This window comes from Arachis hypogaea, chromosome 19 (genome assembly GCF_003086295.3).
Source record: "Arachis hypogaea cultivar Tifrunner chromosome 19, arahy.Tifrunner.gnm2.J5K5, whole genome shotgun sequence".
Classification (NCBI taxonomy): Eukaryota; Viridiplantae; Streptophyta; class Magnoliopsida; order Fabales; family Fabaceae; genus Arachis; species Arachis hypogaea.
Genome location: NC_092054.1, coordinates 11,548,953 through 11,693,131, shown reverse-complemented (window position 1 = coordinate 11,693,131; position 144,179 = coordinate 11,548,953). Strand labels below are relative to the sequence as shown.

Sequence of the window (144,179 nt, the reverse complement as noted above, 5' to 3'; positions counted from 1 at the left end):
TTAACGAGCTTCAAAGCCCGCCAAGGATTCGAACAAGAGGACGTCCAAAAAACAGGCTAGGTTCAAAGCTGGAGAAACAGATCGCAAATGGCACAAAGAAGAAGAAGACGAAAGTTTTAAGCGAGGTAAAAGTAATGTTCTTTAAATTTGTGGCGATTGAGTTTATTTTTCTCGTTAATAGGTTAGCTAATGTGTGAGTGTTATATTCAGATAAACCTGTTTGATGCTGCATCAGCGGCGCATTCAAATTCCAGCCAATATCAAGGACACGTTATGAATTATCAGTTCAGGGTACCAGCAGCAGGGGATAACTCTTTGGGTGTATAGTTTTATAAAATATGGGTGTAAAAGCACCGTTCTTTTGGGTGTATTTTTGTTCATTGACAATTTACATATAGACACATATATAGATTCATATAGAACAAAAGCTCTAAAAATTCGCAGGTTATGGGTGAATATTTGATTTGATGTTTTTCTTCATATTTTAGTAAATGTAATTCATACATTTTGAATACAGCACAGACAGTTTGGGTGTATATTTTATGCAATGTTGGGTGTATTATTAGACCTGCGTTGGGTGTAACAGTTTATAATTTGCGTTTATATATGCCTTGATTTTTTCCTTCATATTTTACCACCTGTAATACAGCTTTTGAATACATCACAGACAGTTTATCAGCACAGATAGTTTAACTATGGGAAAAAATATACATGGAATAGAAGTTGTTGATAAATGGCAAATATTTACATCATTTGTTCAATTTACAAACTACCCAGCAGTTAGATTACGCAGTTTCTATATCAGCAGAATCAATCTGACAAAACGGACTCAATAATACAGAGGATGGCTTCGACAGCCTTATAGCACTACTCTCCCTAATTGCCCGATCTCTTTCTTTATTCATCTCACTTAATAGTATCCGGGAAGCATACTCCACTCTATAGTGGTCCACCTCCTCCTAAAATTAAAAAGGATATTCTGTTTAAACAGCAATATTAATTCAGTAAAGTAATACAGAGTTATATAGTTCTAAAGACAGTTACCTGTGGCCAATTATCCCATTCATACTTCCCCTTTTTGATGTTTTCCGGCTCAATTAACTCCATCCACTTCATAACATAGATAGCGCAGTCATAGCTGAAAACGAAGAAAATAAATTACAAATCTCATTTACGAAAGTTTAATGTTCAGACTCACAAATTTATACCTTGTTTTTTGGCCTGATATTTTAACATATGATGATTTAATTTTCTTCTCGTTCTCCCCTTTCTGCAGAGGTTCCCCGCCGGCATATGTTATCAATCTTGAAAATACATATCCCTTAAATAGCAAAACAAATCAGTAATACACCCGAATAAATGAACAAGATACACCCAACTGAATGGACAATATACACCCAACACAACTAACGAAATAGACCTAAATATTAAAGTAAAGAAGACAGAGGCAACTTACAGTGAATTTATTAACCTGCTTTCTCTTATCGCTTGGAGCTCTTTTGTGTAGCGGGTCAAGTATATGACATTTCTGCTTTGTTGTATTTATTAGCCATAACCACCAATGCCCCATGTGGCAAACAGGAGCAAAAATCTGAAGGATTCCCACATTTCAACAGTGCGTTATTTTATTTGGCATATAAGTAAATAAGCGTACTAACAAATTTAGCAAACGAAAACTTACATATGGATGGGAAGTTAATTTTTTTCTATCTATGAAGGGAATGAAACTCGGGTAGGCTTCCACCCTGAATTCCTTTTCCGTTTTCGGTGATACGAATTCCCCCTTTGGGTGATCCGAAAGTGCCATGCACTGCAAGAATTGCGAAAAAAGAAATGAAATACTAAACTTACACCCAATGGAACGTAAAAAATACAGCCAAATCAATACAGAAAATACACCCAAAGTTCGTAAAAGTAACACTTACCACAATATCGGAGGGGAGACAGTATATTTGTTCTTGAAACCTCTTTTCATTTTTCTGGTTGAGGATGAGGCAGATGGCAGATACAATCTAGAAATATATGCCGAAATCAATTTTACATTAATAAGCATTGCAATTGACTTTGGTGTAAAAACATTAATGTTATTCTAATATTACCTGAGATTCTATATCACTTTTTGCCTGGAGGGATACAAGGCGCATTCTCATCAAAATGTATTTTCCTTGGCCAATCAGAGTGCACATTTCCTCATACTCGTTAGTATTGCCATCTGCATCTTCCTTCAGTCTCGTCCCCCAGATGTAGCATTTTTGTTTCATATCATCCGTAATCTGATATAATCCCCCAGGAGTTCGAAACTTTGCAGAACTTTCTCCCCCAGTCTCCCTCTGAATTTGTGGACTTTTGTTCTTCCCTTTCGCCGCACTGCTTGCTATTTTTTGGACCAAATTGTCCAATTCTTCTATCAAATTTGCAGATTCAGGAGATTTTGCCCTTTCTGTCTCCTGCGTTGACGCCCCCTCCTGGCTCGAATCAGTCAATCCAAGGCTGAATGATGGCACCCCTGGATCTGTTTTAGGAACATAGGGTATTGTCCGTGCCATCATCAACAGGGCAGCAGCGTCTTCTGCGTCTGGATGACTGCGTCATGATGTATAAGAATAAGAATAAGAATAAGAATATACGGATGATAAGCAAAGATTGATTTTAGTCTGATGAACTTACATTTTAGTTGGAGCTGGGGGAACCGTGGGTGTGGTCTCTTGAAGTTGTTTTGGGGTTTCAGGAGTGCTGCACAGTTACAAAAAATTAATCACGGCGTAAAAAAAACTAATCAGGAACAATATACACCCAAACTCTAAACAAATATACACTCAATACTATTTCTTACGTTTCTGTAGTCCCTTCAATCTGTAGCATAGGGGTTGGTTCAAAATCTGTCTCAGTGGTTGTTTGGGATGCCGGCACAAAAACCTGAATCGGGACTCTAAATAAGAAGAAAAAGGAAAGGTTAACAACGCCTTTGAAAATAATAAGGTTATAAAGTTGAAATATTATTGGAAAACTCACATTGCAAGCGCTTCCGACGGTGTCTGTTCCCTCACAACCATCATATTCGAATCAGACGGACTCAACCTAAAATACACCCAAAGAAATTCAAGAAATACACCCGAACAATTCAAAAAGAAGACAGGCTTTGTTTTTTTGAGAACTTACATACTTGCAGTTTTTGCTTTTTTTTCCTGCCTTTTTTTTCTTGAATAAAATAATAAAGGGCTTTTTTTTCTTAAAAAAATATATACAGAATTAGAAGTAGAAGGGTAATAGAAGAACAAAAGTAACGGTTATTTGAAAGAGAAATTACATGCTCTGTGACGGCTGGTTTACACTACTCTATTCTGTGCGTCCTTGAGAGGAAGGAGCATCACTTCCCAAGTTCACAGCCGGTATTCTAAAACAGATTTGATGTTATTCAGACAAAATAAGATACAGGTATAAAATACACTCAAATGAAAGCACAAGATACAACCAACCGAATGGACAATATACACCCAACACAACAAACGAAATATCCCAACTTAATAAACAACATACACCCAACTTGATCAACACAATACACCGAAATGGTTCCACAAAATACACCCAAATCATGATAACAAGATTTTGTTAAATAATAAAGCTTCTTACGTTTCAGACGACACATAGCGACCTTCTGTCGATCGCATGTCAGCTTGGTTCTCCCTGCAAAACAAGAAACAATTATTAGCATACAAAACACACCAAAATATGAAATAGACAGCCCAGCAAGACATACCCCTCTGCAGCAGATTTATCAACATTTTGCCCTAGCCATTCATCTAGTTCGTCACTTGATATTTCATATGTCTCACTACATTCATAAAAGAAGACGTTAACAAAAATAATTACGATGATAGACGGTAATATAGCTTACGAGGTACTGTACCCGTCAAAGTATTAATTTTCTTTAGGAGGTGAATCCTCCACAACAACTTTTTTCTTTTTTGGTTGTGTTCTGGGTGGAAAAAAAAGAGTACCAATCAGAAATAAGAAATTAATTTTATCACAGAATAGTCGTCTAATCTAATTATATGCAAAGAAGTGCTTACTTTTTTGGTGTTGTTCTTGTTTTTTTCTTCTCCTTCTCCTTCTCTGCAGGTGATGATTCTTCGCTCCTATAAGTTAATAATAGACACTTCAGTTAATACACGAAATCTTTATAATGAAGCCAAAAGAAAGGAGTAATAATTTCAGGACATTACTCATCACTTGGTTCAGATTCAGATTCTGAATCAGAATCTGACTCCTCTTGCCTCTGCTTTCTTTTTCTGGAGTCCATTCTGGAAGGCAAACAATCATTATTTAGAACATACTAAAAATACACCCAAACGAATTCACAATATACACCCAACTGAATATACAATATACATCCAACGCAGCAAACGAACACACCCAGCTTAATAAACTACACACACCCAACGTGATCAACAAAATACACCCAACTCGAAAAAGAAATTACACCCAAGTATGGTACTTACTTTTTCCCCTTTTTGCTGGGGTGTTTTCTTCCTGAATCCTCTGAGTCTTCTTGAGTCTCAGACTCAGAGGTAGAAGTGTCAATGTCAGTAGCTGTTTTTGTCTCCGAAGACGATGTTGGACTCGCCTTCCTTTTTTTTGTTTTTTTTATTTCTTGTTTTTTTTCTTTTTTTTTCATTTTTTCTCTTGCTCTTGTCTCCGCCATCTTCACAATCCCCTGAAACATTAGATATTTTAGCTAGCAGCATTCACGTAAATAAAATACAAGCAACATATTATGTTTACTTACCAAAATTTCCTCTCTTTCTGCAGTCATTCTTTCCACCAACTGCTCCTTAGTCCAGTTGGCAATCCAAGGCTTTGGTGGTCTTTCAGCCCTCTTCTTGCCTTTGTTTTCAGAAAGGTGAAAGTATATTATCATCAGGGCAAAGAGGCAGCCATCAATTGCCTTCTTCTTCTTCTCCTGGTAGTCTGTGATGCCCTTGATCAAGAAGGTCAAAACATGCCCCCCAGTTTCTCTCCGATATGCCGTCCATCTTAAAAATTGGGGCCAGGTGCACGGGTGATATTTTGTTTATCGTCATTGGTAAAAGGAACGCCATCTGTATGTAGAGGATGAATATCCTCTTGAACATCAGGCGTTCCTCTTCGTTGCCAACGCCGATTTCCATCATTTCATCGGTAAGACTTTTGAGGGTCTTACCCTGGAATCTTCTATAAATTATTTTGTCATCATCAGAAAGTTGCTTATACTCAACTTTCTCAGGAAACAGATTTCCTACAAAAAGGAAAACAATAAAGTATCAAAGTCTTTTCAAATACACCCAAGCATCAACCTTAAATACACCCAAGCATCAACTTAATATACACCTATAATTTTGAGCTAGTTACCTGTTGCATTGATGCCAAGCGCATCACCTATTGTTTTTGGTGTTATTTGGAAAGAACCATATCCTGTCTTCAGTCTGTTCTCCCCAAGTTTGAAGTTGTTTGTCAGTTCCCTTAAGAGTTGGTGATCCACCCTGAGTGGTGGGATGTGCATCAACCCACCGAATCCGAGATCCCTCACAATTGCCTTCTTCTCCTCAATCATGTTTCTGAACTTATCACTCAGGAGATGTGTGGCACACTTAAGGTCTTTTGTTTTGTTTCTTGCTGCCATTTTCTCTGAAACGAAAAATACACCCAAAGACATCAGTACGATACACTCATATATATGAGTCAGATACACCCATTGATAACAGTAAGATACACCCATAGATATGATTCAGATACACTCATTGATAACAGTGAGATACACCCATAGATATGATTCAGATAAATCCATTTATATCAGTCAGGTATCACTCAAACATGCTTCAATATCAAATTAATTGAGATCTCAGTAAGATACACGCATATATGAGTCAGATACACCCATTGATAACAGTAAGATACACCCATATGTAAGAATCAGATACACCCGTTGATAACAGTGAGATACTCCCATAGATATTATTCAGATACAGTATACATATATATCAGTCAGATATCAGTCAAACATGCTTCAATATCAAGCCACATTACAAGTTCAAGCAATATACACCCCCCAATCTACGGAATAAACCCCCAAAATTCAACAACAAGAACTTAGAACAAGAACGTTGAACGACGTAGAACTTAGAAGAACGACGTAGAACTTAGAACAGTGTAACAAAGAAGCAAGAAGTAAACCCTAGAAGAACGACGTAGAAGAAAAGTAAAATATACAGGAATCTTAACGAACTTACGTTGAGTATTGTTGCTTTGCTTCAGATTCTTCACGGAGAGTTTGATCGTGTTTTGATGGAGGTTTCGAAGAACGATTTGTATGTTTTGAACTTTGATTTTTGCTCGAAAATGGAAGGGTTTCCTTGTTTTCGAAGCGTTTTGAGAAGTGGAAGAAGTGGAAGAGTTTTCCATATGTAACGGTTGTAGTGTTGAGCGCGTGATTTTGACGCGCCATGTTGTCTCTCTTTATGCGCGTGGCTTCTATTTGGGCTGGGCCAACTTGTAAGCTTGTAAGCTTGTATGTGTAGCCCAACCCATTCATTATTACCTCTAATGATAAAAGATGTCGTAAATTAATACAGTATTTTTTAGTATAAGCTTTTTTGGATAAATATAGACGTGAAGTTATATTTGCACTACTTTTTTATATACTATAAAAAAAACAGTCGGCTTCTATTTTTATCAATTATTTTAATATTAAAATAAATGTGCATATAAACATTTACGAAAAAAATAATACATAATATATATATATATATATATATTATTTATTATTAATTTTATAATTAAAATATACTATATGTTATTTTTTTTTATTGAAATTGAAATTAATTTTTTTTTTAAATTAAAGAGTCAATTTTTTTCTCTCTTCTTTTTCTCTATTTCTTTTATTTTTTTAACTCACTCTATATTTTTTATCAGATTTCTACACATCTAAGTATTATTATCATTATTTAAATTCAACCAAATAGATTCAACACCAACAAAATTATTTTTATTAAAAGAGCGTGATTATACATGCGGGTACATTCGTTATCGTTGTTGTGGTCGTCTTCTTCTTCTTTTTCACATTCCTCCTCCTTCTTCGTGTTCCTTCTTCTTCATGTGTTTTTTCCTCATCATCATTCTTTTGTTGCTGCTGTTATTGTTGCATTTTTTTTCTTTTCTTTCTCCTCTCCTTGGTGATTTTGCAGCATTATGTGTTTTGAATTGTGCAGAACAACGAGACCAAATGCACCTTAATTCACTTAGAAATGAACCGAAATTACATCTAAAATGAACCGAAAATTAAATTCCGAATGAACCGAAATTACTTAATGATTACGATACACAAACAAACTCGTTTCAAAACAAGCATAGACCAAATGCACTTTATTTAAATCCAGAATGAACCGAAATTACTTAATGATTGCATTCGAAAATAAGCACACAAACAAAATTGAATGATTAGAAATTCACTCAGAAATAAACTGAAATTACATCTAGAATGAACCGAAAATTAGATTCCGAATGAACTAAAATTACTTAATGATGACGATACACAAACAAACTCGTTTCAAAACAAGTACAGACCAAGTGCACCTTATTTAAATCCAGAATTAACCGAAATTACTTAATGATTGTGTTCGAAAACAAGCACACAACAAAATTAAATCATGAACAAAAGCACATCCAAATTCATTAAATAATTTTGCGGCACTAAGCATTTTTTCTTCTTTGTTTGATTTTTTCATGTTTTTTTTACGTGATGTTGCTATAAGTATTGGTCAATTTTTTTGTTTCTTAAGTAATTTCGGTTCATTCCTTAGTTTAATTGAGGTTTATTTGGATCCAGAAACGAATTCAATGTGTTTTTGTTGATGATTGAGTCTTTTTTACTACTTGTTCAAATCTGAACTAATTTTGGTTCATTTGTGTGTTAATCGAGGTTCACTATTACTACTAGAAAACTAGTTATTACAGACGGATATTTCCGACGGATTTTATCCCACGGAGATACAGACAGAATTTGCGAGGAATTTTTTATTGGAAACAAAAAGAAATGAATTAGCATAAATTACAGACAAAAAAAATTCGTCGATAATTTTGTCGGAAAAATTAATTTTTTTCGTGAAAAATAGTTACCAACGGAAAATCCGTCTGTAATTAAATAAACAAAAATACTGTATTTTGTTAAATTATTACAGACAAAAAATCTGTTATAATTTAAAATATTCTGTCGGTAATTTTCAGTTAAACCTAGCATTTGCCCGAATTCCATTCACAGCACACAAATCAAAGAAACCTAGCTAAACCTAACGGTTTAACTTCAAATCAAAGAACTCCCTTGGCTAAACCTAGCATTCCCCTCTCTGTCAACGGACTCCTTCTTCTCTCCATCGCACGAGCTCCTTCTTCTCCTTTCCTCACCTATAGCGCCACCGCCGGCCACCCTAACCGCCGCAACTACCTTCTCCTTCTCCTCTTTTTTAAACAAAGCAAGCTCTGTGTCTTTCTCATTCGCAGAACAAAGCAAGCTCAAGCTCCACTACCGCAGTTCTGGCTCGCATACCTTTGCGCAAGCCCTAGCTCCGTGGCGTTAGGTTGTTATATTTTTTTTTCTTTGTAGTTGGATTCATAGCTGCTTTTAATTTTATAATGCGATTATTTCCAAAGTAAAAAATATTATAATTAACTGAATATTTTTCTGTAAATTAAAAGTATTCACAATTAAAGACCTAATTATTAGACTTTTGACTTTTTTAGTATATATTTTTTAAGAGAAATATTTTGTTAATTTTAACATTTTTTATATAAAAAAAATCTAATTACAGAATTAAAAATAAAGTGGGAATTCAATTGAAAAAAAAAGTATAAAAATCTAATTGTAAATTTAGTAAAATTATAAGATCAACAAGATAATTAAATTTATTTTTTAATCATGTTTTAATTTTTTGAAAAATTTATCTATCCATTTCCATTGTATCATTTAAAATAATTTTAAGAGAATATCATTTTAATAATACTATAATAGCTTACCTTTTATTTAAAAGAGAAGAAACAATTTGAAGCTTATAGAATTTTGGGTTACATAACACAAACACAACACAAAATCTCCCTTTTTCTCTCTTCATCTCTCTCTCTCTCTCTCTCTCTGTATGTGGCAGCAATATTGCGTTTTTGGCATCCTCTCATCAGAATCTCATTTTCCGAGGTCCAATTATACTTATCCTTGCTTTAGGTGAGTTCCCGCTTCTTATTCCGATTCTGATTCTCCTTCGTTTGGATTATTCCTTTTTCTTTTTCCTTTTTTTTTTTATGTTTTGATATATGTATTTTATTATTTTTTCTCTGTTATCGCTTAATTGGATACTTTAATTTAGCTGATACGTTCTGTCGTATAGGGAAAAAGATTTAGCATTTTGCAGTTCGTGATCTTACGATACTGATTTTTTTATTTTGTGAATTGGTGGTGCATTCATCATTATTGAGCTTGACATGTTTCTGCGTATATTTATTTATTTGTGTCAAATTTTTAGTGAGGTGAAATCAGATTGAAATTGGAAATTTGAGGTTTTGTGTGTAAGAGTATTTATTGTGTATATGCTGCTTTTGTGATCGTTTTTCAGTTAACTGTGTTGCCATTTTACTGCATTGAAGTTTGCTAGTAGAAAGAGATTTATTGATACATTTGGACATTTGGTTGTTAAATTACTTAAATGCAAATTGTTGTAAGAAATTGATTATACAGAAACCTTGATTTGGACATGAAATATAAGGGCACTAAGTGAGGCAGAATGCATTGATTATTTGTTGGTAATGATTGAAAGAATAGCTATGATTCGGTTTAGGTTATTTTCGAAGAGGACCTTGAGCAGGCCAATCCATGTCTTCCATTAAAGGTTCTGCAGAAGGGCTTAAAACTGACGGGGTTCAGGGTCAAGGGTCGGAGGTTCTCAGCAGGTAATCCATAGAACACTGTGTCACTTTTTTGTTTGTGTACCTGCTGTTTTGGAGGGTTTTCTGTAACTAGTTTGTGTTCTTGTAATGTCTTGTTCCGGTGTCTTGTAAATTTCTCTTTATCGTTTTCTCTATGAACATTCCCCACCACGAAAAGAAAAAGAAAAAAGAAAACAAAAAAGAGAGAGATTGTCCTTTCAAACTGATTTTACTCTTTAAGAAGTGAATACATGAAGCATATTAAAGAAAGAAATGTAAATTTTGAATTCGTCGTCTTTCTCCTTTATGCTGATTATTTTAACAAGAGTAGATTACGATTATGAATTCATATTTTATTTTTGTAGGTACTATATATTAATTGTAACTTCTCATATATTAGTTTTTATATTTATAAAGTTTTAGAAGAAAATGACAGAAACTAAGTCTTGTCATTGTCCCACTCGGTGGGTTCAGCTATATGGATTAAACGGTGCTAAAGCGTCCTATCAAAAAGGTTTAGAAGAACAGTCACATTAAAATTCCAATCCCACTGCAAATCAACAAAACTTTTGCCTTCAGTCATTTAATTATGAATTCAGTCTTCAGCGGTCTATCAATAACCTTGCAAATTAAGTATCCCTTTCCTTTAATTGTGATTGAAGAAATGAGAGGAGAAGATAATCACAATAATTTGGAGGATAAGGGTCCTCCTTAGGCTATACTAATATAAATTTCCACCCCTTAATTTTAGAGGTCTTCGTTCATGTAAGGAAGCAAAATTTCTTTTTGACATTTTTTTGGGGGGATAACATTGCTTATTTGGCATCCCTTTGATGCTGCACATATTCAACGGTGTTCCTCTAACTGATATTCAAAGGGATTGAGATGCATTCTTACATGGTTTAGCCCAATATATCATAGCTTTTCCCTTCTATATTTGAGGGGATATTTTATCCCAATTTAGTTTTTCTATTTCTTTACATGTCAAAAGTTTTCTCTTCTTTTCTAAACAAAAAAGTGCTCTTTTCATTATGTGATGGTAATGTGTCTTTGTGAGGAAATTCTGGCTCACATATGTTTTTTCTTTCTTTGGATGCATGTGGTATTTTTATTTCTATGTTGAAACATACTATATATTCAAGTTAAGATGTTATAATTTTGTTGGTGCATGCATTATAGGCACAATTTTGAAACAGTGTTGGCTCAGAGAAATTTCAAAAGCAATGATGCACTCAATCATGTGCAGGACCTTGATATTATGGTAACAAAATGTGATATATATTATTGTCTCTGATACTCTGTTTGAAAAGTTTGCTAGAAGATGTTACACAATACTTTACTACACTTAACTCTTCTTTTGTAGGAACTTCGTGCCCGAGCTAGGGCTCAGGAGGAGGAGATCCTCTCCCTTAGGGAACAAGTTGCTGTTGCCTGTATGAAGGTATGGAATATACACAGGTATGAAAGATGTATCTAAATTTTTTTAACTCCAGGAAATTAAATGAATTTATTTGGATGCAGGAGCTGCAGCTGTTGAATGAGAAATGCAAACTAGAGAGGCAATTCTCTGAACTAAGAATGGTTAGTTGATGTCTTTGTTATTTATGGTTATCTTTCAGCAGTTTGTTGAACTACAATTCCAAAATTCACATATTTTTTGTTTATTAGGCCGTTGATGACAAGCAAAATGAAGCCATCACAGCTGCATCTAATGAGTTGGCCAAAAGAAAAAGCGATCTTGAAGAAAATTTAAAACTTTCACATGATTTAAAAGTAAGTATAGTTTCATAATGATCTTAGGCTTTCTATTTCTTGTATTTGTAATTTTCTTGTTCTGCTACTTACTGGAAACTATTTAACTGGGTTGATGGATTCTCACGCTCATGCATAGCTGCTGCCTCTCCAGAAGTTGTTAATACAAAATACTGACTTCATGTGTTGTTGGGCTTATTGAATGCCTGAAATAATGATTGCTTAACTTAAAATTAGAAGTTCACATTTTGCTTGGGTTGGGAGTGGTTCTTATATGTGGTATACCTCACATAAGTAGAAGTTGTTTAGGCTTGAAGGATGGATGAAGCATTGACCCCTTAACCTTGTATTGAAACATAATATGTCTAGAATCAAAGTGGCTTTTCATGCATTTTCTTAGAGTATAGTCTTGATCTAAAAGTAATATTAGAGTGCCCACTAAACTCTAGTTGCTGCCTTGCTTCGATGATAGAGTCAGTTTGGAAGGCTGCCATCACGAACTTGTAACAATGCATTATATTTCCTGATGTAAAGAGTTCAAGCAAAGTTGGACAGTGGACTGATAGTCTCAGACTCTCAGCATGTGCTCCTTCAAGGTACTAGTTGGCAAATGTGTTGTTGACTAAAGGCCTATTCAGTATTCACTAAACAGTTCTAAGGACTTGCTTCCAAGCTGGGGATGAATTGGGACGTTGTAGACTGTAGCTTATTTTTGCACAAATATTCTATTTTATTAGGATAGATTTGTTACTTGTAATTTTGGTCTAATTTAGGCAGGTAATTACTAGCCAAATAGTAACTAGATGTCTATATAAAAGCCACTTTTTTTCAGTCTTTCATAACATGATAAGATTCATATTTTTCATTTCAAGTTTTGCCATAGGATTAATTTTTATTTGCTTGTCTTTTTTGTTCTGCTTATATCCCTATTAGTTTTTTTCCTATTGTTTTATTTTATTTATTTATTTTTTAGGATGTGCAGAGAGATTGACATGCCCTGTGCATGATATTCTCTTCAGTTCTAGTTATTTTCTCCTGTGTCTCTTATGATGATGTTTTATCATCTTAATTTGTATTGTTACTTTCTTTAATAAAATCTTAATATTAAAATAAAGAGCCATGTTTGTTGCATTTTGCAGAATTACAAGTTAGTATTATTTTTATATACGGTTTACATGAATCGCTCCCTTTATTTTGAAAAGAAATTGGTTTTTGCCAAAAGATTCAGAAGAACCAACAAATGTCAGAAATGAGTTTAATTAAACACCATAAATGGTAAAAAAACATGTCTTTAAGTATCATATAATGACATGTATTCTATCCATGACATCATAGCTAAAATTTGTTGCCATAAAATGTAGGGTAAGTAGCAGTTGGCTCATTGAATTTTCCTCCTACTAGATATGTAACAATTTATGTGCATCTATCTAACAGCTTAAGGTTTTAGGTAGATGATTCATGACATAAATATTAGAACTTCTATGATAAAAAAGTCTAGTTTTTTATCGTTGTTACCTTCATTCTTCTAAACAAAGATAGAATACCAGCACAAGGCAATAATGGACTTGTGCATAATTCATGCTTCAATTCCCCCAAAAAGGGCTCTTGTGAGAGAGTGTTAGATATATATAACCATTCATGTGTTTTTATCTATCAGCTTAAGATTCTAGGAGAGCTGGTTCATGACCTCATGAGATGATTCAAGATTGATATGCCTTGAATTAGTTCCTTTTCTAGAAAATAAACTAGATTGAAGTTACTGGTGATGGACATGTCATTTACAAAATAAGCTATATGTTGTGTACATTTCTTTTCCGTACTTCTTCACCAGAATCCCCTTTTTGTTACTTACGTACTTCCAGTTGCCAATACTGATATGCATCATTAATGTAGGCTGTGGAGGATGAGAGATATGTCTTCATGTCGTCCATGCTGGGGTTGCTGGCAGAATATGGTATATGGCCTCGTGTTACGAATGCTGCTGCAATATCTAACAGCATTAGGGTATGAGAAATATAATTCTGGATAAATTATAGATTAAACATCTGATTCTTGCTATAAGTACTTCTCTGATGTTACTGATCACTTTTTGGAGTGACCCATCAATGACAATATTTGTGTAACTTACAATAAACTAAAGGGCATGTCTAGTGAAAAAGCTTGAATGATCCTGCAACATTGATTTATGGAGAAATTAACATCAATAGAGGTGACAAATTACAGATAAACAAATATAGGTCTGATTTTCTCTGTAATGTATCTCAGATTATTTGATTGTTCCCGCCCTTGAACTTCTCTAAAGACCAAACCTCTTGTTTATTCTACCAATTGATTTAATTACAATATTGTTGAAGTAATTATTATTCCTTTTGGAGCAGATAAAAGGATATATCTATTTCTTGATATGGTTTCTTATTATGTTAATTTGCGTTATCTCATAGTAAATAATGTGATGCTTTTTGTACCTTGTTCTATCCCTTATGTAAATTGTTCTTGTGTATTTGTCCTTGTCCAGAATTTACATGATCAATTACAATGGAGGATTCGGAGTTCACATGTAAGCTCCTGCACTTCTGATGCATGTCTAAGAGAGCATTATAATTTTCAACCAATTATTGCCGCATCTTTCTTGTGAAACCTTTGCCAGTGATAAAAGTTACAAGTCCACATGGTCATTATAAACAAATTAGTTGAGTAGACTAACAAAGTCAGCTGCAATATTAATATTTTGCTATGAAATCATAGGATGAAAGGACTACATAATACTTATCCTTCTTCTTATATAATCAGAAGTCAGAACTCATTAGGAATGCTGGTTCAGTTAGTGTTAGTTAGTTAGTTAGGTCTAAAATTGGTAATGTCATGCGGCAATTGCTTCTATTACCACACCTTGCAGAGAAGCTGGTTGGGTTGTAACCTTGTGGTGTAGAATGTTTTGTAGAGAATCATGTTACTGACAATTCATTCTTCAATAGTGACATGTCTGAAGTTCCACTTAAGTTTCTAACACATACTCTCTCTCTCTCTCTCTCTCTCTCTGCATGTGTGTGTCCCTTCATGTTCTATCAATTTATTCAAAACCAATCAACAGTTTCATAAATTTGATCAGGCTTTCTGGGCAGTGTTTCATATGGTTTCTATGGAGGAAGCTTGAATTATAGAGGTACAGTTGTGTTTCAGATCTGTCATAAACCTGGATATGGTCTGCTGACAAAGATATAGAAGTGGTGAACTACAACAGGCCCTAGTGCCCTACACTTCAGGGTCATATTATCCGAGATAGTTGCAATAGATACAATGTCCCAGTTCTTCCCAACCATGGCTTCACTCGGCTAATTTTCCACACAACCTACTTTGATTGTAGCTTAGGTTCAACGTAGAGCCTGATGTATAGGATTAGGAATCAGGATCAATGTTCTATCATTCTTTAGCTTAGTAGATTACAGGCAGTGATGCTTTGTCATTATGCATCTATGTTGTTTGTAAGTAGTTTATTCTGCGATTAAATTTTCTGTTTCTATGCTTTTGGTCATTATATGTATACTCAATAATTTCTTACTGACCCTTTATTTATATTTTGGCTCTTTATGGTGATATATTTTTTGCTTTGTTTCCATGTGCAATCTCTATTCTCTATTTGGTACATCTTTGTTGGAGTGATTTTAAGTTAAAAAAAAAAAAAAAGATCACCATTTTCTTTTGACAGGATAGAATTGGGGAGTTAAATTCAGTGATTGAAAACCATGCTGATAATAGCAATCCTGTTGTGGAAAGTCCATTTGCTGGAAACCTGACCAGTCATATTCATCATAAAGTCATGGTATTACTAGCATGTATTTTTCCTGACTGCCAAATCCTCTGTTTTTCTGTGTTTATCGTCATTGCTTGTTTCTTTTGCGTTACTTACATTTTGGCTTTACGTTTCTGATTCAGCGTAACAACACCCAGCGAAATTCTTTTGGGAATGAACAAAGTGCTCAACCAGTTGGCAAAGTGCCGGGATATATGCAACCAGTTCCTAATGGTGATGCAAACTTGCCTTTAAATAGGTTCAACTATCAGGAGAATCCCGTGGTTTCTAGGTTGGTGTTTCTCATTCACTTGTGTCTTGCAATTTGTCAATATCCCTTTGTTAGTTGGAACAATGTCTGGCAATTTCTGTGTGTTAATTCGATCATGTAGCACTCTATTGTGGTTCTCTTCTCCGTATAGCTAGAATTGAATGGTAGAATCTTCACAAGTACTTCTATGATCCTTGACTACATAAGGGCACTTCTTTATTTATTTTGAAGACGTGTTACTTTGTCCAGATATGTATAGAATTAGCATGCTTGGTTTCATGATTCAGCTTCCTAGGTTTTGTCTGTTTCTATTGTCTTGTGAGGATGTCTTATTCTCTTTCTTGTACTTTCCACTGTTTCTTTTATTATCTAACTATCTTATTTTTATATATGGTAGGGACTTGGGTATTATGGGGTGCTCAAAAGTCCCACATCGGGTAGTATGGGATACTTGATGTTGTATACAAGGAGAGTGGTTCTTCTCCCTTATCAGCTAGCTTTTAAGGTGTAGTTTTCCACTTTCCTTAGATACTTAACAGTGGTATCAGAGCTAGGTTGTTGGCACCATGGAAAGGGATACCTATAGGTTGGATTAAGGTGAATACCGAATACTGATAGTAGCAAAGTGGCTACCGTTGGGTCAGTGTCGATAGAGTGAAGCTGCCGTGGACGTCGGCTCTCCAGGGGCGGTGTATTGTTAGGGTCTTGGGTATTATGGGGGGATATCTATAGGCTGGATTAAGGTGAATACCGAATACTGATAGTAGCAAAGTGGCTACCGTTGGGTCAGTGTCGATAGAGTGAAGCTGCCGTGGACGTCGGCTCTCCAGGGGCGGTGTATTGTTAGGGTCTTGGGTATTATGGGGTGCTCAAAAGTCCCACATTAGGTAGTATGGGATGCTTGATGTTGTATATAAGGAGAGTGGTTCTTACCCCTTATCAGCTAGCTTTTAAGGTGTGGTTTTTCACTTTTCTTAGATACTTAGCAATATAATAATAATAATAATAATAATAATAATAATACTTGTCCTGGTCTTCTTTTGGTAAGAACATTTTACACTTCATACCCCCTTCCCTTCGTTCCCTTTCCCTCCAAATAATAATAATACCTTGCCGTGGTTTAAAAGGGAAAAGAAACAAATGGCTAATGAAATCCCTGGTTTTCTTTTGGTAAGTCCATTTTACACTTCAAACCCTACTACTGCTGCTGAATTTCTTTGGGTGAGTCCATTTTACACTTCAAACCTGTCCCTTCATTCCCTTCCCCTCCAAAATCAAATCTTCCGAGATGCCTTTGGTGTGATCGGAAATCTTCTTTACTGTTCTATTTCCTGGCTTGCATCACATGCACACTTTTGATACATGCAAATGCACATTCAAACATAGAAATTGAGTTGGACCAATCTTGTCCATTTAAGCTCACATAGCATGTCAAAGTTTAGAAGTTATCTATAGGTCACATGACTATCTAGGTCACACAACATTCTAACTGTGATCATGATCCAATAGGCAAGATTTGTTCCTTTCACACCTTCACTAACATGATAACTTCTCTCACTTGGTATGTTTCCTATTTGTTTACAAATCGCAAGTTTTGTTATTAGGCAAGCTACTTAGGAATGCTTATTGGACATATTTTGTTTTGTAAGTATACTTTTCAATGAGAGTATAAAGCAATTTATGCAGGGAGGTATCTCCTTTTCCATATACTTCACCTCCAATGGATAGAATCGGAGAAAGATCCCGAGAAGTTGCACTTATCAATGGCAAGTTTTCTCAACCTACACCTGACCATGAAGAAACTGCTTCCTCTGTTTCTGAAGGTAAATTTATGTTTTCAGCTATAAAAGATAGAATAGGCATCATATTGTGTAAGATCCTGGTACCATCACAGCTAAACTAAACATATAATACAGAGAATAGAGCAGAAGGATAGATTAGAATAGAAGAAGATCGAATAGAAACAGGGGGGCTGAATGATATCATTGAGATATCATTCTTGCCTCTGGAAAGGTATTATGGAATGTAAGAAATATGCAGAAAAGGAAGATACAAGTAGCATTTGAGAGAGGCTACTACTCTCCATTGCTTCTGTCCAGCCTAATTTTCACAAATTCTCTTCTCTCCTATATACAATCTCATCTCATCTCATCTCTCTCTCTCTCTCTCTCTCTCTCTCTCTCTCTCTCTTACACACACACACACACACAGAGAGAGAGAGAGAGAGAGAAAATGGCCATACATCACTACTCTACTAGCTTGGCAGAGTTAGTTACAAGAATCTTCTTCCAAAAACCCCTTATTTTCATTTCTTTCCCCTAAACCATGTATGTGGTACGTAACATTGATTACCGATAAATTGCCTTTTCCCCCCCTCAAGATGGTCCTGGAATTGAGAATTTTCAAATTATCGGCGATGCTGTACCTGGAGAAAAACTTCTTGGATGTGGATATCCAGTCCGTGGAACTACTCTTTGTATGTTTCAGGTGAAAATTTCTCACTATTACAGAATTTAGCATATTATTCATACTTCTTGTATTTCATATTTTTTAACACCGTAACTCTTGGCTTCATATCAGTGGGTTAGGCATCTCCAGGATGGCACTAGGCATTACATTGAAGGTGGATTTATCTTCTACTTCTGAGCTTTTCCTGTTTGTAATATTATGACCTGATGGAACTTCAACATGACTTGTTTTTCCTGGGTGTTACTGTTGGTGCAGGAGCCACTAATCCAGAATATATAGTTACAGCTGATGATGTTGATAAACTGATAGCTGTTGAGTGCATTCCTATGGATGATAGAGGCCGCCAGGTTTGAAACTAATAAATTATATTCTTCATGAATGCTATACTTGCACAGAACTTGCTATTTTATTTTGGATTATGTTTGATAAAACTGAAAGAATTCGAAATGGAAGTTTTAAAGGGATTTCATTTTTGTTATGAAAACCTTATATTTGTCCTACATAGTAAGATGAGACATTCTCGATGGTATTGCAAGAAATTTAAATACTTAATGTTTGAAGTAATTTGTTATCTTCAGTGCTAAAATACTTTAGTATTTAATAATTCCTTGTGTGTCTGACAATTATCTCACCATTATGCATCCACATATTACCGCCTTGGTTATTTCTGTTGGTGAATTCTGTTCCTTGCTGATGGAAGAACATTGAGATGTAGTTGTGGATATTCTAAAATAACCTAGTGGCACATTGAATATTGATCTATCTGGCATGTGAACTGATGGAGCATGCCCTCCTATCTAGGTGGTTGGTTTGGCAGTTACTCCTGCTATACATTTGTATAACCTTTATCCACTGCATTGAGCTCCTGAGTTCTGGAAAACCGACGACCAATAAGAAGTTATTCCTATTGATGAGAGTGAAAAAACATAATCTTCTTGCTGTACAGTGGTGTCAAACCTAGCTCAAAGATCCCCCAACCTTCTGAAGTGCCATAAAGATCCTTCTTCGATATCATAGGATAAGGCTTTAGCATTTCTTTCAAAATTATTTTTAGTCGACTTAAGCCAATCAAATGTGCTTTATTTAGCCTATATTGAGTGGATATTTAGAGCATGCTCGCATAACTGATTTGCTAAGTTCTAGCTCTTACTTCGGAGCATTCCCTTTCCTCATAAAAAAGAAAAGACACCATCCGGGGAGTTAACTAAGATTATAGAGGTTTCTTGTTGCTAGAAATCCTTGGAATGTTGTATGCACTACTGTGGAACCATGTTATGATGTTTGTAAAAAGTTGAGCTTGATTAACAACTATGCTACTTGGATAGATGTCTTAAGCGCTCACACACACTCACATTGATATTGGATAAAAGACAAAATATAAAAATATTATTATCAAGGATATTACACAAATGGATAAACAAAAATTACATCAAAAGGCATGGAGTAATATTTTGCTATGCCTTTTAAGTTTTTCCATTTATAATGTCCTTTAAACCATTATACAATATGTCTCCTAATACTGATGAATGCCAAATTTATATCTCAGCTTTATGAAACTTCTCCCTTCTAATAACATATTTGGCGTGCTGTAATAAATCTTGATATTTGTGATGATAATTTCAGCATAATGAGGGTTTTAGATACTTTCACAAATGTAAATGAACAACATTGAATGAGTCAAATCATAAAAGATGTGCAATGAAATTCTTTTGTATTCAAGTTTCTAGGTTGCCCTTGAATTTTTTCCCTACTCATGTTGAGCATAATTTACTAGCTGAATTTAATTGTGACAAATGTGGCTGTTGTAAGAATAGTGTTATTCCTCTTTTTGTCAAATTTGTTTCTTTCTTTTCTTTTCTTTCTTTCTATTTTTTTTTGTTTTTATTTTTTTATGCTGACCAGCAACAAATTTTTTCTTTATCAGGGGGAACTAGTGAGGCTTTTTGCTAATGATCAGAGCAAAATCAGATGTGGTAAGCTTAGTTGGTACTGAATCTACAAGAATGTTTTAATTGGGTTGTTTTGCCCCTATTTGATACCATAATGTCATGATGGTTGGAATTTAACCAATTAGTACACTGACAGTTGCAACTTTGTATAAAAAATTGCTTCACTCAGAATGAGCTTTTCCTGCTTGAGTTGGAGTAAGCTTCTCGCTTGTTTAAGAGTTCATTTTGATGTGGCTTTTTGGACCTAAAATTGTTTTTTTGATTGAAATCCATGTATGATTTTTTAAAAATATTTAGAATCTCAAACCATCACTTTTCAGAAAGGGTTTTCATGTCCTTGTCTGCCATTTTTTCTGAATAAAAGCAAAGTTTTAGTAGAATATAAGGTAATTTTTTGAATTGTTCATGCTTCAAGCTCAATAGGCTTGCTGTACATAAACGTTGACTACATAGAAACTAGGCAGACCTAGTATTTGCTGTATGGAAACTAAGCACTCCTGGAAAATTATTAGTCTCGTTTAATGTGATTTCTGACTATAATATTTTATGCTTTTGTATATATATGTGCTACAGTCAGTATCATTGTAAGAAAGTTTCAAGTCTCATACATTTTTCTTAATATTCTCAAGTAGGCTGCTCTGTTTGGGAGAGCATGTTACATATGAAATCAATTATTTGTGTCTAACTAATTGGTTAAGCTTTTGGAGATAGATGATCTATACTTGTCTCATGTTAAACCTGTAAGAGTATCTATTGTTTATGTTTCCGTGTTGTATAATATTTGTTAGTTGTGTGCTTTTAGTTACAACCAACCTCTCTCCCCCCTCCCAATGTCCTTTTCTAATTATGGGTTTCTTTTGGCCAACATTGCAGATCCAGAAATGCAACAAGAGATTGATACACATCTGTCTAAAGGAGAAGCATCGTTCATTGTTTCTCTTTTGGTAGGTACTAGTTCTAAAATATATTTATTCTCTGCTCTTTTATCTTAATACTCTTCCTAATCTTCATGGTTATTTCTGACAGACGGAATCTTCTGAAAATTTTGAACCAGCAACCCTGTTCTTAAGACGATCAGGATACCAAATTATAATTAATGATACTGAAGCTATGGTCGTTTCTGAGAAATTCTCAAAGGATTTATCGGTATGACATTCAAACTTATGGTGATACATAAAAGTGGGCCCATTACCTATCATAATTGAACTATGTTCCTCCCTAATCTCAGTGGTTCTCACTGATCTTCAGAATTGAAAATGAATTTTAGCTCATCAAATTTGCATTGATATAATTGCTTGATGCTTGTGAAATTGTTTGAATAGTACATATACAGATATTGAATGTGCTATATCATTCCACAAAACTATGCTTCTGATTGAAAAATTCTTCAGCTGTTTCATGTTTAAAGAGTCACTTGACACTTCCTTTTATGAATTTCCTGCAGATTAAAGTTCCGCATGGTCACACAAAAGAGTTTGTGTTAACATGCGCAAATGGATCTTCTCATATTCTAAGCACTTACAATGTCCGGTAATAACTTCGACTCACATTGTTCACTGTACAATGTCTCTTTTTCTACTTCTCTTATCTCCTCTTCCTGGTATTGGTAACAATAGGATATTGAATCACAATCCTAAACTTCTCTTTTATATGTCTCTGTCACATTTGTGTGGATGAGTCATATTAGCAAAGCATCCAGTCATTTCTGTAAGATTGGTTAGGGTAAATTACATTGAGATTAGTTGATATTACAATTGGCGCCCGTGTACTTTATCGATGGGGGAAGGTTGTGTAATATCCCTTAATTTTAAAGGTAGTGAGTGTAATTTTACCAGTTGTTTAAAATACATGGATAGTAGATATATATGTATTGTGAATGTATTCTGAGATCTGATCTCTTATTTTCCATGAAGTGGATGAGTCATTTAAATCATTGTTATTTTATTCTGCTAAATGATATATATTTCCTTGCTTATACAGTTTCATTACTTTCCTGCATAACAATTATAAATTAACAGTGTGACTGATCCTTTTCCTTGTAGAATGCGTGACACAATTGTATTAACCATGCGATTCTACCAGAGTAAGGTATTCTTTATATCACTAAGAATTGCTTATACATCAGTTGACAACAATGAAGTATGTTCTTGTAGGTGTAGTGATGCAAGAAAATTGGTATACAAATAGTGAATTCATGTTAGTGTTCTGTTTTAGAAACTAGCTATTTCATGTTATGATCTTGTTAATATGTGTCCATGAATAAGGAATTAAATCGCTAATATTATTCTTCCATAATCCAAATTGTTTGATAATTAAATCAACTTGCACTATATATCACCGCCATTGGAATTATCATGAATGATAACTAAATAAGCAAGTAACTAGAGTTCAAATTGAATAAGGCATGCAAGTGATATATCCACAAGCTTCCTGTCGCCAACACAGGATAGTTTACTATGTTAGAAAGTGCTTTAGTTATAAGTGTATTATAAAATCACTGCCTATAAACATCTATAAATAGGTGGTATCATAGTTTTGTAATGTGTGTTCCTTGAAATGAAAAAATATAATTATGTGAAGTCCTTCTTTTTATTATTTCATGAGTATTGGTGAGTTTGAGAGATAAAAAATATGATAGCGTTATTTATGTGAGTGAGGGCCAACATAGTGTGGGTATTATACTAACATTTGGTATCAGAGCTGGTTAATCCAGCACCTAGTATTTTAGAGTTTGTGAGATGTGAGAGAGTTCTCACATAGTTATTTATTCATAGAGTCGATATGACAAACACTTTTAATATTGTGTGATCCAGTCCCAAGTTAGATGGGAAACTTGATTATAGTTATTGGGAGATTTTGATGTCTACCCATTTGAAGGCTTAGAACATGTGGAATTTCATTGAACTGGGTTTGCAAGAAGGAGCAGATGTTGCCCAACAGAGGAGAGATCAATTAGCGCTATCTCAAATTCATCAAGGAGTAGATTATACGATGTTTGGCAAAATAGCAAATGCCAAAAGTGCAAGAGAAGCATGGAACGTCATACAAAGGCGTAGATAAAGCTCAGAAAGTAAAGTTACAGTCTTTGAGAAGAGAATATGAAAGGTTGTTGAGCAATATTTTACTCTTGTTACAGATATTGTCAATAAGATGAGAGTCTATGGAGAAGATATGCCCGATAGCAAAGTGGTGGAGAAAATTCTTCGCACTATGCCGATGAAGTATGATCATGTGATGACTACGATACTAGAGTCCCACAATATGGATACCATGACGATTGCAGAGTTGCAAGGAACTATGGAAAGCCACATCAGTAGAATACTGGAGAAGTCAGAAAAATTGACTGAGGAAGCCCTGAAAAGCCGAGTGAATTTAAACAATGTTGCAGAATCAAACCGTACACAAGAAAGACGAGGTCGTGGTTTTAATTTTCAAAGTAGAGGCAGAGGAAGTTTTAGAGGAAGAGGTCGTGGCAATTACAACCAAGGAAGTTACAATAATTTTACACCACCTAATCAAGGAAGAGGTGGAACGAATTTCAGGCCTGTCAACCGAGGAAGAAGTCGAGGCAATTTTTATCAAGAAAGAACTAATTTCAACTGCTTTTATTGTGGAAAGTATGGACACAAAGCAGCAGATTATAGATTCAAAATGGTGAATAATAATCAATCACACGTTGCAGAAAATCAGCATCAAAATACTGATGATAATCCGGGTACTCAGACTCTATTTTTTACAAGTAATTCATGTGCTGAAGATGAAAATATATGGTACTTGGATAATGCTTGCAGTAATCATATGTCTGGTAGAAAGGAGTTATTTTCTTCACTAGATGATTCAGTTAAACTACTATTAAAGTTTGGTAATAGTACAAAGATCCCTATTGAAGGAAAAAGGCACATACCAATTAGATTGAATGATGGTTCTTTGAGTTATATTTATAATGTTTTGTATGCTCTTGAACTTGATTACAATTTACTGAGTATGGGACAATTATCTGAGAAGGGGTATAAGATGATAACTTATCGTGGATATTGCATTGTGTTTCACAACAACGGAAGGTTCATAGATAAAGCAAAGATGACTTCAAACAGAATGTTTCCATTAAAAATTCAACATGTTATTCCCTCTTGCAGGAGTTCTGTGATACTTGATGATAACTGGTTGTGGCACATGCGGTTTGGGCATTTTCATTTTTCTAGTCGAAACTACCTGTCAAGAAAAGGACTTGTTTCTAGTCTACCACGGGTTCATTTTCCCAATTGTATTTATGAGATTTGTCAACTGGGAAAGAAGCACAGAGATCCATTCCCTATAGGAAAGTCATGGAGAGCTAGAAGATTACTTGAAATTGTGCATTCAGATCTCTGTTTTGTAGAAGTTCCAAGTAATGGTGGTAGCAGGTACTTTATCACTTTTATTGATGATTTTAGTAGATATACATAGGTATATTTTCTAAAGCAAAAATCAGAAGCATGTGATGTCTTTAAGATATTCTGTAAAATCAAAATTCTCAGAACAGACAGAGGAACAGAATATCTTGCGTGTTCAGAATACTTCAAGCAACACGGAATTCAACACCAACTAACAACTAGATATACTTTTCAACAAAATGGAGTTGCTGAAAGAAAGAATAGAACCATCATGGATATGGTCAGATGCATGCTCAAGTCAAAACAAATGCCTAAAGAATTTTGGACAGAAGCAGTCGCAACAACAGTTCATATTTTAAACAGGTGTCCAACAAAGAGTGTTCGAGATAAAACTCCAGAGGAAGCTTGAAGTGGAAAGCGGCCTTCCATTCATTATTTCAGAGTCTTTGGGTGTATAGCTTATGCCCACGTACCAAATCAATTAAGGAAGAAGTTAGATGACAAAGGCGAGAAGTGTATCTTTATTGGCTATAGCACAGACTCAAAAGCATACAAGTTGTACAATCCAGAAACAAAGAAAGTAATCATCAGCAGAGATGTAACATTTGATGAGAAAGCCATGTGGGACTGGGACATAAAGACGGAAAAGCAGCCGATTGTAATTTCAAATACATGTGATGATGAAGAAGAAAGACAATCGGACGCAACCAAACAACCAAAATCATATAGAAAATCTCAAAGAGAGCGGAGACTACCTGCTATAGATTAGCAGATTATGAAGTTGGCAATGACAACGATTAGTCCGATGAAGAAATCATAAATTTTGTTCTATTTTCAAATTGTGAGCCGTTGAACTTTGAAGAAGCCTCTAGAAATAACAATCGGAAGAAAGCAATGGATGAGTAGATTCATGCCATTGAAAAGAATGACACATGGGAGCTGACAGATTTACCAGTAGATAAGAAGCTGATTGGAGTAAAGTGGGTTTACAAGACTAAGTACAAATCCAGTGGTGAAGTTGATCGTTTCAAAGTAAGATTAGTTGCTAAGGGATACAAATAAAAGCCAGGTATCGACTACTTTGAAGTATTTGCTCCTATTGCTAGATTAGATACTATTCGTATGATTATTTCACTCTCGGCCCAAAATAAGTGGAAGATACATCAGATGGATGTTAAATCAGCATTTCTGAATGTCACTTTAGAAGAAGAAGTGTATGTTGAGCAACCTGCAGGATATGAAGTTTCTGGAGAAGAAGATAAAGTTTACAAGTTAAAGAAAGCTTTGTACGGATTAAAGAAAGCACCAAGAGCGTGGTACAAGAAGATTGATTCTTATTTCACTCAGAATGGTTTCAAAAGATGTCCATTTAAACCTACTCTTTATATCAAGTTCGTTGAACCTGGAGATATCTTGATCGTGTGTCTTTATGTTGTTGATTTAATCTTTACTGGCAACAATTTGAAGATAATTACAGAATTTAGGGAGGTTATGATAAAGCACTTTGAAATGACAGATATGGGCTTGATGTCTTATTTTCTTGGCATCGAAGTTCTTCAAAAAGATGATGGAATTTTCATTTCTCAAAGAAAATATGCAAATGATATTTTGAAAAAAATTCAGATGGAACATTCAAAGCCAGTTCCTACTCCAGTCGAAGAGAAGTTCAAGTTACTGAGAGAAGATAAAGGAAGAGCAGTAAATTCCACATACTACAAAAGCTTGATTGGAAGTCTAAGGTACTTGACTGCGACTAGACCAGATATTGTGTTTGGAGTTGGTTTGCTTAGCAGATTTATGGAGGAGCCTTGTACTAACCATTTGCAAGCGGCAAAAAGAATTCTTCGATATATCAAAGATACTTTAAATGATGGTATTTATTATGAAAATACTACCGAAGTGAATCTTGTCGGTTACACTGATAGTGATTGGGCTGGAGATATAGAAACAAGAAAAAGTACTTCAGGGTTCGTATTTCATCTTGGTTCTGGTGCAATTTCATGGTTGTCAAAGAAACAACCAGTAGTAGCACTGTCTACAACAGAAGCAGAATATATAGCAGCAGCAAGTTGTGCAACGCAAACAGTTTGGCTAAGAAGAATTCTTGAGGAATTGAACGAGAAACAAAGTACTCCAATAGCAATATTTTGCGATAACAAGTCAGCTATTGCACTTTGCAAAAATCCAGTATTCCATGGAAGATCGAAGCATATTGATATACGGGTTCATAAAATCAGAGAGTTGGTGAATGAAAAAGAAGTTTTGATTGAGTACTGTTCCACTGAAGTCCAAGTTGCAAATATATTTACAAAGCCGTTGAAGATCGAGTTATTTTACAATTTAAAGATGCTTGGAATGATTAATTCTGCAAGCTTGATTTAAGAGAGGCAATGTTTGATAATTAAATCAACTTGCACTATATATCACCGCCATTGGAATTATCATGAATGATGACTAAATAAGCAAATAACTATGCCTATAAACTTCTATAAATAGGTGGTATCATAGTTTTGTAATGTGTGTTCCTTGAAATGAAAAAATATGATTATGTGAAGTTCTTCTTTCTATTATTTCATGAATATTGGTGAGTTTGAGAGATGAAAAATATGATAACGTTATTTAGGTGAGTGAGTGATCTTGGGGCCAACATAGTGTGGATATTATACTAACACAAATTAATGTGTCAGATTTTTTATGCATACTTTGTTTCATATTTTTTCTTTAACATGTACTAGATATATATAAGGTGACGTCTATAGCGCCTATGGTTATGATGGCTATGGTGACTACACAAGTGTTGTTAAAATTAAAATCACGTTTTTTACATTCCGGTAACACTTAATTTTTTTTAATTAAAAACGTTAAATAATAACAAATGTGAATTTAATTTTAGCAACACTTCTTAAGTCACAGTAGTTATCATAGCCACTATAATATAAGCACCATAGACGCCACGGGTATATAATATACAGATAAGTTCTTAACAAACCATGCAATCTGAAACCGTTGATTTTCTCTAAAGTATAATTTGTACTCATATTAACAACCAAACCTTATTACACATATTCTTCACCACTTCTCTAGTATTTCTCAAATATTTTTAGTCTTCTTATTTTTTTAATAATTCGTTTCGTTGTGCTCTCATAACAAAATATTTCTGCTATTTCTTCTACAGGCGTTGGATGAAAAGAGGAAAGGAAGAGTGTGACCTGTGATTACTCCCGCCAATCTTGCACTTTTGTGTAAGATAATACAAAATACCAAACAAGTAAAGAAAACTTTACAGTCTCATTTAATTATTGATTTATTATTAGCCTGTTGTAAAAGCACCAATAGTGTATTGAAACCATATTTGTAACCTGTAATTGTAGAAATAAAATGTGTACCTAACTGAAAATGTTAGGTTACATTTTTGTTGTGTTTACAGTGTATGTGTAATAAAATATCATTATCAATTTATCATGTGTTCCATTGCTTGGCTAAATTATTATCATGAATAAAGGAATATTATATTGTTATATAACTAATTTTGATAATTATACATGACAATTCATGAATTGAAAGGAAATTTTTATTATAAACGCTACCTAACAAGTTTAAAAATACATATTTCTCTTGTTTTCGGTGTAATTGCCATGTATAATCAAAACCATTTGTTTATATAAATGGGAAGACCATGGATGATTAAGCGAAACCAAAACCTTCACTTTGAAGAACATCTATTTTTGAAAAGATGACTAATCTCTTACTTTTTGGGGTCATGTATAGCTATTAAAACATTGTTTTCATATCGACCAGAAAGAAGAAAAAGAAAAAACTGTTCATAACATGTTTCAATATTATTGGGAGGAAAAATAGTAAAAATAAAATTATGTAATTCTTTTACATAGAAATAAGTGAAGTTTTTGAAATTTTGTTTTGGACTTTTGGTATACAATTAGTTTAAGACTTTCTGTATGGATACTAAATTTTATATTATGTGTCCAGAAAAGCATTAATTCCAATTACCCACCACCTTAAAAATTTATAATAGCATGTAAATAATAGTATAAAATAATTTTAGTTTAACAAATGAATCAAATCAAACTAAATAAGGTAATCTGATTTTAATGTATTGAAAATATATTTTCTTTTAAATATACATATAACATATAATTTTGTATTGCCGCATTGGCCAAAATACTTAACTTACCCACTATCTCAAGAACTTCATAGATGAACATGGACATATCATTAGACAAAAAGTTGATTGATTAGTGTTTTTGAGTCTATCTTTTTTTATCTGTATAAATATAACAATATGTTATTAAATATCTATATAATTTTATTTTTCACTGGTAGTTCATATAAATTGATTAAACCCTTGATTTATATATGCAATAATTAATGGCAACTTAATATAAATGGTTGAATCGACCAACTATTAAATTAAAAATTTTACACATGCAAACATTTATGAACTAACAAAAGTAACGGTCTAAAAAAGTTTTATCCTTTTTTTTTGTTTGCACCAGGATTCCATCAGATCAAAAGTCCAATGATTAATCCTTTAGATATATACTGTATAGGCATAAAATAGAAACCCTCTCAAATAAGCAAGTTCCATTTCCATCTTCCAATGAGTATTGAATTCGAAAGAAATAGTTAAGACACAAAGTTTTATGCTATTGCTCATCATGTAGGAGTGAAAATGAATTGGGTCGAGTTTGGCTCAACTCAGACGAGTCTGACCCATATTTATAAATATGTGGTTTAAATTTATGCATTATTTATTATTTTTTTCACTCGAGCTCAACATATTTAAAAGTGCAATAGCCAATAAGTTCAAGATCCTATTTAAAAATATGTTTCATAAATTATAATTTAAAACTGTAAATTTAAAAAAATTCCAAATTGATATTACCTGTATTTTAGAATTCATAATTCATTGTTATATTACCCATACTCTTAACCCTACTTATAAATTATAATTTAGTTTGATATATTATCAGTATAAATTAGTTTTATATATGTATTTAATTATGTAATGTTACAATAGTAAAAATAATTTTTTTATATTAACCACTTAAATGATCATTAAAAAATAAAATTATTTTATACTATCAATATATTAAAATTAAACTATTAAAGTTATACTAAATGTATATTTAACACCCATGTAGTAGAAAGTATAATCGGCATAGTACTAAGTTTGGGTCTTTGAACTCTTTCTTTCAAATAAAAAAAGAGTTAATAGTTAAAATCGTCCTTGAAAGATACCTCCATCTCTATTTTAATCCTCAAAAAATAAAATTAATCAAATTAGTCTCCGAAAGATAATCGCGTTGATGGAGTTCGTCCTTCCGTCATCTTAGTTGATGACGTGGCTAACATTTGCTGATGTTAAGCGTTAATTGACAGCGTAACGCACTTTAAAACGACGTAGTTTTGTTCTTTTTGCCTCCAAAGGTTAAAACGACGCCGTTTGATGTCCAAGATGGGGTATTAAGCCGCATTTCTCTCCATCACCACCTATCATAACAGCCATCCTTCTGTTTCGCTCCAAAAATCTCTTTCTTTTTCTATCTTTTTCAGCGTGAAATGCTTGTGTCTGGGGTAGTTCATTGCGGTGGCGCTGTGAGATCTTGTGAGGTTCAAAATCCTTAATTTGGAGCTCTTCCGGCACCCTTTTGCAAGATGGGTACGGGTCAAGTAACCGGAGGCGGTGACGGTGGCGTATGTTCTAATAATGGTGGCAGTGGTGGTTACTGTGATATGAGCTACTATAGCCGTATTTTCTCTTCGGTTTCATTTTCTTCTTTGGGTGCTTTGTTTTCTTCAGATCAATTGCAACTCTTTATGGGTGGCTCGCTTTCTCACCCGCTGTTCATGCGGGTCTTTTCATTTTGGGTTGTCAAGAAGACAAAGAGTTCTTGGTCAATTGGAATTTTATTTGTGGAATTTATTGTGAAATTTATTGTGATTTTTCTCACATGCAAACCTATGTTAGTTTCTAATTTAAAGTTGGTAGTTTTGCTTTTGTTCTGTTGTAATTTTTAGTTTCATTATTTTTATTAGAGAAATTAATTTGAATTTTGAATGGGAAGATTGTTTTAGTGTAGATTATTTTTTGTTCCATGGAAGTAGATGAATGATGGTGTTTGAGCACGATAAAAACAGAAAAAGGAGAAGGCGATTGGGTCACGAAACCCAGCTCCTGGTTCAGCCTTCTTCCCCAATACGTGAGTGAGAAAAGGAGAAGGCGATTGAGAGAGTGATGAAGCAATGAGAATCATGTGCAGGGATGGCATCGACCAACGACAGCAGAGGTGACGAGACCACTGTGCAACGACAGTGAGGTTTCTCTATCAACTGAAGGTGCGAAAAGAAGAACGAATGAGAACGCTTGTTTTTGGGATGAAGAATGCAAAACGATATTGTTTACTATGCTGTGCTATCACTTCACGTTCCAGGTTAACAGCAGTATTAAGAAATTAACGGAGAGACGAACGTGATTAAAAAAAATTATTTAAAGATAAATTTGATTAATTTTATCTTTTAGAAACTAAAATGAAAATCGAAGTATCTTTTGAAGACGATTTTGATTATTAACTCAAAACCAACACTAAATTGATAACTTATACAATTATATAGCACCGATAAACCATATTTCAACAAAACATATGAAATAATAAAAAAAAAAAAATCATCTCGTGCTCCAAGAGATTAAAAGAAAACAAAGGTTGTCCAAAAGTTATAATCACCAAACTTAAATTTCAAATATATGTCTTTTTTTTTTTGGTATCTCATATATAACTTGAGAAGTCAAAAATTAATTTGTCCTAATTTAAAGATTTATCACTAATCAATAAAAATTTGAAATATATGCCATCTTATTTGTATGTCTTCAAACATTATATTAAAAATTAAAATGGACCAACCCAACGAATTTTATAGACTTTTTAAAGCTTATATACTGATTTTTAATTAATATACTTTACAAAATATTCAAAACTAACCCATTTAATAAAACAAATCCAACTAGGCCTAAAATGAGTCAAACCATGGATCCCTATCTAGCATATTCTACCCCGACTCGTCATGCATTATTGGTCATTTTATTACAATTTTATTAGCTTACATATGTAACTTTTTAAACTATCAATGAAAATAAATTAATCTATTTTTTTTTTCAAAATTGTTTCTTTGAAATAGAGAGAAAATTAGTTACAAAGAAAAGAAGCAAAGCCCCGTAAAATATTACTCTTCCATGCATTAGATTTTTACAAATCTAACAAAAAAAGGAAAAGTATCCATACAATATTATATCTATCTATAATGAAAATTCTCTTGTCCAATTCTAATTTAGTTTTTCCAAATTTGTTTTCTTTAAAATGTCAATAATATTATTTATATAGAAAAGAAATATTAAATAGAAACCTGTGTGTAAAATACTATTCTTTACTCTTTAGTGAATCAGATTTTTTTTTATTTATTAAAAAAGGAAAAGTATCTACAAGATTTATATCAATCTATATTTATACAATAATTTTAAAGAAATTTATTTTTTTCATTTCTGTTTTATTTTTTTTTGAAATAAAGAGAATATTATTTATATAGAAAGCCAAAAAGAAATATTCAATGCATTAGATTTTGTCCATCTAACAAAAAAGGAAAAGTATCCATACAATATTTATATTTAGATTTTGTTGATTACTAATTTAATTTTTTCAAAGAAATACTTAATGCCAAAACGGATAAAATACTACTCTTTAATGCATAGAATTTTGACTATGTAACAAAAAAGGAAATGTATCCATTCAAGATTTATATATATGTATATTTACTCTAATATTATAAAAAAAATAATTGTTCTCAATTGTAATTCGATTTTTTAATTGGTTTTTCTTTAAAATATAGAGCATAGTATTTATATATAAAAGAAATATTTGATAACAAAACCTATAAAATACTACTCTTTGATGGATTAAATTTTCATCATCTATTATAAAAAGAAAAGTATGTGCTAGATTTATATCTATCTATATTATTATTATTATTATTATTATTATTATTATTATTATTATTATTGTAAACGAAATTCTATCGTTAATAAAATTTAATAATTGCCTTAATAACTGTGTATAATTAAAAATAATTAGATAATTTGAGAAAAATAGAGAGCACATAATAATAATAATAATAATAATAATAATAATAATAATAATAATAATAATAATAATAATAATAATAATAATAAAAAAAGATTTTCTACTATTCAATTATAATTTAGTTTAAAAAATTTGTGTTTTATAATGGAGAGAATATTATTTATATAAATACATGGCAATGCAAAAAACTTATAGACTATAAATATATTTAAATTGAAACTTAACAAAGAATCACTTATTATGGACCTATTCAAACTTAATCCTTTAAAGTTGATGACTTTTAAGAGAAGTGTTTTTTTTTTTTTTGTGAATTTTTGAAAATTTTTAAAATATAAAAAAATATAGTAATCAAATTTAGTTTTCTTTGAAATGTCAATAATATTATTTATATGGAAAAGAAATATTAAATACAAACCTGCGTGTAAAATACTACTCTTTACTCTTTAGTAAATCAGATTATTTTCTATCTATCAGAAAAGGAAAAATATCTTATTTATATCAATTTATATTTATACAATAATTTTAAAGAAATTTATTTTTTCATTTCTATTTTATTTTTCTTTGGATTGAAGAGAATATTATTTATATAGAAAGCTTAAAAAAATATTCAATGCATTAGATTTCGTCTATCTAACAAAAAAGGAAATGTATCCATAAAATATTTATATTTAGATTTTGTTGATTACTAATTTAATTTTTTTTCAAAGAAATATTTAATGCCAAGATGTATAACATACTACTCTTTAATGCATAGAATTTTGACTATGTAACAAAAAAGGAAAAGTATCCATTCAAGATTTATGTATATGTATATTTATTATAATGTTGTAAAAAAAAATCACTGTTCTTCAATTGTAATTCTATTTTTTTTTAAATTCATTTTTCTTTAAAATATAGAGCATAGTATTTAACTATTTACATATAAAAGAAATATTTGATAACAAAACCTGTAAAATACTACTCTTTGATGGATTAAATTCTCGTCTGTCTATTATAAAAGGAAAAGTATCCACTAAATTTATGTCTATCTATATTATTATTATTATTATTATTATTATTATTATTATTATTATTATTATTATTATTATTATTATTATAAACGAAATTCTATTGTTAATAAAATTTAATAATTGCCTTAATAATTGTGTATAATTAAAAACAAATAGATAATTTCAGAAAAAATAGAGAGTAGTACATAATAATAATAATAATAATAATAATAATAATAATAATAATAATAATAATAATAATAATAATAATAATAATAATAATTGTAAAATATTTTCTGCTATTCAATTATTATTTAGTTTAAAAATTTTGTGTTTTATAATAGAGAGAATATTATTTATATAAATATATGGCAAGGAAAAAAACTTATAGACTATAAATATATTTAAATTAAAACTTAAAGAAGAATCACTTATTATGAACCTATTTAAACTTAATCCTTTAAATTTGATTAATTTTAAGACTAGTGTTTTTGTTTTTGTTTTTGTTTTTGTTTTTGTTTTTTTTGCGATTTCTTCTTTTTATGAATTTTTCAAAATTTTTAAAATATAAAAAATATAGTGATTGAATTTTGTTTTTGCATGAACCTTTTAAATATTTTATCCAAAATTTGTCACGAAAATTCAAATTAAATAGGTAAATCATTTGAAAAATATAAAGTTTGTTTGTTATTTATGAAAAAAATTTAATATTTTTGTCACATTTTTTAATATTTCAAGAACTTATTATATATCAGGTTTTTTTTTTCACATAATATAAATTTCTAGATACTATTTTAATTATTATTTACCCTTACTCACAATTAAAATTAATTTCAATTATAAAAGCCATCAACAGTCAACACATTTGATAAATGCAAGAAAAAAAAGGAAGTAATTAAGTAAATGGCAGAACTAAAAAATGCGCAACGAAATCCATGTGAAATGTGAAAACCAGAAATCTAAAAACCGGGGATTTAATGATTTTTTTAATTTATTTTATATATACTATGAAATCAATAATTTTGAAAAGTGAGAGGATTTAATTCAAAACAATTAATTTTTTTATTTTAGATATAATCTTAAATAAAAAATGATCTATATTATTTGTTGATATATTACATATATGAATAAAATAAAACAAAATTTTATTTGTTTTAAAGCAACTAAAAATTTTTGTGAAATTAATTTTCAAAATACTATAATGATTCAATTTAACTTTAAACCTCCTTATTAAGGGATTCTAATAATTTTTATTGATTAGAAATTTTTATAAAATAAAATTTATAATATTCTATTTTATTTATTATCTCTAATAATATGTCATTTTTTAAGTGATTTGACCATCTCTATTTTATTTAGAGTGTATTAGTATTTCTTTATTAATTTCTAAAAATAAAATAACTTAAAATAGAAAAATATAAATAAAATTTTAATTTTAATATATTGTTAGTATAAAATAATTTTACATATATAATCAGATAATATCATATTAATAAAAACAATTATTTTTTATATTAATCGTATAAATAATCGTCCAAAAAAATAGAAATAATTAGAGTATTGAGTAAAAATATTATGTACTATCATTGTATAAGGATACACCACAAATATGCACCCAAATTATTTTGTCGATAATAAAAATGTTTCTAAATTTTATTATAAAAAAAGTTTTTAAATTAGTAGAAAATACGACAAAAATACACAATCGTAAACTGAAATGTTAATAGAAAAGTAAAAACTCGCATGTAGTTGTATTAATAATTGAAAATCGTTAAATAATTTAACAAGTTTAATTAAATTATTATTTAATAACTTTTAAAGTGTTAATTTTTTTTATGAAAATATGAGTTCTCACCTAATAAAAAAAATAATGTGACAAATAAATTTTTTTATGTAACAAATGTGACTCTAATATTAACAGGTGAGTCAGTCACATTTTTTCGTTAATAAAATAAAATTAAATAATTTTTATATATTTTTAAATTATTTGAGTGTATTTTTGTTAATAATAAAATTTAAAAACATTTTTGTTTGCGGTACATGTTTTTTTGTGGTTTATTGTAAAATTAAACTCTAAAATTATTTATAAAAAAAAAGAAATAAAAGCAAGATAGTCATTTCATTTCATCCGAAGCGTTGCAATTGAGACAACTCATTGAAGCAGACGCACGCACCTTTTCAGTTTCTCTCTCAGAATTTCTCACTCTCCCTCTCCCTCTCACTCTCAACTCTCTCAACACTCCACACTTTTTTCTCTTCACCAAGAACCCAAAACCCTCGCTTTTCTTTCTATTCAATCCATCTCTTTCTCTGTTTATTCACAACTATAATGAAGCCTGCAGCCAAGAGAAGATCATCAACCTCCGAACCACACAACACCAACGGTGCTGCTCCTTCTGCTTCTCCTCCACTTCTTGCTGATTCTTTAACCGTTCCTGTTCCTGCTGCTGGAGAAGCTGCTAATGCTCTTGTTCATGGCGATTCTCGTGCTGATACTGTTGGCGCTGGTATCCAACCCGTTCCTCTCGCTGAGAACCAGAACATGGAGTTGCAGGTAGGGCAAGCAGAACAACAACAGCAGCGAAGAGAGGAGCTTCTTCGTGTTGAAGTTTCCGGACTGGAAGAAGAAGATGAAGAAATGGATGATGGTGATGATGATGCTGAAGAAGGTTCGTCTCGCCTTCCTGAGGGTTACTACGAAGTCGAAGCCATTCGTAAAAGGAGGGTCCGCAAGGTAATCCAAAGTTTCAACCTTTCTTCCTCTTTTTCTTTTATTTTTAAATTTAATTTTGATTTTTGTTTCCTTAATTTTCGTTTGTTTAGTTTTTTTTTTTTTCTGCATTGGTCTAACTGTTTTTGTTTTTTTTTTTTTTTGTAATATTCGAATTAAAACTTTCAGGGTGAGGTTCACTACTTGGTCAAATGGTGAGTACTTTTTTAATTATTTACTTTGAAGCTCTCTTGTTCTAAATTGTATTTTATGATTGGATTATGATAATAGTGAAGGGTTGGATCAAATGTAACGCATTATTTTCCTTTTTCTTTTTTGTTTATTTGTTTTTTCTGTCTAATTTTTTGTTTGTGTTCTGTTTACTGCTGAAGGCTTGATTGGCCTGAGACAGCCAACACATGGGAGCCTCTGGAAAATCTGGAGGGTGTTTCTGAAATCGTCTCGGCTTTCGAGGAAAGGTATTCTTATAGAGGAATGATAGAGGACCATGAGAATATCCATCAATGTTTAAAAGTATGAGATTAAGTATGTTATTAGATTACTAGACTAAAGGAATTGAGTTGATGGTTAAGTAATGGACAAAATCAATAAATTCTGATGGCCCCTGGCATTTCTTATTCTTATTTTCACATTCATTTTTTCTGTGCCATAAAATCTGGATTCTCTTTTTTAAGGCCCCTATATTAGGATTGTGAATAAGGATGAAAAGTATGTTCTGGTTGTGTTCTTTCTTCTGTGTTTGTTTGTTTGTTATGATTGCAGCCGGTTATAAGCTCACATGAAAAAAAAACTAACCTTTTGATGTTTCGAGTTCATTTATTTATATATTTATGTATTTATTTGGTTTTGCAGCTGGCATTCAGCGCCGCAACGCAGGCGTAAGCGAAAGAATGTGGTTCAACATTCTGCGCTTAAGAAGAGGCTGGAGCGATCCGAGACTCCGTACAGCCTCAGACGATTTCCGGCTTCAACATCCACTAGCAACCATGCTCCATCAGCTCCTCCTCCTCAAATAACTGGCCTAAATTATGGTGACATCCCTGCCTTTCCACAGCCAGTGCTTTTCGCTGACGAAGTGGAAAACAACGGGGATGCTAGCATTATCAGAAATGCTGCACCCCCAAATGGGAGTAGGCTCGGAAATGCTTCCGGATCAGTCGGTGCTGCAAATGAAGAGCCCGATTATGATCCTAAGCTTAGCGAGCTTAGAGCATCAACAGCCAATGGCTCTGATGCCGACAGGCTCGCCATACATTTCCAAGATCCTAATCCCTCGTTAGGGGATGGTCATGGAGAGGGGCAACCAAATGGTGGTTGCATGGAATCAAGCCAGGGTGGCGGCAGCAGAGGAGCCAGAAAGAGAAAATCTGGTTCTGTTAAGAGGTTTAACCGAGATTTACTCTCTGGTGAGCCTCTTAGTTTGCAGAATCCAGCTGGCACATCTGATGGCTCGGCTCAACAGGTGGTAGCCAGTAATAGGAAGGTGGATCCGCCCAGACCTTCCAACCCGATTGTAAAGATCCTAAAGCCAGTGAACTGTTTGCCGCCAATTCCAATCAGCACTCAGGATGTTGTGGTGAGCTTCTTGGCGATAAGGTTAGCAACCCATCTAACAACTCCAGATGCTGTTTAACTTTCATATATTGTATTTATATTTGTTGCGTGCTTTCTAAAACCACACTTTTATACACGTTTTCAAGGATTTTATTTTTAAATAATCGTTTTTTATAAAGATGTTATTGCGGTTCGGTTTATAAATCAAAGATTGATGCTAGTTCAGGATGCATAAATCCATGCATCAGTGTAATGATTACTTGTCTCATGATTTCAGTTTTAAACTTTTAACGCTTAGGTGCCCTTTTTATTTTCTCGTTAGGGGTTGGGGAAGAAACTTTAGATTAAATCTTGTTAGGCATCAATTTTTTTCTTGTTAACTTTTATTGCATCAAAATTGTAGTATTTTGCTCCATAACTGTTCCTTCAACTTTTTCTTCAATGCATTAATTATTTTGATCAACTGTTTTTCAACTCTACTCCATTATCTTAGAATTTGATCTTTCATCATATACTTTTATTCCTTGGCATGCTACTTTACCTAAAAACTTATATGGCTAACTTTACAGGGCTGACGGCTCGGAGATATTGGTGGACAACCATTATCTCAAGAGGAATTATCCAATCATGGTAACATGTTATCTTTAAGCAATATTTTCTTGTTTAGATAGTTTGATTATTTTCTAGACAATTTCACATCTCTTAATATGCTTAACAGACTGTGTTTACGACCCTTTTACTAGAAGCTAATGGTTTTCTTGGGTTACAGCTGATCGATTTCTATGAGCAGCATCTCCGATACAGTCCTACGTCGTGACTGAGCATCATGCTTGCAGAGCTTCTTTCTTTTCTTTATTTAGATTTTCATCTGTTAGTTGTTGTATAATCCGAAATTGTGTAGATTCAGAAGATAGAGAAGGGTAAGATGCATTGTTTGTTAGTATGTAGTTATGACTAATTTAATCAATTTTATTCTGTATTTCGCTATGTACTATATGCATATTACCATTTGCTATGTTTAATTGTTGATAACATGAAGAGTTAGCTCTGTTGAATGCACAACACTTTGGAATCAAGGATGCAATTCTTAAATCTTGGGCAGGAACAGAACAATTTATTTTGGATTAGTAGCAAATTTTATGGTACGTTCTTTATCTATTTATTAGCAACTTGCATATTTATGATTATTGCACAGCTATAAACTGTGGATGCTGATGCTATTATGATGGTTATTCATTATGCATTTCATTTTAAATACAGCTAGTTTGGTTTAGGATCTAGACTAATATATGGAGACTCTAGAATCACGTTATATATATAGCACATCACCTCAAATTCATGTTTACTGGAAATGATCAAGAAACATTAGTAAGCCGTGAGTAAACCAATAATGATTTCTAAACCCTAAACTTAATAATTAGTGTCGTCGAGATGAAGACTACCCAGATTAGAGTTGCCGAGAGCGACGTTTCGTTACCAACCCTCTAACACCCGGCGAAAAAGCGCAGCGGCGGCTTGTGTCGACGTCGACTAGCATTAAGAGAGGAAGCGAAAACAATTGAAGGCTTTGCTTTCCATTCATTCACTCCCTATTTTGGGTGTCTTTTGCAATTGTTTTTTGTTTCCATCCTTGACCACCCTAATTAGCACTAAATTCTCGTTTTGTTGCCCCTTCAAAAATCCAAAATTTCTTCTATGTTTCTATTTTGTTATGTCTGATCTTTTCTTTAGCGAAAAAAGAAAAATCTCCATTATTTGGTTCCAATGTCATTTCTCTATAACACCATTTTAAAGATTCTTGGTGTCGATACAACTAGTTTCTTTCGGTGCACTATAATAAAATACTCACTACCCTCTAATATTTTCATTCACCAAAACCCGTTGCAATTCAAGACCTTCGTCCTCGTTGTTGATATTGTTTGGCTCAAGTAATTGATATTAGTTTCCTCACCAAATTTGATATCAAGAACTGCAAATTCTTGCAACGATGTGGAGCAGAGGTAGATAAATAGTAACGCCACGGTATTGCAATTCAAGCTTTGATGCCATAGCAATTCACCAACCCAGTGCAGTTCTCGTCCCTCGCGGTTGATATTTCGATAAAGCTTGTGATTCTCAGTGTCTCAAAATCTAGAGCATTCAAGTTCTACCAACAAGAAGATTGATAAAATCAACCAATTGATCTATAATCATCACACTAGGTTAACTATGAGGAAATGCAAATTCTTGCAACGATGAGAAATGGATGCAAATTTCAAAACCTCTTTTTGCCTCAAGGCAGTAATCATTCAAGATTTGCATTAATGCGAATTCAAGCTTTGATTTGGCAATATTTCTGTTCGAGTGAACTTCTCATCCTTTATTGTTGATATTGCATTAAGCTTGTAATGTCGATGTCTAAGAATCTTGAGAGTTAACTATGAGGAAATGCAAACCCTTGCAATGACCTTTATTGTTGATATTGCATTAAGCTTGTAATGTCGATGTCTAAGAATCTTGAGAGTTAACTATGAGGAAATGCAAACCCTTGCAATGATGAGAAATGGATGCAAATTTCAAAACCTCCTTTTGCCTCGAGGCAGTAATCATTCATGGTATCATTCAAGATTTGCATTAATGCAAATTCAAGCTTTGATTTGGCAATATCTCTGTTCGAGTGAACTTCTCGTCCTTTGTTGTTGTTACTGCATTAAGCTTGTAATGTTGATTTCTAAGAATCTTGAGAGTTAAAGTACCTATAAGAAGAACAATGGCGAACTCAACTAATTAATGTGAATTCAAGCTATGATTTGGCAATTTCTCTATTCGAGTGAACTTCTCATTCTTTGTTGTTAATACTCCATTAAGCCTGTAACGTTAGTGTCTAATGGCGAACTCAACTAATTAATATGAATTCAAGCTATGATTGGCAATTTCTTTGTTTGAGTGAACTTCTCGTCTTTCGTTGTTGATACTGCATTAAACCTGTAATGTCAGTGTCTAATAATCTTGAGATTTAAAGTACCTATAAGAAGAACAATGGCGAACTCAACTAATTAATGCGAATTCAAGCTATGATTTGGCGATATCTCTGTTCGAGTGAACTTCTCGTCCTTCGTTGGTGATACTGCATTGAGCTTGTAATCTAAGAATCTTGAGATTTAAAGTGATTTAAAGTACCTATAAGAAGAACAATGGCGCACTCAACTAATTAATGTGAATTCAACCTTTGATTTGGCAATTTCTCTGTTCGAATGAACATTTTGTCCTTCGTTGTTGATACTGTATCAGGCTCGTAACGTCAGTGTCTAAGAATCTTGAGATTTAAAGTACCTATAAGAAGAACAATGGTGAACTCAACTAATTAATGTGAATTCAAGCTTTGATTCGACAATTTCTCTGTTCGAGTGAACTTTTCATCCTTCATTGTTGATACTGCATCAAGCTTGTAACGCAAACAATGTTGAACCCAGCTAATTAATCTATAATCTCATACCAAGCTAGTTATCAAGAAATGCCTTCTCCTCTAATCCGAGATATGACATTGAATTGCATTTAAAGTAGCTTTGAAGTAGTAATGGTATCATTCATGGTATCGTTCACGATCTGGATTACTGGGAAATTCGAGCTTTGATTGGCAAATTCTTCATTCTAGTGCAATTCTCGTCCTTCTTTGGTTGATATTGCATTAAAGCTTTTGATGCCAGTGTCCCATAATCCTGTGAATTAAAGTACCTTTAAAAAGCACATTGTTCAACTCAATTAATTGATCTATAATCTTCACACCATGTCAATGATCAAGAATGTAAACTCTTGTAACTCTAAGACAAAGAGATGCTATTGCAAATCTCTTCCTTTGACCCTGACTTGATTTATAGTATCTTTCCAACCCTATTGGTCTAATTCAAGATTTGCATCAATTTGAATGTCCACCCTTTCTTATTTTCACTCACCAACCTATTGCAATTATCATCTTTCATCATTGATATCACATTCAAGGTGCAACAAAGAACATTGTTCAACTCAAACTAATTGAGCTATAATCCTCCCCAAATTAACCATTTGGAAATGTAAACTCTTGCAACAACAAAAACAAACCAAAAGATGAAATTACAAAACTTTTTTTTTCTTTTTTTTTTGGCTTGTTGGTTCTAATTGGATTTAAAGTAGGTTTACACACTAATGGTATTCTTTAAAATATGCAACAAAGTGATCCCCTTTTTTTTGGTGTCTAAACATACGAAAACTAAAGACAAAACACCTATCTTAAGTCAGAATAGATGATTGGAATTGCACTTCGCTCTATATTTAGCCATCAAATCCGCAACCTTATTTGATTCACGATCTATCTATTCCAAGTGAACAACCTATTGCCGGGATAGTAGCTCTTTTGGAAATAAGATCAACAACATCAGCATTACAACTACCATCACTACCCGGAATAAGAAACAAGATATTAAGGCAATCTGTTTCACAAACAATATCTTTGATGCCATGATCTCAAGCTAAAAGCAGACCTTTCTGAACAGCAAATAATTCACATAAAAGAATAGACCAATCTGAAATAAAGCCTGAACAGCCAGAAATCCAACTACCATTGAAATCCCTAATAATACAACCAAAGCCAGTCAAATGAAGATCGACAACTAGACTAGCATCACAATTAACTTCATAGCAATTAGTAGAGGGGGTTCCCAACGCCTCTTATTCGTGATAGTTTTAAAATAAGAACTCCTATCTACCGCCATTCTAATCTCATTAGCTGCCATTCTAGCACAAACAACCATTTTGTGATCAGACCAAAGATTCTTTGCATTAAATATGTCATTGCACCTATGCTCTACACCCACTATAAATCTGCGCCTACAATGGCCTCTCTACTGAGATATTAAGACACCACAATCATCTCCACCTATGTTGATTATTGCTACTGAATCTTTGTTTAGAGAGCCACCTATAATCATCTCTAGTACTATAAATCTACAAAGTGATCCCTTTACTCAAAAACAAAATGCACATTTAAAAAAAAATAGTGTTTCCCATAAGGTGCAAAAACACAAATAATTGAATACTTTTTTTCTATCCAATTTTCTTCCAATTGACACTTTTTTTTCTTTTCATAATTTTTATTTAGGTGAGAATAGGTTCTTATAATTACATATAAAACACTTTTAAGAGTACTACCTTGCGACATTTCCAAAATCTTCATAAAATAAAAAACAAAGACATACTAAATTTGTCTTGATAACTATTTTAGTATGCAATGCATTTCTTATTTTAAAATTAAAATATGTATTTTGGATGTTGTACAATTTTCGTTTGAACATGTTTTTCAGATAACTTTTTATCTCCATTCTTACCTCCACGAAAAGATTTTTGTTTTCGCTTTTTAATTTTGATATTGGGTTTATAGTAGTATATCTCAACAATGTATAAAATTTTGTGTTTTTTTCATAAGGAAATCACAAATTTGATCTTCCGATTTGTAAACTTTTAATTTTTAAAACATAAAATCCGACTCTTCGATTTGTGAACTTTAATTTTTTTTTAATTTTTAAAACATAAACTAATTTGTGAAACTTCAAAATTTGAATTCAGCTCCCCACAAATCTGACCATCAGTTTTCTTTTCCCTCCCAATTTAGTGCCTCCGATTTATGTTTTGGAATTAGAAAAAAAAATTGGCTCCATATTAATTAGAAACACACAAGTTCTCCATGAATAACACATCCAGAAAATCCATCTCCGAAAAAAAGAGCCTTTTGTTTTCATCCTCATCTCCATATTCGAATATCCCTCTGATATTCACATTCACATATCTCTGATGTGACTCCTAATCTTGGGAGAGGATTTTCAATTAATTTATTAGTGATTTTGTAAAAATAAGGTTTTGCTTTTTTCTTTTCTTACGGGACTTCATCTGGGCTGGGTTCTAAAATTTGTACCTAAACCACTATTCATATTTATAAAGCATAAATCATGTTATTTCACCGGATTTTATATATATATATATTTTTTGTTAAAACTATAAGCTTTGCCACAATTTATATAAAAAATTAGAGAACAAAATTATAGTACATTTATATTTAGAACAATCAGATAGTATCACATTTCAATTAGTTTAATTAAGTAAATTATCCTAATCTGCTTAAATAAGTGATAGGAGTTTGAATCCATAATATAATATAAAAGAATAATGTTAAGAAATTAATTTTTTCAGCAAACTCAAATATTTCCTTTTCTTTTCTTTCTTAACATGTAACAACCACCATATAAAATCAATTATTTATGATCATTCTAAGAAACATCAATTCGAGGTGATATGTTTCTACATATGACAACATGATTCTAGAGTCTCCATATATAACACTAGAATCAACATTCTAAGACCATCATAATAGCATCAACATGCATAGCTTATATTATGTCCAAATAATTTTCATAAATATGCTGATGGAAATTGCTAGTAGATAAATACAGAACTTACCATAGAAGTTGTTATTAATCCAAAACAAATGTTTTGTTCTAAGACTTGATCCCATGTTGTTGAGGCATTGAACAAAGCTAATTCTTCATGTTATGTTGATGGTAACATGCATTATAGTACATAGCCAAAAATACATACAACAATTCGTTCAATAGTCATACTTACATATATATATATATATATATATATATATATATATTTAACAAACAATTTATTTTATCCTGCTTTATCTTTTGAATCTATAAAAAAAATGGAATTATGCAACAATTGCATACACATGAAAATTAAAAAAAATAAAGCTTTGCATACTTATATATTGAAGAAGCTGTTCATAAAAATTGATCAGCTGCAACCCAAGAAAAACATTATCAAAAATGGCCATAAGTACAATTTGTTAATCATTTTAAGCAATGAGAAATTGGCTAGAAAATAATCAAACCATCATAAAAAGAAAAAAAATTGCTTAACAAAATGGCATAATTCCTTTTGAGATAATGGTTGTCCATCATTAATTACCTCCATCGCCGGAAAGGTCACCACAACTTCCGGAACTGGCGGTGGCGAATAGTTTAATGGCCTTAAGATCTTTCAGATTGGATTGAAAGGTTTTGGCAGAATCTTCTTTTTGTTACTGGCTCCCCCTTGTGAAGCCAAGGCATTAGAAGTACCAGTTCGATTCTACAAATTAAGAGGTTTTCTAGAATATTATAAATTTCTGTTGAAACTCTTAAATCTTAATGAAACTAGATTTTCTCTTTCTGGCTCCTCTGTTGAAGCTATCTGATTTCATGCAATCAATTTAATCGATTATGAGAGATTAGTGTCTTGGAAATGTATGGCGAGCCTTTAGCATCAACAGCCATTGACATGACTGTTGATGCTCTTGGCTCGCTAAGTTCAGGATCATAATCGGATTCTTCATTTGCAAGACCGATTGATCCTGAAACATTTCCAAGCCTACTCCCATTTGGGGTGCAGCATCCCCGTTGTTTTCCACTTCGTCAGTGATTTTCACTGACGATTGTGGAAAGATAGGGATGTTGGCTTAATTTAGGCCCGTTATTGGAAGATGAGGAGTTGATCTTTCTGCCGGTAAATCCGACGGTACTAAATGAATTTCTTGTAGTGAACCTTTCAAAGCAGCGTGTCAGCACATCATCACCGTTCCTCCATTTCTTCATCTTCTTCGATTCGAGGGGTTCCTCTCTCCTTCCCCTATTTTGGAACTCGGTGTTGTTGTTTTCAGCCAGAGACGGTTGGGTTCCAATGTCATATTCAAGTGATAACCGTCACATTGGCAAGTAAGTTCTAAAATCAAGTAATGCATCTCCTATTATTACGATGCTAATTCAATTGCTAATTCGTGCTTAGAGAAGGAGCTACAAGCCACTCCCAAGCCCAATCTCTTTCATCAGCCCAAGGTAACTTTTATTCTTTTCGAAACCGAACTAACGTTACTTAATATTTTTTTTATTTGTGTAAATTATAAAATAGTGTCCGAAAATTTATTGATGAGCTTCAAAACTCTAATTTAAATTAGTGAAGCTCAAACATTATTAATTTGATTAATTACAAAATTATGAATTTGATTTCAATTCATATATGTTGATTAAATTAATTTTGTAGTGCAGATTTATGTTGGGCTGAAAAGAAAAGAAAAAGTGTTGCAAGTCCATATGTGAATTTTATATTCATCATTGGATAAAAAATTATTTAAAGAAGTGTGGCTGAAGTATTATTCTTGATTGGGTCAGATTAAATTACTATTATTACTAGCCCATTTGAAACTTTGCTACCAAAACTAAAGCTTGGTCCAAAACAAATAACGAAAGAAAACAAAGTTCTATGTTTCTAACGGATCCTATTTTTAATTTGGGATGAATTTCAAACTCAATTAACTTACATTGGAAACACGAGAGAGAATTAACATTTGATTTGATGGACATCATCAATACTACACGCTACCTAAAGTAAGGGAAGTGGGAAACTTAATTCACTTTATCACATTCATTAATTATTGTTCAAGTTTCTCTTTCTTCACTCTCATCTCTCTTCTCCTACTTCGGTCACTTTACACCGAAAGCATGAAAGCTATGGCTAGCTACCGAAAGGAAGGAGAAACAAGCAATAAGACCATTGTAATGATGGCAAGAAAAAAAAACAAAAAATATGTTGTGGCTTAGATCTTCAACCAAAAAAAGTAAGATATGGTGAAGTAAGCTCAGCCTCACCATACCAAAAATGGATGATGAAGATTTCGGTTAGAGGAGGAAGATCCTTGGAAGGATGGCTTGTCTCTGATTTTGCTCAACCACTACAGGAGGTAGTCACTGTAGCTACGTAGTGAATGAGGCAGAAGTTGGAGCAGATGAAGCTGTCATCATCAATAACTCATCAAGGGCTAGGAATCCTTTTTGGAGTGCAAGACAAGATGGAAGGCTCGGATTGATGAAGATTTGTGACCAAAGAAGGACCAGAGGCAATTGCATGTTGGGTTTTGCATTTGGTTATCTCTCTTCTCTCTCTGGCCAAACCGGTTTGCAAGAAGAAGAAGATTAGCTTGGTTTATTTGGTTTCAACCATGGAGGCTTCCCCCTATAAGTAAGGGAGAACAGCCAGGGTTTGAGGCAAAGAGTGAGAGTGCAAGGCACAGAGTTCTCATAGCTACCTAAGCTAACAGAAGTTCTTCTCTTTCAATATTTTCTGTTTTGTACTTTTCTGTTTAATTTTGTCTGTCTTGAGTCTCATGAAAAAGACAGTGAGGTTTGAAGAAAAAGTCATAGAGCGGAAAAAGGCAGAGAGTGCAAAATTAAAAAAAAAAGTCATAGATGTCCTTATAGGTCTTTTGTACATCTGTGTTGTGTTTCATGATTTTGTGGGAATCCCCTTGCAAGTTGGGTTAGCACTTTGCAGTTGGAAAGCTTGGCAGTGACCAAGTCAAGTTCAGGATTGGGATTTAGATTCTGGACTTGTCCCGGATAGGAAGGGTATAGTTCCTAGGGAGAATTGGTGTTTGTAATCAAGAATGATTATAGTGAAATTCCATCATTGTTGTGATGGAGGCTGGATGTAGGCTGCATTGCACTTAGCAGCTGAACCAGGATATATCTTGGTGTAATTCTCTCTCTCTTCTACTCCATTTCTGTTTCTGCTTCCAGGAGATAAAATTGAAAAATATCTCGTGCCGGGTGACGAGATAAAAAGAAAAAGTCTCGTGGTTGGGTACGAGACAAAAATCAAAAGGTCTCCAGAAGTTGTTTGAAAGACCAGCAAGTGTTATTAAATAAAAAATGGACTAAGATTCAACCCCCTTTCTCTTAGCCACTGAAAACCATCATTTATATTATTGGCAAAAAAATTAAAATATGCTCACGATAAATAAATTCCTAAAAGATTTAAAAACACAATAAAAAAATTAGATATTAAATATATATTTAAAAAAAAAGTTTAGAAAGCTAACTACAATCTAAGCCAACTCAAGTCATTTTTTTTTTATTTTTTATTTTTTAAAATTCGAAAAATTAGAGTAGTAGGAGGTTATTTTTTCAACTACAACCTAAATCAACTCAAGTCAATTCTTTATTTTTCAACTAGTTGGCTCTAATTAGCTACTCTTCTAGTTAGTTTCCTAGCAAAACTGTATTAAAAAAAATTTAAAGATAAAATTTTGATGAAAATTTTTATAATTATTATTAAAAAATAAAACCTTTTTTATTTTTAAAATTTAGTAATCTTATATGAAGTGAATTCTTTTAAAAAGTTCTTTTAGTATGAATTATTATATTTTTTTGAAAAATAAAAAATCTATAAATCAAAATTTGTTTTAAATTTTTTTGTGTACTTTTTAAATATTTATTTAAATATTGTCATAAAAATTCAGATCATTTGTTAAATACAAATTTTTTTTTGTCACTTACAAAAAATAATTAATTATTTTTGTTGCATTTTCAAATCATTTAAAGAATATTTTGTTAATAACAAATTTTCGAGATCGTTTTATCAGCAGTTAAATTTTTGGTATTAATTTAATAGTTAACCTTTTTTTATTTTTTTACTAAAAATATTGACTCTAGTATTTTTTTTAGTTTTTTCTAAAGATAAATATCAATCCCCTTATCTATCTATTTGAGAATTATTTGTTTAAAGATATTGAGTTATGACTGCTCCTTTTACTCTTTTGGTGGTGGCTTGACTGATCAAAATTGCAACAACAACACGTTACAAAGAGAAAGAACTTCTCAAATTCTTTGTGGCTTTCACCATCTGGAAAATATGGTAAAACAAGAATCAGAAGATCTTCGAGGAGTGGTTCTAATTTTATTTTGTTTTATTTTTCTCTAATCGTCCATTCCTCTTATTCTCATGAACAACCAAATTTGCGATGGATGTGGACAAAGTAATAAGAAGCAATGGAAAACAATCCCATTCTTCGTATAGTAAGTGCACTAATTTATCTGTTTATTTTTTTACAGAAGAAAAAATACGAAATAAAGTTAAATCTACATGTTATATATCTCAGTAAAAAAATATTTTTACAAAACTAAATGTTGGATCAAAGTCATAGATACTGTGTATTATAATCCTAAAATCTTACATTAATTAACTTCATGTGTTATATTTAAATTTATAAATTATTTATTGTTCCTTCACAGTAATCTGAACCGAGGTATAACTTCATCCGTTTATATGAAATTTTCTGTCTTAAGAACACAAACGTCAAGTTATACTTCAGTTGTCGAGAAACACCGGAGGAGGTTGGACTCAAATGCTCAAGTAAAAAAATAAATGGGAGAGTTCTCTGTCCTCCTTTCACTGTGTTTACTTGGTTTTGTTTATATAATATTTGTATCTTACTTTATCATGATATGTTCTCCTCATTTCGAGATATGAGGCATGGATACGATCCGAGAATCTCGCAGGGAATCATTTGGTAACTTCTTTGAAGATGTCTTTTTAGGGGTTATCAGCAAGTAACCGTTCTCTTTTTGAATTTGCTGCACGTGACCGAGTTATAGGACACGCGGCCGACTTATCCGAATGGATCACGAATTATTCTTTTAAATTTGTAAGTGGCCGAATTATAACTTATGTGGTCGACTTATAAGAATAAATTAGATCTAATTTTCGAATTATAACTTATATCCGCTGAGTTATAATAATCATATCATTTACATAAAATGTTTTGTGAATGTATAAGAAAAGAGAGAGAATGTTTTAGACTTGCTCCAATTTATAATCATTGGATTTCTGTTGAATTAATGGTGGGTATTGTTATGCAATTGAAAGTCACTTTTATCTTACCTTACATTTCTACCTTTATCATTCTCACAAAGTCTCTTTGTTTTCTTTTAGAGAGAAAATTCATACGAAGTTATTTTTATATCAAATTATTAAATAAAAATTATTAAAAATTTAATATATTTTATTAAATTATTATGTAACTGTTCTTAAATATTCATCTTTTTTTACATACTTAAACTTAACAACACGATTACTAAATAATCACAAAGTTAGCATAACAAAAAAGTAAAAAGATAAAACAAAGAATTTGTATGGAAAAAAAAGAAACAAAAAAATTAGACCGATTATTAAACCAATAAAATTAAAAACAAAAGATTTAGAAATTCGATATAGATCTAATTGAAATTCAAATGAATATATTAAAATTGTGTAAAATTTAAGTATAGTTAATTTTATTATATAAAGTTGATAGTTAAAAATGGTTAGATAAAAAATTTTATCATATCTATCAAATTATTTAACAAATCTTGTTATCAACTTTATATAAAGTTAATTGCACCTAAATTTTCACATTTTTCTTCTAAAGACATGATTGGTTTATTTCTTTTATCAACTTCTTTTGTAACTGATTGACTTTCTAAACAATCTTGGTACAAAGTTCAAACAATTTAGTGAGTTTGACCACTTGTTGCGCAATTTAATGAGTTTGACTAAAGTGGTTTCTGAAATTACGTTCGAGCTTTAAACTGGCTTCTGAAATTAATAGTTACTTAATTTAGTCCTCAAAGTTATACTTTGAGACTTACAGTAGTCCCTCAAACAATTTTTGTTTATCACTGGCCATTAGAAAGCTGAGGTAGACTAATTCCTGCCACGCTGGCACTCCAAAAACAATGTCATATTGTTTTTGGCGCGTGTTTTGGCCAAAACGACGCAGTGTGGTATATTATTCTATCCATAATGTTAAACTCCAACTTCTACCTCTCTTCTTCTCGCACTCTTCAATGGCTCTGCTATAACACATTGTTGGTATTATTTTTCTCACAGAGAAACCGAGTGGCCTCCACTAAGCACAATTATCGCCGTCCCTACTATGCTGAGTTGTTGACCCGCATTATCTCTGTTAAGGTAAGGGTTTGAAAAAGAAAAAGATGAATTTTGATGTCCTTTATTTTTTTTTTCAGTTCTATGACTCCATCTTTTTTAGCCGTTAAATCTAGAGTTGCTTGTTGTTTTGTTAGGGCATATATGTTTATTTTTTTGAATTGTGTTGATTTTGTACTCCTCCACTTTGTTGATGCTGCTGTCAAGTTCTCTTCCATCTAAGAATTGAACTAGCAAGTTATCATAATTTACATATCCTATCTAGTGTTAAAATGTATTTATCTATTATTGAAATTATTATTATCTATCCTTATTCTTATGCAATGCATTTATCTACTATTGAAATTATTATCTTAATTTACATATTCTATCTAGTGATTAGTTAATATTTAATTTTTTTCTAATAATTTAAAATTATTTATTCTTCATTCAGCCATCGATTCATCACATATTTTGATTAGCTTATTATCAAAGTTCTTAGTATGTTATCATTACTGTTATATGAAACTAAAAAAATTGTTGATATTTGATTTGGTTAGCTTTTTTGGCAAAGTAATGTGTATTTTATTTCAGGCTATGATGTTGATGGTTTTCAGTGGCTAAGAGAAGGGGGTTGAATCTTAGCCCCCTTTTTTTACTCAATAATACTTGTTGGTCTTTGAAACAGCTTCTGGAGACTTTTTACCTTTTTGTCTCGTACCCACCCACGAGACTTTTTCTTTTGTCTCGTACCCAGCCACGAGACTTTTCTTTTTGTTTCGTCGATCAGCACGAGATATTTTCAGTTTTATCTCCTGGGCAGCAGAAACAGAAATGGAGTAGAAGAGAGAGAGAATTACACCAAGATATATCCTGGTTTAGCTGCTAAGTGCAAGGCAGCCTACATCCAGTCTCCATCACAACAATGATGGAATTTCACTATAATCATTCTTAATTACAAACACTAATTCTCCCTAGGAACTACCCTTCCTATCCGGGACAAGTACAGAATCTAAACCCAATCCTGAACTTGACTTGGTCACTGCCAAGCTTTCAACTGCTAAGTGCTAACCCAATTTGCAAGGAGATTCTCACAGAATCATGAAACACAACACAGATGTACAAAGGACCTCTAAGGACATCAATGGTTTTTTTTTTTATTTTGCACTCTCTGTCTTTTTCCGCTCTATGGCTTTTTCATTACAAACATCACTGTTTGCCTTTTTCCCATGAGACTCAAGACATGACAAAATTAAACAGAAAAATACAAAATGAAAAAATTGAAGGAGAAGAACTTCTGTAAGCTTGGGGAGCTATAGGAATTTTGTGCTCACTCTTTTCCTTAAATCAAACCCTGACTGTTCACCCTTACTTATAGGGAGAAGCCTCCAAGGTTGAAACCAAACAAACCAAGCCAATCTTCTTCTTCTTCAACCAGAACAGGTTCGGCCAGAGAGAGAGAAGAGATAACTCATGCAAAACCCAACATGCAATTAGCTCTAGTCCTTCCTTGGTCACCAATCTTCATCAATCCGAGCCCTCCATCCTTGCCTTAATCTCCAAGATGAACTCCTGGCCCTTGATGCTTCATGATGATGATAGCTTCATCTGCTCCAATCTCTGCCTCTTCCATCACGTAGCCACTGTAGTTACTTCCTGTGGTGGTTGAGCAGAATCAGAGACAAGCCATCCCTCCAAGATTCTTCTTCTCTGACCGATATCTTCTTCAACCATTTTTGGTATGGAGAAGTCAAGATCTTTTCACCAAATCTTACCACAAGTGAATGAGAATCTTAGCCACAGCATACTTTTAGTTTGCTTTCTCTTGCCATCATTTTGATGGTCTTGTAGCGTGCATCTCCTTCTCTTCGGTGGCTAGTTGTAGCTTCCATGGTTTGCTGTGTAATGACCGAAAAGAGAAGAGAGTTGAGAGAGAAGATAGAGTTTGAAAGCAATTAAATGAAATAGAACAAATTAATTAAAATGAGTTGCTTTTTACTTCCCTTTATTGCTGAGTAGCGTGTAGCATTAATGCAATCAATCATGTCAATCACACTTTCTCTCTCATGGTTCCCAATGTAAGTTAAATTCAAATTAATTAAATTTGATATCCATATGATGAAAGAGTGAGATCCGTTTGGAAGCAATGAACTTTTGCTTTCTTTGCTTAATGGTTTCGGACCATGTAAGCTATCTCCAAGCAATATGATATTGGGCTTAGTTCAACATGATTCTGGCCCAATTAAACACAAATTGCTTCAACCATTTAATATAACATGCTTTGAACAAAGATAAGAGGCACATTGGGCTTTTAGTAATAAAACTGGCCCAGTAATTCAGCCAACATAATCATATTTAATATCAAGGCTGAAAGTAATATGCATATATGGGCTTGCAACATTTTCTTTTATTTTCGGCCCAATAGCAAAATCTGCACCAACAAAATTATTAATTAAATAACTATGAATTAAGATCAAATTAATAATTTTGTAAATAATTATATTAATAATGTTTAGTCATCATCAAATTAATTTAGAGTTTTCCAAACTCATCAATCTCCCCCTTGATGACAAATATTATTAAAATTGAAATAAAAAGAAATTAAAGATTAAAGTATAGAATACTCCCTTTGAATATTTGAATTTCTCCCCCTTTCTAATTGTCACATGGCTCCCCCTTAATGTATGCTATTTTACCAAGGGAAGCTTTATGCCTGTAACAATTTTTATCAAGTCTAAGGCAACAATGTTATTCAACATATTCATTATGTAATGTTGAATGGCTTGATTTATGAGTAGAATTGAATGATAATCAAAACTTATTTGGTATCAATAATTTGATTTTCTGCTCAATCCCTTACAAAACAATTGATGCAAACAAATATTGATGTTTCCTGAAGTTTCTTTTCAAGTTATTTTGAAAGTATTTTTCAAAGAATAAATCAGAGCAACTTAATCATAGCAAGGAAAATTTTTCTAATCAACCATGATCATCTCAAACCATAGCAACTATCAAACTTCATATATCACAACTTAAAGGAACTGCTAAAAATAAAACAACAATCATTTTATCAAGGTAAGACAAATGCATCACAATTACAATCAAACAAGCATTTTACCAAGATAAACATCAGGCAGCAGCAGCAATCAAGATAGAACAAATGCATTATCAACATGCATTATCAACATCAAATGTATCATCTCAACAAGACATTGAAACAAGGGTGATCATGAATCCTCAAAAGGATTTCATTCCTGTTTTGTTAATTTCAATTTTTCTGCACCATTTATCCCCCTTTTGGCATCAAGGGCTCCTGCAAAAAATGACATAGAACACAAAATATGCAAAATATACACAAAATGTTAAAAGTGTATCATCAAGTCATAGGTCCAACAGTATCCAAACAGACAAAATAGAGTATCAAATTGAGCCTAAACATGCCAATATCAAATACTAAACAGATTAATCATCAGATAAATGAAGCTCAGATTCCTCAGCCCCTTCGTCACTAGCAGCTCCCAACTCCTCCTCAAGGCTCTCCAGCATCAGACTTACCCTGTCCTTGCATCTCATCCAAGCCTTTTCATTTTCATAGGCTAGCTTGCGTGCCGTCTTATGGGATTGTACCATGAGTTCTGACATGTTTGAACATTCTGTGAGAATTTCTTTGATAGATTCGGTTGTCTTGGAGGACTCAAGCCGACTTTCATATTCACTATCCGAAGCCACAGATTTCTTCCCTTTGGTTCCTTTAACAGCTCCTCCTCATTTAATCATAGATACCTTGTTTTCTACAGCCTCATTTAGGAGATCAATTTTAAAATATTCAAATATACTTGTTAAAAACATCCCATAGGGTAGATTCACCTTTTTGGTGCTTTTAACTGATTCCCACATATGTCTAATCATAAGGTAACCAAATGATATAGGAGTAGATGTAACAAGAGAAAAAATGATGAGAGAGTCAGAGAATGTTACTCTATTATGGGAGCCGCTTTGAGGGGTCAGGATGTGGGTGATGATCCTGTGAAGCAGAGAGTTGGTAGGACCGAGGGCTTTGTGGGTAGGAGTTGTGCCATCCAAGCTGGATAGGTTTTCACAGATATGTTGGAGGACAATCTTATAGGTGACTCCGACCTGAGAGTCCTATTTCTCGGCCATATATGCTTTCGGCCCCTCCTCTTTGTAGCCTAGAGCCGTCCCAATAGTTCCAGAGTCAAGAGCTATGTGAATCCTCTTCACATAAGAATGGATGGTGCCATCAATCAGTCGCATGTTGGCATAGAACTCACGTACCAAACCGGGGTAAACCGGTTTCTAGATGTGAAGCAGTGGTGTCCATTGGAGAAGTTCAAAAAGAGAAGAAACATTTATCCCCTTGTTGGTGAGTGAGTCGAGATTGACGAGATAGGTGGCACAGGGATGGCGTTTTTCCAGAACCTCCTTATGGAATTCATATGAAGCACATGAGTTGAACCTGGCAGGATCATAGTGAGAGTGTGGTTTGCTGAATTTGTTCTTGAAATCCAAGGACTCCAGGTTGGCTGGTTCCTTGGTGTTGTGCAGCGCGAACCCTTTTGTTTTCTGGGTATTCCTTCCGGGTGTGGCTTTCTTCGGTGGAGATGGTGGTGGTGATGGAATGGTTGAGGTGTGTGATTCTTCCTCTTCTGCCACAAGAACATTTTCCTTCTTTTTCCTTGAAGAGGTTTTCGTGACTATGACTTTCCTTCTCATGGTGTCTGTTTGTTTCGAGGGTGGTGAAGGAGAAGATGAGGATATAGAATGGATATGGATGTGAGTGTGAGTTTGTGGTGTGGACGGTTTTTGAGAGAATAGAATCCTTTCACTTTTTCTAGGGGCAGTTTTCTTTTTCATGGTAATGAAAATGGAGAAGTGGAAGATGGGGGGTTGAATAGAAACCGAATTGAGTGAGGGATGAGGGAGGTTAGGGAAGCATTAAATGTGGAGTGGAGAGAGAATTGGAGGGATTTTAATGACCATTAAGGAGCGGTTAATACCCAAGGAAGTTTCTCTTTTATTTGAAATAAACTGAAAAGTGGTTTCCTAGAATCAAGGGATTAGATGAAGAAAAAGATTTGATTTGACAACATCCTCTTCCAACAAGATTTGATGAGACAACAAAAGGAGATTGTGACTTACACAAAGAGAAACTAATAAAACGGTCAGAGTGAGGTCAAGAAAATTTGGTGGGGCCTATTAGAATTAATTTCAGCGCAGTCTCCCCCTTGATCACAGCCCTTCCAACACACTCTGATTTTTATCTCCTCCTTTCCTATGAGACAAAACTGAGCAGAATCAAAATTTCACAAGTTATCAATAGACCTTAAATCAATCATTCCCAAACTTTTTCTCAAAGTGCAGAATCTGTCTTCACAGAGGGGTTTTGTAAAAATGTCAGCAAGTTGGTCTTCAGATTTTACAAATTGAATATCAATAGTACCCTTTTGCACATGTTTTCTAATGAAATGATATTTAATTTAAATGTGCTTGGTTCTTGAGTGCAGAACTGGATTTTTTGAAATATTTATAGCACTCATATTATCACAAAACAGGGGTATATTATTGATCTTTAATTTGTAATCTTCCAACTGCGTTTTTAACCAAATTAATTATGAACAACATGCAGATGCAGAAATGTATTCAGCTTCAGCTGTGGATAGAGCCACTGTGGCTTATTTTTTGCTTGACCACATGTGGAGTGAGCTTCCAAGGAAGCAACACATGCCGGAGGTACTCTGTCTATCCACCCTATCTCCCACATAATCTGCATCACAAAACCCTACTGCACTAAAGTTATCAGATTTTGAATACCACAAGCCATAATCACTAGTCCCCTTAATGTATCTAATGATGCGCTTGACGGCTGAAAGATGGGATTCTTTTGGGTGAGATTGAAATCTTGAGCATACACCCACACTTTGAACAATATCCGGTCTAGAGGAAGTAAGGTACATGAGTGAACCTATCATTCCTCTATACCTTGTTTCATCCACATCTTTGCCATCATCATCCTTTTCAAGTTTTGTGTTTGGATGCATTGGTGTACCCATTGGTTTGAAATTTTCTAAGCCAAACTTTTTTATAAGTTCTTTTGCATACTTTCCTTGGTGAATAAGGGTACCACTAGGAGTTTGTTTAATTTGGAGGCCAAGAAAAAAAGTTAGCTCTCCCATTAAACTCATCTCAAGCTCATTAGTCATGAGTTTTCCAAACTCTTCACACAAGGACTCATTGGCCGAACCAAATACAATGTCATCTACATAAACTTGAACTAGGAGAATATCATCATTAGATGCTTTAATGAATAAAGTTGTGTCGGTGGTTCCCCTTTGAAAGTGATTTTCCAATAGGAAGGCACTAAGCCTTTCATACCAAGCTCTTGGAGCTTGCCTAAGGCCATAAAGGGCTTTTGAGAGTTTAAAAACATGATTTGGAAAATCTTTATATTCAAAGCCGGGGGGTTGAGCCACATACACTTCTCTATCAATAAAGCCATTAAGAAAAACACATTTAACATCCATTTGAAACATTTTGAAACCCTTATGGGCAGCATAGGCAAGAAGCAACCTAATTGCTTTCATTCTAGCTACCGGTGCAAAAGACTTATCAAAATCTATACCCTCTTCTTGGTCGTAACCTTGGGCCACTAATCTAGCCTTGTTACGAACAACTTGTCCATCCTCACCAAGTTTATTTTTAAAGACCCACTTAGTACCCGTCACTTTCTTACCATCCGGATGAGGTACTAGTGTCCAAACCTCATTCTTGTCGAATTGAGCAAGCTCTTCTTGCATTGCTTTGACCCATGAAGGATCTTCAAGAGCTTGTTTTATATTATTGGGCTCCATTTGTGACAAGAAGGCAAAATTGCTTGGTTCGGATTGTCTTTTGGTTGAGGATCTTGTTGATACACCTTGAGAGGGATCACCAATGATAAAGTCATGAGGATAACCCCTCATGGACTTCCATTCTCTAGGCTTCCAGATTGGTGTTGAGCTTTGATGAGCTTCTGTGGATCTCACTGTTTCAATTTCTCTTGCTGGCTCAGGAGACAAAATGAAAATGTCTCCTCCAATCTGACGAGACAAAAATGGACTGGCAGATTCTTCATTTTGAGCAGACTTGGGATTCTCTTTATTTGTTCCAGCTTCTTCACAATCTGAATCATTATCTATCACAGTACTGGGAATTAAATTAGAATCACAAAAAGTAACATGTATGGATTCCTCTATGGTCCTATGTTCTTTGAGATAAACCCTATAGGCCTTGCTAGTGGTGGAGTATCCAACAAACATCCCTTCATAGGATTTTAGATCAAATTTGCCAAGGTTTTTTTTATTGTTAAGTACAAAGCATTTGCATCCAAAAACATGAAAATACTTAAGATTTGGAGGGGTTCCTTTCCATAATTCATAGGGAGTTTTCTTCAACCCTTTTCTAATAATTGTCCTATTCAAAATGTAACAAGCTGTATTTACAGCTTCAGCCCATAGAAATTTAGGAATCTCATTCTCACAAAGCATGGCCCTAGGCATCTCTTGAAGGCTTCTATTCCTTCTCTCAACCACCCCATTTTGTTGAGGGGTTCTAGGGTATGAAAAGTTATGAGCAATTCCAAAGTCATCACAGAATTTTTTAAAGTCTTAGTTTTCAAATTCTCTTCCGTGATCACTTCTCAAATGGGCAATTTTTAAATCTTTTTCATTTTAAATTTTCTTGCAAAGAGTTGAAAAAGCATGAAAAGTATCATTTTTATGAGCAAGAAAAAGTACCCAACCAAATCTAGAGTAATCATCTACCACCACAAGACCATAGTGTTTACATCCTAAACTTTGGGTTCTTGTTGGACCAAAAAGATCAATGTGTAACATCTCTAATGACCTTTTGGTTGAGATTCCATCTTTTGATTTAAAAGAGAATTTTACTTGTTTGCCCAGTTGACAAGCATTATAAGTAAGATCCTTATCAAATTTGATATTTGGAATTTCTCTAACCAGATTTTTCTTAACTAGCTTAGAAATTTGGTACATGCTAGCATGACCTAACTTTCTATGCAATAGCCATTTTTCAGATTCAATAGAAGTAAAACATGTTACATTTTGTTCTTTCAAGTCCTTAAGAGTCAAACCATACACATTATTGCACATTTTAGACTCAAACAAAATATCCCCAAATTTTTCACAAACAACCAAACACACAAACTTTCTAAAAATAACTTCAAAACCTAGATCACACAATTGGCTTACACTAAGTAAATTATATTTCAAACCATTTACAAGAAGAACATCATTTATACAAGATGAAAAGCTTTTACCAACTTTTCCAACAGCCACTATCTTTCCTTTAGCATCATCACCAAAAGTGACAAATTCTCCATCATATTCATCAAGCTTTATGAAGAAGGTTGTCTTTCCGGTCATATGCCTAGAGCATCCACTGTCCATATACCACATATTCTCCTTCCGTTTGGATGCTAGGCATACCTACAAAACAAGCTCAAGTGACCTTAGGTATCCAAATTTTTTTGGATCCTTTCACGTTAAACCATCTCTTATGTCCTAAGCCATTATAATAAAAAACAACTTTATAAACTTTATCACCTATCATCCTCTCACCAAAAAAGCATTGAATGGGAAAGTGTCCATTTCGGTTATATAGTCTACAAAACTTTGGAGTTGCTGTTTTGTTAAAGCTTGTTGGGTTTTGAAATCTTGTATCATTTGAAGATGAGGCAATATTTTCAAAATGAGGTTTCTCAACAGATTTATAGAACCCCAAGCCAGCTTTATCATAAAGAGATTTTTGACTAGCCAAGATTTGATTAAGATTTTCAGAACTTTGAGTGAACTTGGCTAAGTCTTCTTTAAGTCTTTTGACCTCTTTAAGCAACTCTTCATTTTCTTTAAAACAATTTACATATGCAACAATTGAATGGTCACTTTCACAGCTCCTAAGTTGGGCTTTTAACTGCTTATTTTCTTCAACAAGATCACAAGCAGTTTCGGCCTCCCTTAGTTTTTCTTTGAGAAATCCATTTTCTGCTTTAAGAATGATGATTTGTTGTTCAAGTTCTTGATTATCCAGCAAAAAGCATCTTATTTTTTCAGAAAGATGATCTATCATAAGGTGAAGAGATTCAGTGTTAGGGTTAGGGATGATTACCTGTTCAACGTGGTCAGCCATAAGACATGGTTGAGACATGGTTTCGGATTCTTCATCGTCTTCTAAATCATTTTCTAGATCTTCCTATGATGCCATCATACCCTTTTTCTTTCCTTTCTTCAGCTTTTTTTCCTTCTTCAACTAAGGGCAGTCAGATTTGAAATGCCCCGTTTTCTTACAGTTGTAGCATGTCACCTTGCTGAGATCTTTCTTCTGTTTTCTTGAGCTGCCTCCTTTGCCTCTCTCCTTGAGCTTCACCATTTTCCTGAATTTTTTGGCAAACAACACAAATTCATTTTCAGAATCACTGGATTCATCATCCAGGGGGTTAGTCACAAATGTAAAAGCAATTCCTTTCTTTTTTGAATCCTTTTTCAAATAAGTGTCTTCAAAAGCAAGTAAATTTCCTCTCAAATCATCATATGTCATGGAGTCAAGACCACTACTCTCATAAATAATTAATGCTTTTATTTCCCACTCTTTTGTGAGACATCTCAACACTCTTCTCACTAGCACAGATTCAAGATACTTGATTCTCATAGCATCCAAGCCGACAATGATGGTGTTGAAGCGCTCAAACAATTCATCAATGGATTCTCCTTCCTTCATTGCAAACATTTCATACTCTCTGTTTAACATATCTATCCTGGTCTTCTTTACAATGGTGGTTCCTTCATGAGTAACTAGAAGTTTGTCCCAGATTTTCTTTGCCGTTGTACATCGTGATACCCATCGGTATTTCTCGAAGCTGATAGCACAGTTGAGTAAGTTGATGGCCTTGGCGTTGACTTCAACTTTCTTTTTGTCTTCTTTGGTCCAGCTTGCTTCTGGTTTAAGAAAGACAACTCCTTCAGCACTTATGACGGTTGGATATTGAGGACCCTCCAGGATAATCTTCCAAAGTCTGTAATCCACTGCTTGCACAAAGATCTTCATTCTCTCCTTCCAATAGGTGTAGTTTTTTCCATTGAAAAGAGGAGGTCTGTTGCTTGACTGTCCTTTGGTCAGGTTGTAAGACACGATATTTGAGCCACTGTTTTCTGCCATCTGGATCTTTTCTCCAAGTTGCAAAGCTTGATCTCTTTGAGACCAAACTCTGATACCAATTGATGGTTTTCAGTGGCTAAGAGAAGGGGGGTTGAATCTTAGCCCCATTTTCTTACTCAATAATACTTGTTGGTCTTTGAAGCAGCTTCTGGAGACTTTTTTCCTTTTTGTCTCGTACCCAGCCACGAGACTTTTTTCTTTTTTCTCGTACCCAGCCACGAGACTTTTCTTTTTGTCTCGTCGATTAGCACGAGATATTTTCAGTTTTATCTCCTGGACAGCAGAAACAGAAATGAAGTAGAAGAGAGAGAGAATTACACCAAGATATATCCTGGTTCAGCTGCTAAGTGCAAGGCAGCCTACAACCAGTCTCCATCACAACAATGATGAAATTTCACTATAATCATTCTTGATTACAAACACCAATTCTCCCTAGGAACTACCCTTCCTATCTGGGACAAGTCCAGAATCTAAACCCAATCCTGAACTTGACTTGGTCACTGCCAAGCTTTCAACTGCTAAGTGCTAACCCAACTTGCAAGGAGATTCTCACAGAATCATGAAACACAACACAGATGTACAAAGGACCTCTAAGGACATCTATGGCTTTTTTTTTTTTAATTTTGCACTCTCTGCCTTTTTTCGCTCTATGGCTTTTTCATTACAAACCTCACTGTTTGCCTTTTTTCCATGAGACTCAAGACATGACAAAATTAAATAGAAAAATACAAAATGAAAACATTGAAGGAGAAGAACTTCTGTAAGTTTGGGGAGCTATAGAAATTCTGTGCTCACTCTTTTACTTAAATCAAACCTTGACTGTTCACCCTTACTTATAGGGAGAAGCCTCCAAGGTTGAAACCAAACAAACCAAGCTAATCTTCTTCTTCTTCAACCAGAACCGGTTCGGCCAGAGAGAGAGAAGAGATAACTCATACAAAACCCAACATGCAATTACCTCTAGTCCTTCCTTGGTCACCAATCTTCATCAATCCGAGCCCTCCATCCTTGCCTTGATCTCTAAGATAAACTCCTGGCCCTTGATGCTTCATGATGATGATATCTTCATCTGCTCCAATCTCTGCCTCTTCCATCACGTAGCCACTATAGCTACTTCCTGTAGTGGTTGAGCAGAATTAGAGACAAGCCATCCCTCTAAGATTCTTCTTCTCTGACCGATATCTTCTTCAACCATTTTTGGTATGGAGAAGCCAAGATCTCTTCACCAAATCTTACCACAAGTGAATGAGAATCTTAGCCACAGCATACTTTTAGTTTGCTTTTTCTTGCCATCATTTTGATGGTCTTGTAGCGTGCATCTCCTTCTCTTCGGTGGCTAGTTGTAGCTTCCATGTTTTGCTGTGTAATGACCGAAAAGATAAGAGAGTTGAGAGAGAAGATAGAGTTTGAAAGCAATTAAATGAAATAGAACAAATTAATTATAATGAGTTGCTTTTTACTTCCCTCTATTGCTGAGTAGCGTGTAGCATTAATGCAGTCAATCATATCAATCACACTTTCTCTCTCATGGTTTCCAATGTAAGTTAAATTCAAATTAATTGAATTTGAGATCCATATGATGAAAGAGTGAGATCCGTTTGGAAGCAATGAACTTTTGCTTTCTTTGCTTAATGGTTTCGGACCATGTAAGCTATCTCCAAGCAATATAATTTTGGGCTTAGTTCAACATGATTCTGACCCAATTAAACACAAATTGCTTCAGCCATTTAATATAATATGTTTTGAACAAAGCAAAGAGGCACATTGGGCTTTTAGTAATAAAACTGGTCCAGTAATTCAGCCAACATAATCATATTTAATATCAAGGCTGAAAGTAAGATGCATATATGGGCTTGCAACATTTTTTTTTATTTTTGGCCTAATAGCAAAATCTGCACCAACAAAATTATTAATTAAATAACTATGAATTAAGATCAAATTAATAATTTTATAAATAATTATATTAATAATGTTTAGTCATCATAAAAATTAATTTAGAGTTTTCCAAACTCATCAGATATTAAAAATATGTTGAAAATTAAGGAGGAGTTTGATTATAAAAGATTGTCTCGAAAGCTTGAGGTGCAGTTGGATAAACTTAACATTAAAAAATGAAAGGCAGGAAAAAGCTTTTGATAACGAAGTTGAAAAAATAAACTTAAAAGTACAATGTTGTATTGCTGAGGTTGAGAAGAATTTTACAGATGCATTAGAAGTTTGCTTATTTCTATATAAAAGTAGCTCTCTTGACAACAGTAATCTTTGTTTTAAAATAAAATTAAGTCTTCTAATTTTTGAAAAATGTTACAAAAATTTTGATAGATAATAATACATTATTGTTGAGTTTGAAAAGCTTATGTTAAATTAATATGATGAATAAACATGATTAAAAGTATTATTAAGTATTTAATTGTTTTAAATTGTTTGTTTGATGAATTTGATTAAGTGTACAGAAAAGTAACTTAATGGGCTAAAGCTACAATAAACCCAATTTGATCAATAAACAAAATCAGTCATGTACCAAATTAATTCAAAAATAGTGGCTGAACATTAAAAAGAAGAAAATTAAATTAGCCCAAAGCTTTCTAAAGCCCATACGGTGATCTCAAAATCAATGGGTTTCACTTTACAAAGTCTTCACTCTTCGGTTACCTAATCCTTTAGTTAAAGTGACACATTTTTCAAGTTCCAACTCACATTGCAAAGTCTTCATTTCTTGGTTATTGGGACTTTGAATTCAATTAAGTTTAATTTCCCTGATAGCTTCCACCGAAAGTTTTTTCAAATCAATCTTTCCAAGAAGAAGAAAGAAGAAAAATAGAAGGCACAAAAGGAAAGATTTTGAAGAAAGGAAAAAAGGTTTTTGCCAAATCAAAGTGAAGAAAGGAAGGCTACAAACTGTAGCTAGTGTCTCGGTCAAAGCTCAACAAAAATTTGTTTCTTCATTTGTGCTTCATTGAGGATCAAAGAAGAAAGCTTCAAGCTCTCATGCATGGAAGAGGCAACCATGAAGAACGTGAAGACTTCAAGGGTCAGAACCACATCAACGTCCAGAATCAATTCTTGGGGTCAAAGTCAAGATCAATGGCCAAGATTGAAGAAGTTGGATGAAAAATGATGAGAGAGAAGAGGTGAGCATGCATGCAACAACCTCGGTCCTCTCCCTCCTCTCTGTTGTAGCCGCTGTTACTCTGATGTTGGAGAAGAAAGAAGGTGTGAGGGTTGAACAAGCTTCAATTTTGGAAGTTTCACTCTTCTATATTAAGGGTAAACGGCCAAGGGTTGAAGGCAACGAGAATAAGTGAAAAAGCAGAGAGTTCTCATAGCTATCCAAAAGCTGCCTGAGTTCTTCTCCTTCAATGATGTTTATTTAGTTTTCTTTTTCTTAGTTTTGTCAGTCTGAGTCTCATGGTATAAGGCAAACATGGTGAGATTTGTAAGAAAAAGCTATTAAGAGAAAAAAGACAATGAGCAAAATTAGAGAAAAAGCCATAGATGTCTCAAAGTTTCTTTGTACATCTTTTCTGTTGTGAGTCATGATCCTATGTGAATTTTCTTGCAAGTTGGGTTAGCACTTTGCAGTTAAAAGTTTGGTTTGAGTCCAAATCAAATTCAAATTGGGGTTAGAATCTGGATTTGTCCATATAGGATTGGGTAGATCCTAGGGAAGAATTGGTGTTTGTAATCTTGAAAAAGATAGTGAAATTTCATCATTGTTGTGATGGAGACTGGATGTAGACTACATTGCACCTAATAGCTGAACCAAGATATATCTGGTGTTTTTTTTTTTCCTCGTTTCTATTTCTGTTACTCACGAGACAAAATGAAAAATGTCTCTCAACTTGTTACGAGATAAAAGTAAAAATATCTCTTAAAGTTTATTGAAAAGGTAAAAATAATATTCTGCGAAAAAAAAAGCTAAAATTTAACTCCCTTCTCTTAGCCACTAATTATCATCAATTATGAATGAGAATTTTTATTTGTGGTTAAAGTATGTATACATGATGTCATACTTTAATTCTTTATAATTGATTTAGGTGTCGTCTATTCTTTTTGTATTGTGAATAGAAGTTAGAACCCAAAGTCAACAACTATGGTGCATGACTTAATTTAGTGGCATACATGGCTTCTTGAGAAAGGATAAGCTCTGTTAAGAGTCCGTTTGGAAAGTAGCAGAAACTACTTTTTTTTTTTTTTACTTTTGGATTATAAAAAGTCAGAATCTACGTGTTTGGTACCATTTTAAAAAAAGTTTTTAACTTTTCGAAAAGTTAATTTATAGCTTTTTAAAGAAGTAGAAATATATGACTTTTCTGTTTCTTGATAAGTCATTCTACCACTTCCTTAAAAAAAATTAATTTCAAAACAAAAAAAATTACTTTCCTTATTAACTCTGTGAAAAATACTGACCCTTCAACACCATTTTCGTGCAAGGTGAAGCACTGATCTTCCACCATCATTCTCACGCAATGTTCCAAACCTCACCATTTTCATTTTCAGACAATATTGCATCTGAACAACCTACTGCATATATTCATTCTAAGTATTTTTTTATCATTTTATCACTCTATTTTTTATTATTAAATTTGTATTTAACTGTAGTATGAAATTTCAGTTTTAATTTTATTTTTTTCACATGTGATTTTATAACTTGCTATTATTTTCATAGTTAATTATAGCAAGTTCTTGACCTCAATAAAGGAGAAGGAAGTTCTAATAGGAGTAAAAAAAATAAAAAACAGCAACAAAATATACATTAACACACATTTTATATTTATTTTTTATTTTCACCTACCATATCATACACAATATTAATGATTAGGTTATGTAAAATTAACATTCAATATTGAAAAATATTTGTTATCATCGTTATTTTAATATTCATTCTCTTTTGTAAAAAAAATTTATTTTTTGAGTACTTTTATAACTAAAAATCCAAACACAAAATAACTTATTTATAAGCTGAAATTAATAAAAATCCTTATGCTTTAAGCTATTTTTTCAAAAGAACTTATTTAAGTTATTTACCCAAAATGGACCTAAGTATTATTACTTTTGAGTTTTAAAGATAAAAAGTGATCTATCTTCAAATAAGAGTGCGGCTGAAAAATTTTATATCAAAGTTTTAGAATCCGTATCTTAGATTTCAAATAGGAAAATTCTATAGTGCTGACACAAGAAAAAAACATGCTATGAGAATCATACGTATTTTATTTAAAAAGTGACGCGTGGTTCTTCTTTTATTATTTCTGTCACAATTTTTTTAATTGATTTTTTATTTTTCGTTTTTGTACGTATGGTTAATTAATTTAGCTATTTATACGGGATTAAACATCTAAACTTTTTGGTTTTTTTTTGTGTATTATTAATTTATTATATCTTCGTGTAAGTTTTTGGTTTAGATGTTGTATTTTCTTTTATATAGGCTTCTATCTAACTAAATTGGAATCACACATTTTATTTATTTTTAATATTTTAACTTATCACAACAATATTTGTTTAGCTTTATTTCAAGAAAATAAAACGTATTACACCAAAGATAAATCTATATGTTGTATTAATATTAATATAATTACAATGGTAAAATAAATAATATAAAATATATTTATTATTATCGTAATATATTTGGTTTTTTTAAATTATTTAATCATTAATATTAAAATAAGTGTAAAGTTACGGAATAAGATTCACACTATATGTTTTTAGAAATATTTTGGACAAAAATACATTACATCAAATAAATTATGATTTTTAAAATAATAGCTTAACGAAAAATATTTATCTTACGCATACTGAAATATTTGAAACAAAAATTTGTTAAGAATTATTAGAGAAAATTATTGCTTATCTTAAAAGAAAAATTGTTTATGAAGAGAAGAAAATAAAATACTATTTTTTATGATTATCATTTATGACTAATAGAAGAAAATAATATATATTTTTTATGATTGTATTGATAGTTTGAAAATATAAATATTGAAATAAGAATGGATTAATAATCGTGGTTATAGTTGGAGTAATATCTAAAATTTTGTTAGTTTGTGAAAATTAAAAGACATAAAAATAATATAATATATTTACTAAGTGAATAAAAGTCCCAAATAAAAATTATAACTTGATATCCAATTAACTACGAAAAAAATCTATTAGTATTTTATGCATGCATGAAAAAAATGAGAAAAAACTATTAAAAAGGGGAAGTTTTTGAATAATGCTGGTGTAATACATTTTATTGACTTAGAATAAAAAGCTAAATAAATGTTGTTAATAAATAAAATTTGTGAATATAATTATTAAGAATTTTAATTAAATAAAAACCTACAAAAAATAGTCTAAAGTCCAAACCAAAAACTTATACAAAAATATAATAAAAAGACCAAATTCTTCGAGCGTTCAGTGCAAATAGCCAAGTTAATTAACCTTACAATTATCCTCTTTTAATCTCACATAGGTCCTGACGAAAAAAAAAAAAACCCTCACATAAGAGAAGGGAAGCAGAAACAGAAAATCAATTAAAAAATTTGTGACACAAACAATAAAAGAAGAGCTACGCATCACTTTTCAAATAAAACACGTATGATCCTCATAGCATGTTTTTTTCTTGTGTCAGTACCATAGAATTTTTCTTTCAAATAATGTATACTTTGGGATATAATCTTTTACTACACCTATATACTTTCTAGCTACTTTTAACTGTATTTCCTGAATTAGAGGTCAAGTTTAAGCATAGTGCAACACATTTACATTATATTCTATTTCAACTTAAATCTCTAAAACTACATATTAATATTTTTGTTTTTAAACATTTATGGTACGAAGTTTTTCACATGGAATTAGTGTTAAATCAGAAAGATATACTCTGTTTTTTGTGGTTTTCTGAGCAACGTTTCTATTAGTGTAATTAATTTTGTTTAGTTATTGTGATTTTAAGTGTTTAAGGATTGTGGATGAGAACTTCAATTTTTTAGCGGGAATGAAGGCTAAATAATGGGGTTGATGGATGTGATGTGTTATTAGAATTTAATAATGGGGAGGAGGAGGATTTAGGGTTATATTTTTGCAAATTTAGTAGTTTACTTCAAATTACTTGTTCGTGATTTAGGGTGATGGGGAGGGGGAGGATTTTTAATTATTTTTGTAGTACTGTATGGTTGTGAATGGTTTGAAATATTGAGTTATGAAATTCACTTTTTAATCTAGACTCTGAAGCATGTGGAACTAAATACAGCTTTTCATGTTTTTAATCAAAGTATTTAATAAAAATTGATAGCAAGTACGGAAATAGGGTTTTGAAATTTGGGTATAAAAAAGAAGGGAAGAGAAAAAAAGAAAAATTTGAGGATTAGAGTTTTTAAATTTAATTTAAGGACCAAATTGCTACAAAAAAATTTACTAATCCACGTCAATTAGTCGGTATCTGGCCAGTGTGTTAGAGACGAGTCTTCATCAGCTTTTCGATGACATCTGATGGTTATCAGTGGCTAAGAGAAGAGGGGTTGAATCTTAGCCCTTTTTTTGCTTATTAACGCTTGTTGGTCTTTGAAACAATTTCTGGAGATTTTTTGCTTTTTATCTCGTACCTAGCCACGATACTTTTTCTTTTTATCTCGTGACCAGGCAGGAGATATTTTTCAGTTTTATCTCCTACGTAGCAGAAACAGAAATGGAGTAGAAGAAAGAGAGAGATTCACACCACGAAGTATCCTGGTTCAGCTGCCAAGTGCAATGCAGCCTACATCCAGTCTTCATCACAACAATGATAGAATTTCACTATAATCATTATGATTACATACACCAATTTTTCCTAGGAACTACCCTTCCTATCCGGGACAAGTCCAGAATCTAACCCAAATCCTGAACTTGACTTGGTCACCTGCCAAGCTTTTAACTGCTAAGTGCTAACCCAACTTGTAAGGGGATTCCCATAGAATCATGATACACAACACAGATGTACAAAGGACTTCTAGGACATCTATGGCTTTTTCTTTTAATTTTGTATACTCTGCTTTTTTTCGCTCTATGACTTTTTCTTACAAACCTCACTGTTTGCCTTTTTCCATGAGACTCAAGACAGATAAAACTAAACAGAAAAATTACAAAATGAAGAATATTGAAGGAGAAGAACTTCTGTTAGCTTGGGCAGCTATGAGAACTCTGTGCTTTCACTCACTTTCTCCTTGCTTCAAGCCATGGCTGTTCTCCCTTATTTATAGAAGGGAAAGCCTTCACGGTTGAAACTGTTAAACCAAGCTAAACTTCTTCTTCTTCAAACCAAAACTGGTTCAGCCAGAGAGAGAGGAGAGGAAACTGAATGTAAAACCCAACATGCAATTACCTCTGTGTCTTCCCTTTACACCAAGCTTCATCAATCCGGACCTTCCATCTTGACTTGCACTCCAATAAGAATTCCTAGCCCTTGATGAGTCTCCTCCTGCTCTTATCCTCTGCCTCATCCTCCACGTAGCTACAGTAGCTACCTCCTGTAGTGGTTGAGCAAGGATAGAGACGAGCCATGCCTCTAAGGATCTTCTTCCTCTAACCAAATGGATCTTCACCATTTTTGGTATGGAGAGCTTGAGATCACTTCACCACATCTTACCTTTTGTGGTAAAAATCTCAACCACACCTTATTTCAGATTTACTTTTTCTTGATGCCATCATTACAATGGCCTTACTACTAGTTTCTTCTTCTTTCTGATAGCTTAAACTTTCTTCCATATTTCATGTGAAGTGACCGAAACTTGAAGAGAGAAATTAAAATTGCTTTCAATGAAACTAACAGAAAGAATGAACGTGAATTAAGTTTTTCACTTCCCTTTTGCTTAGTAACGTGTAGCATCATTAAAGCAATTAAATCAATTTCTCTTTTTCTTTCATGTTTTCAATGCTATTAATGCTAGTTGAATAAATTTAAAATCCACTACATGATGTAAGTGGGATCCGTTGGAAGCATGCAGCAAAATAATTGAATAAATAGATTTCATCATTTTAAATGGATAGCTTAAACCTTGACCCAATTCCCTTTTTAATTTCGGGTCAACCATCTTTGTTGGGCTTCAAAAATGTGTTCCTGGCCCAATCACGCATAACAATCCAACCATGATTCATATAACAATTTTGTACAAGGCTGAATGTATTCAACATATTGGACTTACCATTTTCGGCCCAAAATAAACCTGCACAATAAAATTATTAATTTAGCAATTGTGAAATGAAGATTAAATTAATAATTTTGTAATTAATTATTTTAATAATATTTGATCATCATCAATTTAATTTAGAATTTTCCAAACTCATCAATATCTATTGACGAAAAATGCTTGAAGGACAACTCTGGATCTCGAAATACAATTTCAGAGATGAATATAAATAATTATTAATTTCATATACTATTTTGAGTCTTGAATACAATTTTAAATATCACTTTAAAATTTAACTTAAATTAAATCGGTAATTATCCATTTAATATAATTAGACTTGTCGATCCAATATAATTTTAGAATATTAATAGCTAAAAACATCTTTATTTTAAAAAAATAAATAATAGTGATTCTACATATTTTTCTTACTAACTTGTTTTCTTTAACTTAATAAGATTACTAAGACAAAATTAGATACTTGTTTCATACGGATATATATATATATATTTATATATATATAAAATCAATTCTTCAACTCTCAAGTGGAAATTAACCCGGAGAGGATGACTATAGAAATGTGTGGTTGCTTTTTTCAACTACATCAACACTTGGATGTAAATAAAATTACTACTAGTACACTAAAATTAATTATTATATATTTATATATAAATATATATTATTTAATTTATTTTTAATATTTATTTTATATTTTAATTTATATTTTATACTAATAATTAATTTTAATATATATTTAATATGACCCGATTGCTAATTACATTTTAGACTGACAAACTACTGTATGTTGTGCCAATTATATCAACGAAGAGACAGAAGATTGCCATTTATCACTTGAAGACTCAACCACACTATTTCTGTAGGTCTGAATATTTATAACAATCTAGAATCTACACGGTATGACGGTGGCATTGACCATTAACTTAGGTTTGTTTTTCTTCTTTGAAACGTGTTTTTCTTCTTTGAAACGTGCAAGTTGGGATAGGAAAATAAATTCTTTCCAGTTTTTTTAACACTTGACAGAATAAAATATGATCTCTCATTTTTAATTTTATAAGTGAAATTAAAATTTAAAAAAAAAAGAAAATAATAAAAAATAAAATTAAACACTAAATACCATCCAATTTTTTTTACTGAAAAAAATTCACTTCCGTAAAAATAACAATGGAATTCCAAGAATCTCTTTCGTCTTCGATTTTTATTTAGTAAAATATCTTTTGTTTTTATTCTATTTTCATCATAGATCTTTATTTATTTTTTTCGTCAGAGGCAAATATCCACATATATAAGTGAATATTAAGCTTTATTTTTTGAAAAAAAATTAACGCAATCATTATAAAATCTAATATAATAAATTAAAATACAATAACCACTAATTCAATTAATTACATTTTCTTGTGCCAATATTCTTTTACTTTATTGCTGCCCTCTAGCTCTATTGTGAAGATATGTGTTGTTTTTTTAGATTTTTTTTAACAAGTGTCTTAGAAAAAATATTATATAAAAAAATTCGCCACAAACATTTGCGATAATTCATTATTATTATTATCGATAATATTTATAAAGAGTGATCGTAGATATTTTAGAAACACATTTATAAGCATTTCTCATTTAAGAATATAAAAGCACAAAATTTTATTAACGAAAACAAAACCATTAACAACACTAAATGTACATATTAAAAATCTGATTTCTTTTTTATATCCTTTTAATTACTATTAATTATTGGAGGCATGCTGTGTTTAGATTGGGACAATGGAATTGGCATGGTCTTCTGGGGGAGATGCTGAAGCCCTCCTGAAAATTGAGCCAAGCTGAACTCCATTATTATTAGCGGCGGTTGAAGAACCGTTGTGAGAACTTTCAGGTCTTGGTCCTTTCTTCTTTGCCTTCTGTGCCCAACCAACAAGCCTCACTTGTAATTGCTCATCAAATATTGCCTTCTTAAAGTGAGTTCCCATCTGCAAACATCAATGCAAAGGGGCCTTAATTTTGAATTTCAGCACAAAATTAGGTGTAATAATAATAATAATAATAATAATAATAATAATAATAATAATAATAATAATAATAAATGTCCACTATTTGTTCAGAAGATAAAATGTCTCTTTATAATTTGAAAATTTCTAATGGATCTACAATTATTTAAATAATTAGTCTAAGCAGTCCTGTCACTAGTCTAAAGGTTTCTAAATCCTAACATATCAATAGGTTACTGTTTATAGGACTGTTTAGACCAATTACTTAAATAGTTAGAGACTAATTAAAAATTTTCGAACTGTATAAAAACTTTTGTCTTTTTAACAAATAGTCTCTTTCAAATAGAAAATAAAATAAACTCAAAACTCACCTGTGTAACGAGAGCATAGAGTGGGAGAGTGCTGTAACTACATAGAAGCTGAATAAATACCCTGCAACCCCCAACATAAAGAATTGATAAGAATAAGAGAAACAAGAAAGATTCAAATTCAAAATGACACAACATAGAGCTACTATAGTGATAAGATCATATCATCACTCCTGAATTTGATATATTACTACTATTTTCTTTTCAGGTGAGTCTTTTTAAATCATCCTTAATCCTCATTATTTTATTTTTAGTAATAAGAGAGAGGAATAGAATATTCATAAAAACTGTAAATTTAAAAATAACATATAATAACATGTAAAAAAATTTTAATTAAAAAAGATTTAAATTTTTTGTCATTCACCACCGGAATTTGCGTAAAACATCCGACAATAATTGTTATTATTTTCTAAAATATTTTTTTATTATCATCATATTTAGATTGGAAAAATCCAACAAAAAAATAAATCTATATTATCGTCAGATTTATTCAACGGTAATATCATCAAATTTTTTTGTCGAACACAATCTAAATAATAAATAAAATTTTCATCGAATTTTTATTAAAATCCCAACACTAATTTCAACGGTAATTAACGTTTTTCCTGGAGTGATTATGAATTAGAAAACAACAATATTCACTCGTTAGAAGTAACAGAGTATATATATTATAGTTACCCAATAATGAGCCTTGGAACAATGTAACGAACTTGACCCATTATACACGAGTCAAACCCATAAGTAACCTGAGAGACACAAATAATGTTGATAACGTTAAGAAAAAAAAAAATAAATGGTGGTGGAAATGAGTGAAGAGAGTAAGTAAATGTAAATGTACCCAAATCCAGAAGAAGAAAGCAATCTCAAAAGCATTTTGGAAAAGGATGAAGTGAATCAAGAAGAGAACAATGCGAGGTCGGTGAAACCAGAAGTGATCATCAGATGGTTGAACCACCAATTCACCTTCAATGGCTGCATGCTTCTCTGCCACTTCATGTGCTAATTGGGTTATTACATGTTCCAGCTTTGTCCCTACCGCAAGCAGCACCTGTTATATCCACAAAATCCAAATTATATTAAAAAAATTTCAAGTATTCTTCTTTCAATTATTCGAATGAATAATACTGATGTTTCAGTAATTTTAATCGTCGATCTTAATTATATATATTTTATTATTAAGATCAATGATTAAAACCATTTGAGCATGAGTATTTCTTAAATACTTAAAAGTTGAAACACATTAAATTGAGATATTTTGGTTTTGGTTGGTGCAATTTTATTTTATTTTTTTAGTTTTGGGTTTGAAAAAATCAAAATATTTGGTTTTGATTAAGATAGTTTGTTTTCAGAATGCTAACATTCATTGAAGATCATATATATCATGTTAGGATTTAAATGTGACAACTTAGGGTTAAGCAATTTCTTTTGAATTTTTTAAGAATAATAAATGTTTAAGGACCAAAAAGAAGAACAGAAAAGAAGAGGATACTAACAATGACAGGGATGAAAGCGATCCAGAAATATGTATGCCAACCTGGAAGAGTCAAACAAGAGTTTTAATTAGTGACTAAGAACATTATAAGCAAAAGTACATAATCATTTTTTTTTAATTATTATGTGTATTTCAAAAATTTTCCATTGAATTAGTTATTTCACATATTTTAAATGTATATATATATTTTTTAATGAAAGTCTTGGGTGCTATTTAGTACTATATTTAAAACTCCAGAACAGGATCATTTAAAGTGATGATGCATATAACAATAAGAAAGTGAGAAATTATTATTTGGAAAAGTATAGGTAGATAATAGAAATATTAAACAATGTGAACAATGGATATACCAGATGTTTAATTTATTAGGTATACAGATGATTATCCTAATATTAAGATTTATGTGAGTAATTTGAGACTGTAATGTGTTTTTATTTTATTGGACCAATTTTAAAATCTATTATTCACATTATTCATAAAAACCATTGTCTGCTAAACAAAGTCCTTATTATTTTGGTCAAATTCATATGCATGGTAAAAGTTATTTTATTATTATTTATATATTGGCTCAATATGACACTACCCTAGGGATCCAATTGTAATTTCTCCTTTAATTTGTGTTAAGTCACCATAAATTATCTGAAAAGTATAACCATATGTTTAAAAAAGAAATAAAGCATCCAGCAAAAAAGCTGCATAATAATAATAATAATAATAATAATAATAATAATAATAATAATAATAATAAGTTTTGTAACATACCATTGACATTAAGCAACAAGAAGATGACCACAAAGATCCAAAGATACCAACTGCAGCAACCATAATAATTATTTAAATATTAAAAAAAATAATGATCAAATTTACACACAAATTAAAGAGCTAGCCCAAAAAGAGAGAAATTTGATCATTAACAAATTAATTAGGTGGATACTACAATGAAGATGGCAAAAATATCTTCTCATGAAGATGCTTTGGTTAAAAGTGTGGTTTATTTATTTAGCCACACTTTAAACAAAAACAACACTTTTATAAATATCAAAATCTAACCATACAATCCATCATCCAAAGGTCAAAAAGAAATATACTCATATGAAGACAATTATGCCATCTTCATTGTAGTATCCACCAATTAATTATACCTTATACCAACAACTTTCTTGAAATCATCTTCAAGAGCACGAATCATATACTTGTGAAAATTAAACTTTGGATTTCCCCTGCAGTGGGTCTAAAACAGAGACAAACACAAAAATAAATAAATAATAATTCAAGTATTAATTTGGTGCTTAATTAATATTTAACATGGTATGCTAGAATCTTACCATAATAAAACCAAGCCTCAATGTCACATAATCTAATTTCGTCACGGATCCAAAAAATTGCTTGAAAAAGGATTTCTGAAAGAAAATTAGCAACAAATAATGTTCATAAAAAGAAGGTAAAGGCCCTTAAATTTAATTTCTAAAATTACTAATTTGTGAAAATTTTGTGTATGTAGTCCACACTCTAAATAAAATTAACAATTTTTAATCCATCTAAAACATTGATAATCCGAACATGAATTCATGTAACCTCTTGATGGGAATCAAACGTGAAAATAAAAAATAAATATATTTGAAAGTGAGATTTAATATGATAGAGACCAATGGGTATATAAAACCACTGTTTAGGTAGAAATAAAGTCATCAAGCTACCCATGTAATTAAAAAGATTAGAAGAAAATGGTTAATTTACATAAATTACATTAAAAGAGAGTAGAAGAAAGTGGTTGGAATTTGAGGGTTTTGATAAAGACAACTAATAAAAAGAGTTATCTTATCTATACATAATTAAATATAAATTCTACTAACACTTAACCAAACCAATAATGAAAAATAAAAACTGTGTTAGATAAAATATCAAGCTAAACTTTAAAAGGAGGATGACAAATTAAGTGGTAGTTTAATAAACGCAACATAAATTCTATTCTTACAACTTATTCAAACACCACTCCGAATAAAGTTAAACCTTCCATAATTACCTAATTATGTAGAGTTCAACTAAAGAATTGATTTTTTTAATTAATATTTAATTAATTTTTTTAACAAAAATATTTGATAACAAAAAATAACCAAAACAACCAGAACTTATCCTATTTAACATTCATTAATTGTTTTTAGAATGAACGAATATTAAATAAAATAAATTTGGCCTTTTTTATTGTCTCTCTAGCATTAATTACTTGACTAAACTCCAAGTTCTCCAAAAATGAGATAAAAAATTAATTTTATAATATAAAAAATTGGTTAATATTAATTACTTAAAAATTGGTTTTTTATATTTTTCAATTATGCATATGCTATATATCATATGAGGAATCGTATGAATTTGAAATTCAATTTCTACTCATTAAACTAAGAATGCATAATTAGTGCATGAGATGAAAAAAAAAACATGTGAAGAATTTTTTTTAAATATTTTAGATCAATTAATCAAATTGCATTTATGAACACATAAAGTTAGATATATATTCTAAACACTTTTCTCCAGTAAAGGAGAGTTATATAAAAGAAACAAATACGGCATGTGTATATATATATATTTTATTTACATAGCTTTTAATCGAAGCATGAAATCTATATGTCTTCAAGGGGGAGGAATTTCAGAGGGTTTAACTTGACATTAGCAAATTTTTTTATTTATTTTAGAATTTAATTTTGATACACTATTAATGTAACGTAATTTTATACGCACATCTAAATCTAATTATGTAATGTCACATTAGTAAGAACGAATGTTATTGCACAACTGTCTAAAACGTTTTTTATAGTTAGTATATCAAAATTAAATCCTTTATTTTATTTAGAGAATAAAAAACATACCATCCATCCCAAAATAGCGGAATCTTTGCCAAAACCTGTGAAACGGTCCCTTATAAATTCATGTTGATGAACTTCAGTCACCATTGGCCTTGGTTCCAAAACTATGCGTTACACAAATTTCATATAAAGATTAGTAAGTCAACAAGTTAAAACTTCAAAGTTCAAACAGAATAATAGTTTTGGGAGAAAAAATAAAAGAGAAGCATGCACAAGAAAAATATAATTTGTAAAGTTATTATTAGCTTTTATAAAGTGGGATTAATTGATTTTAAACTTGAAAGGCATATATACCAAAAGTTAAAACAAAATATTCTTCATATTTTTTCTTTTCTTTCTTTAAAACTAGAAATTGCTTTATTTTCATGAGTTACACATGAAATACAATTTGTAAAATTATTGTCAATGCTTTTTATGGTTTAAGAAAACAAAAAGACAAACTTTTATAAAGTAGGATTAATTTAATCATTTAAATGATTTCAAACTTGAAAGGCATATCAAAGAGTCAACACGTTAATGAGATCATTAGAAAAACAGAGAAATTAAATTCAATATATATATAATATTACTTAAATATATTTTTTGTTTTTGTTTTACCTCGTTCTGAATTATAGTTTTCTTTTGCAATAGCGTCTTCCCAGTTCTTCCACTGTCGTATCTATAAATGAAATGGCATTTATTGTTAATTAAATAGAGTAAAATAATAAACTAAATTTAATAAATAGATACTCACTCTTAATCCTCCAAAAACTACCGTGAGAACACAAAAGGTTACATGAACTATAGCTAACACAAAAATGAAGATATGCAAGTGATGAAGGGCTTCAATGGACAATAGAGGCACCTTGCCCTGAAAATAATAATAAATAAATAAGAATTAAGAACAAAAAATTTTCTAATAAGAATGAAATTGAGAAGTTTATTATATCTAAAATATGAGATGAGATAAAGATTGTAATAATACCTTCCGAGCGCAATATCCAGTTTGGGACCCTGTTTCTGCTGATTTGGAAGCTTCCAGAAGGTGCCTGAGATTTCCAGAGAAAGAGAAAAAATTCTGAAAATGTGATGTTGTTTTTGTTTCTTCTTCTTTATCCTCAAATTTACATGGAAGCATGTGGTGAGTCCAATGCTCTGGCACACAGATTCTTATGATCCCATTTTGTGTTACCGTCAGAAGCAGAGATATAAATCCCATCAGCATCAACTCTGAATCAATAACAAAATCAATTTTCTTATTTTTTTTTCTCATAAATTTACAAATTTAGTTAAAAAACCTGAATTATTTAATTTGCACAGCTAGAATTAAATAAAAAATATTATATATATGCTAATCAAAATCACGTATCTATGTATAAATATTTGAAATTATTACTAATTTAAGGTAACTTAGGCTTAGCAGAAAATACGAGTCAAATAACATTTATTGTGCGATGAAGTTAGTTAGTATTCGGAAAAGAAAAAGAAAATTGAGTTGTTGAAATAATAATAAAGAAAATGGATGTGATGATCGGAGAAAATTTGAAACCTTCTTTGACTTTGAGGAGAGCTTCAAAGAGTGGCTTCTGGTTCTTCCTCTTAAGAAATTTTCCGGCATAGTGAAGAAGACGCTCGGCGAGGAGGGAAACGGCGACGATGACGGAGCAAACGACGGCCACAACCCACGTCGGAGTGAACTCCAAATCGTTACCTTCTTCCACGCCTCCGCCGCTCATTCTGGCAGTGATTTATGATCACTTTTGAAATTTCAAGACACCAAAATGTTTTTGTTCGTGCCACCACTGCAAACTTGCGCCTAATGCGCTTTCTGATTCTTCAACTTGGAATTCAACATATATATATATATATATATATATATATATATATATATATATATATATATATGAATTTAATTACATAATGTTATTGATAAAAAATTATTACTTTTATTAATGGTGTGAATAATCATTTTAAAAAAATAATTTTAGTAAATTCTAATCAATTTTTTCTAAAATAACATATAATTTACTCTCTATTATATGTTAATTTTTAATTGGATGTTATTTTAATTTATAACCCTCTGTAATGGTTTTTACTCCTTCTCATTCCTTTATCATCGTCACAACTCCCAAATATCACCGCTTCATCGGGTGTCTTATTCTCTCTGTCATGCTGTTGCCATCTTCCAAAACATCACCGCCGCCGTTGACACAAGCAGCGTCGCTGTCCTCGAGTTAGAAGACAATATTGACACTATTATTATATTTCCAATATTACTTCATCACCGCAGCGCTGATTGTGTCGACGGTTGCGGTGATGCTTTGGATGAACGGGACACTCGATGAAGTGGCGATGTTTGGGAGATGCGACGAGTCAACGATGATGAAGAAATGAAAAGAAGTGAAAGTCATTAGAGAGAAGAATAGTTATCGATTAAAATAAACATCCAATTAGAAATTAACACATAATAAAAAATAAATTACATATTATTTTAAAAAGGATTGGATAGAATTATGATTGTATAAAGTATTTTATAATATTAATATATTAAAATTTAATTTTATATATATATCAAAAGATTTTAAAATAAAAAATTAATAAATAATAAAATAATATTCTAATTATTCTCAAGTCAAGATAGTAAATTTACCGATAATAAATATTATAAATGCAAAGGTAACTAAAATATTATTTTATTATTTTACTAATATTCTTATTTTGAAAGAAATTTTTTTTTTCATAGATAGGTAGATACACAAGACACAACGACCTTGACTTTGCACGTCTATTGGGATTCGTTTTTTTAATTAATTAGTAGATTATTATTGTCCCTTCCTAGAGTAGAGACTTTTTCAATTGGAGACGATAAAAAGGAAAAAAAAAAAAAAAAAAGACACAAAGGGTGCACATGTATAAAAAAGGTGAGGTATTTGAGCGAATAAAAATTCGTATACAGTGGTCTTGTATAAAATTTATCATTGAAAAATAATTAAATATTAATTTAATTAAATTTATTAAATTATTTAACTGTTTTTAATTATCAATAAATCTCCACCATTTGAGTTTATTTGTCTATAAAATTAACTTCGTTACATTTTCATTTATTTTTATACCGAGACCTATTGCATTTGATTTGACTATGATATGAACGCAAAGCATAAGTGTGATAATTGAATTTTTTACTATGTGGTGTGGACATGGATTCGGTCTCTTTGAACGAGTAAGGACTAAGGAAACTAGCAAGCCACGTTTTCTATTTGCGCAAGTTTTTTAAAACAAATGGTAATTTTAAAACAAATACTGGAAAAAAATTTACTGAGAATCAGGCTTCTCCTGACTCCTGAGGAAACTTCCATCCACATACACTGTACTCACTATTAATTCGTCAACAGAAAAAAAAAAGGTACATACCTACTACTATTATTCATCTAAACAAAAAAAGTTTTGTTAGGTAAATAATAATTTTTTAATATAAATAATAAATTTTAGAATTAATTTAATAAAATAAAAAATATTCTACTCTTAAATTACTTTCTAAACATTAATATTAGAATAACTATTTATACATATAATGAATTGAATATCCAATCATTGTTAATTATGCATGAATAAATCATAATAAAAAAAATAACTATCTAATTAAAAATAATGAATATAACCATCTGCATACTTATTGAATTGAACATCCGACAAATATTCTCATTGTCTACCTATACTTTCCGAAACAAAAACCATCAAACCACAAACTTGATACTTAAAAAGAGTTTTTTGAAATTTCAAATTATGACTTCATGAATTATTGGCACTATTATTGTAGGGTTCGATTTTTTATATCTCTAATTGTTACCTGATGGAAAACATTGTGCAGACCCACACACACATACCATATAGCAACACACAGTGGAATATAACTTAAATAGATTAGTTACTAAGTTTGTTATTATTATTGCCAGCTGGAAGTGATTAGTTAGAATTAAACTAGTCCTATATAAACTTGTTGCCGTAGTAATGGTAACTTGAGTTCTTTCACTGTAGATTGAGTTAATGTCAATTCCATTTCTTCTCTCAATTTCCTCTGTTCTTGAACTCTCTCTCTCAGCTTCGTTCACCTTCAACATGGTGCGGTGAGCGTGGAGATTGAAGAGTGTTCTAGGGATTGAGATTGAAGAAGGGGCTTAATCATTCAAACTTGATAATCAAAGACGTAAGTTCTGAACCGCTAGTTAGCGTGCAGTGATGGAACCAGCTCGCGGAACCGCACAGCCAGAAGCACGATCACCATTGGAGAACCTCGATCCTTAGGGAATTTCAGTCTTCTTGAATCAACTTTCTGCAATTCAAGCGCACATAAACAAAAGCAATGGAGGACCAAGCCAAGATCCTGCAAGTCCTTTTTACTTACATCCCTCCGAAAATTCAGGTATATCCATAACTCATGAAATTCTGAATGGAAGGAACTATGGAGATTGGAGTAGAGCTATGAATCTTGCTTTGAAATTAAAGAACAAACTTAGGTTTATTGATGGTAGTTTAGATAAACCAGAAAAGCACAATCCCCTATTTGAGGCATGGGACCGATGTAATACATATGTAGTTGGATGGATCAATCGTTCACTAGAACCTGACATTGCCAAAAGTGTGAGCTGAAACACCATAGCACTAGATCTTTGGGAAGATCTAAAACATAGGTACTACCAAGGTGACCGCTTCCGAATCGCTGAGCTACAAGAGGAACTGTATGCAACTAAGCAGGGAGAAATGAGTGTAACCATATACTTCACAAAATTGAAGATGATATGGGAAGATCTGGACAGCTTTAGAGCAATTCCTTCGTGCGAGTGTGGAAGAAATTACAGTTGTGGATTAGGAGTCATAAGGGACTTTAGAACTGAAGATCAGGTTACTCGATTTCTTAGAGGATTGAATGAACAATATGCTGGGGTTAGGTCGCAAGTCATGCTTATGGATCCACTCCCAAATATCAACACTGTTTTCTCTCTTCTCACACAGCAAGAGAGACAGTTTCAAAGCTTCGATTTTGTCTCAGAACCAAGATTAATAGCTCAGACAATCACTCAACCTGCCACTCTCTTGAACACTGCAGAGGCCTTTCAAGGCAGAGGGAGATGGAGGGACAGAGGAGGCAAAAATCCAGGCTTTGGAAGAGGACAGGGAGGCAGAGGAAAGATGCAATGCTCACATTGTGGCAAGACAGGACATGTTGTTGATACATGCTACAAAAAGCATGGATTGCCACCACACCTTAAGCAAAGATATAACACAGCATTCACCAACATGAGTTCCACTGAATTTGACTCTGAGAGAAGCAATGAGAATCTTAGAAACCCTTACAGTGGACAGGATAGTGATGTAACAAGTCTTGATTTCACACCTGAACAAAAATCAACCTTATTAGCACTTTTTAGCAAGGAAGCGCAGAAACCAAGTCACAGTGCTGATCCTCACAAAGAGCCTTTGCCAACACCTCATCCAAGTAAGTTGGTACATATTATGCATTTCACATCAAACATTCTCGCATTGAATATTTCAAATAAGAAATTTGCATCATGGGTAATAGACACGGGGGCAACTGACCATGTCTCTTACTCACTCAATGACTTTCATACATATCATGAGATAGCTCCAATCCTTGTAAATTTACCTAATGGTGCATTAGCCACTAGCAAAATTGCTGGAACTATCATATTCACAAATGAACTTTACCTTGTTGATGCATTATACATTCCCTCTTTTAATTTCAAGCTGATTTCTGTTTCTAAGGCCACATCACATTTGCATTGTCATATGAATTTTGATGACAAAAAATGTGAGATACAAGATACCAACTCGAAGAAAGTGATTGGAGTAGCTAGAGCTTGTGGGGGGCTTTACACACTGAACAAAGAAGCAGTGAGGCCTCACTTTGCACAAACAGCAAGCATTCTTACCTTGCCAAAGTCAGAAATAAAAGGAATAAACCTTTGGCATTTTCGGTTAGGACATTTACCTTTTGAAAGACTCTATGTAATGAAATCTGTTTTTCCTTTTATATATTGTAACACAAAAATTGATCCATGTGATATATGCCATTTTTCAAAGCAAAAGAAATTGAGTTTTTCAAATAGCAATACTATTTCAGCAAGCATATTTGAACTTCTTCATATTGATATCTGGGGCCCTCTTGCAATTCCTTCAATTGCTGGCCACAAATACTTTCTAACTATAGTAGATGACAAATCCAGATTCACTTGGATTCATCTAATGAAAACCAAAGCTAAAGCTGGCACAATAGTAAAAAATTTTGTTCAATTTGCAAAAACTCAGTTTAACAACCAAGTAAAGTACATCAGAACAGATAATGGGCCAGAATTTTCAATGAAAACTTACTTTGCTGAAACAGGAATAGTACACCAAACTTCTTGTGTTGAGACTCCTCAACAAAATGGAATTATTGAGAGAAAGCATCAACATATTCTATCTGTCACAAGAAGTTTGTTTTTTCAATCTAGAATCCCAAAATATTTTTGGAATTTTGCTATCCTCCATGCAGTTTATGTCATAAATCGGGTTCCAAGCACTTTTCTAAACAATCAATCACCATTTCAAATCTTGCATAACACTACCCCTGATCTCTCAACCCTTAGAGTGTTCGGTTGCTTAGCTTATGCTAGCACCATCACCTCCAATAGATCAAAACTTGATCCGAGAGCTCGAAAATCAATATTTTTAGGATTCAGGGAGGGTGTTAAAGGCTATGTACTCATGGATTTGAAAACTAGACAAATTTTTGTTTCAAGACATGTACATTTTTATGAAGATCACTTTCCCTTTTCTATTGAAACTGACCCCTTAACTACAACTGCATCTAATCAGCAACAATCCATGAACATTGACCCCTTTTCATATGACGTTTTTCAACCTCAAACACACCAAGGTCTAGCTAATCTTGAGCCACACCCAAAGGAGCATGACCTCACTAGTCAGCCTTCACATAATGACGTTTCTCTTAATGCAGACTCAATATCAATTGAGCCTTCTCACAATTCACCACCACTTACTATGTCTAACACTAACACCAGTAATGAGACAAGTCCTACAGTACCTATTGCTGAGCAGAATGTACAAAGAAGGACCTCGAGAATAAGAAAACCTCCTTCTTACCTTCAAGACTATCAGTGCTTAAATCTCACCACCAAGCCCGTCTGTTCTGTCAATACTCACTGTAAGTATCCTTTATCTAAATCTTTGTCATATGAGAAACTTTCCAAAAATCATAGAGCATTTTTTATTGCATTATCCACACATACTGAGTCCAAGCATTATGAGGAGGCTATGTCTCAACCTTGCTGAAAAAAGGCTATTAAATCTGAACTTGATTCACTTGATGAAAGCAAGACTTGGAAGATCACCTCCTTACCACCTGGAAAGAAACCTATAGAATGCAAGTGGGTCTTCAAGGTGAAATATAACCCTGATGGATCTGTAGAACGCCATAAGGCACGTCTTGTTGCCAAGGACTACACACAAGTCCCTGTTATTGATTATAGAGACACCTTTAGTCCAATCCTAAAGCTCACAAGCCTTCGAATGGTACTTGGATTGGCAGCAGCAAAAAATTGGTACCTAAAGCAAATAGATGTGAACACTGCATTCCTCCACGGAGATCTTGATGAAGAGGTGTATATGGTTGCTCCACCGGGACTGAAAATTGGCAAGGGACAAGTGAACAAGCTAGAGAGGTCACTTTATGGACTCAAGCAGGCCAGTAGACAATGAAATAACAAGCTCAAATCTGTTTTATTGGAGCTGGGGTACAAGCAATGCCGTTCTGACTACAGCCTCTTCACCAAACAATGTGAAACTGGTTTTACAGCAGTCCTAGTTTATGTGAACGACTTAGTACTGGCCGGAGATGACATTCTTGAGATCAACAAAATCAAAGGTGTCCTGGATGATCTGTTCAGAATCAAGGATATTAGGGACTTGAAATTCTTTCTCGGATTGGAGGTAGCACGTTCAGAAAAAGGGATCGCGTTGTACCAAAGGAAGTATGTTGTGGACATGCTTACTGACTATGGATTTGCCGACTGCAAACCAATCTCAACACCTATGGATTATAGTGTGAAGTTGAGTAAGGATAGTGGAACTTCTCTGTCCGATTCAGCTGAATATCGAAAGATAGTTGAAAAATTGTTGTATTTGACCAACACATGACCAGACATCAGCTATGCTGTTAGTCGGCTTAGCCAGTAGTTAGACAAACCGATAAGCTTGCATCTACACGCCGCTCATCGAGTCTTGCGATACTTGAAATCTGCACCTGCTCAGGGATTATTCTTTCCCATTTCTACTGATTTATGCATCACAGGCTTCTCTGATTCTGATTGGGCAGCTTGTCTGGACACACGACGTTCAACTTCTGCCTATTGTTTCTTTCTTGGGTCTGCTCTTATCTCTTGAAAAAGTAAGAAGCAGAATACTATTTCATGCAGCTCCTCTGAGGCTGAATATAGGGCCTTAGCCACAGCCACCAAAAAAGCTATCTGGCTAGGATACTTGATGGAGGATCTTGGTATGCCTCTAACTGAACCCATCAGCATCTTTTGTGATAGTCAATCAGCCATCTATATTGCATTCAACCCAGTTTTTTCACGAGAGAACCAAGCATATCGAGGTGGATTGCCATGTGGTGCGCGACAAGCTCATGGAGGGACTCATTCATTTGATGCCTATCTCGACCAAAGAACAAGTAGCTGACTTGTTGACAAAGCCGATGTCCCCTGCTGTTTTCTCAACACTTCACCGCAAGTTGGGACTGTTGGACATCTACACTCCCAACTTGAGGGAGAGTGTTACCTGATGGAGAACCTTGTGCAAACCCACACACACATACCATACAACAACACACAGCGAAATGTAACTTAAATAGATTAGTTACTAAGTTTGTTACTATTATTGCCAGCTGGAAGTGATTAGTTAGAATTAAACTAGCCCTATATAAACTTGTTGCCGTAGTAATGGTAACTTGAGTTCTTTCATTGTAGATTGAGTTAATGTCAATTCCATTTCTTCTCTCAATTTTCTCTGTTCTTGAACTCTCTCTCAGCTTCGTTCACCTTCAACACTAATTATTCATCTATCTATTTGTTTTAAAAATTCTATAATATTTTAAAACTCAACCAATATCTTAGAGTTGTACAATATTGGATCCACCTTAAACTCGATTTGGATTCAAAATATATTTTTAACTATTATTGTAGGGTTTGACTTTTTTATTCGGGTTTTTTTTTTTAATTGAGTTTGGACCATACTTTATTCTAGATAAATTCTAGTCCAAAATCATGTTTTATGACTACAACATATATATTTTTTTTAGTAAAATTAATAAGTAAATGTTATTTTTTAATTAATATTTTTATATTATATAATATTATTTTTACTTAGTAACAGTTTATTTTAGTATAAATATTATGTAAATATACTTATTTTAGTAAAACAAATATTTTATTTGTAAAATAAAGGATAAAGTATTAAATTGGTCCCTACGTTTAGATTTAATTTTGTTTTAGTTCTTAAAGTTTAAAGTGTCCTATTTGAATTCAAAAAAGTTTTATTTAGTTTCAATGTAGTCCTGCTGTGAAGTCAATGTTAAATAATTAACGTTACCGTTCCACCAAATCTTAATGTCCTTTCTTGAAGCAGAGATATAAACTTGCGAATGTATCACCACGAGTCACTGGGCTTGGTTCAAGCATATAGAGAGCATCTTCGAGAACTCGCTCTTCGCAAGGAAGTTTACTGGTAGAGATGACGATACTTTTATTCTCGTTAATTATTTAACATTAACTTTACGACAGGACTATATTAAAGCTAAATAAAACTTTGTTAGATTCAAATAGAACACTTTAAATATTAAATACTAAAATAAAATTAAATCCAAAAGTAGAAAATTAATGTAGTATATTTTATCCTAAAGTAAATTAACATATATAAAAGTTAATAAAAAGAAATGATTATTATTATTATTATTATTATTATTATTATTATTATTATTATTAAAATATATAAGTGTACTTATGAATTTTAAATTAAGAAAAGATATTTAATAAAAAAATATATAAATATAGCATGTAAATTTTCGTGAGGAAAAAAAATAAATATTAAAATGGAGAAATAGCTTTGAATATCCCCTGCTCTCCGTTGTATGTAAAGTATTACAGCGTAGGACAGATTAGTGTTGTTACTGTCCTCGCTGATTTAGTAGCTTTATATATTGTATATATAGAGAAATAGATTGTGACGAGAGAAGAGTAATTCGGAGGTACGAGGGAAGTGTTTGAGATGAGTCAATGTCTCAATCATATATGAGCTGAGACATGTGAGAGACATATGGAGCTTTAATTGAGTTAATAATAGAGTGATGGGGTCTTGGGCAGTTGCCCTATATTATGGAATGGAGAGGATCATGATTATTACCATGGAAATTGACGTGTAAATGAAAATGGTTAGATAATAATTTAGGTAAGGGAGTTATTTAGATAAAGATGTTTAAAGTTTTTTTTTAGAGATGTTTTTTAGTAATTAAAATTCAATACATATAATTGATTAAACCGTGTTATTTTTATTAAAATTAGATCAAATAAATTCATTTAGTCAAAAAAATCGATAAATTAAATTTTGAACCGATTTAAATTAATACTTTTTTATAAAAAATACTACAATATTCTTATTTTATATATATATATATATATCAATTTTAAAAATTCTAAATCCTAAGTCTTCTTTTTTTTTTGTGCTGTTATGAGATTAAGATTTCGAATTTTCAATATTATTATTATTATTATGAGTATTTTAGTCATTTTTTATAATAGAAGTATTGTAGTAATTATTTATAAAAAATATTAATTTAAACGAGTTTAAATTTTGGTTCATCGATTTTTTTGCCAATCAATTTATTTAATCTAATTACGAAAAAAATAATACGGATCGAATTAATCGATTATATATGTTAAATTTTAATTATTAAAAAATATTTTTAAAAAATATTTTAAAATTTTTTATCTAAATAACTCCTTTTAATCAAATATATCAAATTATTTATTTACATAAAGACAACTGTACCTAAATTTGTATCGATCGATTATTATAATTTCAAAATCATGGATAAGATCCTAGGTGCATGTTAAAGGGTTACGTTGGAGGGTTAGTTACCACTACTATAAAAGATATTATTAGTTTACATTCATCGTGTACAGAGTGTAAGGATACATAGCATATAAAAATATGTTTTATTTTTTATTTAAAAAAATTTGCAAAGTTATTTACCCTTTTATATATATATATATATATATATATATATATATATATATATATATATATATATATATATATATATATATATATATATATATATATATATATATATATATATATATATATATATATATATATACGTTCTTAATATGTATTTGAGTTTTTTCTGATATTGTTATGCTTGTTTTTTTTTAAGCTTTGTGTAGTCGAAATTCTTACTGATTTGAATGTTTGGTTTGATGTTTGATGAAAGTTTTTTTATGTTTGACTTCTCTCAATACCTGTTTTTAAGGATCATGTTGAGAGGAAAACTATATAAAGAAAAAAGAAACTGTTAAACGGATAATCTTTAGAAACTCCGATGCTAAAATCTAAAATTTGGGGACTAATAATATGGTCACTTTAAAAAAGTTGGTGGATTAATTTGAATATTTACATAAGTGTATTAATAGTTATATTTTAAAAAATAATGATATTGATTAATCATAATTGCAAATAATTTACATATTAAGATTAAAACTTAAAATATTAATATATAAATTTACGAGTTTAATTTTGATATAAAAATAGTATAAATAAGATTTATGTATTTATATATTTTTTTAATAATAATTTTTTTTAATAATAAATTTAAAAATTAATTATTTTTATTGATGTAATAATATATAAAAATTAAATTCATATTTTTGCGTAAAAATTAGAAATTCTTTTTTTTTTGGGTCTGGTATGAACATAGATTTTATCAATTTAAAGTTGTGAATTAGTAGGTAAACAGTCAAGGCACGCTTTTTTCTTTGTATATATTTTTTAAAACCTAATTGATTGAGAATCAGGTTTCACCTTGGCAAATAATCATCTAATAACTCTTAAACCGTCAGAGAGATAAGTACATAATATTAAACAAGAAAAAAATTATCAAACTTGATACTTATATAAGAGTTTCGAAATATCAATTCGCTATATGATTAGTATATAAATAGATTTTAAAGTCATTGCCATTAATTTGCTCCTTAAAAAGTTAGGACATTTGAAATGTTTGCTTTAAAAGTTAGTTGATCTATTTATTTATTTTAATTAGAAGTGATACTCCAATTCCAGATCTTTAAGTAAGTAGGGCTGCACATGAATTGGATCGGATTAAATATAGTCTATAATTCTATCCGATCTGCACTGTACTCATTAGATCAGATCGGATACGATATCCGCATTTTTTTTAAGTTGGATTCGATCTGCATATTTGCGGATCGGATATCGGGTTTATCCGCATAATTAAAAAAAATTGTTTTAAAGTTCTTTTTGGCTTTAGAAAATCTATTTTTTCACCTGTTTAATTAAGCCTATTTACTCCTAAAATATTATCAATAAAAGTTCTCTCGAATAACAAAAGAAAAATAATAACACAAGATCTAAGTTTAATTATTCTAAATTAAAGTACAACATAAAAAATAAAAAATAAGATATCATAAAATTCATAAAAGAACACACTAAAATTCATATCACATTAGGGTTTACTTTCTTAAACTATACTATTTATATGACACGTACGGATATGCGAATCTGCAGATCGGATCCGTGGATATCACTGCCAAATCCGCAATCCGATCCGATAGCTCTGCGGATCGGATAATATCCGTAAAATTCAGATCAGATGTGAATGATTACCACACATATGCAGATATTATTCGATCCATGTACAGCCCTATAAATAAGGAAGAGAGACTAATTAATGATTCTTATTAGGAAAAGTATATGGAACCAACTCCAAATCAGCCAAAAATAGAACAACTTAATTAATTATAAATATAGTAATTAGTTTTATTTATTTATGATTTAAAATATTAGTTATTAAATGTTTCACCACATTTAAATTAGGAGGAGATACGTTCAGTATCATTGCAAGGTGAATTATGAAAATTGATTCAATTAGCTTCCATCTCTTCACCTTCCTTTCCTTTCCAAATGCCTAAAACATGATAAATAAAAAAATAGATTCAGAACCATATAATTTATATAGAAAAAAAATATCCTAATACATAGAAATTTTGAATTCACCCAAAGACATTTAGCTTATTTTTTGCTAGTATCTTCTTAGTTTCCTAGCATTGGTATTCTTATTAAATACTATTTACACTTGTTAATATTTTAAATAAACTAACATTTTAAGCAGATATACATTCCGTACCCCCTCTCTAATTTTGGAACAAAATACAACTAATATAAATTTTTATTTTAGTATAATTTTCTTTTACTAAAATACTCTTTATTAAGAGTTATATACTTTTTTTTATACAAGAAATATGGTATTGATTAATTATAACTGAAAACTAATAAATTCAAATTAATTTCTTTTAGATAACCGATAAAAAAAATATTTTTTCTTAATTATTATTTATTAATTTTAAAATATTAATGTATAGTTTTACACTAAAACTGAAAATAATACTATATTGTTGTGTAATCACTCATTTGACTTTGATAATTAAAAAGCATTATTACTCATAAAGTCATCAAAGTTAACATATTTTTTTGTTGTCCAATTCAAGAAAATTATATCCCTTGGACTTGCTTTGACGAGTATTCGGTCCATCTCCTCCAAGTATATTTTATTAATAAGGGGAGGTAATATTTCATATCATAATTTTATTGTACTTCGTATCTAGAAGAATAAGTCTTTTCTATTTTGAATTTTTTAAGTGACACAATAGACAACCAACTTTTAAAACAAAAAACAGAAATATTTTTTTTTTTCAAGAATGAATTTTAAATATCAATTGTGTAACTTATAATCTATAAAACAGGTATATTAAGGTTTTGTTTGGTAAAATTTTTATTTTTTAAAAATAGCTTATAAAAACTAATTTTTAAAATATGACTTTAAAAAAAAGTGTAATATTTATATTTAGTAAAACAAATTAAAAATAACTTTTAATAAACATAAACAACAATAATTACGTTTGGTAAAATAGTTTTTAAAATTTAAAAATTAGTTAATATATGATGTTATATTAGACTTTTAAATTTTAAAAAGAATAAATCAATTTTAAAAAATTATATTCAAAAGTATCCAATTTTTTAAAAACGGTAAGTACAAGTACATAATCTTTCAAACATAAATGAGAAACTTATGCTTTTAAAAAACACAAGTACCTCTTAAAAAAGATTTACTAAACCAAACTTAAGGTAGGTAAAATATATGTAATTCAATCTAGTCTTTTAAAAAAATTTTACTAAACCAAGCTTAAGGTAGGTAAAATATATGTAATTCAATCTAGTCTAAAAATGGTTACATTGAAAATCAAGAGTTAATAATAAGCAAATCAAGTATAGAAATGATTACATTGAAAATCTCCAATCTGACACATAGAAAGTGAGGAAAATTCAATCTTATTGATTTCAAGTGCATTCAGTTCAGAAATATCCATGTTATATTAAATTAGTTTAAAATCAGTTTAACAATCACAATCCTCTAATAGACAATTTAATATTGTTAGATTAATATGTTAGAGCCATTTCTTATGAACCAGCCTTGAACAAGCCACTTATTTCACATAATTTTGTTTATCAACTTTCCTAAGATCATTTTAAGGTATCTAAATCAACCACCATGACATCTTACAATTTAGTGTACTTGCTAACTTCTTAAGGCTCTTGCATGCATGCATGGATACATGTGCTACACACCGACTACATTTTTTTAAATTTCTTCTTCCTTTACTTTTCTTTTTTAATGAATAACATTGTATATACCTACGCAAATAGTCGTCACTATTGGGTTCAGCGGTTCAGGTGCATTCCTTCGATGGCAAGAGCAACAACAACATTAACAATAGAATAATAGTAACAATAATGACATTAACAATAACAATAACAATAACAATAGCGCAATAGTAACAAAACAACATTATAACAACATCATCAATAGGAACAACAACATCAACCATAGAGCAACAAAGCAAATCAATGACAATAACAATTGTTTAATTAATAAAGACTAATTACTTCTTACTTGGTAAGAATAAATCCATGATTTGTATCAGGTTCAAAAGATAGAGATAGAAAAAAATAGAGGAAAGCAAATTTTGGTAATTTAATAAAAAGAAGCAAATAGTCCTACATACTAAATTAGAGTTTGATTTAGACAGCATGAAAGGAATTCCTTTCTTGTTTGTAAAAGAACTTGTTCTAAGTCTTAAAAAGGTAAATTTTAAGAAAGAAACCACATATGAAGTATAATTAGAGTAGTAGAATGACAATGAAAAGTATCTTCATTCACATCAGAGAGTGCTAGCATGTATATTTTTAATGATGTGAGATTAGATCTAATGATAAAAAATTACTCATTTTTCTTTTGTTAGTTAAATGATGGTCAAATTTTAATAAAAGTGCTAATTCTTTAAACTTTTTCATTCTATTGTTGTTCAATTTTAGAGAGTACCTTTGTATTCATCCATTAAAATATTTAGCCAAATTAATTCAATTGTAACTTAATTTTAGAGACTACTTTTATACTCATCTACTAAGATATTTGATACATCATTTACATCCTCATCACAGCTTATGGATCCTATTATGATTATTACTATTTCTATTAGTATCAACACTGACACAATTTGAAAATAAAAAAACTAAAAATTAATTTTTTAATTTAAATGCTTAACATACAAGTTCGTTGAAAAAAAAATAATTACTAACAAAATAGTTTTTTAAATATTCAAAGTTTACAATTTTGTTTTAAAAATAAAACAAAACAATATAATCACACAATCTTGACTACCTTCTTGTATAATCTCAACCACTTTTCAAAATTCAATCCATTCATATCTATATTTTTCTTAGTATTCAAAGTTTAAAATTTTATTAAATGATCAATCTGTTAAAATTTTCTTTAACAGCTTTTCAAAATTCAATCTATTCATTTCTATATCTGTATCTATAAATACACATCATCACTTTCTATCTATTATCTATTATTTCTTCAAAGGGAGAGATTGAAAACAGCAAAACAGAAAAAATGTGGTCCAGAAAGTATTCATTTTTTCTGTTATCAGCTTTTATTCTCCTTTCTCTCTTCCAAGTCCCTACTGGTGCTGCTCTTGAACTCAAGAAGGTTAGCATGCTTTTTATGTCCCTCCTTACTCATCCACTCTTCTATTATATGTTTTCGTTTTTTTGTTTTGTTACAATGATGTGTTACATTTATTTATTGATTTTTTCATTTTCTTTTTTATTCATGACAAAAATAAAAGTCATACATAGTGTACTTGGGATCACATGAACACGGTGAAACAGCTACAGATGCTGATTTCGATCGAGTCACCCAAACTCATTATGATTTTCTTGGATCCTATTTGGGAAGGTACTTAGTATTCACTAATCAATGTTTAATACTATTTGAACGTACTAATACTGAATATTATGCGAAAAAATTTGACTTGTATTCATTGCTATGCAGTTCTGAGAAAGCAAAAGAAGCAATGATTTATTCTTATACAAGATATATTAATGGCTTTGCTGCAATGCTCCGAGATGAAGTGGCTGCTGAAATTGAAAGTAAGATCTCAATAAAATAGTTGATGGTGAATAGAAAAAGATTTAAATTCTAATTTTTTTCCAAAATTACTGTGATTTTTTATGTAGAACATCCAGAGGTTGTGTCGGTGTTCTTGAACGAAGGATTGAAGTTACACACTACACGGTCGTGGGAGTTTATGTCAATGGAGCACCAAAGTGGTGTGATTAGCCCTGCTTCGGTGTTTAGCAAAGCCAAGTTTGGTGAAGATACCATAATTGGGAACTTTGACACTGGTAAATTTTACCTCTTTCTGCCATTATTTTCTTTTATTTTCTTGTAGCACGTCAATTTCAAAAGTGACTAATAAAAGTATCGTATACTCTGTCCTCGTTCCATTGGCAATCTCGCTGTCTTTAAATAAAATATAAAGACAAAAAAAATGCAATCACAATCCATTTTGTGAAAAGCATCATTTGTCTTGTTATGCAGCCATGTAAATCAATAGTTTATGCGCTGTGATTTCTTTCATTGTTCTACATGCTTTTCATGAAAGTTTGATTAAAATTTACGTGTAGGTGTATGGCCAGAATCTCCTAGCTTTAGTGATGAGGGCATAGGTCCTATTCCTTCAAGATGGAAGGGATCCTGTGAGGCTGGCATTCCTTGCAACAGGTGAGATTTTAACTTCTTTGTTTCTCGCCTTTTATTCACTCTCTCATTTTGTTCTCTCTATAAAGAACAGTAGTAGAAATCTTGAAACAGTAACAGAAATTTAACCATATCCTGATTACAGGAAGCTGATAGGAGCAAGGTACTTCAACAGAGGGTATGCTGCATATGCAGGGCCTAGTACACTGAAGAACGCTACTCTTAACACGGTACGAGATTATAAAGGCCATGGAACACACACACTATCAACGTTAGGTGGAAACTTTGTCCCCGGCGCTAACGTCTTCGGCTTTGGCAATGGAACCGCGGAAGGCGGCTCTCCCAAGGCTCGAGTGGTTTCTTACAAGGTCTGCTGGCCGCCAATTTTTGGCGCCGCTAGCTGCTTTACAGCTGATATCATGGCGGCTTTTGACATGGCTATACATGATGGTGTGGACATTCTTTCCCTCTCCATTGGAACGGTACCCATTCCATACTTCAGAGATGGTGTCGCCATTGGCTCATTCCATGCTTTCAGAAATGGAATCACCGTCGTGGTCTCTGCTGGTAACCAGGGACCAGAGATGGGATCTGTCTGTAACGTTGCGCCTTGGATGCTCAACGTCGCTGCAAGTACCTTGGACAGGAAGTTTAATGCTGTTGTTGAACTCGAGAATGGAAAGCGCTTCAAGGTAACAAAAACTTTCAAAAGGTTCAATCTTTTACTTAGACGAGGATATGAATTCTAATCTGTATATACTTTCAAGGGTGAAAGCCTTGCTCCTGGTATGCCGCAAAAGAAATTTTACCCACTCATCAGCGGTTTAGATGCAAAATTGGCTAATGCAACTGACCGACACGGGTAAGAATCCAATAACCTAATTCTGAATTTAATTTTCTAATTCCAAAGACAATAAATTGTTTCTTGTTTCGTTGTGGTGCAGTCTTATGTGCAAGATAGGAGCAATTGATCCAGAGAAGGCGAAGGGAAAAATATTGGTTTGTGGGAGAGGCAATGTGGCGAGAGTGGAGAAGAGCTTTGTGGCTATGGAGGCTGGTGCAGTTGGAATGATTCTTTGTAACGATCAGTTCAGTGGTAATGAGCTCATTGCCGATCCTCATTTCCTTCCATCATCACATATCACGTATGAAGATGGCCTGCAAGTCTTTTCATACCTAAATTCTACAAAGAATCCCATGGGATATATTGTTCCACCGGAGACCAAGTTGCATGTGAAGCCTGCTCCATACATGTCATCATTTTCCTCCAGAGGGCCCAACACAATCACCCCTGAGATCCTTAAGCCTGATGTCACGGCTCCCGGAGTCAACATCATTGCTGCTTTCTCGGAAGCAGCTAGCCCCACAGAAATGTCCTTTGATAACCGCAAGGCTCCATTTGCTGCACTGTCCGGAACATCTATGTCTTGCCCTCACGTCGCCGGAATCGCCGGCCTTCTCAAAACACTCCACCCTGAATGGAGTCCATCAGCTATCAAGTCCGCCATCTTGACATCCGGTAACAAAAATAACACTAGCTAAGAACTTATTTATCTAAATAAGTGGACATTTTTCAAAATAACTAATTATCAATTGATTATTTAATTTAATTTTCTTGTGGTGTACGTTTTCAGCTAGGACAAGGGACAACAAGGGTGAGCCAATGCTTGATGGGGATTTTAAAGCAGCAACACCATTTGAATATGGTTTTGGTCACGTGAGACCAAATCGTGCCATGGACCCTGGCTTGGTCTACGATACAAGCATAGATGATTACCTCAATTTCTTGTGTACCATTGGTTACGACCAGAAAAAGATCAAGCGGTTCTCCGGGACTCCTCATCATGAGTGCCCTGATGGAATGGGTGTCTTGGATGTCAACTACCCTTCAATAACGGTTCCCGTGCTGTACGGTCGGGTTACCGTGACACGCAGGGTGAGGAATGTGGGTTCGCCAGGGACTTACGTTGCAAGCTTCAACGACATTCCTTCGGGGCTTTCTCTTTCCGTGAATCCCAATGTGTTGAAGTTTCAGAGCGTGGGTGAAGAGAAGAGCTTTAAGGTCACAATGGAGGTTGCTAAGCCAGGTCGCTCTATAGTCTTTGGGGACCTGACTTGGTCCGATGGAAAGCATTATGTCAGGACTCCAATCACCGTTGGTGGAATCAAGGTTTAATTAGATTAGATTTTAGTAATCCAAATAGCTTATTTGGATGACATTTTTATTTTTATTTCCATTTTTCTCTCTTTTATATTAGCTTAGTTCTCAGCAATAATCCGGAGGTTGGAATAAGAAATTGGAAATAATGGAATTTCGAATGTTATTATTTTATTACTGCGCTCTCCGCCTATTAAAGTATGCATTAAGTTAAACTAGTTTAATACAGAGAAAAAGTAAACAATCCTATTAATTATAACTTCATCTAAAAAATACATCTAATATTAATTATATATTTATGGATTAAAGATACGTAAGTTAAGTTTAACATTGAAAAAAAGTCTACTACAAAAATAAACAAATTATAAAAAGTTAATCGTACAGTAAAAATATTTAATTAAAAAGTCATACATCAAATCCTAAACAATAATGAAAATATATTTATTTATTATAAATATTAAGTCTCAGAAATTAAATAAGGCAACTACTCAAATGAAGATGCTAAAAACATCTTTTTATGAAGATTCTTGTGTTAAAAGTGTACTTTGTTTGTTTAACCACACTTTAAAAAAAATAACACTTTTGTAACACATCAAAATCAAACCATACATTTCATCATCTAATGGTAAAAAAGAAGCATCTTCATATAAAGACAATAATAAAATCTTCATGGTAGTATCCACCATTAAATAATACCCAAACAAATAGATATCATTAAACATTAATAAAAAAATCACATACCAATCAAATATTAATAAATAAGCATTCGGCAAATACCGATGATTTTACATATATAATTATAATAAGATACAAAAAAATAGAATTTAGTATTTCAACTAAAATTCATAAAACAAAACAGTGATAAACAAAAATAATTTCAAATCATAAGAAAATAAATAAACTTCAACAAATATAAGATTAATTAAGAAATTAACAAAACTACAAAAGTAAAAATAAAATAAAATAAATAAAAACGAAAAAATTAAACAAAAAATATTTGAAAGAGTTTAAATAAATAATGGACAAAACGTAAACAAAAAAAGAATTATGAAAAAATTTTATTGATTGTTGATAGATTGAACTGAACATAGAATTATGAAGGTAAAACTAAATATATATAGTGCAATAGTACATTGTCTACGAAAGATAAAAGTAAAGATAAAATAAGATAAGAAGAGAAGATAACATAAAGATAAAATAAGATAATAAATTGAATTTATGTATTCTGTTGGGCTGAATTTGTGGGCCACAAGACTTCTTGTTGTTATGGGCTAAGGTGGAAGAGTAATTTAACACGGCTCCCAAGTTGGTGGATGAAAGATGTCACAACTTGGATAAGTTTCGATGAAATTGTTAAAAAAGACGTGACGCGGAGGAAGATGTGTGTGGCGGAATTTGAGCAACCGGCTAAGAGGAAATGCTATGCTTGAGCAGCGATCTTCAAAAAATGCGTGCTACGGAGCTTGAGCTTCCGGCGGCAAAAAAATATAAAAGGAAATGCTGTACTTGAGCAGCGATGTTCAATATGTATGCGACGGTGCTGCTCATCATGTGCCTTGTTATGTTGGTTCTCTTAATCCTTAAGGAAATTATCTTGTGATTGATGGCGGTATTCAATATTGTGGTCACCTTTCATGGGTGGAATCTTTTCGCTGATTACTGGCTTGGATATAGTTGGTAATAATAGCTTGTCTTAAGAGAAGACCAAGGAGTTTCGAAGTATCTAAGGCATGTTTTCAGTGTTCTGGATGAAGAGATCCGAAAATGATTCTTTTGCAACTCGTTAAGTCAGATTGGACATAATGAAGGAAGTGTGTATAGTGTCGCTGAATGAATCTTCTACTGAGCATTCTTTTACCTCCGGGAGCGGGTGCAAGATTGGAAATTGAGAGTAGAATTGAATTAGATTATAGTTAAAAATTTGGATTAAATTAGATTAAGTTTCTGCACCTTAATTTGGATATGAAAGAGTAGTATCTTTGTTTTGACTTAAGGGTAAAAACCTAAACGAGTCTTAGAGCTTAATTGGTCTTCATTTTTTATGATAGTTGGATGATTTGAATATATTTAATTGGCTCAATTCCATCTAATTTATTTTCCATATGATCCAATTAGTTGACTTGTTGGACTTTGCTACTTAAATTAATGAATTTTAAAATATAATATGTTAAAATTTATTGGGATGTTACATCGGATGGATTAATTCAATTATATTGATATAATTTGTATAACAATATATAATTCTAGAAAATAATTCTCAAGTCAAAACTCTTTAATTACTTTTGAATTTAACTTCTTTAATTATTATTTTAATTTCATGTACACAAACCAAAACCTCATCTTGTTAATGATTAATTGAAATAATATTGAGATAATACTCAATTTGGTCCATCAACTTACACGCGAGTCTCAATTTAGTTCCTTGAGGTTTCAATTGCCTCTATTTAGTCCCCGAAATTTATAAACGTGCCTCATATTAGTCCCTAAAACCATTATTAGTATAAAAATGTTAATAGAGCGCTGTTGTAGACTATCACATGTCACGTTAAAACTTGTAAAATGATACAGTTTTAGTTTTGACATTTAAATAGCTCAAAAACGACATCGTATTACTTATTTTGTTACGTAAAATTTTAATAAACATCATTTAGGATGTTGTTTTTAGGTTATTTGAGTGCCAAAACAAAAACGATATCATTTTACAAAGTTTAGTGTGACATCCGGCTGTCACGACAGTGTTCCGTTAACGGTTATACGTTGAAAATTGTTTCAAGGACTAACATGAGTTATGTTCACAAGATTTGGGGACTAAATAGAAGCAATTGAAACTTTAAGGACTAAATTAAGATTCGCCTGTAAGTTCAAGGACCAAATTGAGTATTATCTCATTAATGTTTCTTCTCATAAATACAACATGGTGCACATAACTCCTGTACTAATTTCAAGATTTCAATACCCAAACGTAGTTTAAGTTTAAAATATCATTTTTGCTTCTTAAAAGCATGCACTTTAATTTGGACAAAAATGGGGCATGCACATTGATACATATATATACTTTGATAACAAATAAATAATTGTAATAACGAACATGTAGCTTTTTATTAATCACCCAAAAATAATAATAAAAATAAATAATACACAAAATAGAAACCCATCCTTGTTTGTGTCATTGAATATCCCTTATATTCCCTTGGTTGCATCGAAAAATATTCAAAATGATCAAAACATGAACTACTTCATTTGCAACAGAGTTGGTAGGTAATAACAACAATCTGCTGGAACGAATCTAATAATCATGATAAAAACATACATGAAAATGAGGAAATTAAACCACTATGTTCCAGGGATCAAATAATAAAATCACATAAATTGTCATAGCTAGGTTGCATGCATAGAAGAAGAGAATAAAAATGAGTATTAGAGGTGTTGATGAGGAACAAGACATAGAATTAGAGTTCACTCCGACGTGGGTGGTTGCCGTTGTCTGCTCCGTCATCGTTGGCGTCTCCTTCGCCGTCGAGCGCTTCCTTCATTATGCCGGAAAGCGTCTTAAGAAGAAGAATCAGACCACACTCTATGAAGCTCTGCTCAAAATCAAAGAAGGTTATTATTATTGTTATTGGATGACATGTCTGTCTATTATTCAACATTTTTTACATTTGAAATCTAATGTAAATTTTAAAATAAACTAAAATAAAGAAAAAGAAAAAATTTGGGCTGTCGTGTAAATAATTCACAGATAGTTTATGTGATTTCATTTAATTTGTTTATTTATTAATTATTATTTTGAAAATTTCAGAGTTGATGGTGTTGGGTTTTATTTCTCTGTTTCTATCGGTATCACAACGTGGGATAACAAAAATGTGTGTCCCAAAAAGTTGGAGTCACCACATGCTTCCATGTAGTCTTAAAGAAAAAGAAGAGTTAGAAGCTGAAACAAATATTACTTCATCACATTTTCAGAATTCTCTTTCTTTCTCTTCCAATAATCTTAGACACCTTCTTGCTCTTGCTCATGCCCAAGTAGCCGCAGAGGCTCAGCTTCAATACTGTGCTCTCAAGGTATTCATCATTATCATAAACACCAAATAAGCATTCTCTCTATGTAACATGATTGCTCAATCTACCAAGTTTATTGTCAATTGAGTTGCAAGAATAGTAGCAAAACTAAATTTCCATGGAAAATATAATACTACTCTTTAGCTAAGAATTTGTCATTATTTTATTCTAGAACTATTCAATTTAAGATTTTATTGTTTAATTTTCCAGAACAAGGTACCTTTATTATCCAACGAAGCAGTGCATCATCTTCATATCTTCATATTTGTCCTAGCTATCGCTCATGTAACGTTTTGTGTTCTCACAGTTGCCATTGGATTATTAAGGGTCAGTATCTAATAATCTAATTAATAAATAAATCCCTTTTATTTATTATATTTACTAATTATTAATGCATAGCTGTGTTTGCATTTATAGATACGTCAGTGGAAGCAATGGGAAGACTCTGTTGCAACTCAAAACAATGAGACACACCGAGGTCAACTAAAACTTTATTTTTATCATGATTTAGCATTTGTAGTTAAAATTTGGTGGTTAAACTCCGTTTTTGTGGTAGGGGACATATATTAAATCGTATTATACAATAATTAAATGAAATTTAATTATGTTTGAGAATAACTAACAAATTATGTTGCAGATTTGGAGTCAACAGTTACTCTTGTTCACCAACATGCGTTTATCAGAGATCATTTTATAGGGATAGGCAAAAATTCGACCCTACTGGGTTGGGTGGTATGTTAAACTCTCCAAGAATTTTGAAACACAGATAAAAATATTGCTTAAAACTTATGATTATTAGATCATGATTGGATCCGTATACCAAAATTGAGTGTTAATTATCTTTATTATTATTAGCTGTTATAAAATTAATTTTTTTTAAAGTTTAAGTAAATAAAAAAATATAAATTATTATATTTTTAACAAGTCTCTCATGCAAGAATTTTTTTTATATTTACATAAAATTTGCATAAATTTTATTTTTTTTATTTGCTTAATACTGAAATTTTCTTTTGGAATTAGTAAAAATCTTTGGAATTACTCAAATTCTGAATATTTTGGTCATAAAAATTTTGATATTATGTCATAAAATTATTTTTTTAAAATTTATTAAATTGATAGAAAATACATAAATAATTATATATATAAGAAAGTATCATTCTGATTGTCTTCACTTAATTAATCTTTAATCTTCTATATGACATCATCTGCTCAACATCATAATCTATGCCCTATATATATTTCACATCTTGTCTTGTTATTGACATTATTCCTTCTAATTATTGATGCATGTTTCTTTCAGAAATCTTTCTTCAAGCAATTTTATGGATCTGTGACAAAATTAGATTATGTGACATTAAGGCTCGGTTTTATTATGGTAAGATTCTAAAGTGCCATATTTAATTATTTACTGATGATAAATACTCCAAGCCTGAATAATAATAATAATAATAATAATAATAATAATAATAATAATAATAATATTTTGTTGCACTTCTTTATTTAAGACCCACTGCAGGCGAAATCCAAAGTTTAATTTTCACAAGTACATGATTCGTGCCGTTGAAGATGATTTCAAGAAAGTTGTTGGTATAAGGTAAATAAAGTGCTTCTCCAAAATAACTTTTTATTAATTAAAACTCACTTGCTCAAATTTTATGGCTTTTTGGTTCTAATTTGCATTGGCTCTTTAATTTACGTAAGACATTAATTACTTGTTAATTCTGCGTAATTGAGATTATATCTTTATGGCTGCAGTTGGTATCTTTGGATCTTTGTGGTCATCTTCATGTTGATTAATATTAACGGTATGTTAGAACACCAGTTATGAGTTATACGTATATAAAAAATAAATTATTTATATAAAATACATATTAAAAACATGTAAAATGACAAATATATGATATTTAATTTAATGGCTTAATTTTTATATACATATAATATTTTTTTACCACACTAAGCATTTTAGTTAGTTCAATGTGGCCAAATTATATATTTATATATTTCTTATTATTCAAACATGTATCATCAAATGCATCGGCTAGTTACTCAGTTATGCATGGTTTATGCTTCTCTCCTTTTGCTAATAAAATTTACAATAATATGAAATATGCCAAACTAGGTTTTTTCAGTAAATTAAAAAAAAAAAAGGACACACATCATAAATTTTCTTTAAAAAATTACAAGGAAATTATGGTGTCTTTTTTTTTAAAAAAAATTGTATAAGTAAGGCCGTCTTTAGTTTCGAGAATCAGATAATACAAGACAACAAGAATAAAATACAAATGATACAAACACAAAATAAGTGTTCTTATATTTTGTTTGGTAATAAAATAGAACAAATTATAAAAATTTAATTTATTTTTATTTTTTTATTTAAAAATTTAAAAAATATTATAATAATAAAAAAATATAATTATAAAAAATAATAAAAATAAAATAAAAAAATAAATTATGTCTTTTTGTTTAGTTAGTGTCTATCTATATATAATAATGTATCCTTTCTCTCATAAGTTTTTGTTTAATTTCGGTAAAAAAAATTTAAAAACCGGGTTTGCAATCTTTCAGGTTGGCATACATATTTCTGGATTGCTTTCATTCCCGTCATAGTAAGTATCTCCATAAATTTCTTTGACTCTCTTTTGATATTTACATGCATATGGACATACATTTATCTTTAGCAAGTTAATTTCTCTATCATAATTTTTTACAAATTTATTTCACTCTATGATATGCACATACACTACGGACACAGGATACGACACAATACGAGATATACAAACATACGAATTCAAAATTTTTATAAGATACGGAACAACATATATATAAAATATAAAATGTTTTTTAGGTAAATTATAATAATATTTTGGTATTTTATTGATATTAAAATATAAATTAATTTTTTAATTATGTTAATATTTTTTTAATTATATAAAATATTTAAAATATTTTTTGTTTTAATAATTAATAATATATATTATTTTTAAATTTAAATACACGTTAAGAATAAGGATGAATATGTTGACACTTAAGTATCCAAAGAAGAATTTTTTATTTTTTATTAAAACACAGTTGTACATAAAAGACACACGAGTCAGACGATAAATATCATGTCTAAAATGTGCTCAACAGCACGGCAAATCAAAAAAGTATTCATACTTCATTAGATTTAACTTTTCTTTTTGTGTGTTGATTTCAGCTTCTACTTGCTGTTGGGACAAAGCTAGAGCATGTGATAATGGAATTAGCAAATGAAGTAGCTGAGAGGCATGTAGCCATTGAAGGCGAATTAGTTGTTCAACCATCAGATCATCATTTCTGGTTCAACCGTCCTCGCATTATTCTCTTCTTGATCCACTTTACCCTTTTCCAAAATGCTTTTGAGATTTCTTATTTCTTCTGGATCTTGGTAAGCTTATTAACTTCTACTATAAAAAACAAACTATAGAGTAAAACAAATTAAAGTTTTATAAAACATTAAATAATGTCTTCATTGTTACACTAAACATTTTATTCATTATTAGCGATTGCATTTTCTCAGGTAACTTATGGCATCCATTCCTGTATAATGGGACCAATTGGTTACATTATCCCACGGCTCATTATTGGGTAACTATGCCACTACAATTTCCTTTTATTATATTTTAATTAATTTGTATGCAATGTTAATTCAATCCTTCTCTTTAATATGTTCTTAAATCTCTTTGTGTTGCTGGGATTGTAGGTTATTTATTCAGTTACTTTGTACTTACAGCACACTACCACTCTATGCAATCGTTACACAGGTAAGTCTCATTTGCAATTATTTTTATACGAAGTTAATAGTTGAAAACGGTTAGATAATTTGACATTTTTTATTAACTGATCGTCTAAGAGTTTTCAACTATCTTCACATAAATACAAATGCATAGAAATTTCACTATATAATTTTTGTGACAATGTAGATGGGAACTCATTTTAAGAAGAACATATTTGAGGAACAATTGGAAAGACCTATTGTTTATTATGGGGGAGAAAAGGCAAAGAATAATGGAGCAAAAGCTGATGAAAGCCATGGTGAGCATGAAAGAAGGGCATCTTCACCTGAGGCCAATACCAATGTCCCCAAAGAAGACAAGTCTAATTGAGTTTCCAGTTGCTTTGTTAAGATCAACACAAATGCAGTGTTTGAAATGGATTAAAAAGTGAAGACCCAAAAAAAATTAACGGGATTAAAAAAATGACTAATCTTCAAATTAGTATTCATTTCTAATAACCGTCAATTTTAAATATCAAAATGACATGTAATTATATTTTTAATAATATCTATCTCTTAATTGTAATAATTAAGTAAACACGTATTACATATATTTGTTTATTTAAAGATTCCTTTATCTATTCATAAAATTTTAAGCATGACCTCTTAATGTGTATATTTTATTTTAAGAGAGGTTTTAAATATAAGTTAATCTTATCTTAAGATGTCATTTTAATTGGATGAGCACAATTCACAGAATCCTCCACGAGCATTTAGTAATTTCTCTGTAAATGAGAACTCAAATAAGAAAACCAAGTAAAAATGTTATACTCAGAACATTTCGTGACTCAATTATTAGCTTGAAAGTACTATCTATATTAATAAGATTCAACAAGCAAAGGCAAACACCAATAAGGCACTCATTTATATTTCTATATTTGGCACTTTTCACATGCTTTTTTTGGGTACACAAAACTTTGCTAATACTTAAAACACTTGAGGTAGACATAGAAATACTTGTATTCTTCCGAAATACACTTGATGCATATTAAAATCATGAGACTCAGATTGTTGGTAATTAAATTATGCTTATCAATAAACTATGAGTAAGCTGAAAAGTTAGAAAATTCAAAATGTTCCAAGATGCTGCTTCATCAGCTACACTTTATGATAAGAAGTGAATGAGTTGTGAATTATTTATGTGAATGATTGATTCCTGAGCCAAATTAATTGTGAATTTGAACTTACACACATTTTTAGTATTTTACATGACTTTTGAGTATTACAGATGTTCCTAAAACACGCATTGACCCACAAATGTAAGCAGCAATTACTGGTCAACCTTCCTATACTTTTCTAGCTTCCACGGTAAGTGCTGAATGAAAACGGGGAAAGCAATAAAGGAACATGAAAATGTTCCCTCTTCTGTGACTCTTGGATCTCAAACACAATGGATACATATGGAAAGAAGCCTCTTGGATTATACTTTCCTGTGTTGAAACTTATCCTGTATATCCCAGGAGTAACATTGTCAACTATGCTCATCAGTTGACCGCTGCGGCCATCTGAGTCCGTCTTCGATGACCCTTGAAACACCCAACCGCCATTGTCTGAGGTGCCAAATTCTGGGCGAGATTGAGCACCTCTCCACACCTCTAAGAGTACATCAATACCAGCAGCTGGACCACCTCGCGAAGTGTCCAACACGTGAGTGGTAATGGGCGGGCGGGTTCTAGCCGGAGCTTGGATTGATTTTCCTACTGGACTCTCCGAAGCTGCAGTCACATGCCCACCAATAATGCTTATACGATCTTCTAGCATTGGGAAAGTTTAAGAATCAAAATAGATCCAGGATTTCAGGAATGCTCAAATTATGAATTTTTTGATGCAAAACATTTGGAAAGACTACACATTGTGGCAACCATTAACACAATTGTAATTTCCCAAGGAAAAGTAAAGTATGAGCTATCCTCCAGCAAACAAAAATACCCAACTAATCCTCAGTCAGGTCGATCAGGGTAGTCAGTTATACAACCCGGATGTATAAAATTTTAACGAAACCATGACAATAAGGAAGTACCTTCTGCCTTTTTGGCAAACATGGTAGAATCTTTATCAGTTGTGGACGGGATGCTTTCTTTACTTGAAAAGAGCTTTGCAAGGCGTAGTTCTGTAATTTTCATTTGCTCCTCAGCTGCAATCTCGAATTCAACAATTGGCCTGTTTGTATAACGTCTCTGCACAACGTGACAACATATTGATTTAAAATTTAATTGCAAAGTGTTATATATCAGCATTTTCCATTTTTTATCACTCAAGTTTTCACTAGAGAAAGGTAAAAAAATATTTCAGGTCCCAATATAGACTACAAATTTAGTTAATGAATTATGCACAGATAATAGACAATGAGTGAAACCTCCAAGAAAGGAAGATTCTGGGTCCTAATGTCTTTCAAAACCTGGTGTTTTCCATTTTTAATCACTCAAGTTCCTTGATTAGTGAAAGGTATAAAATATTCAGACCCCAAAATAGATTAGGAATTTTTAATAATTGACTTCTGCACTGACAAAGTGACGATAGACAATAGAGGAGAGTGAAAGCCTGCAAGAAAGGAAGATTCCAGGTCCTAATGTCTCTCAAAACCTGGTAATATGAGAACCATGTCCAACCAAAAATAACGAGTTATCTACCAGTTATTTCAGATCCAAGAAAGGCACCCATTCTATCTCTTGAAACGGTTGATTTGAAAATAAATTCAGAAGAATCTTAAGCTCAACCTTCTAAAATAATTCATCATTTCCTTTTTTTATCTTCCATCAAGAAAAATAAGTAAATAACTAAACACATAGTCATGGACAGTGGCATTGGATGAACTAAACAATTAATTAAAAATAAAAACATGGATATACAAAACAGAGGATTTCAAATTCCAATGTACCTTCAGTTCAGCAAGTATCTCATCAGTGCTCCTCCCGGATGCACATATGAGAAATACAAACCCAAACTTTTCCCAGTACCGAACATTCCATTCAGATAGTTCCTACAAATTTCAAATTAAACACAGTTTAGAAGGCTAATCTTCATTTATAAACTCTAAAAACAACATTTGAAATCCCTCTCTAGCCTACCCCATCCAAAGCCCAATTTGTTTAATCGACATATGCTCCCTCGACAATAATAACAGCAATACCGAGCCAAGTGATGATGCAACTCCAAAATATGAAACATGCAAAATCAGAAGCCATACATAATAACTTTGTAACAAGTAAGAGAATACACCTCCCCAGAGACAGATTCTTTTACACGATTCAATACTCTTATTCGAAATAATCTAAAGTAACCTGACAGCAGAGATCTATAAGTTCTCTTATATTTCATAGTAGAGCATACAGAAACTAAATTGACTTTTCTTCACAAGAAGCAACAGCAAGCAAACCTGTAAGCTAGAACCAGTAGCAGTTGCAAGAGCAGTTGATTGTTCTCCTTTACTCCACCTACACAATTGTTTGGTGCAAAAATCATTACCATTAACACTTATTGAACTCAATGAAACAAAAACCGGAAGAATCACTCAACTGGCCGAATTAGTTTTATGAAATTATAAGCAACTACACAAACAATCACCAATCAAGAGGGAAAAAAAAATCCTAATTACAAGTATTCCTTTCTAGAGAAATCAGCATCACAGTGTCCTAGTGTCATATGAGAAAAAGTGCTTAAAATAATCACACATATCTTCCTCTTTTTTCCATTTCTCTGTTTTATCAAAATGCAAATGCTATATATTTTCTTATAGAATAGTTTTTTTGCTGAGGCATTACTCGGCATCTTTCATTTGATAGATTTACATTCCTTTGTGCTCATCCTATATATATTTGTAACGATTATGATGAAAAACACTGAACAAGAGAATTCATACACACAGTTTTAGTCTCTTCTTATCTTTTCCGCAATCTCTTCTTAGACCGTCTAAACATGTAGCAGAAATTAAACTCAAACTCTGAAGTAATTCACGGTAAAAAAAATGCGTAATCTTCGTGCATTCGAGTTCAATTTTAAAAGAGTCAACGCCAAAAAAAAACACAATAAAAAGAAAGAAAAAGAAAAGAGTGAAGTGGTGAGAGAGGAAAGAAAGCGAACTGAGCACTGGTTTGAGAGGCATGAGAGGGAGCGTGTTGTTGACCGATCTGAGGGTGAGCAGAGAAAGCTTGAAGCCAACCGTTAACATCAACGGTGTTGAACCAAACGTCTCTGGCAACAGAAATTGCGTGGTCCAGTGATGAGAAGGGAGAGGCGAAAGCCATGTGTTTGGCGAATGTGGTGCTTCCGCAGCATGATAGAAAATCCTTCTCTTCGAAACTCGCCGGCACCGCCATTCGACCTCTCTTCTTCACTCGGTTTTGTGAGATTCTGTTTGAGGATCTGCTGCGACTCAAGAGAGTGAGAGTCAGTCGGGGGAATATCACTAATAAACACAATAAAATCAATCTGCTGTAGAATAAATAAAGAATATATATAAAATAAATAAGCCTAAATAAAAGACTTTAATATTAGTATTTATTAATATAATATTCTCAATATAATAAAAATAGTTTATATATATCTATAACGTAATAGAGAGAGAAGTATTGGCAGTATGTAAGAAGAGTATTATATTAAAAAAGAGAGAAATATTTTATTGCTGTGTGCTATTATTCTTCAGATGCTTCTCTATTTATAGACGAAAGAGGATTTATATTTTCAAATTTTTTTAATGCATTCATCCTTGAGAACATAAGCCGCCTATAATAAATAGCATTCACATACTCATTCTTATCACAACCCTCTTCTTTGGATGGCCATTTAGGATTATACCCCGTTAAAACCTTACTAAAGAAAACCTAATGGAAAAAAACTTTAGTGAAGGAAAAAGAGTACGAAATCTTTTGTAATGGAACTGCCTCATTAAAAACCTTGTTAAGAAAAACCCAATGGGAAAAACCTGACTAAGGAAAAAAGAGTACAGTCTCTCCTTCTTGTCGACATCATTTAATATCTCGAAATCGGCACATCCCAATATGATGTACCAATCTTTCAAAGGAGGATTTTGGGAGTGACTTTGTAAATAAATCTGTCAGATTATCACTTGAGCAGATCTTTGATGTATCCACTTTTAAGTTGAGCAATGCATGCTGTATTATCTTCAAACAGGACAGTTGGAGCTATCTTCTGATCAATCAGTCCACATGATGACAGAATATATTGGATCAAACTTCTGAGCCAAAAACACTCGCGAATTGCTTCATGAATCGCTAGTATTTCAACAAGATTAGAGGAGGTTGTTGCTATCGTCTGTTTCGTGGACCTCCATGATATAACTGTACCACCATATGTGAACAGATATCCTGTTTGAGATCTCCCTTTGTGTGGATCAAATAAGTATCCTGCATCTGTATAGCCAACTAGTTATGGCTTGAATCCATATGGATAAAACAATTCCATATCAACCGTTCCATGAAGATAAACAAATATTTGTTTGATTCCATTCCAATGTCTTCTGGTTGGAGAGGAACTATATCTTGCTAGTAAATTCACAGCAAATGATATATCGGGTCGTGTATTATTAGCAAGATACATTAGCGCTCCAATGACACTAAAATATGGTACTTCAAGACCAAGGATATCTTCATTTGCTTCCTTAGGACGGAATTGATCTTTATTCACATCCAAAGATCTTACGATCATTGGGGTACTTAATGGATGTGACATATCTATATAAAATCTCTTCAAGATCTTTTCTGTGTATGTTATTTGATAAATGAAGATCCCATTTGTTATGTGCTCGATTTGCAGGCCGAGACAGAATTTAGTTTTTCCAAGATCTTTCATCTCAAACTCTTTTTTTAGAGCTTTTATAGTTGTTGGAATCTCTTCAAGAGTCCCAATGATATTTAAATCATCAACGTACACAGCAATTATAATAAATCCAGATGCATATTTCTGTATGAAAACACACGGGCAGATATCATCATTCTTGAATCCATTTTTGGCCAGATACTCAGTAATACTATTATACCACATTCGTCCAGATTACTTTAGACCATATAAAGATCTTTGCAATTTAACTGAGTATAACCTCTGCGAATATTCATGGGATGGTTTAGGCATCTTTAGTCCTTCAGGGACTTTCATATAGATATCCCGATCTAATGAGCCGTATAAGTAGGCTGTCACCACATCCATTAAATGCATATACAGTTTATGATATGCAGATAAACTGACCAAATAACGCAATGTTATCGCATCCACTACAGGGGAATACGTTTCTTCATAATCTATACCGGGCCTTTGTGAGAAACCTTGTGCCACAAGTCGGACTTTGTAGTGTACAACTTCATTTTTCTCATTTCGTTTTCTCATAAATACCCATTGGTATCCAACAAGTTTTACATCGTCTGGTGTACGGACTACAGATCCAAAGACTTCACGTTTTGCAAGTGAGTCTAGCTCAGCCTTCATGGCTTCTTTCCATTTTGGCCATTCATTTCTTTGTCGACATTCTTCGACTGATCTTGGCTCAAGATTCTTATTTTCATGCTTGATAGTTAATGCCACATTATATGCAAATACTTCATTAACAATTGTCTTATTTCGGTCCCATTTCTCTCCTATAAAGACATAATTTATCGAGATCTCGTCATTTTCATAATTTTTGGGTACCTGAACGTCTTCTGGAGTTAAAATTATATCAGAATTTTGGACAACTGCATGTGTCTTTACTATGTCTTTTTCAACAGGAATAGTATTTACCTCTTTTCTCTTTCGAGGATTTTTATCTTTGGAACTGACAGGCCTGCCACGCTTTTGGCGTGTATTTTCTTTGGTGGCAATTTGTCCAACTAGGACATCAATTCGAATTAGGACATTTTTCCGCTGGTATATAAGATTTGATTATCCTCTTTGTATCGGAAAATGCATTAGGCAATTCATTTGCTATTCTTTGCAAATGTTTAATCTTTTGAACTTCTAGTTCACATTGCCCTGATCGATGATCTAAATGCATCAACGATAATGCATTCCAATTAAGTTCCTTTTCAGGAAGTTTATTCTCTCCCCCTAATGTTGGAAATTTTGATTCATCAAAATGACAATCCGCAAATCGTGCTTTAAATACATCTCCAGTTTGTATCTCAAGATACCTCACTATAGAGGAAGAATCATATCCAACATATATCCCCAATTTTCTTTGGAGTCCCATTTTGGTGTGATTAGGTGGTGCAATGGGAACATATATTGCACACCCAAATATCCTTAAATGGGAAACATTTGGCTGCTGGCCAAAATCTAATTGCATAGGAGAGAACTGATGGTAACTCGTTGGCCTCAAATGAATAATTGCTGTGGCATGTAAAATAGCATTCTCCCAAACCGAGGTTGGGAGATTTGTTCTCATAAGTCAGGGTCTAGCAATTAATTGGAGACGTTTAATAAGTGATTCTGCTAACCCATTTTGTGTGTGAACATAAGCTACTAGATGTTCAACACTTATTCCATTAGCCATACAATAAGCATCAAAAGTTTGGGAAGAAAATTCGCCAGCATTATCAAGACGAATTGCTTTGATTGGAGTTTTTGGAAAATGTGCTTTTAATCGAATAATTTGAGCTAGTAATCTCGCAAACGCCAGGTTGCGAGAAGACAATAAGCACACATGTGACCATCTCAAAGATGCGTCTATTAGGACCATAAAATATCTAAAAGATCCACTTGGTGGATGAATAAGTCCATATATATCGCCTTGAATCCTTTCTAGGAATTCGGAGGGCTCAAATCCAATCTTTATTGGTAATGGCCTTAAAATTAACTTTCCTTGAGAACATGCAACACAACAAAATTCACTAGATTTAAGAATCTTCTGGTTCTTTAGTGAATGTCCATGGGAGTTTTCAATAATTCTCCACATCATGGTTGTTCCCGGATGACCCAATCGGTCGTGCCAAGTTATAAATTTATTTGGACTAGTAAACTTCTGGTTTACAGTGGCATGTGATTCAATTGTACTAATCTTGATATAATATAACCCAGATAAAAGTGAGGGTAATTTTTCTAATATAACTTTCATATTTGAATCATGAGTTAGTGATACATAAATACTCATGATTTTCCTCATTCATTGTCTCAACATGATATCCATTTCGACGAATATCTTTGAAACTCAATAAGTTCCTCAGAGACTTAGTAGACAATAGTGCATTATTTATTATGAATTTTGTTCCTCCGGGAAACAAAATTATAGCTCTTCCGAAACCTTCTATCACATTGCTCGAGCCAATAATAGTATTAACATATTCTTCTTTTGGCACAAGATGGGTAAAATATATATCACTTTTGAAAATAGTGTGCAAATTTGCACTATCCGCAAGGCAAATATCTTCACAATATGTCCTTGTCATTTTTCTTCAAAAACAAATAATAATAATAATAATAATAAAATGAGTAAAAGTACATGCACAGTATAATTATTCACATGAATACTTAATAAACACACATATTAAACTATTCCATCATTGATCAAATAGTCAATATTTCCTTCATGATCCTCAAAGAAATCAGATACATCATAATGAGTGGTGGAATTTTCAGCGCCATTTGAAACAAAATTTGTTTTCTTTTTTTTGTCATCTTTTTTCAAAGATACTTGATAAAGATCGACTAGGTGCTTTGGGGTACGACAGGTACGTGACCAATGGCCCTTTCCACCACAACGAAAATATTTATCCTCAATTGATTTATTTTGCTCATTGTTTCATTCTTTATCCCACTTCTTGTGAGATACTTTCTTCTGAATATAATTCTTCTTCCTTCCATTTTTCTTGTTACCAAAATCTTGCCATTTATCTCTTATGAAATAATGATTTGTTGTATTTACTTCAGGAAATGGGGCAGCGCCAGATGGGCACACTTCGTGATTCTTTAAAAGTAATTCATTGTTGCATTCAGCAACAAGAAGGCAAGAAATTAACTCAGAATATTTTTTAAACCCTTTTTCTCGATACTGCTGCTGCAGGAGCACATTCGAGGCATGGAAGGTTGAGAAAGTTTTCTCTAACATATCAGGTTTGAGGAAGTATCACAGTCTTTTGATGATTGTACCTTTCTTCAAGGTCTTTCTACAGATCTGCAGGATCTTTTAATGTGAAATATTAATTTTTCAATCATACGTCAAGATGACGATGAAGAAAAATCATGGCTTTGGCTTTATCCTTTTGGGATGTATTATTTTCAGCCTTAATAGAATCTCCAAGATCCATTGAATTAAGATGGATTTTAGCATCTAGTATCCATGATAAATAATTGTTTCCAGATATATCAAGAGCATTAAATTTAAGATGAGAGAACTTCGACATAATAAAATTTATTACTTGGAGTCTTCTAAAATTTGGTTAGAGTCTCGTGCTGATAACGTGTTGTAGAATAAATAAAGAATATATATAAAATAAATAAGCGTAAAGACTCTAATATTAGTATTCATCAATATAATATTCTCAATATAATAAAAATAGTTTATATATATATAACGTAAAAGAGAGAAGTATTGCCAGTATGTAAGAAGAGTTTTATATTAAAAGAAGGAGAGAAAAATGTTTTATTGCTGTGTGCTATTGTTCCTCAGATACTTCTCTATTTATAGGCGAAGGAGGATTTACATTTTTAAATTTCTTTAATGCATTCATCCTTGAGAACATGAGCCGCCCATAATAAATGGCATCCACATACTCATTCTTATCACAACAAATTGTTAAAATCACTAATCGGGTGATCTTATTCGGAACACCGCACTATGCCACGTTAAAGCCATTTTCCAAAAGGATTAAGGGCCGTTTGGATAGGTTCATAAGTTATTTTTTTAATTTTTAATTTATGAAAATGTATAGTATTAATGTTTGGTATAATTTTTAAGACTAAATTATAGCTTTTTAAAATGCTATTTTAGTGCTTATAGAAAAGTTAAAAAAATGACTTCTCTTATAATAAAAATCTTTTTATCACTCTTCTCTTAAAATAAGCACTTTTAAAATTAAAAAACCAAATACAAAATAACTTATTTATAAGTTACTTTTAATATAAGCATTTATTATTTAATCTATTTTTTCAAAAGTAACTTAATTAAGTTATTTACCCAATCTGGACCTATATTCCCAAAATGCTTATGAGATTGACGCAGTTGATATATTTGCATCATTAGTTATTTTTTTTAAATTTCATTTAAATAGTTAATAATTTTTTGTTTTATGAGCAATAAAATCATAAATTAGTAAAAAGTACTTTAAAATACTTTGAACAATATTATGTCAGAAGATTTTGAAGATAATCCAAGCAAAACAAGGTCCAAGATAAGCAAAAAGAAGATTAGAACACAAGTCACAATGCAAGTAAGGTTCTCAAACCGAATTAGTCATCGAACCGTTTTAACTATTAATTTATTAGTTTAGCTGGTTCAACCGTGGTTCTAATCGAAAAAATTGTTTTATAATAAACACCTGATTCTATAAAAATTCAATGAATAAAGCAACTAGTTCTAAATACTCTTCTACTGCATTTTTTTACCTTAAGGGGATCATAAACAACTATAAATAAACAAACTACAATGATATGCAATGCCAAAAATAGGCCAACGATGAAATAATAAAGGGTTTCTCTCTTCAATTCTATGTTCAAGCTTGTAGCAGACCAGAATCAACAGAGTAATATCGTTAAAATAGTCTTCCTTCTTAATTCTTATATACCTCAAAGAATTTCCTACAAAATGAAAATTGAACACAACACACAGCTTTAAAATAAAAACAAAACAACACTCTTAAATCAATCACCTCTTCCAAACACAGCCTTAAAACAAAACAGAACCACATTCAGAGTATGAGCATTGATCAAAAAATTGATTTCTAAAACAAAACAAAAACAGTAGAACAATGTTCAAAGTTTGAGCATTGATCACAAAAAATTAATTTCTGAAATAAAACCAAAACAGTTGAACAATGTTTAGAGTTTGAGCATTGGTCACAAAAAATTGATTTCTGAAACAAAACAAAAACAGCAAAACTAGCAGAACAACATTCAGAGTTTGAGCATTGATCACAAAAAAATTGATTTCTGGAACAAAACAATGAAAACATAATTTTTTTTCCTTTAGAAGAAGAAAACAATGAAAACATGAATTATATAATAAATCAATGATCACCAATATCCAACAATAATCTCAAAGACAATAATAAATACACAACAAAAATTTAGCAAATAAACAATAACAAGATCTAAGTAGAAAATCCAACAAATTAAATCGCAACCACAATTGTAATTTAACAAATTAAAACAATAGCAGTCCAACAATTTAGCAAATGATCAACTTAACAAGTTCAAGAACAGAAAATCACAACAAAAACAAAAAAAAATTAAAAATAATAGAAGAACAACAAAACAACAACACAAGAACAATTAGCAAATTAACAAGTTCACAATAACAGTTAAAATTTACCAAAAGAACACTGATGCAAGTGGAATTATCGTGCTAATATGTTTTCTGCAAAGATGCTATTTGTGCAGTTAAAATTTCCTAATTACTAAGATCCAATTATTCTACTTTCAAATTGTTTTACTCAAATTTTGTTAATGTTTAAAAGAAAATGTGGGTATCTTATGTCGCAATTGTATCATCAATAAGAATTAAAAAAGGATTGAAAGTAACAAATAAAACAAAAAAATGTAAGGTGCCGGAGGCAAAGTAAATTGCAGAAATTAAAACGAACGAGAAATTAAAGAGAAGATGAAAAAAGAAACATAAACGTAAAATAAGAACAAGTAAAAGTAGAGAAGAAATTTTATTAATAAAAACTGGAAAGAAACAAATTACAAGTGTTTGAGTTCAGAGGAATTACTTAAGATTTTCAATTTTACTCTGTGATGCCAAGGGGTTGAGAGCGTTTTGGGTTTCTAAGTGTTTTCTAAAAGAACTGAACTCCCTATAATGTGTTCCTAAAGCTCTATTTATAGACTAACCTAATGTCAGTTGACAGTTACCCTTTGTACACCATTTGCGAAAATTTTGAATTGCCCCGTAACTATTCCTGCACTTCTTACTTGATGTCAATTTCAAAAATCAAATAGATAACTAAATTGTCAAATGACCTAATTTAATTAAAATAAATATAAATATTATATATGGAGACATCACCATGTAACTAATTATTTCTTTTATAATTTTCTTATAAAAAATTATATTTTGTCTAATATAATGGCCCCAAAATTTTTCACTTGAAGTCGTACCGTGATTGAAAGTGAAAAATTTTGTTTGTTTATAATAATAAAAAAGAGTATATACAATAATACAAACGTATATTTATATATTATATAAATGTATATTTTTTTTTATTATATTTTTATATTATTTTATTATATATATTTTCCCTTTTAAAATGTATATATATAAACAATAACAGCACGCATTAACAAGAATGATGTTTGAGCACATAAAAATAGTCGTACTCTTTCTCTTTTTCTTGTTATTTTATTTATTTAACCATTTATTTATTTATTTTTATTTTGAATAAACAAAAATAAAACCGTACAGTACGCTATTGTCTTGTAATACTTGTGGAGAGAGAATAGGTTAGTGTTTGAACGTCCAAAAAGCTTTTTTTTTAACTCTGAGTCTTTCATTCTTCCAAATTTCATGTACTATGGTGGGCCTCTTTTATTCCCAAGGGTTCGACTATACCTAGCTCTTCTAATATTCTAGGTAAGATTTCATTGCTAGCTTTATTTTTGTCTTTCTCTTTTCTATTGTTGATTTAGAGGAACCCTAGCCCCAAAAAAAATAGTATACAAAATATTCTTTGTATTATCTATGAGTACTAGAACCTTATTCTGAAGAGCATTCTCCTTGATTCTTTTACATTCTTTGAATCAAATTACGATTTGAATGTTGAACTCCTATTCTTATGTTGTTGTCTTTTTTTCTGTTTTCAAGTATGAAAAAGGGGACAGGAAAAAAGAAGAAGAATATTTCTGTCAATTTTGCTTTCAAAAACAGGATAAAAGAGATGGTTTATTTTCTTGGCACAAACATATCAAAATTTCATCTCCCCATCTCTTGGTAATATATATATATATATATATATATATATATATATATATATATATATATATATATATATATATATATATATATATAAATATAACCTAATGTTCCCTAACTGAAAATTGTGTGCTACCCCAGAACCTGTTTACGATGTGTTGAGGATCAAGGTCTTGAATTTCTTCAGTTTTGCTTTCCGCTGGGTCAACTGTCTTCTGATCCTCGATGTCTTACTGAAGGAGATGCTTTACCAGACTTCTTTGTGTATATATTTTCTAGCTTCTTTCTAACAATAATTGAGCTTGTTTTGGCCCCTTCACTAATATGATCTATTTAAATTTAACTAGACTTTTTTCAATGTAAGTAGAAACAATTGCTATCTTGTGGCCATATCAATTAGAAATAATTTAGCTTTTGCATCACTTTTGCCATTGGATTTTTTAATGAAGAATGCAATTCTAGGATCCCTAGCAATGCTCTGAAGCAACGTTACACAAATGCAATAGAAAATAAAGGGATTTGCTTAGATTATATACACATTCTCCTTTCTTTTAGCAATGATCAATATAGTAGATAATGAATTTTTCATATGTTTTATTTATGGACTTTTTTTATTACCTTTACAGCTTGTTTGTTAATCATTGACAACCTCGGCACCCAATACTTGGATTTTTTCAATCTGTATTTTTATGGCAAACTCAAGCCACCATCTGTCAACAAGTCCTCTTTCTTTATCTAAAGTGGCCATTTGTGATAAGTCTGTTGTCAAAAAGGGCAAAGATTTTGCTCCTGAACCAGAGGTTTCAAAATAAAAAATATGGAAATCTCAGGTGCTACTCCCTTTAACCATTGATGGTGTAGACTCAGCTTTCGTCGGCCCTATTATCTCTCCTAAAGTCGCAAACAAGATCAAAAAATTTTTTCCTGGTCACCCTCAAAGAAAATCTGTTGCTTTTCAAGACTCAATTCCTATTGGATACTTCGACTCCAACAACAGGCTATTCAGAAATCCCCCAAAGACTAACATTGAAGGTTACCATGCTTGGTTAGGTAGGGTTGAAACTAAGAAGATGACCTTGTGAAAAGAGATTGGGATATATGACCTAATTTAGCTTAGTAAAAACTCTTACACTGTTAATTCAGGACTAATGGGAGGTGCATTGTATTTCTAGAATGAGACTTCTCATACTTTTCACACCCCATATGGTATGATTACTCCTACTCTTCTGGATGTAGCTGCAATAACTGGCCTACCTCCCTTGGGAGAGGAAATTGTAACTACTACCCAGTCAATCACAGGAGTTGAGTATGTCATTGACATCTTTTCCACCACCTACCAGAGCTTCATTCTTAATAACAAAGGTTAGGATGGAGAACCTATTTCTGATAATGAGCATATAGCCTTTCTTCTCTATTGGTTGAGCGACGTAGTTTTCTGTGCCCAAAGTATTCAAGTTGAAGTCACTTATCTCCCATTGGCCATTATGTTAGCTGAAGGTAAGAGGCTGTGTTTAGCCAAATTGTTCCTAGCTCGACTATATCTCACTCTAGATTGGATCACAACCCTTATGAGGGAGAAGAAGAGAATCACTAATGTTGACGGTCCCGTTTGGTTTTTTCAATTGTGGCTGTCCGCTATTTTTGAATCTGAGCTACAACCACATTTGACCCAAAAAGGTCCTACAGATTCTGTGATTGCAGGACACCATCTGCTCAAGTTAGTTTTTCCTGATAAGTTAATGGCCTCACATGATAAGATGAAACACTTCTTCCGTGCTTTCTATTACTTGCCAGAAAAAGACCACAACATCAATCTGACTCCTTTTGCTAATTGTCAAACTGGTCCTGAATGGTTGACGCGATCTCCTACCCCAGTGAAGATTACACAAAAAGAAAGTATCAATATTTGGTCAGAGTTCTTGACTCTCCAATTACTTTTTGCTAGATTCCCAGGTGAAGATGACCTAAGAACAGCGGTCTATATGTCAAACGTTGTTTCTAGGAAATTTGGGTTAGCTCAGGCTATTCCGTCTTTTTACCATCTTCAGAAGTCACAATCTTTGCACGTCAAAGCTACTTCACTAGAACATCTGTTGCACATTCAGAAAGATAATGCTTCGCGGAGAAATAAATTTCACCTATTCCCTTTTAAACCTTGTCTGTTGACCACATATTCATTCTTCTTTTGGTGGAAAACTTATTACTCTTCCATTAAAATTGCTTTCAGTACCTGTTGTCAAAGGATGACCACTGCTCTCGTAATGCAACAAGTGAGGAGAGCATCAATTGTCAAAAAAGGTAATTAAAACTAAATCATTTGTCCATTTTGATTTCAAAAATTATGTTCCTCTCTGTGTTGTTGTTATTAATGTTATTTTCTTCATGTATAATGCCTTCTGAAAATGGCACTTGTTATTATTATTATTATTAATTTTTGTTACAAAGAAAAAAACCACCTCACTTGCTGCCAATCCTCCTTTGAGAAAGACTTATGATAGGCTTGTAGGAAAAAAGAAACCCAATTTTAATTACTCAAGTCGTCGGGTAAAGAGAAGACTTAAACTAATTGCAGTGTCAACATCTTCAAATAGTGATGACAAGGATGACACATCAAATGCATCCGATGGCAACCTTGACGAATTGGAGGTCTCTCAAAAAAATGAAGAGGAAAACGAGAGCAACTCGTCTAGTGATAAAGCAGTGAGTAAATCCTCTTCGAAAGATAATGATGTCGATGCCCTCAGCCTCAGTGGTCAACTTGCTTCTCAGGTATTTTCATATATTCTCACATCCTCCATATTAAAAATAGCATTATCTGGAAGAACTTTAAATGATGATGATGTCTCTCATGCTGATTTTTAATCTCATTAATTACCTTTGTCCTCATTTTACTTCTTGCATTAGGTCACTGCGGCTCCTACTATTTCTTTGATTGTGCCTAGCACTGAAAATCTGATGGTTGCCACACCTGACAAGCCTACACCTAAAGCTAATGCTAATAAGGTATGACATGTCATTTAGCCTGATCATTAGTATCTTTTTATTGTATTTTTTTAATATATGTTGACACCTTCTTTTGCATTTTTTTTAGCTTTAAAATTCTGAAATCTTACCGAGTTAGCGGTCAGGAAAAACAAATACCTTTTTTTTGCATTTTTTTAGCTTTAAAATTCTGAATGAAGTATATGCATGTAGTATGGATACACAGAAGGCTATAGTTGAATCTTGTTCGACCATTCAAAGTCACCTTCCAACAGAGCAACTCCATACTACACCTCCCACAACCAAGACTGCTGACAAATCCATCTTGCTCTATTGGCCCAATAACTCGGTGTCATTCTATCCAAACCTGTTTTGACACTTGCCACCGATCCGCACTTTAAGGCTCAGCTTTCTGATATTCTTCAAATTTTTTCAATTACACCACATCTTGAGACTATTGATCCTTTGTTGGCTCGCTTGCGAAAAAAGGTTTATGAGGACCTTTATGTCAAATTTTCGGATTCTCAAGCAGCTATCTCATTATATCAACAATCAGCTGAAGCTCTTTCTAAGTTGAAACAAGACACATCCTATTTTGAGATTGCCAAAATTACCCTGGCTGCCCATATTACAAAAGCTAAAAATCGGGCTCATGAGTTATCTAAAGAGATTCGAGACTTGGAACAATAGCTAACTGTCAAGAGAGAAGTAAAAAATAGGCTGGATGCTGCTTTGACAAAGGATGAGGGTCATTTGTCAAAGCAAGTAGCATGCTTGACAGTAACAATGTATCTTTACAGTCCCTTGAAGAGAAGATACTTTCCTCACATGAAGCTGCAAAAGAAGCCAGGAACTTCCAAACCGTTCTCCAAACTGAAGTTACTCGCTTGAAGGAGATCTTTGAAGCGTAGTCTTGTATTTCTTATGTGAACCTCTGTCATTTTAATATGTCCCTGCAATCTTCACTTTTTGAACTTTTAGAATTTTGTTTATTACTTGTTTTTGTATGCACTCTATCCTTATTTTGGAGGCTGGTCAACACTTGCTATTTTTGGGGAAGTTATTACATTACTTCACACTAAACCAATTATTAATATCACAGTGACCACTTTTGTATTTCATTTGGGATGACCTCCATATCTGTCCATGTCAGGTTGCACTGGTGCATGCCATCTTGTGTGCATTTGCTTCAAGTGCTGTCAAATTAAATCAAATGTGCATTTATTGACATGCCTCTAGCTTCATACAGGTTTATTCACTAAAATTTTAGTTTTATATGCTGGCATGTACTATACTGCACTCACAAAATGATAAGTTATTTTTTGTATTGACTCTTATTTTAAACTAATGCTTTGGACACATATTTGTCTCATAATCTTAATGCTTATGTTAGCTTTTACAAACTGAATTGCAAATATTAGTTAGCTCTTTATTTTTTCCTTTGACACTTCAATTGGATATTTTCGTATCCTTAAACATGTGGAGTGTTTATCTCATGCATGCCTGACCTATATATTTTTAAATATTTGTCATTTATTAAAGGAATTCTTCTTCCTGATCCGACTTCAATAATCTTATAGGCATTTCCAGAATAAATCTTGTCAACTATATAAGGTCCTTTCCCAAGTTGGAGACCACTTACTATAAGTTTTTGACTTTTTTAAAGGCAAAATTGTTTTCCACACTAAATCTCCAACTGCAAATATCTTTGCTTTAACACGGCGGTTGTATGATTTTGATATAATCTCTTTTTGTCGAATCACCTGCTCTAAAGCTCTCAACCTTACATCATCTAGTTCATTGAGCTCATCATACAAAGAATTCTAATAATCTACTACTGGTATCTCATCTTGTCTAGCCACCCTTATACTTTGCAGATTAATATCAATCGGCAACACCGCATCATGACCGTAAACTAACTTATACGGGGTGGTCCCAGTAAAACCTCTTGGAGAATTTCAGTAAGCCCAAAGAACTTGACTGAGAGTTTAGTGCCAATTTCTTGGCTGCCTTCCAATGTATTTTTTAATTAATGCAATCAAAATTTTATTCGCTACCTCCACTTGTCCATTGGCTTGGGCATAATACGGTGTAGAAGAAAGCATTTTTATATCCCTAGACTTGGCATATTCCATGAACTTTTTCCCAATAAATATGGTTCCTTGATAAGTAGTAATAGACTGAGGAATTCCAAATCTATGCACAATATGCTCCTCAATAAAATCAATTATTTCATTGTGAGTCACCTCCCTTAAAGGGATAGCCTCTACCCATTTAGAAAAATAATCAACACCAACCAAAATGAACTTATGACATTTAGAAGAAGGTGGGTGAATCTGACCGATCAGATCTAAAACCCAACCTCTAAACGGCCATGGCTTAACTATAACATGCAATTCTGAGGCTGGAATATGTTGAAGGCTTCCATGTTTTTGACATTCTTCACAGGACCTAGCATAATTTATACAATCTCTTTGAATAGTTGACCAATACAATCTTCTCCTGTTTATCACCCATTTTATTTTTTCCTATGACTGATGGGCACCACAAATTCCCTCGTGCACTTCAACAAGAGCTAAATACACTTCTTTTTCTCCCAAACATGTCAAGAGGTTTCCATCAACAGATTTCTTAAACAAGACATTATTCATTAGAACATAACTTTGAGCTCTATATTTAAGTTTTCTATCGACACTGAGACTTGGATTTTCTAGATATTCCACAATTGGTACTCTCCAATCTTAGGGGTCTAGTTTTTCTAATGACAACACTTCTCTTTCTCTCAAAGGTATAAATATGTCCTTTATCCTTACCAATTTTTCTAGTGTTGAAGGCTTGATCTTATATCTTGAAGCAATTTGAGCTAATTCATTTGCTTCTTGATTTAACTCCCTTGGAGCATGCCTTAAAATGACATTGTCAAACTCGCTCAACAACTTTGTAGCCACATTGAAATACTTTCTTAAATTTTCACTAATACACCTATACTCAAGTGATACTTGACGGACTACAAGCTGTGAATCTCCAAAAATTTCCACATTTTTAACTCCTCTTTCTAATAATAACTCCAGTCCCATTATTAACACTTCATACTCTGCCTCATTGTTGGAACATGAATAATTCAATTCAAAGAGGAATTTACTTAGCTCCCCGCTTGGAGAAATAATCAAAATTCCTATACCAACACCACCCTTATGGCATGAACCGTCAAAATATAATTTCTAAGGTACCAAACCAATGAAACCCAGTAAACTCTCATCAATGTTAATACAAGGATGGTCAACCAGAAAATCAGCTAGAACCTGACCCTTAACGGCTCTTGCAGGAACAAAATATAAAGAAAATTCTGTTAAGGCCAACATCCATTTTCCTAGTCTACCATGCAATATTGGAGAAGACAATATATATTTAAGAACATCAAACTTAGAAATTACATAAACATTCCTAGGAATTATATAGTACTTAAGTTTTGAACAAGAAAAATATAAAGCTAAACAAAGTTTCTCAATTGGAGAATAACGGCTCTCAACATCATTTAGCACACGACTTAGGTAATAAATCACTCTTTCGTTGCCATTCTCATCTTCTTGAGCCAGCATTCCACCAATTGTTACTTCAGAAGCTTACACGTAAAGTTTTAGAGGTGCTCCGTGCCTTGGAGGTGTCATAATAGGAGGATTAGTCAAGTACTGCTTGATGTTATCAAAAGCTTCTTGATGCTATGTTTTCCATTGGAACTCTTCCTCTTTTGAGGTAATTGACCTTCCCTTAAAATGCTTGCAGTTGTTTTTTGTTAGCTAGAGGAGGAGCCTCTAAGATAGCCTTTGTCTTATTTTTGTCAATTTCAATCCCTTTTCTCTGCACCAAGAAACCAAAAAAATTTCCTACACTCACACCAAAAGCGCATTTTAAGGGATTCATTTTCAATTTATGCTTTTTCATTCTTTCAAATGCTTTTTTAAATTTTCTAGATACTCTTTTTTAGCATTTGATTTGACAACCACATCGTCAACATAAATTTCCATAAAATTTCCAATAAAGTAATGAAAAATTTTATTCATCGCCCTTTGATAAGTTGCACCAGCATTTTTGAGTCCAAATGGCATCACAACCCATTCAAAAGTTCCTAAAGCACCTGGACACCTAAATGCAGTTTTTGACACATCTTCCTTAACTATGTATATTTGATTATAACCTGAATGTCCATCCATAAAACTTAACATTTCATGACCAGCAATAGAATCTATCAACATATCAGCTATAGGCATTGGATATTCATCTTTTGGTGTTGCAGAATTTAAATCTCTAAAATCAATGCAAACCCTTAACTTTCCATTATTTTTCATGACAGGAACAATATTAAAAATTCAGTTGACATACCTTGCTGTTCTTATAAACTTAGCCTTAAGAAGTCTTTCAATCTCTTCTTTAATCTTCTACACGACTTTAGGAGCAAATCTTCTTAGTGGCTGCTTGACAGGTTTGACATTGGCTTTCAATGGCAATTGATGTTCTACTAATTCATGATTCAAGCCTGACATCTCTGCATCATCCCATGCAAAAAAGTCGCAATATTCCTTCAAAATATCCACCATTTCTTTCTTAAAATCATCAGGCAACATCTTGCTCACATATGTTAGTCTAGGATAATCACCGTTACCAATAGCTACTTCCTCCAAAGGATCCTGCACCTCAACTTTTTTTACAGTGTCAGTGTTATTTGTTTCAAAACCTAAAGGACCATCATCATATATACAATCATAAGGTACACTGTCAATGCACCCTTCTCTGTCTGCCATATAGGCTGACAGCCAAGCCAGTTAGCTCGTTAAACTCGTCAGCTAAGTCTCTCCTGAGGTCGTATCCGCCCCGGCCTTAGGGACCAAAATAAAACTATTCATATCTATTTTGCACATCTCAAAATTTTCAAGATTAAATGCCTTGGTGTCAACTGTCAGTGGCTTAACTCCAGGATTATACATCCTAAACTCCACATGCATCTCATCATAGTAACAGGTACTATTGTCAGCAAGAACTTCTTCCACTCCTCCATCTTCATTCTAGAAAATCAATTTTTGATGTAAAGTGGATGGAATAACACCCGTTGCATGAATGCAATCACATCCTAGAAGCAAGTTAAAACCAGCTTTAGATGGAACAACAACAAACAGAGTTGGCCTATTGACAGAACCAACCTCGATTGACAATAGAACCACACCTCTAACAGAAGAAGTCATTCCATTAAAATTTGTCACCCCAATGCTACTTTTGATCAAATCTTTTTCAGTCTTTCCAAGCCTTCCTATCATTCTTTCAAGCATGAGATTGACAGTAGTTCCCCCATCAACCAAAATCTTATTGACTATCCTTCCATCAACATGAGCCTTGATATGCAGTGGACGCAAATATTCCTTATCATTTTCAGTAGGTTTCTCAAACAGTCCTCCTCCACACATATTGTCATCTAGCAATAGACATTCGCCTCCAGGAAAGACATCATAACAGTCATCTTCTAATGATTCCATTTTTCGGACTTGACTATACTCCTCAGGTAGTATTGACACCATAGCTATAGGCTGTTTAACACCAAATATTGCTTCTAAGCTGTCATCAAAACCAGTGTCAAAATTATCAGTAATTAAATATTCATCCTTTTCTCCCTTGTTTTCAACCATTACCTTCTTTCCAACAAGATTCTTCTTTACATTTTTATTGCATTTAGGGTGATTAGAAGAATTGCCTGTTTCTACAGACTTGGCCATGGTTAGCAAAGGAGAAAAATCTACACCGTGTCCCTTATATGGATCTAAAGAAACATACTCATATATTCTTTTTTTTGCTTAAAAGTTGTAAAAGGAGAATATTTTGGAATATTTTGACAATTTGGCCAAGGAAAATAATTAGGAACTTGCTGCATGTTAGGATTATAATAAGAATAAATTGGCTTTGAGGGAATAGGCACATTTTTTGGAATATATATACTACCTCCATCTTGTGCATGGTTCATGTTCTAAAACTAAGACTCGTAGTACCTGGGCTTAAAAGGTTTAGGCTTCACCCATTTATTTTTTCCTCTTGCAAAAGCAGTAGGTTGATTCTACACATTTCTCATATTTTGGACCCATTTATTGTTTGAAATTTTGGTGGGAGGAACTCTTGTCTTTTGAGAAAATCCATTAAATTTTCTATCAATCATGACTATAATCTTCATCTTCTGGTTGATGGGTTATATCATAGTGTTGTTGACATACTTATTCAAAGGAGTTTGACCGCCCAGCTTTTGTTTTACCTCAGCTATCTTTCATTTTAGCTCATTAGTCTCATTCTCTTTTTCAGCAATCTTCTTTCTCAACTCAGCCTTTTCCTTCTCTTCAACTTTGTACTTTTCAAATTCTTTTGCAGTTTCCTTGTCAAAAACAGCACTGCACTTTGGGCACATAGCGATGGTGCTGTCAGATTCTTTAATTCTCAACAAAAAATCTAACAGATCCTCACCAGGATGAGGATAAACTGGCTTCTTGTCTCGCTAAAAAATACTCAGGTCTTTATTTTCATCTTGAGCACTAATCACTGTAGCGTCAATTCCTATCATGTTGACTGACAAATTGAATGGCTCAACATAATTTGAATCAGCAGCAAACGGTTCAGCATCCACCTTCATAGCAGTTTTATCCTCAAACTTCAACCTTCCCTCCTCAATGGCTTTTTGTATCAAATCGCTGAAACGGACGCAATTATTAGTGGTATGTGAGAATACCTGATGAAACTTACAAAATTTTTTATTCTTTATTTCATCAGCTGAAGGCATATTTTTTCCTTTCGGTAAAGTAAGCTGCTTATCTTTTAATAAAACTTCAAATATTTGATCTGCCTTAAAAATATCAAAAGAATTAGTCTTATTTTCAACTTTGGAATATGAAGAAACTTTTTTTCCCTTTAACAGGCTTCAAAGATTTGCATACATAAGGAGGACCCCCACACAATTCAGCAATATAAACCTCTTTCTCGTCTGAATCACTGCTATCGAAAAAACAATCAACATATGAACCTTTTTAAAACCTCTTTTGAAATTTTCTTTTTCTTTTTTAATTTGTTCTATTTGTCTTACTCTCTCAGCTAACTGGGAAAGATCAAAAGTATGTTGATTAACAAGTTTCTTCCTAACTCCAAATTCCAACCCATTAGTAGCCATTTTGACAACTTCAGTTTTTGGAATAGGAGTAAAATATTTATTTCTCATATTTTTAAACCGTGCCAAATAAGTGTCAATGGATTCTCCTTCTGCACATTTGACAGAGAATAAATCCATAAGACTAACTTTCAATTCACCTCGGAAAAATTGATCATGAAAATTTCTTTCTAACTGCGCCCAAGAATGAATAGAATTTGGTCTCAAGTTGGAGAACCATGTAAATGCATTTTTTGTTAAAGAAGAAGGATAGTATCTCATCTTGAGATATTCATTAGAAGCTGCTTTCCCAATTTCAACAGTATATCGAGCAATATGCTCTACTGTAGACTCATTTTCATCTCCAGAAAATTTTGTAAGGGATTTTAGAATTTTCTAACCCCTTAGGAGCTCTGCTTGTTGGACACATTCAGAAAAAGCAGACACAAAATATGGGCTATTTAAGCAACCAACATTAAATTCCAAACGGTTTAAAACTTGTTTGACATTTCTCGCTAGATTATAATGCCCCCTAAGTTGTTTTGCCGAAGTCTTTCTAACATATCATCAGCATTTTAACCATGTCTAGGCATATGAACATCATAATTAGGAATTGCTCTACCATTTTGGTTGACATTATCAAGCCCTAAATCATGGTTATCATTTTCTTCTAAATTTACCACAGTAGCAATTCTATTGACTTGTCTATTTAATTGTTCAATTCTAGTGTTTGTGTTTTCTAAAAGAGGATTTAAAACTGTTACCATTTGATGAGTTAACATGTTTACTAGATCATGGTGGCTTTCATCCATCTGTTGCCTAATATTTGCTAAATATCTAATGGTTTGACTAGGTTGATTAACAAGTATTGCTCTTGACATGTCAGGAAACACAGGCCTGGAGTTTTCTACCCTAGTAACAGTGGGTGTAGTAGGATTAGATGCGCTATTACTTCCTGTGTTAATAGCATGTGAAAAATTTTGTTGCGACATATGTGAACCTGACACCCCAGAAATAGATAAATTTGACATGCCATATGCATTCTGATAAAGAAGATTTTGAAAAGTTGAGTAGAGAAGCACAGACAATCCTTGTGTCACCATGGGGGGGGGACATACCCCAGTGGCAAGCCATAAGGCGGCCACCCCACAGTATTATGTGAGTTGCATTTAACCCTGGATGGGCATGGCTAATGCCATCACACCTCAGTGACAGCAAGGTAGGCTCTGCGTTTGACATCACGGGAGAACTCCCAGACTCATTTCCTCTACTCTCATCGCTGGAAGTAGAAGAAGATGCTGCAGATGTATTTGACATATCAACTGACGCTGATTTCTTGGTTTCTGGAAACACAATCTTCCCACTGCGTAACCACATGCAAGTTCAAAACTCCTGATTTTTTCTTTTGACAAACTACAATCTATTGACAAAGTCCCACTGGGCGTGCCAATTTGTTTTACTCAAATTTTGTTAATGTTTAAAAGAAAATGTGGGTATCTCAATGTCGCAATTGTATCGTCAATAAGAATTAAAAAAGGATTGAAAGTAACAAATAAAACAAAGAAATGCAAGGTGCCAGAGGCAAAGTAAATTGTAGAAATTAAAACGAATGAGAAATTAAAGAGAAGATGAAAAAAGAAACATAAACGTAAAAGAAGAACAAGTAAAAGTAGAGAAAATTTATTAATAAAAACTAGAAAGAAACAAATTACAAGTGTTTGAGTTCAAAGGAATTACTTAAGATTCCCAATTTTACTTTGTGATGCCAAGGGACTGAGAGCGCTTTGGTTTCTAAGTGTTTTCCAAAAGAACTGAACTCCCTACAATGTGTTCCTAAAGCTCTATTTATAGACTAACCTAATGTCAGCTGACAGTTACCCTTTGTACACCACTTGCGGAAAATTTGAATTGCCCCGTAATTGTTCCCGCACTTCTTGCTTGATGTCAATTTCAGAAATCAAATAAATAACTAAACTGTCAAATGACCTAATTTAATTAAAATAAATATGACTATTATATATGGAGATATCACCATGTAACTAATTATTTCTTTTATAATTTTCTTATAAAAAATTATATTTTGTCTAACACAAATGCAATCAACTTACTAAGTTTCTAAAAGCTAGAAATTATAAACCAACCAGAAATATAGTTAAAGCATTTCATTAAACATGTTAAGTGTGGTAAAATTAAAACGAAATAAGAGAAATCAAAGCTTAATATCAATGTGATAGAGAAGAGAACATAACTATTGTATACTTTAATTCAGTCTATGAAAAAAATCTAAACCACTACCAAATCAAATAGTTACTTATTGTAATAGAAATAAGAAGTTGCAGATTTAGAAGCAGAGTATTGTTATTGTGTGAGTGTATTGTCTAGTGGCAGGTTTAGGGAACCCACAGCGGCAACAAAAGAGAGTAGTTTGACGGCTAGGAGGAGCGCGCGGGTTGGTCGCAGAGTTTGAAGAAGAGCAACGTGGCTTCCAGACGAACGCAAATGCAAACTCAAACAGTGAACGCGAACGAAGATGACGGCTGAACGAAGACGCAAACATGAACGGCAAACAAATGGTGGCGGAAGCACGGCTGAGCAGACAAAGACGACAGACACCGAGCTCGATGAAGCTGCCACGATCGGTGACAGCGAACAGGGGTTGAAGACCTAGAGCACTAGGGAAGCTAGATAGACGGACTGACGGCAAACTTTGAGTGTGACGGACGGCGGCAGTATGCCACTCCTTCCGGCGGTGGTGTAGCCTTCCAGTGCTAGGATTTTTTGGCTGAATTTCTATGATTTCCTTCTAAATAAAAGAAAGAGAGGGAGAAAGGGAGAAAGAAACGAAGGAGCTTCCGTTTTTGTGTAAATCGGCCGGATCTCGGTTCAATCCGACCGGCCGGTTTAAAATTTTTTTTACCGATTTTCTAATCACAAATTTAGATGTCTGACCGGACCGTTAATATTGTCGATTCGCAGTTGGACTGGTCCGACCATTCGGTGCGATCCGATTTTCAAAACCATGGTCACAAGCCAAGGACACACTTTGCTGTCCAACACCAACTAAGTGGCGTCCAACAGTAGAAGGAAGATCATGCGTACGCATTCACCATGTGTACGCGCAACTGTAGCAGAACAAGGAGGTCATTGATAAACCCCATTTTGAGGGTTTATCTTGTATCGATTTCAGGGGTTTTATCAATGATTCCACACGCTTTTCATATGAAAATACAAGACTTTGTGTTCCTTTCCTAACTTTTGCCTCATAGATGAAAACATGCTTATTTTGCACTAAATTAGATACATTTCTAATCTTCTCTCGATGCCGTTCGATGCCGTGACCTGTGTGTTAAGTGGTTTCAGAATATAGGGCAGGGGTGAACTGGAAGAGAGAAGGAAAATGGGCGCGAAGGAAAGGAGCATGAGAAATTGAGCTTTGGAAACTTCAGCAAGGGCGCGTGCGCGTACTTGGCGCGCCCGCGTGGATTGCGCAGCTAGAAGTCAAAGACAGAAGCCAAGCCATGAGCCGGCTTGTGTAGCGGCTAGGCCATAACCCCCATGGGTGCGCACGCGTACGCTGCGCCTCCGCTCACATTGCAAGATGCCCCAGTGGCGCGCACGCGTGCTTTGCGCGTACGCGCCGATGCTCGAACATGATTTTTTTAGAAGTCACGTGACCTGGGCGTGGAGACAGTTGGAGATCTCATCTTGGGGGAAATGCCTTGGCGGGAAGAGCTTAAGAAGACCAAGGGTTGAAGGGTTAAGGACTTTTGGCTCATTTTTTAGATGGTTCTAGATTTTTTGGGCTATTGTTAGTTACACTCTTGATTAGAGAGAGAGAGAGAGAGGGAGATTCCAAGCTCTCATTAGGGTTCATCTTCATCCATTTTCTGAATTTCCAATCACACTTTGGTGAGATCCATTGCAATTCTCAATTCATTTGTTCATGTTATAGATCTTCTTCTCCAATCTCAATTAGTGCTTGTAATTGCTCAATCCTCATAGATCCTAGATTCAACTTTGTAGTTTTGGATTTTTTCAATTTCTTGAGAAGCTCATTTCCATTGTTGTTCTTTGTTAATTGTTGTTAGTTCCTTGTGTTGAAGCACTTTCAATTCTACTTCCTTCTCAATTTTTTACTATGCCTTTTTTTCCTTGCTCATCAATTGTTTGATAAAATGCCAACATTAGTTATGGAGTAAAAGTTTCTTACTTGGCATAGGGTTTGAGTCATTAGAAAGAGTTGAATAGTTTATGTCAATTGTTGATTTGGAATTAGAAATTGCTAATTGACTTGGAGTGCACTAAAGCTAGATTTCCCTAAGGTGAAAACTAGGACTTGTGACTCAAGTTAGTTGCTCTCATTTGACTTTCCTCTATACCTAGGGGTTAACTAAATGAAGCAAGGCCTAATTGTTGTCATCATTGACGGGACTATAAGGATAGAATTTCTAATGCCAACCCTAGGCCAAGTCTTCTAAAAAATTGATTGCTTGTTTGCCATTTATTTTGCTAAACCTTCAAAAGAACCACAACAAGGCTTCCTAATTGATAAGATGCATGCTCTAGCAATTCCAAGGGAGGACGACTCGGGGGACTAGTACTCTCGGTTATGGATTGTAGGATTGTTTGATGCGAAGTTTGAATGTCGATTAGACTATACTCACGATTATATCCATTATTGAATTCTATATCGGCATGATAAATTTCGTTCATCAAAATGGCGCCGTTGCCGGGGATATTGCTTAGTGTGCCATGTTATTGCTTAGAGTAGTTATGTGTGCATGCATATAGTTGCATTTTTTTTTGTGATTCTTTGTCCAAGTGACTAACCCCTCATCTTTACCATGAATTTCACTTCCCCTTCATTGCATGACGCGTTCACAACCGAATCCAAGCTTAGTCCCCTTTGATCCGGAAATAGAACGAACTTTGTTTCATATTAGACAAGCTCGGAAGCGGTTAAGGTTTGGACAAGGTGAAGAGGTTTTCACCACCTCAACCACCTTACTAAAAGTGAACATTGAACCGTCACTCAACGAAGGCAATAATCATTCTCCCATCAAAATCGCTAACAATTCTTTTCTTGTTTTAGGTACTAACACCATGGATGCTCCGAGGAGAGTTACTATCAAGGAAGCGGGTGCACCGGATTATGTCCTTCAACCCCTTCATGTAACTCACCCCAATTTGAATGCAAACTTTGAACTCAAGACCGCTTTGATCAACCTCCTACCCAAATTTCATGGGCTTCCCACACAAGACCCTATTCGACATCTCAAAGACTTTCATCGTATATGCTCAACAACTAGACGGGAAGGATCCAATGAGGTTGCTATATGGTTGTTTGCTTTCCCTTTCTCTCTTGAGGACAAGGCTAAAGAATGGTTCTACACTTTATATAGTGAAGTCACCTCCGATTGGGAATTGCTTAGACGAGGATTTTTAGATAAATTCTTGCCCCCGGAGAAGATGGATAGGCTAAGGAAGGAAATGTCTTGTATTGTACAAGGTGAAATGGAACCACTGTACGAGTATTGGGAACGGTTTCATAAGCTACTAGACGCATGCCCTAATCACATGCTTGACACTCAAGTATTGCTTGGATACATATGTCAAGGGATGCGAGAACAAGATAGAACCCTCTTGGACACCTCTAGCAATGGTTCTTTGTCTAAATATAAAACAGCGGAGGAGGCATGGCAACTTATCATTGACTTAGCCGAATCCAATCAACATATGAGACGAAGAGTCAACCGCCCAAGAACCGTGAATGAGGTATCCACTAGTAGTGAAACCACCGCTCTAACCAAATCCTTGAGCGAAATGACATCCGTCTTGAGGCAACTCCAATTGAGCCAACAACAACCACAACAACCTCAACCTCAACCTCAACCATATCAACAACACTCTCCACCCCCTCAACAACACAATCAACAATTGGTCCCTCAAAAAGTGTGTGGCATTTGTTCTTGCTATTCCCGCTACACGGATGAGTGCCCAAGCCTTCAAGAGGACAACACTTTGGCGGCTACCCACAATTTCTATGACCGCCCAAATCAAGGGTACGACCAAGGCGGTAATCCTAACCAAGGGCATCCTTATCAAGGAGGAAGCTACAATCAAGGGAGTGGGTACCACAATCATAATTGGAGAGACAATCATCAACAAGAAAATAGGGACAACAACAACAATGGAGGAGGTCAGAGATGGAACAACAATTCACAAAATCGGCCACCATACAACCAACACAACCCACCATACAACCAACAAAACCAACAAAGAAACTACCAAACATATCAACCACCACATCAAAGACCACCACCCAACCAATCACAAGCTCCTCAACTCACATATCCAACCGCCCCCTCCAACCAAGATGAAACACTCCGGACCATTATCCAAGGCCAAAAGGAGCTACAAAACACACTTGCTTCCGGTCTCACCGGCCTCACCTCTACACTACAAGCTCTTCTTGCACGAATGGACACATCATCAAATCCCACTCCTCAACCCCCAATCCAAAGCATCATTCCTTCTCAATCTCAACCCAATCCTAAGGGGGGCATCAATGCCATCACCCTGAGATCCGGAACACAATTAAAAGAGAAGGGAGCAAAGGATTCAAATCCCATCACAATCACTTAGGAGGAGGAGAGAATAGATATAGAAGAGGTAGTGGAAAAGGAGACACCACAAGTCATAGTTGAGGATGAAACTCAACCAACAAAAGAGACCCCCAAGACCAAGAGAACCTTGGAAGAAGAAATTGCTCAACCACTCCCATTTCCAACACTTGCAAAGAAAGCTAGGAAGCACATAGAACTCGACCCCAAAATGGTAGAAATGTTCAAGAAAGTTGAGGTAACCATCCCCCTCTTTGATGCTATCCATCAAGTTCCTAGATATGCAAAATTCCTTAAAGATCTATGCATGAACAAGGATAGAATTCTTGAATTGGAAACCATCTCATTGGAGAGTTCTATTTCCGCTTTAATGGGAGCATTGCCCGAGAAGTGTGATGATCCGGGCCCATGTATGGTCACTTGCACCGTCAATGGAGTTCAATTCGTAGATTGTATGTGTGACCTTGGAGCATGTGTTAGCATCATGCCTCTCTCCGTCTACCGGGTATTGAAGTTACCACCACTAAAAAGGTCGATGGCGAGATTTGTCCTAGCGGATAAAAGCATAATAACCATGACGGGTGTTGTGGAAGATGTATTGGTGAATATCAAAGGGTTGGTATTTCCGATTGACTTCTATGTCCTTGAAATGCCATCAAGTGAAACCGAGAGAGCATCATCCATCCTACTTGGAAGACCATTTTTGAGAACTTCTAGATTTAAGCTAGATGCTTACTCGGGAACATACTCATTTGAGATAGATGGGAGAGTCGTGAGTTTTAGCCTAGAAGAAGCAATGAAGCATCCACCGGAAAATCACTCTCTATTCCGGTGTGACCCAATTGACAACATTGTCGCCGAAGTGCACCTTGCAAAGTTAGATGAGAAGTACATGATTGAAGAGGCAAATGAAGATCCAAGCAAATTAAACACCACACACCATACAAACCATCCGGAAACCCAAACATCAAATCATGACAAAAAGATGGAATTGAAGACACTACCTCCCCACCTAAGGTACTCATATCTTGATGAAGCCCAAAAGCTCCCCGTGATAATCGCACAAGAGCTAACTCCTCAACAAGAAGAAAAGTTGCTAGAGGTATTGAGAAAAAATAAAAGGGCAATTGGGTGGAGTTTGGCGGATCTAGTGGGAATAAGCCCCCAAGTATGCGAGCACCGCATATTCTTTGAAGAAGGAGCAAGACCGGTCCGACAATCTCAAAGGAGACTTAATCCAACCATTCTTGAGGTGGTGAAAAAAGAGGTCACTCGGCTACTTGAAGCGGACATCATCTATCCTATCTCGGATAGCGAGTGGGTAAGCCCGGTCCAAGTGGTGCCAAAGAAATCCGGGGTGACCACAATCAAAAATGAAAGCGGTGAACTTATAGCAACAAGAGTGCAAAATTCTTGGAGAGTATGCATAGACTACCGAAGGTTGAATGCGGCCACAAGAAAAGATCACTTCCCACTACCGTTCATCGATCAAATGCTTGATCGACTAGCCGGTAAATCATATTATTGCTTTCTTGATGGTTACTCTGGATACTTCCAAATACACATTGCTCTAGAGAACCAAGAAAAAATAACATTTACTTGCCCCTTTGGAACGTATGCTTACAAACGTATGCCATTTGGCCTATGCAACGCACCGGCAACGTTTCAAAGATGCATGATGAGCCTATTTGCGGACTTTCTAGAGCAATGTATGGAAGTCTTCATGGACGACTTTAGCGTGTACGGTGATTCATTTGATCATTGCTTATGTAACCTTGAAAAAGTCTTAGAGAGATGCACCAAAACAAACCTTGTCTTAAATTTTGAAAAGTGTCATTTCATGGTCAAACAAGGCATTGTTTTGGGGCACATAGTTTCAAAAGAAGGCATCTCCGTAGATCCGGCAAAAATAAATGTCATATCTGGTTTACCTTACCCCTCCTCCGAGAGGGAAGTCCGCTCTTTTCTTGGACATGCAGGATTCTACCGGAGATTCATCAAAGACTTTAGCAAGGTAGCCCTACCTCTCTCTCGACTACTGCAAAAGGACACTGAATTTGAGCTAAGCAAGGAATGTATGGAAGCATATGACAAACTTAAAGTGGCACTGACACAAGCTCCTATTGTGCGAGGACCGAATTGGGCTCAACCATTTGAAATCATGTGTGATGCTTCGAATTATGCGATAGGAGCCGCGTTAGCACAACGCGAGGGTAAGATTCCCTATGTCATAGCTTATGCTTCAAAGACACTAGACGGAGCCCAATCCAACTACACTACTACCGAGAAGGAACTCCTAGCTATTGTTTTTGCTTTGGACAAGTTCCAAGCCTATCTTCTTGGCTCCAAGGTAGTAGTGTTCTCGGATCACGCGGCACTAAAGTATTTGTTGGCCAAAAAGGAATCAAAACCGAGATTAATTCGTTGGGTGCTTTTGTTACAAGAATTTGACTTGGAGATCAAGGATAGGAGTGGTTCCCAAAACTTAGTGGCGGACCATCTAAGTCGCCTCGAACACACAAACGACGACACCACTCCTATCAATGACTCCTTTCCTCTAGATAGTTTGCACGCAATCTCGGAAGTAGTTCCTTGGTATGCCCCAATAGCAAACTACTTGGTTTCACGCACCTTCCCTCCCAATCTCAACAAACATCAAAAGGATAAGCTGAAAAGCGAATCCAAATACTATGTTTGGGACGATCCCTATTTGTGGAGGTGTGGAGCGGACCAAATAGTGCGACGGTGCATACCTCAAACCGAATTCCAAGCAATCTTGGATGCTTGCCATTCTTCCGAAGGAGGTGGCCACTACGGCCCCCAAAAAACGGCAAGAAAGGTCCTTGATTGCGGATTTTGGTGGCCAACCCTTCTCAAAGATTCTTCCTTCTATTGCAAATCTTGTCCCCAATGCATTCGGTTTGGAAATATTTCTAAGAAGGACGAAATCCCCCAACAAAATATGCTTTTTTGTGAAATCTTTGATGTATGGGGAATCAACTTCATGGGACCATTTCCAAATTCCAATGGCTTTCTCTACATCTTGTTAGCCGTCGATTATGTGTCAGAATGGGTGGAGGCAATCCCCACCCGGACGGATGATGCCCATGTTGTTTATTCTTTTGTGAGGAATAATATCATTTGTCGTTTTGGCTCCCCAAGAGCAATCATAAGTGATCAAGGATCCCATTTTTGCAACAAAAAAATGGACGGCCTCATGAGAAAGTATGGCATCATACACAAAGTCGCCACGGCCTACCACCCTCAGACAAACGGCCAAGCCAAGGTGTCTAACCGGGAAATTAAACATGTGTTGGAAAGGATTGTGAAGCCGAATAGGAAAGATTGGAGCGCTAAACTCTCCGATGCACTTTGGGCATATCGAACGGCTTACAAAACACCCATTGGCAGGAGCCCTTTTAGACTTGTATATGGTAAAGCATGCCATCTACCGGTAGAAATCGAACACAAAGCTTATTGGGCCATAAAAGAATGCAATATGAGCTTGGGTGGAGCCGGAGTAGAGAGAAAGCTTCAATTGACGGAATTGGAGTGCTTGAGATTAGAAGCCTGTGACAATTCTAGACTCTACAAGAAAAAGATGAAAGTCATTCATGACAAGAACATTAGGAGAAGGGAATTTGGACCCGGTGACCTAGTGCTCCTTTACAACTCAAGGTTGAGATTACTACCCGGAAAGCTTAGATCAAGATGGGATGGACCTTACCAAGTAGAGAAAGTAGAACCTTACGGGGTCTATCACTTGCGCCACCCATCAAGTCCGGACATTTTCAAGGTAAATGGGCACCGTCTCAAATTGTACCATGGTGAGCAAAGAAAGAACTCTAAGGAATTTGAAGTGTTCCTCTTGAGGGACGCATCTCTTGAACAAGAACTTTGAGCTAATGGACGTCTAACTTAAGGACGGTAAACAAAAGTGCTAGGTGGGAGACACCCCACCATGGTAAGATCTACCACTTGTACATAGCCATTGAATTCTTCTTTGATTGATACTTGCTTACTACTTGACTTCATGTTTGGTAGCTAGGTGATCGATGAAGTTGTAGCTAGATTTAGTTTCAAATTCTGTTTCATTTGTTGAGTTCATTTGGTACTTTATCATATCAAAACATTCTTCTATAGTACCTAAAATGGTTGTTTGGAGGGTTGGAATGCTGAAAGTGGTGCGAGAACATGCAACTTTGAAAAAGGCACCCTTCTGCGCGTGCGCGCACCTAACGCGCACGCGCCCATGAAGCATTTCCGACCATCCACGCGGACGCGTGGATTGCAAGAAGTACCCCTCCATACATATTCCAGAGAGATAGGCCACTCTCACGCCCGCACCATGCCTGAGGCACAGGCCGCTCACGCGTGCGCGCACAAGGCGCGTACACACTCCTTGACAAATCCTCAGATCGACGCGCTAGCACACCTCACGCGCGCGCGCCGATCGCCCCTGTGCACTCCTGGTACATATTCCAGAGAGTTAGGCCACTCTCGCGCCTGCACTAAGCCACCAGCCCACCACCTCTGCCGCATGCGCGCACTAGGCGCCAACGCGCCCACATGCCCGCAACGCAAGGCACGCACACGCGCCCATGCCGCGCACGCGTCCCTTGCCCCTGTGCAATCCTGGTACATATTCCAGAGAGTTAAGCCAACCCCAAGCCCATCTCAAGCATGGGGCATAATCACACTGCCGTGCGCGCGCACCGTGTGCGCGCACCGTGCGCGCGCACCGTGCGCGTGCGCGCCATCACTCCACCCCGCTTCCTTGCGCTTGCGCGCCCCGTGCGCGCACGTGTGGGTGACCGACGTCAACATAATGGGGAGCACACTTGCTCCCTTCATTCTTCTTCTCCCTTTTTCCTCTTACCTCCTCTACTACCCATTTACCTACTACTACTTCTCCTCCCAAACAACCACCCCCTACCATCACCTCCGGTGACCACCCACCTCCGATGGCACCTACATTGCCCCCTCCATTCTCCATCATTCTAATCCACAACCTCCTCCCCCATACCCTTTCCCATCTCTCTCAAGGTACTACACTAGGTTCCCCTCTTGCTCTACTTCTCTCTTTTGCTTCTTAGTCAGTTAATTTCATTCTCTTTTAGGTAGTCTTTTTCTTTTCCCTCCCCCTCTCTTTTGAGCCCCTCACTTCTTTGGGGTGTGTTTTTAGCTCCTTTTTCATTTAACTCTTCATAGGCACTTAGGTCATAACTTCTCTTGCATTGATGGATGAGATGTGTTGCATAATTTTCTTATAACCACTGTGCATTGTAGTGATTAATGTTGGTTTGTGGAATGTTACATTGTCCCCCCCCCCCATCTATTTACATACTACAAAAGGATGCACCCCAAGTGTTTGAAGAAATGGATACATGATACTTTTTGAACTCATTGTGACTCTTGCTTCTTAACTAGTCACTTTTGGGTGCACCTTCACATTCTACAATCCACCCACTCACCATTTCATAAATTGCTTCCCACTTTTGGTATTTGAGGGCGTATGCTTCTCATGCCTTTTCCTTGCATGCCTACACTACCCCTATACCACATGCCAATGATTTGCCTTGCTCATCACATGTTATCTTCGTTACATGTTGCAGCTGTCATGTAATACGGATACCCATATTCTTACAGCACAATTTCTCATTTGCATAATCATATTCAATTACGCTTCTTTGGGTCTGATGTTATCTCCTTTCTTTACTATCACATGATGGTCATCAAAAAGAGCAACGGGAAAGCCTCGAAGAAGCCAGCATCCAATAGAGCATGCCAGGAACTAACGGCCAAGCCACTCCTAAAGAAGGCTAAGGGCCCCGTTGATGTTCTAGAGAAGGACAACCCTCCGAAGGATCCAAACAAGTTCCCTAACCGCTACTGCGAACTTGTTTACTCAAGGATGATTGAAAGGAATTATCACCCAGAGCCTCTTCTAGTCCTCCCGGCCCACCTCACTCCGATAGTGATGCCACACATTGACCGGAGGCAATGGAGGTTCCTCTTGAGGAAACCCAAGGAGGTCAATTTATCATGGGTGGTGAAATTCTACACCAACTACCACTCACCCCTTCTCACATCAATCTTTGTGCGCCGGAAGCAAGTGTCAATCACAGTGGAAGCCATCCGAGGAGTCCTTGGGATTGGGCCGTTAGCGGATGGATATGACGCCTATCAAGAAGTCTTGACAGCATGCGACAACCATGAGTTCGATTGGAACGCAGTCCTCCGCGTAATTGCCTCACCCGAAGCATGTTGGATTCGGGGGACCATAAAGCAAAGACCAAAAGGTTTAGATGCACGCTTCCTCACTCAAGAAGCCACGGCATGGGCCCAAATTCTAGCTCACTACGTGCTCCCAAGTACCCATGGGTCATCCATTACCGCCGAGCTTTCCTTATTGATATGGTGCATCTTAACCGAGAAACCGGTCGACATTTCGCATGCCATTCGCCAATCCATGGGGCGCATTCATGCCAAGGAAAATCTACCATTCCCCGCTATGGTGACCGAATTAGTGGCGGCAGCCGGCGTCCACCGAGAGACTAAGGATAGGAGGACCTCAATCTCGGTCGAGGGCGATGTTATTCTGACCAAGAGGTGCCTCAAGCCTCCGGAAGTCACCAAAGACATTGGACTTTCCACACCAACTCGCAAACCACTACGTCATCCACGCCACAAAAATCAGCCACCCAACGCCTTGAAGACCTTCACAAGAAGTTGGACCGTTATGAGAGGCGTAACCAACGCCAATATGCTCACGTGAAGAAACTTCTAAGCATTGTCACCCCACCCATGGAGGAACCAGATATCTTCACATCCACCGCAACTTCAAGCGGAAGTACCGATGATAACGGAGATGAAGGACACTCGGGACTCGGCCATTGCCACCCATTGCGCATCACCTCTAGCACGGAGGACTGTGCTAAGTTTTAAGTGTGGGGAGGTCGGCCGACCGATCTCCGTAGGTAACACCCAAATAAATTTTCGTTTTCTGAACTCCTTTGTAGTAGGATAGGTTGCATGATTAGGTTTTCTTTGATATCACTTGCATGATAAGTTTACTTGGTTGGAACAATGAAACTCTCTCTTAGGAAACTAATACTTTGGGGCAACCTTGACATTGCCAATTTTGAATATCTTGATGCCAAACTTGCTTGAAGAACTGTATTTTGGAACATGAATTTTGAGTTAAGAACACAAGCTAGTGAGCTTTGAGCCTTGTTTTGTGGCTACATCTTATAGTCACTTATTCTCCTTCTTGTGTGCAATTGTTTTCTCTCTATGAGTGTAATCCTTGCTTTGTTTGAGTCTATATGTCCATTATTCCTTGTATTCATGCATTTATATGATTGAGGCCATCACTTCATTAGCCCACCTACCAAATAGCCTTACCCTCTATCTTCCCTTGTTAGCCAAGAATTGAGCCTACGCTTAACCCACTTGTTCTTTAAATTAGCACATTACAAGCCTAAAGCGGAAAACCATAATTGTCCTCATTTGGATCTTTGATTAGCTTAGGCTAGTGTGTGTGTGAGTATCATTCAAGCGTGGGAACCTTGGGACATTGGGGGAACAAAAGGGGCAGTTTTGTATTGTTATTGAAAATATTGGGAATTGGGTACATACTCATGTATTGGCCAGATGTAAAACCTTATGCATTGATAAAATGAGAAAAACAAATGAAAAAGAAAATAGAAAAAAAATATGAAAATAAAGAAAAAAATAGAAATAAGAAAGAAAAAAAAGAGAGAAGAAAGGAATAAAAAGGGGACAAAATGCCCTAAAGCAAGGTGCAGCTTAATAAGATCAATGCATAAGTGTTGTGAAATAAAAAAAAGAAAATACATGAGTATGTGAAAAAGTGAATAATGGGTAGTTAGATTAGAACTCAATTGTATAGGATGTCATAGGTTAGGTGGAAAGTTTAAAGCTTATCAAATATTCAAATTTCAAGCTCACTTAACCATATATGCATCCTACCTTAACCCTAGCCCCATTACAACCAAAGAAAAGACCTCATGATAGATGTATGCATGCAGGAAATATATGTTGATTGATTAGATGAGGAACAAATCTTGGAAAGCATGATTAGGAGAAAATTGAGAGAATCAACCCTAGACACTCGAGCGAATAGAGTGTAAACACTTCCGGTGAGGGTTCGAAGGCTCTAATTCATGATTCCTGGCTCTCACGAGCATGCTTCATGCGAAGTTGCATATATTGCACTTGATGCTCAAAAATTGGTGAATCCCATATATTGACCGCCACCGTGCCCTATATGCTTGCATATATCTTAGGAAGGTTGATTTGTTCCTAACCAAGTAGATGGTAGCACTAGTCGTAGTTGCATTCACGTAATTAGGTTGCACCTCATGAGTCTTATACCTCCATGATCCTTCGGTCTTTTGCGTTTCTCTTGCATTTCTCTAAGCATGAGGACATGCTAGAATCTAAGTGTGGGGAGGTTGATAAACCCCATTTTGAGGGTTTATCTTGTATCGATTTCAGGGGTTTTATCAATGATTCCACACGCTTTTCATATGAAAATACAAGACTTTGTGTTCCTTTCCTAACTTTTGCCTCATAGATGAAAACATGCTTATTTTGCACTAAATTAGATACATTTCTAATCTTCTCTCGATGCCGTTCGATGCCGTGACCTGTGTGTTAAGTGGTTTCAGAATATAGGGCAGGGATGAACCGGAAGAGAGAAGGAGAATGGGCGCGAAGGAAAGGAGCATGAGAAATTGAGCTTTGGAAACTTCAGCAAGGGCGCGTGCGCGTACTTGGCGCGCCCGCGTGGATTGCGCAGCTAGAAGTCAAAGCCAGAAGCCAAGCCACGAGCCGGCTTGTGTAGCGGCTAGGCCATAACCCCCATGGGTGCGCACGCGTACGCTGCGCCTCCGCTCACATTGCAAGATGCCCCAGTGGCGCGCACGCGTGCTTTGCGCGTACGCGCCAATGCTCGAACATGATTTTTTTAGAAGTCACGTGACCTGGGTGTGGAGACAGTTGGAGATCTCATCTTGGGGGAAATGCCTTGGCGGGAAGAGCTTAAGAAGACCAAGGGTTGAAGGGTTAAGGACTTTTGGCTCATTTTTTAGATGGTTCTAGATTTTTTGGGCTATTGTTAGTTACACTCTTGATTAGAGAGAGAGAGGGAGATTCCAAGCTCTCATTAGGGTTCATCTTCATCCATTTTCTGAATTTCCAATCACACTTTGGTGAGATCCATTGCAATTCTCAATTCATTTGTTCATGTTATAGATCTTCTTCTCCAATCTCAATTAGTGCTTGTAATTGCTCAATCCTCATAGATCCTAGATTCAACTTTGTAGTTTTGGATTTTTTCAATTTCTTGAGAAGCTCATTTCCATTGTTGTTCTTTGTTAATTGTTGTTAGTTCCTTGTGTTGAAGCACTTTCAATTCTACTTCCTTCTCAATTTTTTACTATGCCTTTTTTCCTTGCTCATCAATTGTTTGATAAAATGCCAACATTAGTTATGGAGTAAAAGTTTCTTACTTGGCATAGGGTTTGAGTCATTAGAAAGAGTTGAATAGTTTATGTCAATTGTTGATTTGGAATTAGAAATTGCTAATTGACTTGGAGTGCACTAAAGCTAGATTTTCCTAAGGTGAAAACTAGGACTTGTGACTCAAGTTAGTTGCTCTCATTTGACTTTCCTCTATACCTAGGAGTTAACTAAATGAAGCAAGGCCTAATTGTTGTCATCATTGACGAGACTATAAGGATAGAATTTCTAATGCCAACCCTAGGCCAAGTCTTCTAAAAAATTGATTGCTTGTTTGCCATTTATTTTGCTAAACCTTCAAAAGAACCACAACAAGGCTTCCTAATCGATAAGATGCATGCTCTAGCAATTCCAAGGGAGGACAACTCGGGGGACTAGTACTCTCGGTTATAGATTGTAGGATTGTTTGATGCGAAGTTTGAATGTCGATTAGACTATACTCACGATTATATCCATTATTGAATTCTATATCGGCATGATAAATTTCGTTCATCAGT

At 33.4% G+C, this 144,179-nt stretch overlaps 6 protein-coding genes across 16 annotated transcripts; 4 read left to right on the top strand and 2 right to left on the bottom strand.

Annotated features, from left to right (window-relative positions):
* Positions 1 to 9,055: 9,055 nt before the first annotated feature.
* Positions 9,056 to 28,033, top strand: LOC112775975 (uncharacterized). Of its 9 annotated transcripts, none has more exons than XM_029295547.2 (21): positions 9,063 to 9,247; positions 9,858 to 9,969; positions 11,125 to 11,206; positions 11,309 to 11,386; positions 11,467 to 11,526; positions 11,614 to 11,718; positions 13,591 to 13,701; positions 14,213 to 14,254; positions 15,404 to 15,517; positions 15,631 to 15,779; positions 17,445 to 17,581; positions 18,139 to 18,245; positions 18,339 to 18,381; positions 18,483 to 18,574; positions 20,152 to 20,200; positions 21,050 to 21,120; positions 21,203 to 21,322; positions 21,621 to 21,706; positions 22,219 to 22,259; positions 22,330 to 22,372; positions 27,725 to 28,033. In XM_029295547.2, the coding sequence occupies exons 2-21, from the start codon at positions 9,893 to 9,895 to the stop codon at positions 27,762 to 27,764; spliced, it is 1,647 nt and encodes a 548-aa protein (XP_029151380.1). In that variant the 5' UTR covers positions 9,063 to 9,247; positions 9,858 to 9,892; the 3' UTR covers positions 27,765 to 28,033. The 9 variants fall into 9 exon arrangements, with proteins under 9 accessions (XP_072083304.1, XP_029151380.1, XP_029151378.1 ...); XM_029295545.2 differs by having other exon boundaries at positions 17,433 to 17,581; XM_072227202.1 differs by having other exon boundaries at positions 9,068 to 9,247; positions 9,842 to 9,969.
* A 7,767-nt stretch (positions 28,034 to 35,800) lies between these two features.
* LOC112776994 (chromo domain-containing protein LHP1) lies at positions 35,801 to 39,065 on the top strand. The gene is made up of 6 exons (XM_025821278.3): positions 35,801 to 36,422; positions 36,588 to 36,613; positions 36,791 to 36,877; positions 37,272 to 38,015; positions 38,543 to 38,603; positions 38,743 to 39,065. Exons 1-6 carry the CDS (start codon positions 36,018 to 36,020, stop codon positions 38,788 to 38,790), a joined length of 1,371 nt encoding a protein of 456 aa, XP_025677063.1. The 5' UTR covers positions 35,801 to 36,017; the 3' UTR covers positions 38,791 to 39,065.
* A 32,662-nt stretch (positions 39,066 to 71,727) lies between these two features.
* LOC112777142 (MLO-like protein 1) lies at positions 71,728 to 78,679 on the bottom strand. Its single transcript, XM_025821437.3, has 13 exons — positions 78,376 to 78,679; positions 77,812 to 78,056; positions 77,581 to 77,697; positions 77,445 to 77,505; positions 76,851 to 76,951; positions 75,312 to 75,386; positions 75,129 to 75,217; positions 74,749 to 74,798; positions 73,988 to 74,028; positions 73,333 to 73,542; positions 73,173 to 73,240; positions 72,498 to 72,558; positions 71,728 to 72,108 (listed from the first exon to the last, which is right to left on the bottom strand). The coding sequence occupies exons 1-13, from the start codon at positions 78,560 to 78,562 to the stop codon at positions 71,890 to 71,892; spliced, it is 1,524 nt and encodes a 507-aa protein (XP_025677222.1). The 5' UTR covers positions 78,563 to 78,679; the 3' UTR covers positions 71,728 to 71,889.
* Positions 78,680 to 86,544: 7,865 nt separating this feature from the next.
* Positions 86,545 to 96,475, top strand: LOC112775083 (subtilisin-like protease SBT5.4). The gene is made up of 11 exons (XM_025818550.3): positions 86,545 to 86,627; positions 90,627 to 90,670; positions 93,188 to 93,246; positions 93,386 to 93,495; positions 93,592 to 93,689; positions 93,777 to 93,944; positions 94,227 to 94,323; positions 94,445 to 94,991; positions 95,067 to 95,161; positions 95,244 to 95,818; positions 95,934 to 96,475. Exons 1-11 carry the CDS (start codon positions 86,545 to 86,547, stop codon positions 96,473 to 96,475), a joined length of 2,418 nt encoding a protein of 805 aa, XP_025674335.2.
* Positions 96,476 to 99,867: 3,392 nt separating this feature from the next.
* LOC112777899 (MLO-like protein 1) lies at positions 99,868 to 104,640 on the top strand. The gene is made up of 13 exons (XM_025822281.1): positions 99,868 to 100,060; positions 100,257 to 100,519; positions 100,727 to 100,843; positions 100,934 to 100,994; positions 101,154 to 101,248; positions 101,817 to 101,891; positions 102,022 to 102,110; positions 102,272 to 102,321; positions 103,082 to 103,122; positions 103,713 to 103,922; positions 104,055 to 104,122; positions 104,238 to 104,298; positions 104,458 to 104,640. Exons 1-13 carry the CDS (start codon positions 99,868 to 99,870, stop codon positions 104,638 to 104,640), a joined length of 1,506 nt encoding a protein of 501 aa, XP_025678066.1.
* A 743-nt stretch (positions 104,641 to 105,383) lies between these two features.
* LOC112776180 (uric acid degradation bifunctional protein TTL) lies at positions 105,384 to 108,761 on the bottom strand. Of its 3 annotated transcripts, none has more exons than XM_025820224.3 (5): positions 108,390 to 108,761; positions 107,686 to 107,743; positions 107,188 to 107,289; positions 106,330 to 106,486; positions 105,384 to 106,060 (listed from the first exon to the last, which is right to left on the bottom strand). In XM_025820224.3, exons 1-5 carry the CDS (start codon positions 108,623 to 108,625, stop codon positions 105,606 to 105,608), a joined length of 1,008 nt encoding a protein of 335 aa, XP_025676009.1. In that variant the 5' UTR covers positions 108,626 to 108,761; the 3' UTR covers positions 105,384 to 105,605. The 3 variants fall into 3 exon arrangements, with proteins under 3 accessions (XP_025676009.1, XP_025676010.1, XP_025676008.1); XM_025820225.3 differs by having other exon boundaries at positions 105,384 to 106,024; XM_025820223.3 differs by having other exon boundaries at positions 105,384 to 106,063; positions 108,390 to 108,734.
* Between the last annotated feature and the right edge of the window lie 35,418 nt (positions 108,762 to 144,179).

Bases quoted from the DNA above. Each gene is read 5' to 3' on its own strand.
- LOC112775975 (XM_029295545.2), top strand. From the start codon at position 9,893: ATGTCTTCCATTAAAGGTTCTGCAGAAGGGCTTAAAACTGACGGGGTT. The intron at 14,255-15,403 runs GTAAGCTCCTGC...TTCTTTTGACAG, and splicing joins GGAGGATTCGGAGTTCACAT to GATAGAATTGGGGAGTTAAA. The intron at 20,201-21,049 runs GTAAGCTTAGTT...CCAACATTGCAG, and splicing joins TCAGAGCAAAATCAGATGTG to ATCCAGAAATGCAACAAGAG.
- LOC112776994 (XM_025821278.3), top strand. From the start codon at position 36,018: ATGAAGCCTGCAGCCAAGAGAAGATCATCAACCTCCGAACCACACAAC. The intron at 38,016-38,542 runs GTTAGCAACCCA...CTAACTTTACAG, and splicing joins GTGAGCTTCTTGGCGATAAG to GGCTGACGGCTCGGAGATAT. The intron at 38,604-38,742 runs GTAACATGTTAT...CTTGGGTTACAG, and splicing joins AGAGGAATTATCCAATCATG to CTGATCGATTTCTATGAGCA.
- LOC112777142 (XM_025821437.3), bottom strand. From the start codon at position 78,562: ATGAGCGGCGGAGGCGTGGAAGAAGGTAACGATTTGGAGTTCACTCCG. The intron at 74,799-75,128 runs GTATAATTAATT...TGGTTGCTGCAG, and splicing joins AAGAAAGTTGTTGGTATAAG to TTGGTATCTTTGGATCTTTG. The intron at 74,029-74,748 runs GTATGTTACAAA...TGACTCTTCCAG, and splicing joins CTTGTTGCTTAATGTCAATG to GTTGGCATACATATTTCTGG.
- LOC112775083 (XM_025818550.3), top strand. From the start codon at position 86,545: ATGTATCACCACGAGTCACTGGGCTTGGTTCAAGCATATAGAGAGCAT. The intron at 93,496-93,591 runs GTACTTAGTATT...ATTGCTATGCAG, and splicing joins CTTGGATCCTATTTGGGAAG to TTCTGAGAAAGCAAAAGAAG. The intron at 95,162-95,243 runs GTAAGAATCCAA...GTTGTGGTGCAG, and splicing joins AATGCAACTGACCGACACGG to TCTTATGTGCAAGATAGGAG.
- LOC112777899 (XM_025822281.1), top strand. From the start codon at position 99,868: ATGAGTATTAGAGGTGTTGATGAGGAACAAGACATAGAATTAGAGTTC. The intron at 100,844-100,933 runs GTCAGTATCTAA...TTGCATTTATAG, and splicing joins TTGCCATTGGATTATTAAGG to ATACGTCAGTGGAAGCAATG. The intron at 101,892-102,021 runs GTAAGATTCTAA...TCTTTATTTAAG, and splicing joins TAAGGCTCGGTTTTATTATG to ACCCACTGCAGGCGAAATCC.
- LOC112776180 (XM_025820223.3), bottom strand. From the start codon at position 108,625: ATGGCGGTGCCGGCGAGTTTCGAAGAGAAGGATTTTCTATCATGCTGC. The intron at 107,290-107,685 runs GTTTGCTTGCTG...TGAAATTTGTAG, and splicing joins CTACTGGTTCTAGCTTACAG to GAACTATCTGAATGGAATGT. The intron at 106,487-107,187 runs GTACATTGGAAT...CACGTTGTGCAG, and splicing joins AGATACTTGCTGAACTGAAG to AGACGTTATACAAACAGGCC.